Source organism: Solea solea, chromosome 3 (genome assembly GCF_958295425.1).
Source record: "Solea solea chromosome 3, fSolSol10.1, whole genome shotgun sequence".
NCBI lineage: Eukaryota > Metazoa > Chordata > Actinopteri > Pleuronectiformes > Soleidae > Solea > Solea solea.
In genome coordinates this window covers 28697411-28839426 of record NC_081136.1, presented here as the reverse complement: position 1 = coordinate 28839426, position 142016 = coordinate 28697411, and the positions used below count along the sequence as shown (strand labels likewise).

At 41.1% G+C, this 142016-nt stretch overlaps 9 protein-coding genes and 1 long non-coding RNA gene across 15 annotated transcripts; 3 read left to right on the top strand and 7 right to left on the bottom strand.

The window, feature by feature from the left end:
- Positions 1 to 2535: 2535 nt before the first annotated feature.
- Positions 2536 to 4929, bottom strand: cdpf1 (cysteine rich DPF motif domain containing 1). Its single transcript, XM_058625971.1, has 3 exons — positions 4784 to 4929; positions 4449 to 4560; positions 2536 to 3723 (listed from the first exon to the last, which is right to left on the bottom strand). Exons 1-3 carry the CDS (start codon positions 4882 to 4884, stop codon positions 3595 to 3597), a joined length of 342 nt encoding a protein of 113 aa, XP_058481954.1. The 5' UTR covers positions 4885 to 4929; the 3' UTR covers positions 2536 to 3594.
- Positions 4930 to 5830: 901 nt separating this feature from the next.
- On the bottom strand, positions 5831 to 19530 carry LOC131456771 (peroxisome proliferator-activated receptor alpha-like). Its single transcript, XM_058625392.1, has 8 exons — positions 19357 to 19530; positions 14723 to 14932; positions 13313 to 13458; positions 10243 to 10381; positions 9156 to 9355; positions 8787 to 9053; positions 7909 to 8152; positions 5831 to 7258 (listed from the first exon to the last, which is right to left on the bottom strand). Exons 2-8 carry the CDS (start codon positions 14904 to 14906, stop codon positions 7014 to 7016), a joined length of 1425 nt encoding a protein of 474 aa, XP_058481375.1. The 5' UTR covers positions 14907 to 14932; positions 19357 to 19530; the 3' UTR covers positions 5831 to 7013.
- A 4506-nt stretch (positions 19531 to 24036) lies between these two features.
- Positions 24037 to 52729, bottom strand: LOC131456949 (uncharacterized). Its single transcript, XR_009239959.1, has 5 exons — positions 52408 to 52729; positions 46188 to 46243; positions 30157 to 30286; positions 26799 to 26847; positions 24037 to 24508 (listed from the first exon to the last, which is right to left on the bottom strand). It is a non-coding gene; the product is annotated as an uncharacterized LOC131456949 (long non-coding RNA).
- A 14018-nt stretch (positions 52730 to 66747) lies between these two features.
- On the top strand, positions 66748 to 78014 carry wnt7ba (wingless-type MMTV integration site family, member 7Ba). The gene is made up of 4 exons (XM_058625688.1): positions 66748 to 67138; positions 68878 to 69104; positions 74013 to 74284; positions 75725 to 78014. Exons 1-4 carry the CDS (start codon positions 67056 to 67058, stop codon positions 76202 to 76204), a joined length of 1062 nt encoding a protein of 353 aa, XP_058481671.1. The 5' UTR covers positions 66748 to 67055; the 3' UTR covers positions 76205 to 78014.
- A 1485-nt stretch (positions 78015 to 79499) lies between these two features.
- Positions 79500 to 86008, bottom strand: atxn10 (ataxin 10). The gene is made up of 11 exons (XM_058625687.1): positions 85858 to 86008; positions 84841 to 85032; positions 84512 to 84597; positions 84310 to 84406; positions 84027 to 84185; positions 83828 to 83908; positions 83397 to 83553; positions 82835 to 82952; positions 82512 to 82696; positions 80346 to 80409; positions 79500 to 80030 (listed from the first exon to the last, which is right to left on the bottom strand). The coding sequence occupies exons 1-11, from the start codon at positions 85986 to 85988 to the stop codon at positions 79846 to 79848; spliced, it is 1455 nt and encodes a 484-aa protein (XP_058481670.1). The 5' UTR covers positions 85989 to 86008; the 3' UTR covers positions 79500 to 79845.
- A 1603-nt stretch (positions 86009 to 87611) lies between these two features.
- On the bottom strand, positions 87612 to 103987 carry LOC131456433 (fibulin-1-like). 2 transcript variants are annotated; one of them, XM_058624776.1, is made up of 16 exons: positions 103706 to 103986; positions 103277 to 103385; positions 101623 to 101746; positions 100936 to 101089; positions 98676 to 98765; positions 98386 to 98523; positions 97461 to 97598; positions 96747 to 96890; positions 96229 to 96351; positions 95452 to 95580; positions 94947 to 95066; positions 94564 to 94695; positions 93525 to 93648; positions 88916 to 89058; positions 88387 to 88527; positions 87612 to 88247 (listed from the first exon to the last, which is right to left on the bottom strand). In XM_058624776.1, exons 1-16 carry the CDS (start codon positions 103758 to 103760, stop codon positions 88108 to 88110), a joined length of 2004 nt encoding a protein of 667 aa, XP_058480759.1. In that variant the 5' UTR covers positions 103761 to 103986; the 3' UTR covers positions 87612 to 88107. The 2 variants fall into 2 exon arrangements, with proteins under 2 accessions (XP_058480759.1, XP_058480760.1); XM_058624777.1 differs by lacking the exons at positions 87612 to 88247; positions 88387 to 88527; positions 88916 to 89058 and adding an exon at positions 91295 to 93256 and having other exon boundaries at positions 103706 to 103987.
- Positions 103988 to 104468: 481 nt separating this feature from the next.
- LOC131456432 (transcription intermediary factor 1-alpha-like) lies at positions 104469 to 115997 on the bottom strand. Of its 2 annotated transcripts, none has more exons than XM_058624774.1 (19): positions 115292 to 115997; positions 114176 to 114294; positions 113701 to 113848; positions 113464 to 113596; positions 113056 to 113172; positions 112737 to 112851; positions 112500 to 112646; positions 112290 to 112404; positions 111401 to 111540; positions 110941 to 111192; positions 110140 to 110262; positions 109906 to 110053; positions 109723 to 109780; positions 109325 to 109451; positions 108854 to 109155; positions 107941 to 108052; positions 107763 to 107837; positions 107049 to 107210; positions 104469 to 106235 (listed from the first exon to the last, which is right to left on the bottom strand). In XM_058624774.1, exons 1-19 carry the CDS (start codon positions 115563 to 115565, stop codon positions 105528 to 105530), a joined length of 3375 nt encoding a protein of 1124 aa, XP_058480757.1. In that variant the 5' UTR covers positions 115566 to 115997; the 3' UTR covers positions 104469 to 105527. The 2 variants fall into 2 exon arrangements, with proteins under 2 accessions (XP_058480757.1, XP_058480758.1); XM_058624775.1 differs by having other exon boundaries at positions 110941 to 111171.
- A 798-nt stretch (positions 115998 to 116795) lies between these two features.
- Positions 116796 to 119267, bottom strand: LOC131456447 (transcription intermediary factor 1-alpha-like). The gene is made up of 7 exons (XM_058624792.1): positions 119258 to 119267; positions 119023 to 119155; positions 118596 to 118712; positions 118282 to 118396; positions 118045 to 118191; positions 117804 to 117949; positions 116796 to 117398 (listed from the first exon to the last, which is right to left on the bottom strand). Exons 1-7 carry the CDS (start codon positions 119265 to 119267, stop codon positions 117371 to 117373), a joined length of 696 nt encoding a protein of 231 aa, XP_058480775.1. The 3' UTR covers positions 116796 to 117370.
- A 22-nt stretch (positions 119268 to 119289) lies between these two features.
- On the top strand, positions 119290 to 122628 carry LOC131456436 (aldo-keto reductase family 1 member D1-like). The gene is made up of 7 exons (XM_058624779.1): positions 119290 to 119408; positions 119504 to 119671; positions 120280 to 120396; positions 120478 to 120555; positions 120753 to 120875; positions 121003 to 121278; positions 122542 to 122628. Exons 1-7 carry the CDS (start codon positions 119316 to 119318, stop codon positions 122626 to 122628), a joined length of 942 nt encoding a protein of 313 aa, XP_058480762.1. The 5' UTR covers positions 119290 to 119315.
- Positions 122629 to 124427: 1799 nt separating this feature from the next.
- kdm5a (lysine demethylase 5A) lies at positions 124428 to 141488 on the top strand. 4 transcript variants are annotated; one of them, XM_058624772.1, is made up of 28 exons: positions 124428 to 125550; positions 126562 to 126639; positions 126833 to 126955; positions 127204 to 127374; positions 127503 to 127694; positions 127833 to 127911; positions 128018 to 128109; positions 128216 to 128374; positions 129008 to 129127; positions 129253 to 129411; positions 130002 to 130183; positions 130396 to 130558; positions 130644 to 130763; positions 130854 to 131048; positions 131500 to 131681; positions 131768 to 131892; positions 132010 to 132160; positions 132330 to 132450; positions 132570 to 132746; positions 133545 to 133723; positions 133812 to 134130; positions 134554 to 135114; positions 135235 to 135393; positions 135895 to 136023; positions 136116 to 136263; positions 136824 to 137044; positions 137604 to 138077; positions 140653 to 141488. In XM_058624772.1, the coding sequence occupies exons 1-28, from the start codon at positions 125404 to 125406 to the stop codon at positions 140983 to 140985; spliced, it is 5259 nt and encodes a 1752-aa protein (XP_058480755.1). In that variant the 5' UTR covers positions 124428 to 125403; the 3' UTR covers positions 140986 to 141488. The 4 variants fall into 4 exon arrangements, with proteins under 4 accessions (XP_058480755.1, XP_058480754.1, XP_058480756.1 ...); XM_058624771.1 differs by having other exon boundaries at positions 127833 to 127920; positions 132333 to 132450; XM_058624773.1 differs by having other exon boundaries at positions 127833 to 127920; positions 136824 to 137035.
- Positions 141489 to 142016: the final 528 nt, after the last annotated feature.

Sequence of the window (142016 nt, the reverse complement as noted above, 5' to 3'; positions counted from 1 at the left end):
GCATTAAGCGCAGCACAATTTGCTTAATTGAAAGCTAATGTTGTCCAGTTGTCTGTGAATTGTGTGTGAAAAGTACTGCAGTTTATACGTCGTCTCCTACGTCCGGGGCAAAGACCGGGGAGGAAATTTTGGTGCATGCACAGAACACCAAGTCCGACTATGACGTGTTTATATGACACTTAGAAAATCGAATTATTATGTTAGTCGACTAAACTCTGACTTAACATCGCATTATCCAGGTATGTCAGTAAACACATTAGTCTGACTAAAATCAAGCTAGTCTTAGTCAGACTAATGTGTTTATATAACATTTAGAAAACCGAATTATCTTAGTCTGACTAAAGTCTGACTTTTAACATCGCATTCTGTTAGTAAACACGTAAGTCCAACTAAAATCGAGCTAGTCTTAGTCAGAACAACGTGTTTATATGACGTGCAGAAAACCAAATTATTATCTTAGTCAGACTAAAATCTGACATTTAACATGCATGTAAACGCACTGACAGAGAGAGTCATGTGGAACAGCCAAGCTAAATCAACATTGTGTGAACTCAATCGACAATGGTTTGAACGTGACGGACATATGCTTTTATTTATGAGTTACGTATTAAAGTTTTAAAAGTCACTGATTACATTTGATCTCCTCAACGGACATTTGCATCTCTATGTTAATGCTTGTTGAAAACAAAGTCAGCTCATTGTCGCGAGAATAAATCATGATAAGAAAGCAACACTGTTTATCTAGGTTTATAAGGTTTATCTGGCTGTAGGGGAGGTCAGGTCTCACACCAGGCTGGTAATACTATCACATGAATCAATTATCAAATGACCGTGTGAGCGCTGACACATTTCACTACGTCAAGTGATTTGGTGTCACATAAACAGCTTAGGCTCACCACTTGATTCAATCACTGTAAATGTTTTCAGTTACAGCTTTGAGATAATTGGAGGACAATGAACCCCCTGTTGTGGCGTAATAAGCACCCCCGCCATGAGAACCACTCCACTGTACGTTCAACGTTCAGCTTTACCGCTGACCAGTCATCAGTGTTCATGCCTAAACCCAACCTGGGGGAGCGGCTTTTCATGGCATGGGGGGAGCCCTGTGTCTAACATGGAGTAGATTCTGTACGTTGGTTTGAAAAATCTGGAGCATTTCTAACAAAAATAACTGCATAATAGTGAAGAAAACAATAGTAGAGAATCCTGAATTAGCTTTCCCAACAAAGTAGAGGAAGCACTCAAGGCAAACAGTAAACATCAAATATGGTCAAATATGAAGTGGATTTCCAACAGGAGCCAAAAAATATCAGGTTTTCTGAAGTCAGTTGTTATTCAGTGGAGAAGATGGAGAATGCAACACCTTCAACATCCTCTTGTTATTAGTTGGACCATATTGTGACCTTGTGCACTAAGCAATTCCCACTATTGACACTGAGATCCCAAGTATTCTGAACAGCAGAAGTTCAGGAATCAGAATCAGAGTAGATTTAGTGAAAAAGGGAGTAGGAAACAGTACAGTGACGTTTTCTGCAGGACAATTGCCACAAATCTGCCTCATGGCGGCCTCTGACATCAGCTGTTGAGCAGAAAGCCTTTTGAAATCGTTGGCTCAGTGCCTATCACTTTCAGACTTTGCCACTGGTGCCACAGAAGTGGTTTGTGTGCTTCGCTGGTTGTAATTGCTTGTGTGCACTTGAAATAGTAAGGGAACAAAAAGTAGTGCAGCTAAAAAAAAAACAACAAAAAAAACACTTATGGTATTTCCCTGTGAGGGTTTCAAGGTCGCATCTTTTAAAGATGTAATCACAAGAGAATTAAATTTGTGATGAGGTGAATGATGAGAGTTTATCGAAATTATTTTTCCGTGCATCCCAGAGCTACGTAGAATTCCTGCAGTAATTGAGTGAAAACATTCACAGCCGTAAGCACTAAAATTATACAGTGTGTGTCACTCTGCATTCCTCCGTCGCTTATGCCCATAAAACCCACGGAGCCTGCTTTTAAGACCATGCCGTTTCAGTTAACCCTTGAGAAAAAAAGACCCAAACATCTTGTGATAAATACAGTGAGGCCATCTGTTATATTGATGTTATCGGTCGGGATCACTCTTAATCCATAATGTGTTTATGCTGCTACACACTGTGCTGTGTTGCACACAGTAATCCATGAACTGAAAACTAAATGTGGTCAAGCTGATTAGATGGTGGGTGGGTGAAATAAGGCAAGAGAACATTTTGTTATGGTCACACATGCAGAATCAATGCGTAAGGGTAATGCTCATGTTTTTTTTCCTTCCCTGTCACAAATATTAGGGCTCACACTTCGAGTTGCCCAGGGGAAAAGTGTATGATGTAGAAAACGTATCATAGCAATTGTAAAATCTTGATCTTTGTTTAATTACAAGTTCTTGAATATGAAATAGTGTCTAAAACACAGTTATTATATTTTGATGCATGTCAATACAGTGTTATTTTGAGCATGAGGTTGGATGGTGTGAAAGTTTAATATGACTAATTTGAAGGCACTGTTTCATTTTTGCTAAATGTAGCAGAGTGAGTATTGCAACTACAATAAAATGAACATAACACACACTATTTATGGTTCATAATTAAAAAAGTCACAAAACAGAACAGTCGCTTTGTGTGTTGTTGGTTTTTTTTATGGTTTCAAGGGACTCCACGGGAGTCAACAGTTCACTTTGCCCATGAACAAAGAAATCAAAGGGAGAGCAGTAATGCAGCTTTACAAAGGATATGTCGCTGTCAACACGTACATGTGTCTATTGTTAGAGAGGATGTGTCATAAATGTTATTACCACTTCCATATGTTGCTGAAAAGCAATAAAACTGTGTTCTGTCATAAAAAAGGCACATTAAGAATTGTGAAACAGGCATTTTTCATGAAGCACAATAAACAAATTGCGGGAGATTTAATAATTATTTCTTTTCCACTTCAACAACCATGAAAATGGGAATCAGCCTGACAAGCAGCTGAATTTGGGATAATGCTGTCGCTTCCACATTGCTCCTCTGAACCTTATATCCATAATATTTTTCATGGTGTTTACAACATGAACATGTTATTTATTAACTGTAATTTAAATATGTTAAACCTGACCTGATAGGTTGCTTTATATAGAAAATGTGTGCTTGGGTGCTAGGTTGAAATGTCCATCAATCCACTTTCAGCCAATTTTAATGTGGACGGTCTGAATCTGAGCCTGCATGCGCAACACTACACACACCTGCTGTTTTTACCTTCTATGAAACGCTACGATAAACTAATTAAACCTGGTTGGCTAATGCAGCACTTTAACAACCTGGGAACAGGCATGTATTATTATTATTATTATTATTATTATTAATAATATTATTATTAATAATAATAATAATAATAATAATAATGTTGGATGTATGCTACATTTTTACCACAATAAAAAACACAGAGCAATACTGATAAAGAACTGGATGTTGTTTTTAGTATGTGTGGTGTATTTTAAAGGTTTGGCTCGTGTTGGTAAAAAACAAACATATTGACAAAAGCTATTAAGGTCCTAGACACCTGAGTAGGTTGTGGTCATCTTGCCCGATTTCATGAGACGGCAGCCTTGGACCTCTCCTTCTTCTTGGCCAGCTCAGTCTGAATCTGATGAGGGAACTGGTCCAAGTGCTTGTTCACACACTGCATGCAGAACCTCTTTGTGTAGAAAAGACTGCAGTCCTGTCAGAGAAGAGAGAGAGAGAGAGTTCAGAATCAATGCAACCACAAGCAGCAGATGGGACTGCTCACATTTATACCAACATAAAAGACATTTTATTTTCCTACCATCAACCCGGATTAATAGATTTCATGGTCTGTACAGTTTGTCAGCTGAGATGTGCAAGGTCAGTTCAAGTGAAGGGAAAAACTACAGTAGAACCACAGCTTCCATTCAAAGACAGACTTTATGTGCATTTTATACTATACCTGATGTTCATGTTGACGTTTATAAAACATGTTCTATTGTAATTAATTTCCTTAATTAATATCTTGCAACAGCTGAGCTAACATGTACATGTATAACTGATGTAAACGTTTAATCATTTGATACATATAACATCTTAAAGTGTGCATGCACACATACACAGTTGTAACTAGAGAGTTATGTCAGCAAATATCAAATTGAGATAGATAAGTGACAAATACAGTTAAGGACTAGAATATGCAGTAAAAAAAAAACTACAAAAATATAAGAAAAAAATCACAATTGTTAATAGTGATTGCAAGTGATTTCAATTGTCGGTAGCATTATATTATCGTAATAATACTTAACATACAATACATATCTATATTTCTATGGAGAGTGCATTAAACAGCTCTGTATTAAAAATTAAATATGTAATGAAATATAAACTCTTGTGTGGCAGAAAACTAGACCTAAGTCATTGCTTTTTCATTAATCTTACCGATCCTACACAGACACACATGCTGCACAGGCTGCACGTTGATCCCAGGACCAGAAACTTCTCTTTGTCTGGACTGAAGGGATCCTTTGTCACGTAACACTCCTCCAGCAAACTGACGGAGAGAGGGCAGGCACATATAATAAATCAAATAAGATGCATGTGATTCATTAAACTATTAAACAGAAACGATTAAAAAAGAAGAGCGAAATGGCTACAGTGGAGTGTACAAGTCGCTTGGGGGCTAAGGTATCTGACGTTAGCGGTTAGCGACATTGCAAGTAGCATGGCTAACTCCGGAGCCTAAAAAGGAGCAATAATGCTTAATATTCACTTACACAATGGCTCTAGTGTTTGGTGGTTTCTGTCCATAGTGAGAATACGGGCTTGTTAAACCACACAACTGACAAGTGAATGTTTTTTGACGGGTTTGCTCCATCGTTTCGATGAGTGGAGTGGAAAATAGTTATTTCCTGGTTTTCATATCGAGTCTGGCCATATTGATTTCATGAAGCTTTACCGCCACCTACCGGTGTGGCGGCGTAGAGCTGTATGAACTATTTTGCAAAGACATACAGTATATATCAGGAGATTTTATATTATCAGGAGATTATTTCTAAATCATTGACATTTAGTTTATCTCGTTTATTTATTAGTTATGACTCCTGGTTTTATGTTTTTAGAAATTCTGAATATTTTTTATTGAATTCAAATATGACGTTTATCTTAAATATGCGCTTGAGTAAAGACAGTTTGCTAATAAATATACAATAATACGTTTGATTTATATAACACAAGTTTAGCACAAGACAAAGCCACAATATTCAGAGAATCTAATGTCAATATAAATAACAGCAAAAAAGAAGAAATAAACCAAGAAAACAATGGGAGCAAGTAAGAGTGAATAAAGGAATAAAAGTAAATGAATAAAATATATAATAAAGCACAGTTAAGAGGGAGATTTAAGGTATAAAAAGACAACATCACACAGGTTTAAGAAAGTGGTTTAAATGAATTCAGTGACTCAGTTAGTCATCCAAAGTCAAAGGGACTTTGTTTGTTTTTCCTCTGTATGTGGGTAAACATACACCATTATATGAAAGTGATCCATACATTTCCATGGCAAATGAAACTCCAACATAATACATTCAGATGTTTTTTAAGCATCAGGTACTCTAACATGTCACTGAAGAAATATCCCAGGTGTAATTAATAACCTGAACGGTTTACTGGCAACTTAAATTGAAAAATTCTGTCATTAACATCATTAGTTCACAATTCAAAAATGTCTGCTGTGGAAAAGGCCTTTTCATTGGTCAAGTTGTTTTTAAATAATCAGATTAACAGAAGGCATGTTTATCATTAGGCAGGTCAATACATTGCTGTCAAATATCACAGTTTATTCTGCATAATCACATTGTAACACCAAGATACAACAGCATACAACACCTTTTCATCAGGATTAAAAAAACAACAACATAAAAACAGTTTTATTATGACAAGAAAAACAATGTTTTAGTACATTAGAGGTGATGTCAAAATACAGAGAAAAAAAGCCATTCGCCTTTTCTTACTTACTTTTCAAACGTCCCTTTCACCAGATTCTTGTCACGTTTACAAAATAATACATACACCAGCGTAACAGATTATTGCATTTGGCCAACACTTGACTGTGTCTTGATGGCATGATATGTACGTGATGATAATACTAATCAGGAAAAATAGGTTATTATGTTTTACGTCACCACATCGTGCTCGGTTCAGCAGCAGGAGATATTTAAATAAATACATAACCTACAAAATCACAATATTTCCAAATGATGATTGGTTAAATATAATGCAAACAACATTCCCTGGTCAAAAAATTAAATAGTTACAATATACAGCTAAACCATGTTGTTGTTGTTTTTACACTCTATTGTGTATTTGTTGAGTGCTGGATAATTGAGTTGTCGTTAAATTAAAACTCGAGCAAATAACAGATAAACTGGTGAAAACGTGTTCACCAAGGCAAATTTGTCTCACATCATTCAAGGCAACAGATCACATGAAAATAACATTCCAATGACATTAACCAAATTCAAATGCTAAAAAAACCCAGAAACGTTAGGAATATGACTTGTTGTTATTTCAAAAGGCACGGTTAGTATTTAAAATCAGTGCACATATGACTGGCAGTTTATCTTTACCATGTGTACATATTTGCATAGCACACACATTTGTTTAGCTTTTGTTGACTCTTGTGTCTGTAAGGTAAAAGGCATCCAGGATCTAATCCAAATGCAAATGGCTCCCAACTCCGTTCTCCACCATGTCCCTCTTTCATGGCGACACTCAGGTCCAGCACAAGAGCTGCCGCTCCGCCTGAAAGGAACGTCACTTTGACTTTGTTCCAGATGTCGTCACATGGTCACAGCAGTGCATGTTCATAGACTCTGCACAGTAAGTTACTTACAGTACATCCGATATGCACGAGAGCAAACGCTTCACGTTGTGCACTGTGTGTCTCTGTACTGCTATAAAATCAACATTTTGAAACATTTGAATGTTTTTGTTCGCGCTCACTCCTCAGTACATGTCCCTGTATATCTCCTGCAGGAGAGGGTGCAGCGATGTCTCCTCCAATGTTTTGATTTCCTGCACCAACTGAGCGTGCTCGGTTACCAGTGCGCGGAGGTCAGCCAGTTTCTGCAGGAGTCTTGGGAAGAGAAAGGTGTTGTCGGGGTGGTTGGCCAGCAGGTGGAGCTGTAGCGCATGCACAATGCTTTCCTGCAGCTGCTCCACGAGAGGTGCGTCCACCAGGCCTGGACGATCTAAAAGTAACAAAGATGGCGATAAAGAAGGAGCTTTTTGACACAATGCAGTAGATTTCTGGAGCTTCAATCTGCTCCAGGGGGCTCTGTCCACTCTGCTGCCCGTACCAGGGGCTCCCCTGGGTGGACACAAGTCTTCCATGCCCCCCTGTGCCTCCCCAGAGCTCCACACTGCTCCAGGGGGCTCTGTGCACTCTACTGCTCAAAATATAAAGCCCACAAATTTAATAAATACATAACATCATATCATAGCCTCTAGAAGACAGAAAACTAATCTTGTAATTTTTTTTGTATATTTTTACTGTGCTGTGTTAATTATCATTGTCTACACCTATGGTTCTCAAACTGTGGTAAATACTGTTCTGCTGTATATACCAGGGTATGTGATCGGAGACGAGCTGAGGAATTTTGACCACAGTGCGTAGAAAATGAAAAAGATAACAAACACATTACAATAAATTAAATAATAACAATTGGAGCCACTTTATTTCTCGCTCCATCTTAATCAAATTTGGCTACACCAGTGTCTGGAAGAGAAGGACCATGAGAGAGCAAATGATCTTATTGGGAATAAATCTGCCTCCTTTTAAAGTCCACGCTCTTTCACGTAATTGCTGTCGGATGTTTTTCTTCCACTCAGTGTCGGTTACCTCCACAGCAGATGATGGTGGCCACGAAAAGGGCCAGGTCGCTGTCGTCCAGCTCCAGAGAGTTGAACCGCGTGGCAAACTGGAATTTGGGCTCCATCATGTCGCTCAACGGACGGCGGAGGCTTTTGAGGAATTCGCGCGTGATGAATCCTCCGCCTCGGGCCACCAGGAGGCCGTCTTTGTTCATGCAGGAGGCGAGGAGCGTGAAAAGTGCTTCATACACACCGTACTTTAATAGAGTCACCTAAATATGAGGAGGAAATCAAAATAAAGACACATAGCTAGGGCTGGTTGTCAAACAGGCTTCCCCTGTATCACCTTATATGGAAAAGAACCTAAATTGTTCATCTCAGAGACAATAAGCATAACTCGAGATCTAACAGTGCTCTTTAGGGCTGTCACTTTTAGTCTGCAGAGGAGGCAGTGAGCGCAGTTTGGCCCGAGATCTACTTTGAATCCATCACAGAAACAAGCCTGTGATGTGATGTTGTTCTGGAGGACACGTGCAAACCAAAAATGTCCTGTTGAGTGAACAATCACGACACCACAGCACCTCCAAGCTTGGCTCTGAGCACCAACCAGAAAAAGCGATCCCTAAAGAGACGACGGGGCTTAACATGAGCGTCTGTGTTGTGTTTTAAAAAGCCTGTTTAATGTATGAAAGCAGATCCAGAAGATCTACAGTGATAACGTGATATAGTGACACATTTGATTAAACACTTGATTAAATGTACTCCGTGTTTGACGGTGGAAACTAAAGACATTTTGCATGATCCAGACAGATTTCATTAAACCGGACCCAAAAAGAAAAAAGGATAGTTTTGGAATCAGTATCAAAGTTGAGTCTAAAGTCCAATTTGAATCAATACCCAACCCACCTGATCATTCAGATCCAGGCTCTGGAAACCTGGCACCGCTTTAGCGAACTCTGTCAGCTCCGTGACCGTCTCCACTGAGGTGCTCTGGCAGCAGTGGAAGAGCCGTGCTTCAGCCTCCCTCTGCTGGAGCTCTCCACAGCCCACACCTGGAAACACATCTCCGGGCTGAGGGCCGCTCTCGGCATCCGAGAGGTCATCGCTTATCATATGAACCGCTAATGTCCTCTCCGCCACCTGGAATGTCTCCATGTCGTGGATGATGAGGGGCTGTTGGGGAAAGACGAGATGAGAGGATGCTGGTTAGCTCATGACGCAGAGTAAACCCTGTCCTCGGACCTTTGTTCTCGGATTTATTTCTTCCACATTTACCGGTTTGCTGGTCTTTCCGGTGAGTACGAGTCGTGCTTTCGCTTTGTTCATGTTGAAGTTCTTCATATACGCATCGTGGATCTGCCTGACCAGGATCTTGTGGTCGGCCAGCATGGGGCTCTCTTGCCCTTTCTCCACCATCTTGCTTTCTGCCTTGAGCTTCAGCTTCTCTGCCTGCGGCATGCGACCAAACCGAATGGCTGGCGGACGGAGACATTGATCATTAGCAAACGAGCTAGAAGAGATTTCTCGTTGCACGCTACATGAAGAGACATCAGACATTTCCCCCCGCTGCAGAAAACACGCAGACAAACACAGACGTTCACCCACAACAGATGTGCTGAGGACAACATGTCGTCTCCCTCTCAGGTTTCTGACACCGTTCTGTCTGCAGAGGGAGGCCATAGTAACAAACCCGACGACCCCTTGGCTCTCGGCACAGATGACGGCCCAGATGTGGAGCTGTATGGGCCTGTGTTTTCTCAATGTCAAGCTGGGTCCTGCAGGACATCGTTCTATAAAAACCCCAGCCAATTAAAGCACATTGACCTGGAGCCAAATCACAGAAGGACATGTCCTGCTGTTGTTGTAACTAGTAAATGCTGCTTTCTTGAATGAGGACGTTCACATGAGACAAATACTCTCCTAAAAAGGTCCAATTTACAACATTTGGGAGGGTTTACTGACAGGAAATTGAATACAGTAACCGTAAGGTTGTCTGAAATAAAAACATTAAATTTTTTTAGAGTCAAATCTTTATGTGTACTTTAGGCAGGGGCCTTGCTTTAAGGAGGACACCATCTTGCACTCAGTGGACAAACCAGCTAAAATGTGCATTTAACAGTGGGAACTTACTCCACAAATAAGTGGCTCCACCCACATAAACCGACAAAGAAGAGAGTGAAAGAGTTGTGAAAGAGTGTTCCCATTACATCGGGAATATAAAAGTCCTTTGTTGCAATCTCTAGTGTCACCAGATATCAGTCATTCTTAGGCACCAGCCTTTTAAGACAACGCATTTATTTCACGTTCAGTTTAAAAGTTCAGTTCAGCATCAGTTCATATTTTTGGAAGTTTCAGGTCTTACCATTGTGAGACATGCCCACAGCGAGGCACTTGTGGAATCTGCAGTACTGGCACTTGTTGCGGTTCTTCTTCTGGATTTTGCAGTTGCGTTCACACTTGTCGTATTCCAGCTTCAGCCTGATGGTCCTTCTGAAGAAACCCTAGTGAAGAAAGGACATGCACGTTACCCTGTTGACCTGACCGACTATGGTGCATTAAGGCATGGACCATGAGAAAATCAGTTAACCCCCCCATAACGTTTTATTACCCCGCTTACATTCACTGTTTGGCAGTTTGAGGTTTGGCCCGGGAACACATCCTCAGTTCATTTTACAAATCAACATTATATGAAGGGTCACATTGTGGTGCAGTGGCTAGCAAAGTTGCCTTACAGCAAGAAGGTCACCGGGTTCGGATCAGGGCCTGTCTGTGTGGAGTTTGCATGTTCTCCCTGTGCATGTATGGCTTTTCTCCTGGTACGGTGCACGGCTTCCTCCCACAGTCCAAAAACATGCAGATTAGGTTACTTGGACAAACTGACTATGAGTGTGAGAGTGAATGCTTTTGCCCTATGTCCCTTGACTCTCATGTGGAGGATAAAGTGGTAGAAAATGAATGAATTGACATTAAATGAAAACACTCAAATGCGCTTTGAGAGTATTTACCTCAACGAACCCTCTTTTTTTTTACTCAACATCTGCTTTTTTCCAAACACTCCGCCAGCATTCCAACATTTCTCTTTTGGAGTCACTTGTGTCTCTGCTTTTTGAGCCTTTAGAAGGTGAGAGTTCTGCTCCATCAGGTGAACTACTGCGAGACGAGCGTGTAATCGTGATGACACGAAGGCCCACACCTACAGTTCCGTGGCGTACGATAAAACAACACCACTGCACTGGAGAAAACAACAGATGTTGCGTGTTTACAGAATACATGTCCTCACATGTCCGCGTGAAGGTGTGCAGACACATCCAGAGGCCATGTCATGAGCAAGAAGACGTAAGCAGAGAAAAGTGTTGTGCAACATCTCAGGGCAAATGTCTTTTACCGAAACTGGAAGAAAAGTTTTTAAAGTGTCCTTGGATATTCAAACTAACGTCCTCCTAATGCAAATTAAAAGACATTTGACATCTCAAAGTTCTCATTTCTTCAATTTTATTAGAATAAACTGTGGAGTCATTAAAAGGAGCAGTGTGTAGAATTAGGGGACGTACGGAAAAGTATGAACAGACATTGATTGCTAAATTATAATTTTTTCTATCACTTGAAACTAAAAAAATTGTTGTGTTCTTATCTCATTCTCTTCCGTGACATCTGCCATGCTGTTAGAGAGATTCCGTTGTAATAATTAAATTTTCTTTTTTTTTTACCTTTTTTTTAAAATTGAATGCATTGTTTCAGTTTTACCTGCTGTTTTGAATTTATATTTCACACCATCATCAGGACCTGGAACGTAAGCCCTCACACCCCATAATCACATTCCAGCACTTCTGAGCCCCCCCCCTTTAAAGCACGGTGTTGAAAACGATATGCAGAGACTCATCCCAAGTCACACGCAAGATTTTTCCATGATGGCGCAATATCCTCTCTGTCAGACAATTCAGTGCAGTAGCGTCCAACAGTGAGTTGTCGTCATGTTCCTACTTTTAGAATGGCAGCGGTCTGGCACAGTGACAGGTTTTTTGCAAAGTCAGGCAGATCTGAGACTGGAGCCTAAAAGAAGGATACAGTGATTAAGGAGGCTCATGTTTAGATAACTGTGATAAAAGTGGTGAGGGTCGCAAGGGAGTTGGAGCCAATTCCAGCTGACAGAGGTCATACGGTGACAGGTCACATGACACCAGTCACCATGGCAGGGCAGACACACAACCATTCACACCTACGGTCAATTATGAGTGTCCAATTAACTTTATCGCCAGATCTGTTGAGAGTTACGATGTTTCTATCTTTGTTTCTAATACTATTTTTGAATAGATGACACAGACATTTCCAAGAGCTATTGATGATAAATGAACCACAACTCAATTCTACGCCCATAATTTAAAACAGACAAACATGAGTCCTGAGTAAAATACCTCCCTTGACCCATCTGTGGTTCCTGACCCACTCTGTGGGTCTGAACGACCGTACTGGAACATCTGTCTCACTTCAAAGGCAAGACAACAGGATTTCTGTGGCTGATGGGGGTGCAAATCTAAAGCAGGCAAGGTCATGAGGTAGAACGCCCCTCAAATATAACAACAGAGTTAGCAGCAGTGACCTGCAGTCAGCTGCCAGAGGTATGAGACCATGACATGCTCACTTTAACACACAGCATTCTTAGTGAGGACACTCATGGACATAATGCATTTCATAGACCCTGACCTTAACCTTGCCCATCACAACTAAGTACCTAACCATCACCCTTAAATACTTACCTTAAAAAAGATAAACCTAAATATAACCCTTCTCGTAAAACAAAGTCTTAACCCTCAAAAAGACCTTTACTGTTGTGATGACTGGGCAAAATGTCCTCACAAAAACAGGTTTAAATTCAAATGTCTCATCGCAGCCTACTACAGATATTTACACACACACACACACATTCAAAACCGAGACTGTAAAAGGGGGATTTCAGTATAAAAACAGCACTGCTGTGTGAAAGCAGCAGCTCCGCGTGCGTGTGTGTGTGTGTGTGTGAGTGCACGTCCATGTATGTGTGTGTGTAGTGACGTCTTTCTGTTGGGCTCTGTACCAACTATGTGAGAGGTGACGAGTCAACCAAGGCCATCACTCCCCCCTCACATGACCTGTCTTCACGTCTCAGAAACTTTCCACTGGCCGCCTGGTCAGGTGACCCTGCCATCCACCAGCCACCACTCCAAATTTGTGTAAATATGTGTGTGTCAGAGTGTGTTTGTGTGCGTGCACTGGCACAACAACATGTGCGAGCATCAAAACTATCATTAGTCTGTGCAGGCACAAGTTCGGTGGGAGTGAATCTATCAGTGCTAACGTCTATATTTATACCTTCATATGGCTGATATACATTCCTTTCCCTCTCTCTAATTCGGGTAACATGTTACTACATGCATGCACTACCCTGTTTGTCTCACCTTGCAGCCCTCACATGCGTGTACCCCATAGTGGAAGCCCGAAGCCTTGTCTGAACACACTCGACACTCCAGGTTGAGACTTTCCTCGGGCCCTGGGGCGGCTCCACCCCCTCCAGAAGATGGACTGGAGGCTGGAGTCAAGGTGTCTGACAGAGACAGAGCAGAAAAACAAATCATTTTACTACCCTTTCAAAGGTCCGGTATGTAACGTTTAAAGAGGTTTTATTGGCAGAAACTGAGTATAGTACCCATAAGTATGTTTGTACAAGTGAACAATTGCTTTAAAATAAAGATCTTTGTGGCCTCACTCATGAAACTTTCATGTATACTTTGCAACAACATCCTTTTTGTTACGCAATGGTCACTGCTGTTCTCTGACACTCATGGTAAAGGAAGTGGTTTGCAGTCTCACTCTCTCAGTACGTTTACATGCACAGTAAAGGCCATAGTCCGACTAAGACAGGCAATTGGACAACTTGCCGAGTCCGACTATGCATGCAGAGGAGAAAAACGATTTATTGGCCTGACTCCGCCTTCGCAGGTGGCGCTGTATCTCACTACAAGCTAGTGCGTTGTGAATCATTTTCTTGTTGACCTATTTTTGTTGTTTTAGATGCATCTTATCGCCTCTTATGAGCTACCGACCAGGGAGGAAATTTTGGTGCATGCACAGAACATCAAGTCCGATTCCAGTATGACTAAGCCTATACATGCAGGAGTAACCGGACTATAAATTGCATTATCCAGGTATGTCGGACTAACGTGGTTACATGACATTAAGAAAACTGAATTATTGTCGAATAAAATCAGACTTTTAACATGCATGTAAACGCACTGACACTTTTACACACTGGACCCTTAAATGAAGATGGATGTCAATCTTGAGCACATTTACCACCACCAGCTAAAATTCTAACAAACAAATAAACACAACATGAAAAAGAAAAATCTTCTAAATATACTGTTTCTAATTTTTTACCCTTAATGTATTTCAAAACAAACAATGGCAAACAGGCTGCTGCATTGTGTACACACTGTATGTGTCTCCCTTTTCTGCCTTATGCATATCTATTTTGCCTTGTCCAGACTGTTAAAGCACTTTGGATCAACTCCTGTTGTTTTAAATGAATGTATGAACATATTATACTGCAGTTTGATGATAACTACCAGGGCTGAACAATGAATCATTGTAAAAACCTACAACGCAGCATGGAACAACGCCATTAGCAATTTGAATCGATGGTTTCTGAAATGGTAAGCTATTATAATGTGAATAATGAACTGAAGCTTGCCTTTAAATTATTAAGTACCTCAAAATCAAATAACTGTAGTTACTGCATTATGCATTTACATGTTCTGTATGCATAGTGACATTATTTTAACATTTGTGAGGTCACGTGATTTACTCACCCAGGGCGGTGGAGCTCTCCGACCCTGAGCCGGTGCTCTGGTATTCTGGGTAATCAAATCCCAGCGTGTTGTCTCTCATAGTCTGGGAGATGTCCTGAAGGTCCTCCATCAGCTCTCCACACAGAGGACTGCCCAGGAGGGAGTCCCCCAGTGGGGACGGGGGGCTGTAGAGATCTCCTGCCATGATGGAAAAACCTCTCACTCACCTGTCTGGAACAAGAGCAGAGAGTAATGATGAAAATGAGTTTGGCCCGAGTGAGGACTGCACTGAAATATCAAACTCTGTGAGCAACTTTTCTGCTTGAATACAGACTTTTGAAGAAAATTCCTGATTTACAACATTGTGTTTGGCCTCTCTCTAAACCAGCAATCATCCATAAAATTGTTCAGAAGAAATGACCCTTCTGACTACAGAAGAGAAACTCCACAGTTGCCTGAATATAATTGTCCTTTTGTACGTGTTAAACCTATGGTTTTCAAATCTGAACACCATGCTTTTCGAAAATGGTCTCCAGGATAAATACATCTGGAATTCCCAGTTTTACATTTTTGTCTGAATTAGTGTTTAAGGTCCGGTGTCGAAGGTAATCTATGATGGCCTTTGGCACACAAGAGACAATGTTGCTCTTCATTTAAGCTTTTACTATAAAACACAAAACACATGGCCCTGGCTGTTTTGTCCGTCCAGGCTTCCGTTGCCAAGGCCCTTTTCTCAAAGCACAAATAAAAGTCTACAACTATACACACTATAAATGTTAATATGAAGCATTTATTTAAACACTAATCTGTAATAAAGTACCCAGTCTGATCTACATTAAATAACATGTTTCTACATCCACATGAAAGTTGCGATTTGCACGTTGAGCATGAACTCAGCTAACGTTTCAAAGAGACCAGGTTATCAGTTCTCTCTGCAGTGGACACAGGTAAAGCTTGAAGGATGATAAAAAAAAAAATCTTAAGCGAGACTAAGAGACTTTTGGGCTGAACTTGAACGTGGGAGGAGGTTTGAAGCTCCCGGCAGCTTCACTGTGGGAGTGAAAGACATCTGTTTGAGTCATCACACATCATCAGGGCTTATGTCGAGTGCTTAAGTTCCCGCGATGATCTCTTAAACGTCCCGCAGTTCACGCCAAAAGACGTCACTGTTGTCATTCTATACGCACAAAGCATCTACACATACGTGACAGTGTGTTCACGAACAATAAAATTGCCCTTATATTAGATGGGACGGTTTTTTTCGTCCAAAACGAACTTACTTTGGGTGTTATAAAGTATTGATCAACCAAAATATTGCAATATTTCTTACATCTATCAACTTTTAAAAGGAGTGCATCAGTATGGAAATATTCCTGACAGTAGATTTGTGTTGCATTTAGGCCTCCGACCACTAGTTAGCAGCAGACTTTTATCCATTTGATCCACTCCCCCTCCTTTCACTCCTCTTACTGGATGAACAAAACTGTATATTGTTTATACACATAACATTGTCCTGTGTGTTTACTATAAGTAGAGTTTTTCTTAGAGCTATGATATAATATCATGTTCTTATAATATAAACTAAACCTTGTGCATCTGAGCTTGGCTGTGGGGTCGACACAGGGAGTAAAACCTCAGTTTACACAGCTGCACACATCTGTAAAACGAGCATAGAGGAGCAACTGGCTAATCCGAGATTGTGCAACGTTTGCCTTTGCTCTCTGGGAATCCTTCAGACATGAAGAGCACTTCAATTAAATGAAATGTGCCTGGACGTTATAATCAGGTAAAAAGTGGCTTCTTCGTCAGCCTGGAAGGTAAACATGCACTCTGTCACCTCTGGAGTTCCAGACAGCGAGGACGTGATTGATCAGCAGCCTTGTTTATCTAGTCATTGTGTCGCAGCATTTCAGAGGACACGTCCTCAAAGTAGTGTAAAGGGGAAACATGTATGCACCGCTCGGTATCACACTGTTTACAAAATGGGCTCAGAGCGTGCTATGTCTCTGTCCTCTTGTTTACTGAAGTTTTTTCTCAACAGAGATTATGTAACCAAACACACATCGGCTAAAACAGCTGCTATTAACTGCTATTATGCTATTATTAACTGCTATTAACCCGACATCAGAGTAAATTTGTCAGAGATTGACAAATTTCAACATTTTACAGTAAAACAACATTTTGTCATATTTTGCATTTACATGTATGATCTAGAATAAGTTTGCCCCTAATCTTATAGCATAGATCTGGAATTAAAATTGGTTCTTCACTGTACACAGTCACATATACTGCTCAGAACAATTAAGGGATTAAATAACATGCAATTTACATATCAAAAATCTTTACTGATATAAATGAATGTAAAAACAATGCAAAATCTCCATACAAGTTACACAGAAAAATCATATACTGTGATCATTAAGTATACCCTGATCACTTTTCATTGTCTATTTCCAGTTTAGGAAGTGAAAAACTGGTACTGTCAATATTGTATGGAATAAAAGGTAAAATCAGGCAAGACATTGTGATAAAAAAAAATGTCACCTCTCGCTCATCTGATCTGCAGCATGAACCCGTTATTCTGGTCTCTTTGCTTAAAGATTAAAAATGCTCCTTTCTTGTTTATAGATGACAGTGGCCCGGCCCATATTTCCACCTCAAAGGACATTGTGTTTCAAGTCCCAGAGGATCTATAATCCCAGACAGAGCCATCTATCTTTAGGTCAAAGGAGAAGAGGAAACACTCAGCAACGTCAGCTGCCCTCAAAGTATGTTCACAGATGTCAGCGAGGACACAGCAGACTCAAAACCAAACCACGTCACATGTGATCCTCTTTTTGTTTTGTTTTATATACATATAGACATATATATATATATATATATATATATATATATATATATAGGTTTGTGTACACCTTGCATTTAAGATCCAAGGCTTGTCAGGAGTGAGGAATCAATTCTATGTTCTCTGCTGAATCAGGAAGAGCTGTTTTTCGACTTTTTCGAGACCTTTCATCTGTCTGCAGCAAGATCATCGATGAGCCGCACTGACCAAAAAACATCTATGTCTACTTCTTCTAATTATTCTACAGACATGGAAACAGACTGAAGACAAACAGGGAGAGAAAAAACTCCCTTTAATCACAATGACGTGTTTCTTGACACCATGTGGGTGTGTGTGGTTTATGAAAAAAACCCTAGTCAGGAAGCAGAACAGGGGCTCCCTCACGCACAACATACACTGTTGTGTGACATACTGTCGGGTTTTAACTTCTGTTCAATTCACATAGAAAGCACTTCTTGACAAAATACCTTCAGGACAGATCAATTTCTCACTGCAGATGATCTCATTCAACACATCAAAACATGCTTCTAAATTTAAAAATAAAAAAAAGCACCAATATAATGGTGTAACTGGTGGGACTACAGTGGGTCTTCTACCACTTTACCCTGTCAGCTGTGCCAATCTCAGCTGACATAGGGCAACAATCCACTCTCACACTCACTCACAGTTCATTTAGAGCGTCCAATTGACCTAATCCCCAAATCTGCACGTCTTTGGACTGTGGGAGGAACCCGGAGAACCCGGAGAAAACCCACGCACGCACATACACACGGGGAAAACATGCAAACTCTGTAAGGTCTGTATTTATATAAAGCTTTTATAGACACTATAGTTTTGACATTCATCCAGTCACACACTGCAACATGAGGTTAAATAGCCTGCTCAAGGACACATGTAGACGAGCAGAGCCAGGAATTGAACCCCCAACCTTCCAGTTGAAAGACAACTCGCCCTACCACTCAGAAAATGACACGATACTTCAGTATAGAGCTGAAACGATTAATCGATGAATCGATTATTAATCGATTGCTAAATTAATCGACAACTATTTTGATAATCGATTAATCGGTTTGAAGCTTTTTTCATGATTAAAAAAAGATTTCTGATTGTTTAAGCTTCTTAAATATGAATATTTTCTTCATTTCTTTGCTCTGGATAACAAATTAATCATTAAAAGTCATTGGTTTGTGGACAAAACAAGACATTTGAGAACATCATCACTTCCAGGTTTGACGAAACACCATCAACATTTTTTATGGTTTTCTGATATTTTATGGACCAAACGATTCATCGAGAAAACAATCGACAGATTCATCGATTATGAAAATAATCGTTAGTTGCAGCTCTACTTCAGTACAGTAAATGTCATATACTTTAAGACATAAAAAGGTGACTTCAACATCTACAAAAGTCATTTTCTTGTAAGTTACCTGCACGTTTACTCAAGTATCTCTTTTAAATGTATATCTTTAAACACTCATTTGTTTCTTTTGAAATAATATTGTTAATCGCAATTATGTTCGCCACCACAATCGTGACGTATACTTTTAAAATCGACCCACGCCCACACAGTTTTAAAGTTTATTTGACTGTGTTTTTATGTGTAATATTAGAGCAGTTTCTCTGTTTTACAGTAAAACATTCAATGTGTTTAAGAAAGTCCAGCTCACTCGTGCTCGTGCTGGCGAACACAACAAAAGTTGATTTAATTCATCGTAAATGCGTGAAACCCCCGTGTGCAAAGCTACTTAAATTCCTAATCACATTTACATAACGACACAGACTTAAAGTAGTTAAGTTATAAACTTACATAAGAAGAAGCGAGTGTCCGGACCATTTCCAGAAGCGTAGCGACGTGTGTGTGTCTGTGTGTGTCTCTGTGTGTGTCTGTGTGTGTTTGTAAAATCACAGCACGGACCGGCTCCGACCTGACACTCTCGGTTTTAGTCGTCGTCTCCTTCCGCGGTGTCAAACTCGACGTTCTCTGTCTGCAGGAAGTAACGTAGCGACAGACGGCGGCATGACGCACACGTACACGCGCACACGTACTTGCGCGCGCGCTCACACACACACACACACACCTCCTGACACACCTATGCTCTCAACCAATCAGCGTGCGAGGCTCTGAACGCACAACGGCTCCGCGTTTAAGTCATATTAATTGTAATATTAGAAAGTGATCGATTTCACTCTTCAAAAATGAATCAAACAAGAATGAGATATTGGAATATATCAGGGGTGTCAAACATATGGCCCGGGGACCAGAACTGGAGGAATTTGTTCACATTATGATTAGAATCCAATCACACGAAAATAATATAGATACCTGTGATCTGTAAGATGTAATGCACATGTGTAAATAGTTATTTATATTAGGCATTCTATTGTTATTTTAGCAATAACATTTAGGTAAAAGATGCTTCATTAAATGTAAATCAATTGGAGTTCTTGTTTATGGGTTATTATGCTATTATTCTATTGGTCCGGTCCACTTCAAATTGCACTGTATGTGAACTTAAATGAATATTAATATTAAAATACAGGACAAGTCTGTGAATTAGATCCATAAGACAATTGCTCCACACTTACTACACTATACACTATACTGTACTATATATGAAATATAATTCTAAAAATTGTCTCTACCTCCTCCAGAAATGCATTCCAATGGCTACATAATTCATTTTACCCGCAATATTTTTATTCCTTTATGTAGTGACATGACTTTTAAACTTAAGCTTTTCATAAAAACTTGCATTTGAATTCAAAAGTACTCTAAGTATTTTTAAATGGCAAAAGGATAGAGGTGTTTTTAAGATTAGGTTCAGGAAAGCGGATGCTGACCCCACCTGCATTATGTCAGGGGTTTCCTGAGCCCCCAGGCTGTTGTTTCAAAAACCAAGAATCTGGATCAGAGAGACGACCTGAAGACTTCAGAGTGGCAAAAGGGCGATAAATATGTTAGATATACTTCAGAGTCGGGACTGAACGTCCTAGAAGTAATTAAATCGACCTTAAAACTATTTCTAAAATGAACTGGAACCCAGTCTAAAGAGGCTTAAACCAGCACAATAAGGCAGTTTGCTTTGTACCTGTACCCTCTACAAGTGACAGCTTGTCAGATTAACAAAACATCCATCTCTACACTTTTCACTGTACTCAAAACTTGAGATACAGTCCAAGGTTTCTTGAAATATTCTTTATGTATTTATACAGGTACCCAGCAGGTGGCACTGTGTGTTGTTATTGACATTAATATGAATTTTTGTTTTGGTGAATCCAAAGGACATTTAAATAAGAGAATAATATCAGTTCGGTCCCAGGTGTGATCCTTGAGGAACACCATAACAGACACACGGAACTTTCTCGCAGAATGACAGTATTCGATAGTGAATGATGGTGTAAACATGTGTGATCGTGTACATTCTCTACTATGGTCTGCCGTAGAACCACCTCAAAGGTGTCTGGTTTACACTTTCCATTCATGTATTCATCTATTTACAGCTAACAAACAGAGGACTCATGGGCTCACCCCTATACTCTTTACCAAGTGGGTCAGGGTACTATGGTGGCTTTCACCTACCAGAAAGTGGATCATTCTTCTTCATCGACTTCAAACTTCAGCCTCTCGCTGATTTGTCCATTCCAGTAGCTGAATAATCGTGGTGGCCTACATAATAATCATACAGTCACAATAAGCTTATTCATACACCAACGTTCAAGAACAGATCACCTACAGTGCATACAAAAGGCTTATTCTAAGGCAAAAAATCACTTTATATTTTAAATTCTCTTTAATCATACTACTTATGGGAAGTATGTTCATGAACACAAATCATAAGCCTTGTGCAGAGTATTAAAAAAACAACTTAGACCATACATCAAGATTACATTCTTTTGTTTGTGAAAAATGTACTAGATTGTAGAATGTGCTATGACAATGGAGACTGTACCCTTTACTTCATCACCTGCCAAATCTAAATTATCTGGCGCCATCTGCTGTGCATGGATGCATAACAACCTGCACCGAGGTGACTTGAGTTCCTGGGATATTTCAGTCTTGAACTTTCCGTGCCAAATTCCACAGCAGAGCAAAGTAAATGTGCAGGTTACCTTTCGTGTTTTTGCACAGAAGCAGGTGGGATGACATTATTGAGGATTTCTGTGCTAATACCTCAGCATCTGGTCTCCTGTTGCATCTGCGGGAGAAAAACCCCTCGCTCATGTTTTCTCAATTAGAGACAGCTTTGTGCACTCAGACGCTCAATTAAGCAGCAGCTACCAGCTTTGGTGAAGTTTGGCATCGAACTTAAAAGAACTTGAAACCCACGACACTGTAGTGTGGTTTTGCCAAAATAAAACAGCACAGCTTATTTTTTATGTTGTTTACTTAGAAAGGCCCCATCTTTAAACCACTTATTGTTTTCTAAATCATTTTTAGAGCTGATCCAGAGCATATTAAACATCTTAAATGGGGCGGGGGAAAAAATAACAGTCATTGTCTCGGTTTAAAAGTACAAATCATGTACATGTTCTACAGGACTACAGCCAACGCAGCTTTTTTGAAAGGATTACTGAATAAAGAAGCTGTTCTAACTTCAACATCTCAATGTTGCAAGTAGGTACTTCTGAAAAGATCATACTCCACTCATTGGCAATTCGTTTTTATTCAGTCTTTATTTGTGGAAAAAAAACAAAACAAGTAAAAATATGCAAAAATAAAACGAGTGGAATGATTGCTGAAGTTGGTCGGCGCCAACTCACCGATCCAGACCGATGAAACCTTGCTTCCTTGGTCAACGAGAGTCTCGAGGAAAGGTAACAATTGTGCTTGAGATGTATTGCTGCCCTCCAGGGAAGGCAGTAGGTTGTATAGTTAGCTCCTGATGGGGTAAAATCACAACCCTGAAACCACACAACCTACTACCTCACCCTGTACGAACACCATAAGTCACCCAGGTGGCTCGGAGGAAGACTGCGACGTGTGGGTTTGGGAACAAGTCACGTGGCGTGGTCAAACGAAGACGGTTTGTAATGATTGCATCAAGAGTTACAGGGTTACATTTCTATACATGAGTCCAAACAATTGTTAGTTCATGAAGACATAGTGTATCATCATAATATGCACACATTCTGTATATATTCTGCTTTAAAAAAGGACATAAGACACTCTATATTGCACATTCTTATAGCCTCTGTATATAAACATTGTGCTAGTAAAGTGAGACGCTGCCAAGGTTGTAGTATGACTGAAAACACAAAGCCTGATCATTTCGCAGTTTGACAGGATAAGAATCCTTATCCCTGCACGGCAGCTTTATACACACCAACACTCACTTAATCTATTTTTAATCGATTACTAAATGAATCGTCAACAATTTTGACAACCGGCTCATCGTTTTTCAAAGAACTAGAACAGGTTTTTAGATTTTTCAGCTCCCAAAATGTGAATATTTTCTGGTATCTTCGCTCCGTATGACAAAGAAATCATTAAAACTGAATAATTTTTGGTTTGCGGACAAAACAAGACATTTGAGATCATAATTTCCTGGTTTCCGAGAAACACTGATGGACATTTTTCAACATTTTCTGACGTTTTATGGACCAAATTCAGATGAATCAACTGAGAATATAATCATTAGTTGCGGCCCTATGTTACATCATTTCTGTTGACGAAGGCTTTGAGTAAATAGTCATATCAATGTCAATATGGGGGAATTCCCAAATTTTTCTGGAAAATAAAAAAATATTAATAAAAACTCTTGTATATACAGTATAAATAAATAATTTCTAAATTTACTTAAATTACCTCCTCCTGATTGATTGTTTAATTCATGCACTACAGGAAAGACCAACTAAAAGTAACAATGTCCCCATTATCCAAGTGAAATAGGAAAAAACAAGCATTTGCAGCAGAGGTGTTGTTTTTCTTTTTGGTGTTTTTTCCCCCCTCCTCCTTCTTCTTCTTCTTCTTCTTCCATGATGCCAGTACAGTCGCTCCAGGAAAGACAGTAAGTTGTATAGTCATCTGACAGCTTGGGAATGACCCTAAAACTATACAACCTACTACCTCACCCCAAAGGACAGTTCATCTCCTGCAGGAGGCTTTGTGTGTCACACAGTCGATGGTCGACCTGCAGGGAACGGAAACTCAGGAAAAGACACCGGAAACAAACACGCCACATCAGCCATTAAGTGTCCATTTCCATAGCGATTACCATATATATATATATATATATATATATATATATATATATATATATATATATATGTATGTGTGCGAAATTCTTATACAATTTCATATAATAAAATTAGACTGACCACCACTGTTTGTGAAATCCGTCAAAACAAACACAGATTTTTTGTGAGAGCACCTTTCATTCATATTATAGCTGTATTATGATTATTATTATTATTAGAATAGAATAGAATAGAATAGAATAGAATATACTTTATTAATCCCTTGCGGGAAATTCTTTTGTCACAGCGCTCCAGTGTACAAAGGTAACGAATATTATAGCATTATTACTCCATCACTGTGTTAGTCTATATATTTACATTATGTCGACATTCTTACTTATAAAGTAACTAAAATGCTTCAAAACAATTGGACGATACTGCCGCACACACACACACAGCTGCACGGTCATAATGGCAGCTAGGGCTAAACAATTTGGGGGAACAATGTACAGCAATTGCGATTTTTTTTCGGACAGATCCGCAACTGTGATGTGATTTGTGATATCAAGGTTTAGTTGTGAGGGCGCGTTACCGCACATTGAGTTACATCTTTTAATTCACCCCTAGTTACCTATAGCATTTTTGCTAATAATGTTTCCTTTTTTTGGGGGGGTGGGGGGTGGGGGTGAATGAACTCAAAAATACTCCCTCTCTCACATGTGCTTCACCTGATCACCTCCTCTGGAGCTCTGTCAGGTCACCTCCTCTCAGATTTCCTCCTCCTGATGGAGACAAATGAGAGGAGAGAGTGAGCTACGGTTGGGTGTCAAAAGGTTACACTTTCACCTCTTGTTTTACACCAGAGCATCACGTGACAGCTGTGAAACATGCACTCTCACACACACACGCACACCACTGCAGACGCATGTGAACACAGAGACGGTCAAAGAGTCGTCGCCTGTCTGTTTTATTGATGAAGATCCTGTTGGCTATCAGTGTTGTTACTCGACAGCTTGGGTCACGCCCATCAGGTAAACAATCACAGTTGAAGGAAAAAAGGTTAATTAAAAAAAAAAAGAAAGAAAGAAAGAAAGAAGCTAATATCGTCTATCGGGCTTTATCTGTGGCCCGGCTGTCGCTGTGTTTACCAGTACAATTTTAGCACAAATGAGCACACAGTCATACGTGTCTTTGCGTCTTTGTCGTCTGAAAGGGTCAAGACACATAGGCTGTGCCTGTGTGAGGGAGTTTCCTGAGTGAAAGAGCAGAGGCTGCGGCTCTGCTGCGGTTTCCCCTCAAGCCGGGGAACAACGGGGTAGACGTGAGGGAGCGAGGTGGGGTCAAACTTTTAAAAGTGAGTCACTGCCTTAACTCCTCACACACACACACACACACACACACACACACACGAGCGCGCGCACGCACCAGTTTGTGGCTGTTTTATTGCAGGTCGGTTATCCCATAAATGCCACACAAATCTCTACATGAGCTACTTAATGTCCGAGCCTGTGAGGGTACACAGCAGACCTGACTGCACCTCGCTGCTTCTCTTACACTGCTAATGTGTGTACCGCCCGTATCACGTTTACACATGGGAAGGCTTTTCCCTAAAAGGTTCACATAAGGCAAAGTGAAAAGAGAAAAAAAACAATATATATATATATATATATATCTTATGACTCACCTCAACCTGTGCCCAGGCTCTGAAATATAAACCTCTGACTTTTCTAACCCATCTGCAACTCTGCGGAGGTGACTGGATAGTTCTGATTTATTATCATTATTATTATTATTATTATTATTGTTATTATTATTATTATTATTATTATTATTAAAAAAGCAACTGAACCTTTATGAATTTATACGCCAAGATGCACCTATTTGAAGTGTTAAATTCTTATTTTTGTTACAGAATTACATCTAATGTATCTGCTGCAGCCACATTTCAAACTTGAAAAAAAGGAAAAGCAATTTCATGTTCATACCACGCAAATCTTCACAGCTGTATCCAGTTTTTAGAAGCACACTAAAGAAACATGTAACTGACGCGGGACGCACTTTCGTTCTTTTCCAAGCGAACATCCACAGCGTTTTAGACATATGGCGCCGTAAAGCATAAATCTGTGTAAAACTGTCACGAATGATCCTCACTGTTATTTGAGATTAACCACAGCCCTCTTTGAAGTGAGGGGACCTAGAGTGTCTGAAGAAGTGGAATAAAACTGGTAAATCGGTAAATATAAATCAAAAACACTTCATTTTTTCTCCACCGTTTGATGTTTTTATCTTCATCGTGTTAACATTGATGTCACGTCAAACTTGCTCACGTCACTGGAAGAGAACGGTGAAAGGGGATAAAAGGGAATCAAACTCGTGGCACTAAAATCAAACATGTGACCGCGTTTGTGAACGCATCAGCTGACGCAAGCTGAATCGGTGACTATTCTAGGTGTTTGTGTGTTTTATTTAAGGCCTTTTTTCAAAGGAAACAACCAAGTAATTTAGGATCAATCTCAGTGAAGTGAAGGCGTCCTGTCACAGCCTGCAGTTGACCAAAACCACCAACAGGTGTCATATCTCCCCAAGTACACATGGGGAGTGTGTGCAGAGTGAAGGGCTACCATACAATGAGGCCTTTGTGTGGTTCCGGGTGCCAGCCGGTGTGTCCTCGTGTCCTGTTTCCCTCTAATCTTCCTTTGACCTTTCAGGTGACGGCTTTTCTTTCACCTTTTCCCCAAACCAGTCTTCTTTGAGGAGATTATCTTTGAGCTGCATCAGAACCTTGCTGATTTTGATGACACGACACACACACACACACACACGCGACGCCATGATGGGAAGTGTCGCTCGCGGCTAGGTCAGTGCTGTGTGCTCGCCGTTAAACCGGATTGTGTAAACTAAAAAAACTAAAAAAAAGAAAAAAACAAACGGTCAGTGAATGAGTCAGAAAGTGAGTCAAATTCCAGGATAGAGCCACCAGCCAGCAGTGTGGTGGCTTTCACACACACACACACACACACCAACACACACAGAAAATACAAATACATATCAAAAATAATCAAATGATCTCACCTGAATGTTGGGTCCAATTCGGAAATTCGGTTTCCAATGGCGGGCGAGCCTGTGAACGAAAGACAAAAAGAGAGACATGAACACACTTTGGTATCCACACACACACACACACACACACGCACACACACACGCCAAGGTGTCCATGTAGAGCTCAGGTCATGAAGCTGCCAAGCAACTCCTTGAGTGTGTCATTAAGGCTGATGTTAACATATGTTAAAGTGATCAAGGCTGAGAATACTGCGGCCGAATTTAGACAGAATAACTATATTACCATACACTGGTGAGCCTGTGCTTCAGCAGAGAATTACCAATGCTGTGTCTTTTATTACAACTTTACTTTTTAACTTCCTTTAAAAAAAAAAAAAAAAAATTACCCCCCAATTTGAATTTCTGCAATTAGTGATATATTTTTTTTTAAATGATGGTCTAGTTTAAATGTTGAAATTGAAAAGTGCTAGCTATTTAAGGAAGTACTTTAACACGTAGACCTGGACACATTCAATTCCGCTGCAGATAAAATAAAATAAAAATTTTAATCTGACTTTTTTGTTCTTGGTAATTTTTATTTAAAATGTTTAATTGTAATGTTATATATTAAACAAAGTAAATATATATTGAAGGTCTCTTTCTCTCTCTCTCTCTCTCTCTCTCTCTCACACACACACACACACACCAAAGCAAAAAGTAATAAATATAGTATAAATTCAATACAAAAAATACGGGGTATATTGTAAATATTTTTTGCTGTGTAAACACTTTGCTGACAAAAATAAAATAATAATAATAATGATAAAAAAAATCTGTGTGTACTGATACAAAACTATAATAAATAACACACACACACACACTGAACACACACTAAATGACACGTGTTTCGCAACCTGCACATTTTTCACACAAGTTTTTTCCTGATTTCTATTTAAATCCTGCAAAAAACAAAAACAAACATGCACAAACACACACACATAAAGTGAAAAAAACCATAATATGTCGGTATCTCATTACTCAACTGGTTTGCTGTTGAAGAAATTAAAATTCGTTCTTTACACCACCACTGAAATAAAGAGAAATGTGTCTTTGGATAATGATCAGCACTTTAACTACGTCTGTGTGAGCTTTCAAAAAATGCGTTTTCACTGCAAGTGTGTGCCTCAAATGCACCTGTGTGTACGTCTGTGTGGCTGTTTGTAGTACAAGCATTGTGTGTGTCTGTGTGTGTGTGTGTGTGTGTGTGTGTGTGTGTCTGTGTGTCTGAATGCTCAAAGGAGGAGGCTGTGCCCTGCACTCGTCGGGAGAGGCGTGGGAACCCCATTCATCTTAGGGAGCCAGGGTTCATTGTGGGGTACATAACATCAAATGTGTCTGGCTGTTTGGCTGAGGCTCAGAGTGTGTGTGTGTGTGTGTGTGTGTGTGTGTGTGTGTGCGTGCGTGTACGCACACTGCATATCTGGTAAACTATGTGGTGTGATTGTCTTTATGCTCAATTTTACAAATGTCCTTCAGTCGTTCAGTCGGTTGTGTGATGTTCCGCAAACACATTGAAAGTATTTGTTTGGAAACCAGACACACAGAAGATTTTAGGGTCTAAAACTGCAGTTGTTTATTTATTTTCTTCTCTTCTACATGAATCAGTGCACGACTCCACTGTGATCGACTGTACCTTTTGGCCCGTTTTGTGTGAAAATGTGTCTCTGTGTGGGATCGTCTAGATAAAATATTTATTTTTTCAAGGATTTGAAGCAAATATAGGCGTCTTTCGTATTTATTCGTCGCCCAATTCGAGTCAGGATAGACATCACATGTGAAATTTTTTTTTTGTGTTACGAAAATCTTTTATCCTCATTCTAAAGGCGGGTTGATTGTGACGGGGAGCAAAGTACCATAGAAAATAAAACCACTTGAAGTCACATCCGTGTGACTATACTGCAGTTTTTAATGCTGCACCTCGTGAACAGGCTGCCGTCCAGCATTATTATATAATTTCACCTGGCGGCGCGTCGCAGAACAGGTTTTTGAACACAACAAACACGTGACGCGATGTCACGGGTTTCCTGCCTGGGTGACAATGATGGTGGAGCTCGCGCCAGTCCCTGAGGTGTGAGCGTGGCGGATGAATAGGCCTGTCAAAAGCAGGATGTAGGTGGGAAGACTCGAGCTATCTGCGATGACTCACACTGCCTCCACTCCTACCTAACGGTCATGGTTAGCTCTGATGTGCTGGGAAGTTCTACACGAAGCCACATCAAGAGGCAATGTGAGAAGAAAGGTAAGATTTTCAATTGGCGCTGGTTCGGAAAAAAAATGATCGATGGACGTCACGTGTGCGGATACGTGACTGGGTGGCACTGACGAGGGGTGTGGCACGTTGAGTTCTTGAATTATGAAGAATGTATGATACAATACAGTACAGCTCGATGACTTACTAATGGTCGAAGCTGATTTGGCCGACACTTTCAAAGTGTAAAATAAGGGGAAAAATATATATTTATGTTAAAACATTTTACACCACTTTGAATTTACCTGTCCTCAAACCTTACGAACGAATGAGAGAAAACACGTAAACGACCGGAAGCGCTTTGTCTCATTTAATCGTGACGTGATGGAAATAAAAACAAATCCTTGAGTCCTTGAGTATTATTTAAGAATGACAAATAATATGTCTACAAGCGCCGTTTAAGCTATTTTAAAAGTGATGTGTGGCCACGTGTCAATGATGACCCATTTTTTCAACATTGCATTTCCGAAGCACATTTTCACCGAAATTTTCCCGACAACAATCGCTGTTAGTAGTTTTCTGATAGTTCACCTAGAAAGAAAAGAGAGGAGGGAGGGACAGAGAGAGAGAGAGAGAGAGAGAGAGAGACAGAGAGACACACACAGAGATAGAAAGAGAGAGAGCGTTGCGGTGGGGCTCGGCCTTGTGTAGCAGGCCTTGTCTGGCCCTCAGCCCAACATTACAGCTCGGGTCCCTCTCTGCTCCCTCCAAAACCATCTCTCTTTCACACGCACAAAAGCCAACCTGGAGTGCAAAACTGCAGGTAAGAATGCAAGGGAGGACGGATTAGTTTGGTTTTGTCCCGAAATTCAAAGCCAAGCCACATTTCACCCCCCCTGGTTTGCCGATATTTAGTGGAACCACCTCTCCCTGAATAGTCCCGTAGCCCTGAAGGTAACGACACGCAGACACAATGTACAACACACACAAGTTCGTGGAGATCGGATCAAAGTAAGGCGCTTACACGGCTGTTTGTTTCGTATTTAAGTTGAATCGTTCTGTCGCGAGCACACATCTGCACGTGGGAAGTAATAAATGCCCACATATAAACACACATTTACCTCCACACCCACACAGACTTACCCACTGAGTCTTTGAGGGAGCAGGCACACACACCACAGCCATCAGCTATCTGGAGTGAAGTGCTGAAATCTCCGCCGCTCATTGTGCCAGATCTCTCGGAAGCTGCACACAGTATGTCCACATATCCTCTCTGTAGAGAAGGGCAGAGAAGAGACTTGGATTCAGTCACACAGCTCTGCACTCCCTGCAAGGAGTAGGCGGGCACGCCAACGAGAGACCCATTCAGAGTCCCAGCAAGTGCCAGCCTCCCTCTGAGCCTCAACGCCTTGTCTATTTGTCTGTCTGCCCATCTGTCTGCCCCTCTGTCTGGGTTTTTACCCTGTCGATGTGGCCACCTCACCCCAAACCCGTTTCTAAGCTGCCGGTCATCTGCCTATCCTCAGCTAACTGATTTGTAATATTTACAAACTGGCTGCCCTCTCTCTCTCTCTCTCTCTCTCTCTCTCCCTCTCCTGTCTGCCACCTCCTCGTCCTAGACTGTCAAGGCCCGCCACAATGAGGGGGCCATGTGGGTTTCCCATGGAGTCGCGTGTTCCTCCCGTCTGGCAGTTAACAAGGCTTTGAATGAGGAATGTTAGCAAACAGAGCTGCTGAATGTGGGGTGAATGCTATGCCAGGCAGCCAGTCAGATCGCAGCACTGGCCCAGGCATATGAATAATGCAGAGGACTTGACAGGGAGGAGAGGAGGGAAGGCTCCGCCTCCCACCGCCCCTTCCCAGCTCCACCCACCCCTCCTTCTTTTCCCCGCTCGAAACTCAAATGCCTTCACGGGAGCAAGACAGCAGAGAGGGGGTGGCGGGGTGGGAAAAGATTCAAGATCTCTGCTGCTACTCAGTCATGCAATAAAAAAAAAAGAAAAAAAAAAAACTCCTGCAAGAGGAGAAGAGTTACACATGCACACATGTAATTACTACAAATCAGACTACAAATCACTTCTTGAAACATGCCACTTTTTCCCCTGTCATTGGGAGCTATCTCACTCTTTTTTGGCTTTTTGTGTCTTTTGTTTGAAATTGGCACCTGTCCCAGAAAAAGCCCCGTTACTGCTCCGCCCTCCTGCTCCCCTTTCACTGAAGACTGCCCACGATAGAGAGAGGGAGAGAGAGAGAGAGGGCGCGCGTGAGGAAGAGAGGGTGGGGCAGAAAACCCAAAAGAGGGAGAGATTTGGAGATGGAAAGGGTGGAAAGGGAAGGTGGAGGGCATAAGAGAATAGGAAAATACACGAGAAATAATCTGTTGAAATCAAGACACAAGCAAAGGCGACGTGAATTCAAACAGCTGCTCGAACGACACGCTCAACACAAACTGCCGCCTTCGTCCTCGGCTTCGGGGAGGATTCGAGAGAAGAGGGAAGCATGGCGAGCAATCAAGAAACACGTGTTCAAAAAAAAAAAATCCTTTGCATCACAGCAGGGTAGACACCAAAGACACCGATTCTGCTCAGTCCAGTTAACTCTATGTCACAAGAGACCAGAAGAAGCAAAAAAAAAACTGACCAAATTCAAGTGATCAATGCCCTCGGAGTGAAGCAGACGCGGGTCCCCAAAGACATATCTGAAAATGGCGCAGCGTTGTCGAAGGAGAAGTGAAGCAAAGCCACTTGTTGCATGATATTGAGGAGCAGATCTTGCAGACAGAAGTTAGAGCAGACAGAGGGTTAAAATTCTGGGACTGGGAGTAGTAAAAAGAAAAAAAAAAAAAAAAATCCCTCCCTCTTTTGGCACAGACTAGCTAAAGGGGAGGGCCCGCCTGTAGAAATAGCAGCAGAGCGTTTTTCCCCTCTTTTTTTCCAGAGCAGCAGCGTCCTAGTCTACCCTCTCGCATGTGGCCGGGACCCAGGGAGAGAGGAGGAGGAGGAGAGCGATGGATAGAAAAAGAAGCTAGAGCAGAGAGGGGAGGGGGCGAGAGAGGGAGGGAAGAAGATCTGTGAGTGGAGGAGAAGGGACTCAGCTGATGATGAAACACGGACGTGTGGGTGTGCGTGCACGCTACACGGTTTTATCACTGGCCCAGCACGACGTGCGTGTGCACGAGGCGGACGGGGGCGGGTGGGTTTGGCGGAGGTGCTTCTCCTGAGGAGGAGAGTCTCAGCAAGCGTACACTCTCCAATGGTCAACGGATTCTGAGACAGCTTGTGACACCTAACTTTAAGATTCACGTCAAACATTAACAATGTGTTTTTATCTCAGAGCTGCTGCTGCTGCTGCTGCTGCTGAGTTTGATACCAGACATTCGTATTTGACCTCCAAGTCCTTTATTAGAACATTTTCGAGGGGGCAAATTAAAGCTGTCGCAGGCACCTTTTAAATGTCCAAAGAGGGAAGTCTGGCACGATCGCAGACAAACATTGTCTTGATTACGGCTTCTTTCTCTTGACCACAGACATGTTAATGGGTTAAAAAGCTACAGTGACTGTTCTGGCAGCCAGTCAAAGCCAGATAAGCACCTGGGTGCGACTGCCCTACCATGATTGCAACAGTGAACTGTGCTGTGAAATCCTGTTATATTTACCGCAGTGTGCCCGCCATGTGCTGTTACTAGGCCACCCTTGCCTCGTTGCGAACTGCAGTTGTCCTCCTGTACGCTGCTGATGACTCTGCTCGTGTCCTGCACCCTCCTCCTTCCCCCTTTCGCTTCTCAGCCTATTCTATCTCCCACCCTTTCTTGTCCTTTCAGTAGCACTGTTACAGGCAACAGTAATAAACAGCCCTTCTCTGAACAGCTAGTGTTAATTTCAGGCTGCATGAGGAGGACCTTTTTTATGTTTCTGTGCCAGATACCACCCCTGCTGTCTCTCTTTCGTTCCCTCTCTGTCTCGCTCTCTCTCTCTCTCTCTCTCTCTCTGCCGGTCTCATGCACACCTACCAACCACTGCATCAGAGAGCTGAAGGTTATTCTCACCCGTTTGGTTTCCCCCCCAACTTCTGTCCTCCCAAAAATCTCCAAATGCCTGCAATGCCCCCTAGTTGTTTGCAACAGATTCCCTCATGGCAAAAAAACAACAACAAAAAAAAAACAAAAAACCAACATCCTCTCATTTGGACGCCATTCCCCACCCCTCTTGTCTTCTCTTTCCCAAAAGAAACCCAGAACTCCGCACAGGCAAATTTTTTCCCCTCCTCTCTCCCCCAAAGTAGCAGCCGCACAAAAGAGAGGAAAAAGGGAAAACCATCCAAAAATCGACGGATCTCGCATCACCGAGCACGACTAACCGGTCTTGATTTCAATCTTTAATGCTCACACAAACCTACAGAGAAAATCCATGCATTGAGGTTAAAGAAAAGGTGGGAACATCTCTTCATGTGCACTTTTACACTTGTACACTTTTCCCCACATGTGTTTTTAAACGTAAACAAGACGACAAAGAGCAAAGCAAATATTAACGATTCAGTGGCAAACTAACATGGCTGCTTGGTTCAGTGCAGCCTCTCCTACTTCCTCACTCTAAGGCTTGGATGTTGAAAAAAAAAAAAAAGAAAAACGGCGTTATGGCGCTGTGTGTGTTTCTAACTTAGAGGACAGACCCAGAGAGAGAGCGAGAGAGAGAGAGAGAGACACAAAGAGAGAATGCACTTGTCTTGCCTAGCTCTCCCCAGCTTTCCATGGTCTCAAACAAAACTGTGTACTGCTGCACTATCCGCACATCAAAAACACAACACATAAACACGGACACTTACACACACGAAGTGAGACAGAAAATCTGGTGACTCCAGGTGTTTTAACGAGAGGATTTTGGTGCATACAACCAAGACACAAATTCACCCGTGTGCCTTGAAAAGACAAACAGATTGCGCACCGAACAGTGATCCGGCCGATTCCTGTGACGTCACATCTCGCCACGTCCCTGAGCCAATTGCAATCTGCCGCACAAACACAACCAAGTGTTGTGCCGCATATAAATTAAACAATAATGCAAACAAATGCATGTTTCATTTGCAATTTGAAGACTCCCTTAACCTCCCATGTCTATCTAAGCCACTGTTACTGCTAGTCAGTTGTTTACCATCTAACATGTGGCAGGAATTCAAAAAACTTGGCAGGGCCTGTTGCACCGTACGTCGTGGAGAGTTCATTTGAGGATACAGCTCTGGTTTTGGCTCAGCTGCCAACTTCTGACACTGTAGCCCTCTGCACACGGCCTCACCCCAGCAGGAGCGGCCTGTGTAATGCTGCCATTGATGAAACACCAATATTAACCTCTTTTATGACACCTCCAAGAGTCCACAACTACAATTCTTTTAATCCACCTCCTTTACCTTCCGATTCAAACCAACCTGTGACCTCATTACTGTTGATATTTGACTTGCATGCAGATCATATGTTAAGGCTTTGCATAGTTCAGCTGAAGACAACCATTCAGTTTCTGTAGCACAATTGTTCACATTTCAAAAATAAAAAAAACACAACAGGTTTGAAAGAGGGTTTATAAATACTGTATGTAAATAACCTTATCCCAGTTAATGCGTCTATGATACACGGCCCAGGCTGCACAGTGATACCATGGACATGAATGTCATATTGAGTTATGGTTCACTAACAAGCTAAAACAATAGAGTCGTTGACTCACTGCCCTTATCAGGCCACTGGCACCTTCACCTCCTTATGAATCATCCCTTGAATCCATTGCTACAAATATAAGCAACCAACATTCTCAGTTTATCTCTCACACACACACACACACACACACACCACATGATGCACATTTGAGAATCACCCACAAAATATTTGATATTGAGAGGCAAAAATATATCCAGCACAAACAACTACATTTATTCTAAGTAGACAAAACAAATGTATAGATTTGGCTAGAAATCAGATTATTTTTGGAAAAAAATACGAAACACTAGCCATTCCTGTAAAACACAAAAAAATAAAACATATATAACACCAAACATGCAATCTTTTAATTTTAGCTGTGATCATTATGCAGCTAAATAAGTAGAAATGTCTGGGAATTCCAGTCGAGGGAGATATGCTCCCTCTGTTGAGTACTTATGTGAATATATGGCATTTTAAATGTCAAAGTTCAAGTCTTCCTCGAAAGCTAATCACATTGTCCTGAAGGATAATAACTCACACATATAATCCCTATTGTGCTAAACCCCTATAAATTACAGACATCTATACATTCCCACTCGCGTGCGCTTCCTCCTCTCTGCCGTGACCAGAGCGGCGGGCCCGCTCTTTCTCTTTCGAGGTGGTCTGTGGAGGGGCCCCACTGCAGCACGCGCCACGACAACTTCTCTATTACAGCCGTGACCCCTAAGGTCAGACCCTGAAGGGTTCCGAACAAAGGCCACGACCCCAGGGTCAGAAGTGTAATGCCAGGGGCAGGCTGGGGAGCGACGGCAAAGGGAGCGTGCTGTTTGCTTTGAAAGGTAAGGATCACTAACACAGAGGCCTAATAAGGATTAAGGGGCCGTACCCTTACGGATGTTACTCTGGGGCCTCATCCATCAGTCTCTATTAACCTCTGTGACCCCCGGCGGCCATTATGGGGCCACAGGTCAAAGTCGCACACACTGTGGAGCCGTAAAAACTAACATTGCATGCAGTTTCTGACACGGGTGCCGCTGATTACATGGACAAATTGTTTCAAGAGTTTAACGCCTTGTCAAATAAGACAGAGTCCCCCGCTTGAGGAGTTTTGTTCAGGAAGTTTTCCTTGGCGCAGTAGTTAAGGAGTTAAGGAAGGTACTAGAAAGTAGAATGCAGTGATCACCTATCAGGTTATCTGTGGCAGTGAAAAAATAAAAGACTGGCAAGTGTCATTATAAAAAAACCAAAAACAAGATAAATAAATTAATTATAAATAACACGTTGGAAAATGTCAAAAGTACAGAATATTTATTTCTAATTTGATTAAAAAATAAAATAAAAAAAGCAGCAGGGAGTTTGGTAAAACTTTGTTAAAGGCAGGTGAGCAAGAAACAAGAGCTCCACAAAATGGAGGACAGGAGGAGACAACATGGCGGTCGAAAAAGTGCAGTCACCTCACACACTTTGGCAATAATTTGAAGAGTCACGATAAAAAACTTTGCACATTTCATAACATTAATATTTGTAAAGAAACATTTTTTCTTTACAAGACAAATTCCAAAAATGTAATTGTGCAACAACTTAACTGCATGAGAAACTTAATAAATTGTTACACAGAGTCTAACCATCTGCAGTGTGTCAGGGACGAGGAACGAAGTGTCCACATACACGCAACTCTTTTTATCCTCTTTGACTTCTTTATATTATATTTAATAATTCCTTCTTTTTTTCCTCAAAAACATGTTTTGGACCCAAAGTGTTTCCGAGTTGTTTTAGAGTTTAGAAGAAAATGCCTATTTTCTACCAGAATGAGGGGGGAAAAAGGAAACTCAGTCTAATTTAATAAAGAATTTATTTTACTATAATGTCACTGAATATGCTAAATATTAAAAACACTTATTGGAAAAACAAGACCCGTAAGAATGTGTGTGTGTGTGTGTGTGTGTAAATCTTCACATTTAGTTTAAGTAACAAAAAGTATAAATCAAGCCACATTGTGGATAGTTAATAATTCCATGTAAACCATTAAACAATGCATTTAGTAAATATTAAGGAAAATTCAGGGGATATTATTATTTTTCTCTCTTGATTTATTTTTTCCCCCAAAAAAAACTCTGAATGCATTTATGAATCCATTAAAAAAACTTTCTGGACAGGATAGATTCGGAATTATATCCAATAATCCAATCTAATAAGAATAAGCATTTAAAGTCGTTAAATGTTTCCCCTTTTTTCCAAAAAGAGGAGAAACTTTGATTGTTAAAATGTTCTGTGCACTTCAAAAGAAAGTGATGATAACCTTGTTTTTCCTGTTCTGCTACACAGGATTTATTTATTAATACATTTAATTGTGACCTCTTTTAATTAAAAGTGTGTGTGTGTTTAAAAAACACTTCCTTTTATTTAAAATGTAATCAACAATAACTGATATTAAAAATCTATTTTATTATTACTATCAAAAAATAGAATATGGAAATTCTATCAGCTACGATAGCCTCAGTTTCAGATTAACAAAGGGAATTTCTTCTTCTTTTTTTTTTTACTTATGCCGGAAAAGAAATATAGAGAAGGCTGCTATCCAGGCTGTCACTTCATGCTCTTGTAAAATGAATTTAAAGCCTTTTAAAAAATGGTAATTACTAAAAATCTGTTGCCACATGCCAAGAAAATAAGTGACTACATGTTTCAGACTTTTTGGTCAGAGTGTGTGTGTGTGTGTGTGTGTGTGTGTAAAACTATTAAAACTATAATATAAAATCCTCCTTTTCAAATCCGACTGTCATTACTGCATATTGCTTGAAGCCGACAACAAGAAATGCTTTTCATTAATTCATATTCAAAATAGAAAGGCGTAAATATAAACGAGTGCATATATAGAATTCCTCTGCTCTTCAAAAAACGATTTAGTAAATATGCACAAGCATGAATAGCAGCAGAGGGGGAAAATCTAAATACATTTATTCGATCTCGAAGGTCTGCGAGATCAAAATAACTTTCGCAGGTGTTTTCTGAATACAAGCCCCTCATTTATCAAGGACACTGAGTAAGCATGCTGCTTCTGATGCATTTCTTTGGTAATTATTAAGCCACTCACCTCTCAAAACCGAATGTCTCTGTGAGGAGGAAGCCCATTCGGCAGCAGAGCAAAGGTTAGAGGCAGAGGAGAAATGACATGGACCAGAACTCGCGACATATGTGTCCTAACCTGCTTTTAAAGCACCCAAACAGACAATAAATCCCACACTCACAGTGCTATGATAGCCTTGCAATTTGTCCCCTTTTTTTTTTCTTCTTTTTTTACTTTGCAAACTGTTTCTCGTTCCCGTACAGACAGAGCTTTGGGAGAATCCTTGTCATAATTTCAGTTAACCATGAAACTCCCCGACAAGGTCACTTTTGTCACATTTATTGGAAAATGTGGATTCTCATTTAGCTCAGAGTTCCCATCTTGGGGATATTAAAGTCACAGAAATGACAGAAATGTTTATCAGGCGGGGGGGGGGGGGGACAAGGACAAAATCACCAAAACACCCATTGCTCACTAATTTGTTAGAACACATGTAAAGAAAACCTCAATTGATAACACAAATATGTCTGCAATCTGTGCTGCCTTGGTGTTCTTTGAGCGTGCATTTAATAGATTTTAAATATAAGGCATCAATATCTTCTATAGTGCAAGAGGACACAAAGGAGGAAGAAAATGCCCTGAATGTGAAGTCAAGTGCTCTAAATGCAGAAAAAAAGTAAATTACAAACTGCAGACATGCATAAAATAAATTAAACATATATTTTTAGAAGCTTTTTTTTTTTTTTTTTTTAAACTTACCCTCCTGCTTCCCCCTCCCATTTCAAACACACACACACACACATACAGCTACCCAGGTTCCCATCTACTTACTGCTCATATTTCGGTCCATCTCTCATTAATAAATGATTACTTTTAGGCTCTTATCAAACAGCCAGCAAACACACAGGTCTCTGGCTCTCTCAGGGAGTGGAACCACCTCTTAAAGGGTTTCGGACCTGCTGTTGGTTCTATTTAACGCCACGTCACAGCAGCACTGCAGGCTGGATGGTCCAGTCTTACCTAGCTCAGCCCAGTTAGGAGCCATTCCTGTAGTGGTGGTGCAGAGAGAGGGTGCGGGGGGGCGGGATAAGACATGTATTTTTTATTTTCTTTTGTTTTTTTTAAATATATATTTTCTTTTAAATAATTTTAACTGCAACATCTCTGTCCTTCCTCCTGTGCCTGTGATTTCCCCCTCGTTTCTCTTCTCATTTCCCATAAATCAGCCACTCCTCTGACTGAGTGACGGCATGTTTGTTTCAGTCACACGTGTCCAGTTTAGATGACTGAGGGAACGCAGGACGGCTCAGAACAAAACAGTGTTTGTCTTATTTTCATATCTAGCACAAGTATGCACACACACAAGCTTCCAGCTACACACACACACACACACACACACGTCTGTAGTTGTTCTGGTTAACGTGCTACTTTATAAAAGCAATATTAACTATTTTTCTGACATTTGCCTGTAAGGTTTATTTATATAGGAGTCCATTTCAATATATGTATATATATATATTTATTTTTAATTGCTGCATCACTGTGGTTTAATGGGAAAAACATGTCCCAGACTGAGTGGGGGCTTGATGTGTGACTTAATGATCTACTCAAGGACACCTATGTAGCACACTAAAATTAAAAACTGAGGAGTGATAATGGGTCGGAGCATCTCCTAACTGCTGCAGCCATCAAGGCCTGATGCTCGTGATTTATCTTTAATTGGATTTTATAGAGAGGTCTCCCAGAGGGAGGCGGCAGTCTCATTTCTGAACTGACCCTATAAACTTCACGCTAAATGTACAGACATATAAGCAAATTTGACGAAGAACACAAAGCCGAAATGTGACCTGCGTGATTATTGTTTTGTAAATATGGCCATAGAGAAAATATTTGCCTGCATATTTATTAAATATATTCTACATGAATACACCGAGTACTTTTCCTAATAAAGGCTGACCTCAATATGAACACCACATCATTTTAAGAACTAAAACAGGCATTCATTTTCCTTAACAACGGACAACAAATCATTTCTTTGGAGAAATTAAACATAATACAAACATTTAACTGTCATATTTATATTATACTGTGTTTCTTTTCTAAATATATTTTCTCGGGGAGTTTTTTTTTGTTCACACAAACATCAAACACATAAATTACTTTGAACAACTGGCCCTCCTCCTACAAGTATTAACGCTCTGTGGTGTCTGATGCAGCATGCAGTGCAGCGAGAGGGGAGAGGAGACGCTGGCTCTCAGGGGTTAAGATGCTAGCAGTCATGTGCCTGTCGGCTGCAACAAAAGCCTGCCTATGTTGGGTGCATACAGATGGAGCGAGCTCCTTTGTGTGCAGTGTTTCACATGTCGCAGCCTCGGAGCTGCCAGGTCTGCCTCTCTGGGCCTGGCTGCAGGCCTAACTAGCAGCTTGTAGCACCTGATGCTGAGCTCACATTTTGCCTTTCTTTGGGCCTGCTAAGTTTTTAAAAGATAAATGGGACAGAGGTCCAGACAGTGGGGTCACACAGCCCAGTGCAAAACAATTGCAACAAACTGCAGAACAGCAGAGTGTGGCGCTGTGGCCCCGGCTGGCTCACATCAGCACGAGCGGAGCGACTGAAAACATGGCTCCCACACAGGTCGGCCAGAAAATTTTGATTTGTCCCTCCACTGCTGTCTGTCAAATATGTCTGGAGACATTTTTTTTTTAATGTGCCAATATAAATACAAACTGTGTATGTTTTAATCATGTGAATAGCTGTGCATACATACACTGTGTCTGTGTGTCTCTGTATTTTCTGTCACTACGTTAGTATACGCGGTGCTTAAACTCGCCAACGCCTGGAACGAGCTTTAAAAATCTCCTGATCTTTTAAAATGTTATCTCTTGATATACAGTTGATGTTGTCTCCTTTCTTTGTATACATTTAGTGTTTGAACTTCTGCACATGGGGATACAGCTTGTATATCCAGACTTTTTGGTGCCGTTTATTAGCATGTTAATATTTTACAAAATCTCTATCAACTCGAAGTGAGCTTTCACATCAGTGACAGAATAGACTTGAGGTTTCGAGAACCAGTGGATACACATCTAAAGAATATCAAACAATAGCATGCTGTCGACAGTGAGACATAAACAATATTTATAAAGCTCATGTCTTTCTCAGACTTTACATGATCAATCGCACATTTCAAAAACATTTCAAGCTGTGGTTACTATATAACAAAGATTTGAATGGAGCATTAAACTTCATATTATTATACATATGATACACGTGACGTCTCGAAGAGAATGTTACTGTGGTCATGGTGTTTTTTGAAGGTTATTACTTTTCCATAGAACTACATTGTAAATGAGCTTCACAGCATACTCACTCAGGTGGATCCACTTACGCAGAGTGAGAGAGCAGGTGGGAGTTTCACTATCCAACCTGAGGACCCTTCAGCAGCACACCTGCCCGTTAGGAGGAGGTAGCCTTTGACATTTTAAAAGCAGGGCGAGCACTGTGGGCATGACGATACATGGCAGTGGAGCAACAGTTTAAAAATATCACTGTGTTCAATTTCTTTCATCGATGCAAAAGTACTTTTAGCTATTGAAAGTCACAAGTGAGCTTTCTGAGTGACAGAGGCGGCACTCAGAAGTTAGGAGCACGAAAAGTTAATACCACTGTCCTTCGAAAAATGATCATAAATCTTTCATTCTCTATTCTACTCAAATGGCCTTACAAGGATAGACTAAACTTGTGTAAGGATCGACAGTGGGCATAATGGTTTCACAATTTACCAAGATAATTTACTTGAATGTATGAAAATAATTCATATTCACCATTTGAAAGACGTTATTTCGAATAATATCATTGAAATAAAATCAAAGCAGTGTCTGCTTTATCGAAGAAATTTCTATTGTTTGTAGTCACTGTTTTGAAACACTCCTTGTTGGCTAGTTTAGGGCTGCTAGCCCTAAACTAGTTTGAACTACTTCAGTCAAGAGCCTCCGCTAGTTTCCATTGATATGCTACCAAAGCTGCAGAGACATTTGTTTGTTGACGACAATGTGTCAAGTTCCCAGGGACGAAAAGTACCTAACTAAAAAGGCCTTCAAACTAAGTGTGACTTTCATGTGATTATCATTGGCACAATTGTGAGGTTTCCGCACTTGTTGTCAAAGCTGCGATGAGCTGCCACATATCCTCTCATGTGGTTCTACAAACTTTATTTAAGATTGTTTCACTTAAAATAACTTAACAGGATCAGGAAATGAAACTGCAAACCTACAGACTCAAATGTTTCGTCTGTGTTATCTGTTTCGATAACACGCACACAAAAATCCCTCTCTTTTACTTAAACACGCTCCTGCAATAAGTTGCACATTAAGGAGACATTTGTCAGAACAGAATAGAGAATATTAGCCCCCATTTTCTGACCCTGACTCCCTGCTGTCGCCGCTCACGTCCTACAACGCACACGCATGTGTACACACGAATACTGTAAACACCACATGCTTGAGTTATATACTACCAGGACAAGCCAGCTGGGAGCCTGACAACCACAGCGATGGAGGAGACATGAGAGAGGGAGGGGGGGGGAGGAAGGTACCCTAGTGTGTTAGTTTTCTGCCAGGGAGTCCCTATTGACCTGTTAAACCTTTGTGACTGGAACAAATGCAAATGGCGCTGACTTGTTCACACAAAATACTAAAGGCCCATTCAAATGAGGCCCCGGGCCACAATGCAGCAGTGGCCGAGTGCTCTGTGTGGAGGCAGCGCAGCCCCCAGTCTGAGAGAGCCAAAGACAGATTCTTCTCTTAGCCATTACACAGTTCATTTTAGTTGTTGTTACTACTTCTCTACTGCATGAGCACAGACACTAGCACACAAGGAAGTTACCTCACACCTTTTGCTGTAATTCTGCTCGGGCTAAATGACTTTAACTTTTACACTGCACTGAACTTAACCCGTTAATTGTCTTGAATGTAATAATGTGTGAGTGGATGCACAAACTGTTCCAGTCATGCTTGATAATTTGACTCTGCTTAACCCACCTAGGCTTGTGCAAGGACACTTCTGGCCCGGAGTATAGAATAAAAATGATAGAGGGTGCGAAAAGAGACGGAGAAATACATTATTAAAAAAGGGCTGAATGCCTTGGGGAAAATATCTGATAGCAATTATACTTACGGTACATACATTGTGTTTCCAATTTGATTTGTGATACATGGGTTTAACTATTATTAATATAACAGTGAATTAGCACGAGATACCATCACAATGTTAAACGCTGTATGTTCAAAAGCAAGGATGAGAACTTAATAATTATCCATTACTGAAATAATTACCTGTTAAATATAATCCCTGTGTCAGATGTGCTGCATATCCCCAATTAAAGGCTTTGCGTTTAATAAATTCCTGTGTTAGATGTGAAAACGATTAATTGTTCAGCCCTATAATATATAAAATGATATTTTATGAAAGGCTACCCTTCCTTTTGATTCATCCTAATACAATAATGGTGAATTTATTGGTGAGGTATTTAACCATACTGCAGGAGCATGTTTGAGTAAGGTTGATTAAATGTGGCTAAGGTGTTTATATGCCACAGAAATTGGAGACAGCCAGACAGCCGAGTTGAGGTTTCCCCATAGTCAGAGAATGAACAATTCAAACGGAGATAGGAGAAACAAATGAGTTAGCCCACAATTTGGTGAACTGGGTTACAAAAACAAAATTCTTCTGCATGTAAACACAGACATAGATGGTACAAATGAAAGCAGTAGCCTCTAGTTTAGCTGGTTTGGTCGGAGTGGTGCGGCAGTAGACTAAAAATAAGTAGAAAGAACAGTAGGTTGTTGGATGTCATGGAGTGCCGTCTTGTTTCATCCTGTCTCTCCAATCAGAGATGATCAGATGCCTGAGGAGCAGCACATCTGGATAACACCTTCACTCAACTGGTTTTTGCCAAATCAAGGGCTGTTCCCAATAGTAGTGCACTGTGAATCTATAGGCTAAAGTAAATACAATGAATATGAAGAAAATGTGATTTATTATTGCAGATTTGTAAATATCTGTATGATTTATTTGACTCATTCCAATAATAGCTTCATAATAGCTGCGGTCTAAAGTGACAAAGTCCCTGCTTGATATTTAAGAAACTGAAGTCGGGAGGACAAACTCGCAGTGTAGGTCGTTCAATATTTATATAAAACAGAACATTAATCTATTGGGCTAGAGAACATGTCAGGCTACTCTTTCACTGACTGCCGAGTGTGACTCGACACCTGCAGAGGTCACACATGAGCTAAGTCTCGGCAGAGAGAAGGGCAGAGGAAGTGAAAGGGGGAAAGAAACACCGAGAGAGACACAGAGGTGACAACCAGGCTGCGGTCAAATAGCCAACGAAATGACATCCCATTTCCTTTCCTAACCACCTTTCCTCAAACTCTATGGAAAACATGATGTAAAGGAGAATGAAAAAGACAATCGGGAGAATTCAACACTTACTTAATTATGCCTCTGTGTACATCTCTAAAACATTCAATGAAGGACTTTTCTGCGACGGCATTTCATCAAAGATTGTTCAGAACCATCTATTCCATCTCTTTATAAAACTTCTGGCTCACTCTACTTTCTCACTCTTTCTTCTTTAGATAAACAGCATCTACAGCTACAGCTTGTTTTGTGAGCAGACGCAGCGTCTTAAGCCGAACCACACAGACACTGCAACTGTCTTAGACAATGATTAGAAGATGGTTTAATGTCTAATTCATGTTTCCCTCCCACAAATTATACTCCGTTTACTTACTTTGACAAGTTTCTTTGAATATTAAATACAAAGTGTGTGTAATGCAAAAGAATAAAACAGCTACAGATAACTTCATCTACTATATATGTTTTAATCCATACTTTAACTGAAGCAAAGCTGGTTAAAGTGTTTAAACTTAATCTGATGAAGAGACAGAAGAGCACTGGGGGGGTCAACAACTATTAACAACAAGGTAAAAACGACATACTGTAAATATAACACACAGAACTTTAGTTCATTATTTTCAAGTGAAGCTCCTAATGTTTCCAAACCTACTTCGTTGAAAAGCAATATGCCACTAACATACAAGAGTTAAACGCTGTGGTTTCAGCGAGGATCGAAATACAAACAACTGTTTTGTGAGCGAGTGTCACATGTGAGGAGGAGAGGGAGGGGCGTTTTCTTTCTTATGATCACGTAAGAGGAACATCAGGTTTTGAGCTGCCTGTGTGAACTCAGTGAACTTTTTTGAGCCTAATATTGATCTTACACGACTGCACCAGTGAAACTCCACCCATCTGGTAGTCTGTGCAAGTAAAAACAAACATGATAAAATACCTGCAACTAGGTTACAGATGGATACTGTATCCAAGTTAGTGTTTCATTTTGTCATCTGGAAAGCCTATAAAGATAAACATCACACTGTCCTCCGCAAACATGTGTCATGAATCCCTCTTGTGACTATTGTGTAGCATTGTTAAGCCTATAGAATAAACTAAGCTGCCCTTTATGAGTAAAAAGTTCTGTCTTACTTATAAGAAGCCTCAGGCTGTTGAGATAATCATCACACAAAAGAAAAGCCCAGTAATTATCATGCCACAAGTTACTTTTTCCCAAACTCTTATTCCTTTACATACAGTTTTGACAAGAGATCAGATTTTCAGCTTTTCATGTCCAGGTATTTACATCGAGATATGTAAAACAACTTCGAAGATCTCACTTTCAGAGAGACCAGAGGTGAGCTGTCTGAAACTGAGAGCAGCCATCCAAGAACGGGTGGGTTCAAACAAAAGGCGACTTGCTTAATTATGTAAATAACTTGAAACAATCTCTTATTTTACATTTATATCTTTACCTCAAACTTATAATGCTCCAAAAAGGGAGCCAGGAATTTTCTTTCCTGCATAAGGACAGTCAAAGTGCTGATGGTGTTGTTGGACAAACTGTGTTCATCACTCAAGTCTAATTCTGCTAATTACTGTCTATTAAAAACACTCTGGACATGAAACATTAGCCAGAGACAGTGAATTTGCGCATTAATTGTCTTCTGTCGTGCGTGCACTTACATTTTCACAAGAGATGGGGAACGATACCCAGATTGGACATTAGGTTTTCTTCTAATTTTTTATAACCCGGTTAGTCGCTTTTTGATCATTTTTTTAATTGTTTTTGTAAGAAATGTCTTGCAGAAAAAAAACGCAAAAGCAAAAGGGTTTAAATAAATGCGTTTTCGGTCACAAATCAGCATTTTGCAACATTTTAGAGGCACAGGAAACCTGACAGCCATAACTTTTATATCCTTTAAGCTATTCTGAAATGTCTTTGTAAGTAACAGTAGTGACCAAACGAAACATATTCTTTTTGTTTTAGCCGACATTTGTTTGCATTGGAGCTCCCATATACTCACCTGGTTTGCAGCATGTTGGCGTCACAGCTCCGCGTCGTCTTTCGTCCTCTGCAGACCTGCACCAAAACACGAGACACAGAAAAAAAAAATAATAATTAAAATCACAAATCAAAAAGTGAGAGAGTCGCAGTTCCACTGGGGGGAAAAATGATCGAGAGCTGTGATTGATGAGGACGTGTGGTGCACGTTTCTGGTGCAGGTTGTCCTAATACACTGTTCCAGTACAGACCGAGCACAAGACATTCTTAGTAGAACATTTGTGCCGTTACATGTCAGTGGTACTGGGCAGTGGACCAACTTCAGTTTATTAGATCTTCTTTAAAAACCAAACCAACCCTGTGCCTGAATTATAATCCTATATTAAATGCAGTGGCACGCGGTGCACTCCGTAATCACATCTATAAAAGCATCTTAAACCATTTGTCTTTGACATCAATAAAATGCAGATCATGCTGATCATTGATAGTGGCTCACATGCCTGGTTTGGGTATTAGTGTCTATCTTTAAGGTTGATCTATGCTGTAAATCATTTTAGGTGCATTTGACCTGTATGTTTTAGAAAAAGACAAAGTTCCAGTAATAGTTTATATTCCGAATTTAAAACACATTTAGTATCACAGACAACGTTGTGAGCCACTGTTTAAACTGTTGTTATGATAAGCCGACAAATACAAGTTATGTAAAGGCTGACATATGATCTTTGAGCAGAAAAAGCTAACATGGAATTATGCGCTACATGTATAAAAAAATATATTCTGGTTACTTTTTACTTTCTAGTTTCCTCTACTTATGTGACCTGTGATTTAACAATTAGAAACTATTTTGTGACTTAACTGTAAGTACAGCTGCAACTAACGATTATTTTCATAATCGATGAATCTGTTTATTATCTTCTTTATTAATTGAGTAATCGTTTGGTCCATAAAATGTCAGAAAATGTTCATCAGTGTTTGTCAAAGCTGGATATGATCAATCTGGAATGTCTTGTTTTGTCCACAAACCAAAATGATTCACTTTTAATGATTTCTTTGTTATATGGACCAAAGACATGAAGAAAATATTCACATTTAATAAGCTGAAACAATCAGAAATCTTGTTTTAATCATGAAAAGAGCTTCAAACGGAATAATCGATTATCAAAATTGTAAGTTTGCACTTTTTGTTGCTGAAATAAAGTTAAATTTCATTGAATTGTATACAGTGTGTATTTATTTGTTACATTTAACATAGTAAGAACATCATTTTAACATCAAGTTAAGCTTGACAGTAACACTTTATATTAGGGAACACATATTCACCATCAACTAGGTGCTTACTAACATGCATATAAGTAGCATACTCGCCCTTTATTAGTAAATATTAAGCACATATTAACACCTTATTTAGGGAAAATTTTAATTCATGTCATAATAGAGGTAGAATAAGGTGTTAATACATGCTTAATAATTACTAATAAAGGCCTAGTATGCTACTTATATATGTTAGTAAGCACGTAGTTAATGGTGAATATGTGTTCCCTAATAAAGTGTTACCAGCTTTACATATAAAAGGATGAGCCCAGTCTTCCACATAGCGAGGCATTCAGCCTATTAACCAAACATTGATACTCAAGCACAGGTATCAGTGTCAATGAAAATGTCAGATTGGAACACCCGTAAAAGAAAGGCAAATAATAAAACCCTTTATTGATTCACTTGCTGCCCTTTATGAAGGTCAAAGCACAAAATCAGCCACAGCTTTGTGCGAGGAAACGCGGGTACGGCCGATGCTTGAACGGATGTGTTCTGAGAGCAAATCGCCTCCTCTCCTGAACTGATACAAAGCTCTGTGCGTGCACAACAAACGAAGGAAATGAAAAGGCCACACTGCATTACTCCATGGACAGCTCAGCACTGCATCTCCACAGTTCGATGCTAAGTGTGTATTCATAAATATTTCTGTCATACTGCGGCAACAGCATTATGTCCTACTATGTTCCAGCTCAGTCTCGCAGACACATAGTCCTGTGCAAAATCTTAGGCCATTGAATTTGTCGTTTTATCAATGCTATAATGACCGTACGGTTTAATTATTTCTCAATCACTTTATTGGAACACATCCAGAAAATACGGGAAAGTTGTGCAGTTTAAAATAACAACATTTTCAAAAGAAATAAGAATATTAACAGCTTTTACTATCAAGTATTCAGTGTGACCTATACCCTTACACTTACACCCTAAAACTGGAGTGGAACCCTAATTAATATTGTGGGTAAAACCTGTGTTAGTCCTACTTTTTCATGCAGATAAATATCTGCTTGGAAAAAGGAAGACATGTTTGAGAATTACACACACACACATGTTTGGTATGAGTTAAACTTATTGACAGTTTGCTAATATATAAGACCAACTTTCAGTCACATCATTCCAATCCAGACAGACATAAAGACAAGAGAGCTGCTGGCGCCCTGAGACTTTTGCACTGCACTGTACAACTCAAACTGTAAAAAGGTTTTGCAAGCACATGAAAGAGGGTGAGTAGGTGGTTTCACTTAGAATATCTGGTCTTTTTTAATTCCAAAAAAAAATCCCCTTTTACTGCAATATGCTCACCAAACCTTAAAGACAAGATTATCGACAATAAGGGTTTGGGTCATGCAGTTTCATCATTTCTAACATTTGCTTTGGCCTATGTTTGAGTCTTGGAACAAATATCATCTGATATTAAATGTTGCTAAGAGCATATTTGTCATCCGTGACCTAAAACTGAAGTTCCAGTCTCCTTGAAAGATCATGTGTACAAGCTGCTTTCGATATGGTAGCCACTTTTAGCTTTTCTTCTTTTCATATTATGACAGCTACGACGGTGGCTCAGAGCTTCATCAGTGGCTTTAATAAAGCCAGTTGTTTGTGTAGGTGTTTTAGAACGTAGGCAGCTTCATTTTGCGGTAGGTACAAAAAAAACTTAACCGGAAGAACCTGCACTGCTCCCCACAGAGCCCTGCTTCATTTGCTTTTCGTCTCTCCTTTCCTCTCCCCCACCTCCCCACATTCTCACAGGACTCGTGAACTCTCTGTAAACTCGCCGATTCCCTCCAGAACACTGCCGTCTATCCGACATCTGACGAACTAAAAAATAAAACAAAAAAAGTGTGATAAAAGCTGAGACAGGCAATAACGTATAGTGAACAAAGAGAAGAGGGAGGGAAAAACAGAAAGAGAGAAAAGCAGACCAGATTGCAGAGGGCTGAATCAATGCAGAGGCCTGGTCTCTTTTTTTCCCTCCCTTCTCTTTTTTTTTTTTTCATTTTTTTTCTTTCGCTCTCAAATGATTCACAGTGGAAAGAAAAGGCCTTTTCCCTGTCCTCAGTTGAACTCCACATCAGCTTCCTGTTAGAAAGGCAAGGAGGAAACACCCAGAGCAACGTGCACACACACACACACACACATACGCACTCAAATACACACAGAGGAAGGCCTTGACTAGTGGATTCTTCATTGCCAGAGAAATTAGGTCAAGCACTTAAATGCCCTGCACTGAGATGCACATAGATTTAAAACATGAGGTGTTTGGTGTGAACAGCACAGATGAACCAGAGCAACAAACATGGACACACACAACAGCCTTGATTCACTTCAAAATACACACACACACACGCTACACTCTGTACTATCAACTCGCGGCTTGTCACATTATTAATATTAAAAAAGTGAAATGTTATGCTCCTACTCTTAACACACCATCCACCTGGCTCAGGCACACGCAGTGTAATAAACGGCGTGTACCTGAGAACACCATTGAAAAGTCATCACAATGAGAAAGCAAAGCAGACCGTGCACATACTCAAAAACGCCAGATGACTGGCGAAACGAGACGACACAACACACCACACTGCAGTATCAGCCATGTGCTCCGGCTGAAACACCGCCCCCCCACCAACACTCCCACCCCACCGCCTCCCATCCTCTGACCTGAAATGCCCTTAAAGAAACAACACACCACATCGCCATCACATCCAATCAACTATTCATAGAAAGGCTGGATTGCTCCTGGCCTGATCTTGCCGTTTAGGGTTTCAATCAATTGCGTGAGATATGAGAGAGTGGGAGAGGGAGTGGGTGGGAGGACGACACTGTTCGGAAAGCAAATAAGAGAAATTTTTGGTAAATCCAAAAGGCACATGTCTCCTCTATATTGGCCACTGCTGATACGGCCCACAACCAGGGCTCTGAGCTACAGGGTGGCAGGATGAATATGACTCTAATCTCCAAGTTTCACTCTGCAGCCTTGTGCTTTTCTCCTGTGCCACTGACTGAGTGGAGAAACGATCCCCGACTCCATTGTCCGAGGGCCACCTGTGTTTCTAGAAAGCACAATGGCATTTTCCTGTTTATAACAGCAACTGTGCTTCATAAACATCAAATATCAGGGTCATAATACATCACATAAAAGAGCTTGTTTTGCAACCAACGCCTGCAGCCACAAGGTCACTGTGACCCTCGGCATACTCGAGCATTTGAGAGTTGCGCTTCTACTTCGAACCACGCGGCAGGAGAGACAATGTGGTGATCGCACAACACCATGTTTCTGTCAGCCAACACAGATCTTGTCTCACTAAACACTGCTGCGTTGCAATTTCCACTGACAGTCTGATATGAACAGTCTGACTTAGCCAGTCAACCTGCAGATGCAGCACACACACACACACACAGAGCAAAATACATGCAGGATACCAGAGAGGATTTGAAAGGACTGACGACCTTATAGACAAACTGATAAAAGTGTGTGATGTGTGCCTTGTGACGAGCATATGCTGTCGATGTCCTGTTGTTGGTAAAAGGCATCTGAAGCATCAGTGATATCTGTGGAATGATCTCGGACAAGTAGACAAAAGAGAGACGGCGTCCAAATCTCACACAAAACACCCCGACGAAGGCTGAGAGACGAAACGTGTTTGTCTGTATGTCGGCGTACATGCTCAAGAAATAAATTCATTCTGTAACTTCACCTAAGACCGAGTGAGTTCATTTTTCCTCCACTGTTGTATCGACATTTAGCAGGACATGGGATTTTGTTTTTGTATAAAAAAAGGAGACGAGTGTCTGAATGTCTCACAGAACCAGGCGTCACAATAAAATGTGCATATCTTGACACGCACAATTTAAACCCCGCATTTTCACAGATTTCTTTTTTTCTTTCAGTGCAATTCAGTTATATAACGTTTCTATCATTTTCAACGCACGGCTGCATCTTCATTTATTTGCATATAGCACACTGGTGAGCCAAGCTGATTATTTACAGGAAATAATTGCAATTTTATCAATTATCAATAACCTATAGCCACAGGAAGAAAATATTCAGGCTACATAATGAGACGTGTATGAACCTACAAAATAAGTATAAAAAAAAAACCTGTCCCACCTGAAGAAACTGACTGTCTGTCCACACACACACACACACAATGTCAAATAAATGCAGGCACATTCTTGCCATTGATTTAAATGTATTTTCCTCTTTTTGTGTAATATTTAGGAGATTCACAGCAACTCACTGCACACCTGAACAGCAGCCAGGGCACATACAGGCCTTTTATCCATTAAAAATACATTCAGCTACTGCTGCTGACTTAGCTCCTCTCGGGTTTCAATGAATTAATTTCATCAAAAAACTTCTCTGAGGGAAACCACAGTGACACATGAGGGGAAACCGCACAGCTCTGCCATATGTTCGCATACACTGGTGATCTCAGGGTGAACACGGTGAAAGCAGCGCCTCTAATTAAACGCACGTTTTTAAGTGAAATTGTACAAATTACTCACTTGAAGAGTGCTGCTGTTTGCATTTATGCCGGATTGAAGCGATCAGCATCGGCTGCCTATATCTCTGCTGGCAGCGGGGACAAAGAGAAAGATTATTGCCTCAGTGAGAGGGGAAAGCGAGAGGGCGATCGCGTCTCTTGTATTTGACCACTTCATTTCACACACACAAAAGGACTGGAGGGTGTTTGTGGACTTTGTTGTCAAATATGTGGATAAACATGTTATAAAACTATTGTTATCAGCAGCCTGGAAACTTCCCCCCCCCCAGGACAATAATAACGATGTGACTACCCAATGACTCAGACTGGAGGAAAAACACAGCGCGGCAGGCACACGGTTAAATATGCTCCCGTTGTCATTTCCCTCACACTTAACCAAGGTGGAAAACCTTTAAAAAAACAAATAAATTGAAGACTACGCACCGGTATATGTCAAGTTCAAGTTCCTCCGAGGCTCGTCCAACTTCAGCTCCTTTGTATTTCCTGCACGGTGTCTCGTCTGGACTCGGGTGTACAGGGAAAATAAATAATTAAAAAAAATAAACAAAGCGAAAGGCGACAATAGTTATAGACTGAGAGGCAGAAACACGTCGTCATGTTGAATGTGTGTCGCGGGATAATTTACTGAGAGCAGCTGCCGGGACAAATGAGGTAGTTGTCGTTGTTGTTGTCGTCGTCCTTCCTCCGCCCCCCCGCCCCTCGCTGCCTCTCTCATGCCGGCCATCCAGCTCGGTTCAACGGGGACACAGGCAGCAGACTGAGCCGCCGCTGCGAGTCCTGCGCCGCCGATGAACCAGATGCGTCGGGTTCAGCTGAGGTGAAGCCCCGTTATACAACCAGCAGCAGCAGTCTGTGTTGTCGTCCCGCTTACTTAATGTCGACCTAAATACGACAAAAAGGGAAAAACAAAAACACAACACACGTTAAAATATCACCAGAAACCAGGCTGGGCTGTTGAGACGATTATTAAAAAGCCCCCTCACCGCCCTCCTTTCCTATTGCCCCCTCCGCGGGTTTTAAAGAACTATTTGCTTTTGGGTACTTACCTGAACTGTAAAAAAAAAGACCAACTTGTTTACTCCAGTTTAACATAATAGTCTCAACATTTATAGACTAAAAGTACTTTTATTAGAGCTGTATTTAGTCAGGCAGCCCCTCTGAGATCAATGTCTCTCTCTGTTCGAAGATATTTGTGAACAAGGAGCAATTATAAAAAACAAATGAACAAAACAAAGACAAATAATATCATGACACAACAGCTGAGACAAATATTAATGAATAAGAATTGTAAAACATAGCAGAAAACAACACTTTAAAATCTCCAATGGAGATGTAACACCACAACAGTTTGAGATTCCATTTAAAAGTTTGAGGATAGTTTAGAGCTCATTCCCTTTAAAATACTGCATTATGCTGCATCCAAAGTTAAGTACTTATTAGATTTATTCAAGTGAGAGTAGAGAGAAATTAACACAATTTAAGGAACTTTGAATGGATAAAATGCTCATGTTTTAAGATATTAAAATGCAGTTAAGGGTGGTTTGACACCCTTGTTGATGTCAAAACAAAGACCAAGGCTCAGTCTATTTTAGAAATAATGTCACCAGCACAACTAGTGTGTTTAACACCAAGACTACTGAACGTTTTACACAGATATTAAGTTTTATTTGAGCTGCAATGTGTGCATGTGTGTGGCAAACTAGACCACAAGGTTGGATTAAAGACAGGAAAAACATGCATATAACTCAGCTAACAAAGGTCACTTCTCAAGCTGGCTACAGGTTTAATAAATAACAGTAGCTGTTGTTCTTTGAGTCATAGGATAACTTTTTATTTTTATTTTTTTTACAGTGAATAAAAAAAACATTTGAAGTCTGACAAACCGAGCAAACACAAATGTTATCAGCTGAACAGGTAATCCTTTAATGCTAAGCTAACAGCAGCATGCAGTCACGCGCCTCTTCCCCTCACCTGTTCACCTGCCGTTAATTAATGAGCTTGATTGAGTTCCGTCCGCGTGACAAAAATAACAGAGGAGGTCTACTTGTCCTCCGCTCAGAGACTCAGGTGACTGCGAGGACAAGCCTGGACCTGTTGAGCTGCCCCGCTTCGCCTCACACACACTTTATTGATTAATCAGCTATGGAGATGAGGCGAGGCATTTAAAAGAAGCTGTTAAAAGGAACAATTCGACATTTTTTATATTTTTTGTTAGAAATATTCTCTGCATCCGACATTCAAACTGCTTTTCTTCTCCTACTATTCTCCCGTTATGCTTAAACTAAATAAGTCTTAATTCAAGTAGATGTAAATAATACACAAATGTATATATATTTGTTTAACTTCAGGTTTTTACTGGACAATGTTTTTTATTGCTAAACAGCAAAGGGGAAAAAGCAGGCTACACCAACTGTAAAAGAGAGAGATGTATTAATAAAGTTGTGAATACATTTTAATGGGTGTTTCACATTCTGCCTGAAGTAAAAAATAATATTATTTAGTTAGATAGATATATAGATATATAGATAGAAAGAAAGATAGATAGATAGATAGATAGATAGATAGATAGATAGTGTTTAAATGGCAAGAATACATTTCACCATACACTTATTGGAATTATTCAATAATAGCTATTATTATAATAGTCATTGAATAAATGAACTATTTGAAAATGACTTGTGAGAATTTGTTCATTTACTAATTTTTGTTTGTAGGGATGTAAAAAGAAAAAAACAATTTACTTAATTTCTTGGCTATATTCTACAACAGAAACACCAATATTATATTATATATTTAAAGTATATAGTAAAGTATAGTATAATATAGTATAGTATATGTTCCAGTGATTCGAGCACCTAAAATAAAGTAAATGCTCTGTTGTTCAGCTAAACACAGGCTTGTTTTTGCAGCTGAATTGAGGCAACATCCCTCTGTGACCCCGCACAACAGAAGCCAGTGTATAATGAGGTGGGACATTTAGGTTCACTGGTTATATCACTTTATCACTCAGTGACCATGGCTATATAGTACAAGATAGTGTGTGTGTGTGTGTGTGTGTGTGTGAGAGAGACAGAGAGACAGAGAGAACTTGGGTCACCCTGTAATCCCTACATGCTCAGCCAATAACCAGTGGAGCTATAGGAGTGTACCACACACACACACACACACACACACACACACACACACACACACTGTCTAGTGTTTAACATTAAGGTGTAAAGAATAATAACACGTTTTAAAAGCTGATTGGTCAACATTTTTATGATAATTTCACATTATACTACAAATTCATATGAACTAGATCTAAATAAGTTCTTTAAATTTAGAGTAACATTAGCCATCAGACAATTATAGTCACACAATTAAAAATAGGTTTGATACTGGAAAAACAAATGTAAAAAAGAAGAAGAGTGATTTAATATCTTCTAATAATAATCTCTACTCAAGAAGTGTTTTACTCAACATGTGATTTTAAGCCTCGGTCTAAGATTACAGTGTACATATTTATTTAAAACAAAAACAGTGTCTGTTTTCTAAACACACACACTACATTTTTTTCCAAACATTACACATTTACTTACATTATCTTGATTTGTTTTAGTAAAAATCTAAAAACAAAAGAATGTGTACTTCAGGTTCCTCTGACTAATATATTTGAATTAATTTGAATTGAAATGCATACACTCTTAAAGAATTAAAGGAAACATGTGTAACACATTAACTTTTTCCCTGTTGTGTGTTACTTTTTCCCCTGTTACTGAGGTGAATATTCCAAAACTCCAAAGACTTTCAACGAGAGGGGATTAGAAAATGTAAATGTCACAGTAAATGTGATATGAAGGGATGTCGGCCATGCTGATGGATACTGTGGATATTAAGCTTTTATCATTCAAAACCTTACACCTAAATGGACCTCAGCACTCCGTACTCATCAATCTTTCATTTTATATCATTTCTACTGAATCTCTCACTCACATCAATTATCAAAGAGTTATTGACAAGTGAAAACTACCAACTTCACTATTAGACTCCTCTAGTGAGTTTTTATTTCCACAATTTAAAAATATACACAATCAAGAGGAGGTGAGGTAAGATAAGGGAAGGAAAGGAGAGGAAATGAAAGGAGAGGAGGGTAGAGGTGGCCAGGCCGTTCCATTTGGCACTACTAATTTGCAATCAGACACTCTCTGAGCTCTCTCCCTGCCATGTCTCCAGACAGTGTGAATGGCAGCTAAGACAAAGCTAGCATTCTCCGCCGCCTAAGACCCCTCATCGTTTCATTTCAGGCCACTGCTCTCAGACACAGACCACTCTGCATCGAGCACCCTAACACACCACCTGGAGAGAGGAGCAGAGGAAGAGGAGGAAGAGGAGGAAAGACAAGGCGAGGGAAAAAGGTGGGAGGAGGCTTTGTTGAAGGCCAAACTGCTGTCTCTCTCTCCCTCTCCCTCTCCCTCTCCCTCTCTGTGCCACCGCCCTCACCACCTACTCTCCTCTGCTTTCTCTCTTTGGGTGGCACCCGGGCACCGATCCCCCCTCAGACATGCTGCAGTGCAGCGCCACACCCTGCACCTCACGCCATGAGGAGGCACGAGATGTGATCAATCAGCTCAGACCATGAGAGCTGATCAACCAAATGAAATTAAACATACTGTATGTATAAGTTGTATCATCTGGAAATGCACCAATGTGAGCGGAAACTTTTAAGGTTCTAAGTCGACTGTGCAACACTCAATACAATTAGTATTAATATGACATACTACTTTTAAAAAAAAGTAGAACAAATATAACAAAAAATCAATAATGATAGTGACTGGTTCACGCCCCCTTAACTCACACATTCACATCTATACATCCCAGTCACACACTGCTGGCACATCATATAGGAAAATAGTGGCACAAGATTGGCGGCTTCCGTACTAGAGTACTAGAGCAATGAGTAATTTCTAAATTTAAATTGTTTTTGTCTGTTTTAAAAAAAAAAAATGTATAACGTATGATGCAAAGCATACATTTTAGAAACGACTCATAGCTTTAAGTTCTCATCCTTGAAATTGAGCGTATTGTTGACGGTATCTCATGAGGTGATGATGAGCCACCTTTTTAAGTAAATAAATGATAAAGTAAATATTGTTCTGAAGAAGCTGCCCTTGAAAAATACACGTCAGAAAACATAAAGAAGGCTATTCAAAGGTTAAACAAAATTATTCAGTGATTATACACTTAGTAATCATACATATGGGTCGTATATTCAATTTCAGCCAGTAAACCCTCCTGCATGTCCGCACCAGGAGATAAAAACCTGCCTCCCTAATATCACTGGAAGCTGCCTCAAAATCCTTCTCCATCTTTGTGCTCGGTATGCTCTCTATATTTGTCATTTAGGTTTTCTAGATTGAGCGTGCACGTATTTACAGTCACACCCTGGTATAGAAATAATTAAAACGAGTGAAAGATAAAAAGGCTTTCATGGGGCTTCATGAGATGAGCGCAGAAGAGTCCCATGTGTAACTGCTATCTGATTTTATCTCTGAGAAATCAGTGTAAACGCTACTGTCTGAGTGCGTCCCTCCCTGTGCGATCACTTCATTTGCAGCAATCCAATGGACGTACAGTGTGCTGTGGATCACACGTCAATGATTACCCACAGGGCCGAGGGTGTCCTCGGACTCAGGTCAGGACAGGAACAACAGCACAGTCAGCGGCAGGTGTCGCATGTAACTCTCAGGCCTGTGCAGTTATCAGTCGTGTCTTGAGCCAAAACCTACACTGTGTGTATGTGAGCTGCGTCAGGGCATCGCTTCACGAGTGTATACTGTATTGCATGCAACGTGGAGATGTTTGTTTTTCTAAGTGGTCAATTTAAAAAAAAAAAAAAAAAAAAAAAAGGGAGGGTGCTGCATCTTCCACACCATTATCTCATCTCGAGGCGACTGCCACGTGTTCAGCCATGACTCCATCAATGAATCAATGACTGGACTGTATTCCTTCATTACACATCAATACCATTCGAGAGCAGATCCAAATAAGTAAGGCTAACAAAAACACAGAGGTGGGGAAAAAACTGCCTCAGTCCTCTTTTGGGTTTTGGGCTGATTCCCACAGGTTGTCTCACTTATTAGCTGCTTTCCTGCACTGGACCGAGGAGCACAATCCCTCTCAGTCTCACTCAAACACATAACAATGCCAGGAATGGCTGCATTTGTGTGGTACGGCCATTAGGCAACATCCGACTGCCTAATTCATTCAATTTCTCCCTCTGCCATGCCAGATGAATTGGCCTGAGTGGGTGCAGGTGGGGGGGGGGGCGAGACTGGGAATCTTGTTGCTTCAAACGCAAGACGGTTGAAGTCGGACACGTACTTTTCTGACTCTTTCAGGTGTGGACGGGTTAAAGTGCGAGACACGGGCCCCGACTGTTGGGAAAATCCATGTCCTCGAGTCGATCCCAGCCGGGCTCAGTGGTCACTCTGACCCCCCACACTGAGGTGAAACCGTGACTATATCTTTAGCAGTGAACGGTACAAATTAGTGGATCACATTGCTGTACTTTCACCCCTCTTCAATCCCTTTCTCGTTTCTCACTTTCTTTTTCTCCAGACGATCACAAACAGCCATTGTCACTGCAGACCACGAGAACAATTGGGTTCTTATGCTGTGGCTGGTCAGGGGATGGGAGGGTAAACTTCAGCAGTGACTGCACTAAGTAAATTATAGCTCCAATGGCCTGTGCGGTTTGGAAAGGCTGCGCTTTGTGAGAGGTCCTGCAACTAAAAACACCACTTCAGCACATCTGCTGCCTCTGCAGAGCAAAGCAATGGTGGCACGGGGGGGGGGGGGGGACACACACGCCGAAGTCTCCCTCTCTCGTACATCTGACTCGGTTGATTCAACATTAAGTGCTCAAAAAGCACGAGTGGCATTCAAACTTCACTGAGTCACGTCTTATGAAAACGGAATAATTGTGTGACTGCAGGGCAGTGAAGGACGGCCACAGTCCTGCTCCCTCACCCCCACCCTCCTCTGTCCTGTTCCCTCTCTCTGATCGAAGCTCCGCCCGTCGACTGTCCTCCCGCGCTCCAATCAGCGCACCCTCCCACCCTATTCCCTTTCTACATGACATCATCTTCACATCTGTCGTCCCAACAGGGTGCTGGTGACACAGACAGGCCACAAAATTAGTAGAGCTTTCTCCCTCTGCCTTTGTCACCGTCTCTTTCTTCCTCTCTGGTCTCTCCGTGTCTTGCTGTACGCCTCCTGTCCCCATCTCTGTCTCCCAATAGGTGCTTTTCTTTCTTTCTTTCTTTCTTTCTTTCTTCCCCTGCACACCTTCTTCTCCTCCTCCTCCTCCTCCTCCTCCTCCTCCTCTCTGCATCATGTCCTGTACATAAAATGGCTGCACACAACCAACATGAACTCTCTCCCGTTTCCTCCAATGTGGCACATACATTTGAAGAGGCAGGAAACGGCCATTAAACTAAATGATCCGTGGGCCTCACCCCGGCCTTGACCCGTGTGATTGTGCGCAAACTCAATCAGCGAGGTCAGCACTGACACGGTGCGACTCGCTGAAAAGTTTTCATTCTGATTTGAGCAATTAGATCCTGCTAAAACCGGTTAAGATGTCATGGTTGTATCAGTGTGTGTGTGTGTGTGTGTGTGTGTGTGTGAGAGAGAGAGGAAGAGAAACAGATTGGGAGCACTTTTTAGTGTGTTTTTCAGCGATGCCCAACCCATTAAGGGCCGAGTATTACCAAGGGAATAGAAACTTTCAGAAGTGTAACACATGTTTGATTCCCGAAGCCCCAGTGCAATAATTCTTCACATCCAAATTACTAACAGATCAAATCAAGTTGAACTGCATCACACCAGCTGCAGTGTGCAACTGCAGCGTTCGGTGAGGTGAATGGCAAAATAAGTGCGAGGAGCTGTAATTAACCGAGACTTTTCCGGCGACACTTGAAAATGCGCGTGTTTGCAAAGTATTGTCGAAGTAAAAGAAAAACAATTAATTTGGTGTTTTTTTTAAAAAAAGGAAAAGAAATATGAATAAAAATTGTGGGGAAAAAAGGATACATTCAAAACTAGGGATTTGAAAGTAGGATTACAGTGAGGTCAGGGGCCAAATGACCCCTACACACACACACACACACACACACAGAAATAACCTACCACCGTTTGTATGTATGTGTTTTTATTTTAAATTTTATGCTGCAGCATTTAACTGCATTTTGCATTCACAGATTGACTGATTTATGTACTGTGACTGTGGATATTACAGCTGATCCAACAGGGTTTGAATACCATATCAATAATAACTGTATTATTATGATTATTTAAAGGTTGTAAGTTGTCTTTTGTCCAGAGTTGAGTTGTCTTTATCGCCTGCTTCAACTTTAAACACACCATGAATCAAGTCATGCCGGTGGATGAATATATAAAAAAAACAATCTTCACATTTCTGTTCTTAAAAAAAAACCTAAAGCTGCCTGTGAAGCAATAATAACCACAGAAAACATTCACAGAAAGAAAAAAACACAACACGTCATGTGTGCCGTGTTTACACGGGCAAACGCGACGGTTGAATTTTGAAAATTTCGATGGTAGGAACCAAGATGGTGGAACTACCGAGGAGTGCTGCTGCTGGGAGTGATGGGACGGTCGTGCAGCGTCGCCTCCTCTGCTTTGAAACGCAGGAGTAAAGAGCCCCCTTGAGGATCTGAGAATTACTTACTCGGTAATGTGCACTCTGCAACTTTGCAGGGACTCTAAACCCCTGACACGCGGTATTGTCGGACTCATCTTTGGAGTCGCCGGTGAATGTTTGAAAACTAAATCAGAACGAGGGAAATTTCCTCAGTGAAGTGTCCCAAAGATATTTAAAAATGGACCTGTTGATAATGAAAAATCCTCCATTTGCTGTTCGAATTGTGGCGTATGTGTGCGTTTGAAACACTTTCCTCTGCCGTGAGCGGCAGAATGGGCGTTAAGCGGCTTGGTTTTAGGGTTAATGTTAGAACTGGGTGTAGGTTAAGGTTGACGTTGTGATGGCGTAGTGTTAGGGTTAAGGATAAGGGTTAAGGGTAAGGGTTTGGGGCAGTCCAGATGAATGGAAATCAATGAAGTAGTCCTTAAACATATAGCTGCATGAACTTCACATGTGTGTGTGTGTATAGAGAACATGCTTGACCCACAGCAGAGGTCTGACCTGCAGATGAGATCTTCTCTTGTACTTTGTCTCCCTCTGCAGTTGCAACTGCACAAAGACAGACAGGAGGCGTGCAGTGCTGTCAGTGTTGCATTAACAGGTATTGTGACTACAGCTTTCATGCAGTTGAAAGTCAAGTTTCTGTGTGAAGTTGTCGTTTACTAAATCATCCGCAAATTTATGCAGATGGCAGGTCTAATTTCCCCCTTTCGGGCTTTGAAGTATAAAACCCCTCTGGTGACACTGCACGTCCATTCTCTCGACATCTGCGACATGTTTACGGCCCAAAAATCCGAATTGCTGCACCGAAAACATCAATCACGTTTACATAAAAGGGATCTTTTCCGCAAGACATTTATGTACCTCGTGGCTCCGTTAAAAAATATGGCCCTGCCTTCATCTGCTCTCAAAAAGGTTCAAGATGCTTCGGCGACAACGATTCGGCTTGAAAGTGGAACTGCTCTTACGCAAGATGGGAACAATTTCCCCTCTGTCATCTTTTCATGTTTCGTGGACGCTGTGAGCGGTGTAAATTAGATTTGATTACAAAGTAGTTTCTTTAAGTCGTGTCGTTAAAATACCCTCCTCCTGCCTGGTTTTCGTTTTCATCTGGGTGTTCCGCTCCCAACGCAGGGGGCAATATTCATCTCGCCGACCACACTCGCATTTCTTGTGCGTTCCAGCTTGACATTTACCCCCATTACACATACAAGCACCATGTGTTTGTCTTGCCATAATAAAGTCGAAACAATGCCTCTGACATTGTGGTGAGGCCACTTGAGTTGCATGTAGCTATGTGCCACAGTCACCCCCATAGGCACTCGTCTGACCGACACAAATTAAACCCATCGGGGTGTCTCAGAGAGATGAGAGACGCACATGTTACATGCGACCAATGTCTAATTAGAGCTCAAATGTCACAGTTAAAGACGAGGGCTGGTGTTAAACTGCGTGTTACTGGCTAGCATAGCCATAAAGTGACAATGTAATTGTCGATCATACAGCGTACAGTGAGTGACAGTGGGGGGGGGGGGGGGGGGGGGAGGCCTCGGGGTGTCCTCGCTTCTTTTCCTTGTCTATTATTCACTGTTGCAGTCGGTCTCTAGTCCACATTATACTATTTCAAGTTTTACGAGCTTCTTTTCGAGTTTATTTTGTTGTACTATGAATAAATAAAGGGGCCACATGGCGGCGGCGTGGCACTGTTGTCTCGCAGCAGGAAGGTTGCCGGTGTGTGAAGTAATGTTTTATTTTTGTATACTCCCCTGCGATGGACTGGCAACCTGTTCAGGGTGAACCCCACCTTCAGCCCTCAGTCGGCTAGGATCGGCTGCAGCCCCTCCCCCCGCGACCCTGATGAAAGACAGAGCGATAGAAATAGAAAATTAATTATTAATTAATGTTAGTTTAATGTTACAGAAAGGTGCTATATGAATAGAATTTAAAAAATAATGCATTCACCCTTTAACACCGAGCATATCGCAGACAATACGTTTGCATTATTGTAATTACGCAAACAAATGTTACTTGAAATCTGTTTTATACTGTTCAAATTTCAAATTTAACACGCAACATCTGGTGTTCATGTACAACTACAGTGTTTTGTTAATAAAACTTTTTACTTCATTTTAAATTGTTCATACACTATGTTAACATGCAGTAAATTGTAAATAACTGCCAAATATTGAAGGAAATATGGGCCCTTTTATGGTTATTTTATTTATATTTATATTATTTATTATTATTATTTTATTTTGAGGCTTAGGTGAGCTAATGTAATTTGTTTCATTTGTTTTTGGGTTTTTTTAGGTTTCAATGTCACATCTTGCCTACATTTTAATGTATTATGTAAGGTACAATATCCATCTTTCTTCTTCTGTTATTTATATCCTGTGATTCATATGTCCTTTATTAGATGTTTGCTGTCTCAGTCGTACATGAAAACTGTGCCTGCAGGAATACATGATTTAATCTGACTTGAAAATGTGGGTAAAAAAAGTGTGATATCATGTGTTATTAGATAAAGCAAAGAATTGATTTGCTAAATGGAAACCTTTTTTTTTTATATTTCTGGGTGAGGCCAATCTACAACACACTCAAGGTCTACCAGTGGGCTGTGACCCACAATTTGGAAAGCACTTTACAGGAGCAACAGACTTCATGAACACAGCCGACACTATTGTCATACAAAGGCTAAACACACATGGAGTGACGAGCATGAGAGCATGAGACAGATTTCTGTCCTTTAATAAAAGCAGTGTGATACTAGATCAGGTGAAAACTGTGTATATGGGTATCCAGTAAGATATTTCAAGGCGCACATCTTCACAGTTAAAGTCTTGAAATTATACATGCGGTTAAAAATCGGCACACTGACTCCCTCTACGGTCAGACACCAGCTACTGCATGGCTTTCCTAGTCCACACTTTCTTTACTGGTGGACACTTTCGTCTTCCTCTCGTCCAACCAGCACGAGGCTCGTTATCCAAGACTCCTCCCCCCTTTTAATCTGCTTGAAGTGCGATTGAGCACCTCGTTAAGGCCCTGGTATACTTCCACGCACATGCCGTGTGCGCCAAAGTCAGTCAGTCATCATCTACCGCTTTATCCTCCACCAGAGAGTCGCGGGGGGTGCTGTGCCAATCTCAGCTACATCGGGCGACAGGACAGTTCGCCAGTCCATCGCAGGGCCACACACAGATAGAGACAAACAACCATTCACTCTCACACTCACTCCTATGGTCAATTTAGAGTGTCCAATTTACCTAACCCCCACATTGCATGTTTTTGGACTGTGGGAGGAAGCCGGAGAACCCGGAGAGAACCCACGCACACACGGGGAGAACATGCAAACTCCATGCAGAAAGGCCCTTGCTCCAACCGGGGCTCGAACCCGGGTCTTCTCGCTGCAAGGCGAGAGTGCTAACCACTACACGACCGTGTGGCCCTGTGCGCCGAAGTGCGCGTCGCAAATCGCTGACCCCGGTATACTCACGCGCCAGGGTCCTGTAGTATCCCACTTCACCATCGGGTGGCGGTACAAGTCTGGATGCAGGGAATAGGACCAAAGAAGAAGAGAACGAGGCTGCAGCTCCCTCGGACACGTCTGGTTCAAACGGCTCACACCTGAAAGCTCAGCTCACAGCCCACTTCTTGGCATTTTTCATTCAAAATCTTTTATTTGTACTTTGACTTGAGTAAAATGTTTGAATACTGCCAGTACTTTGACCTATGACCCCAGCTACTGTAATGAATACCATACCATTTGATGATCAACAATACAAATCTACTACTAAGCTACTACAGTGCTGAGGATCCTTGGTTTTTAGCATTCCATTCAGGTTTTTTTTAGGACTTTTTAGGTTTCCGTTCAGCTTGAGGCCTCACTGCATCACCGCTGCAGTTTCTCCCTGCCTCTTTCAAGCCATGACACTTATCTTTGTAATGTGAATAGCTTCAAAACCATTTCTGTCAAGACTCGTCCAGTTGTTCCATCAGATGGAAAAAAAAAACAAAACAGTCCTGTTAGGATCGCGGCCACTGCCATCACTGATCTGCTGTCGTGTTCAGCAGTAAATACCAATTCCTGTGCAGCTCCCCACTTCCCGTGTCTCCCTGTTCACCTCGTCCTCTGCCCGAAAATATGAAAAGAAACAGATATCGCAGCGTGAATGCCAGGACAGTGAGTGCACACTGCTTAAGTGCTATCTTGGCTTTGGAAATTGTGGTTTAGGAGGATTATTTGGACAGAGAGAGGGATCGAAAAAGAGACAGAGAAACCAAGTGAAAGGCACAGAGAACACACATACACAAAGGGTTCTTCCTCTGCTGCCCTCCAGCCACAGACATTATCTGGGAATTGTCCACTGGAATGACTGCATGTTGAGGTTTGCAACAGCCAAGACGGGCCAAATTAGCGGCAAAGCCGCTTTTCATTCCTAACATCAGACTGCAGCTACAGTTACACAAGGTCTGAGTGGGCACAAGGATCAGGACAATCTTATGACAGCCAAAGAATGAAAGTTATTCTATTATTTTATATTCCAAATCACTGCTATCTCTCAATTGCTCCATTGGCAGCTGCTAAGAATTTAAATTGAAAGGTTCATGTTCACAATACTACCCTCAATAATTTTCTCGGGGAAGGTCTCACTTTTGTTCGTATGATTGATATCTCATATTGGAAGAAATGGTATTAATATTATCTCCTTGCGGTTATTTGTTACGGCTCAAGTGCAGCTCAGAATGTCTCGTTTTTCAGCCTCCAAAATGTCAACAACAAGCGGAGAAAATATGTACTTTGTCCTTGGTCCACTCTATGAAGTAGACCAATAAAACGCCCCATCCTTTGAAGGTCCCTTGAAACTGAAGAGGACTGTCTCCTCCCATTGTACTCATTTCTTTTTTCCCCCCTCTGCACAGCAAACAGTGGCGTGTTTGCTGTGGAACATGTTTAAGAGGAAGAAACTGCAAAAATTCCTCTTGTGTTGTCCTTGTTGGCCTTTCCATCTTTTTTTCAATTACACTCAGGGTTTACAAGAGATGTTTACAACAGAGGGGGAAAAACTCAGACAGCTTTTTAAAACAGAGCGAAACTCTTTGTCTTTTCCAAACCTCATAAATATTCAGTCATGTTCAACAAAATCCACAAAGTGGTGATGATGATTGTTATCCTTCATGTCACCACATGAGGGCGCATTGTCGATGATGACACCAGCAGAGCATACAGTGTAAGCTGATGGACCTGGAGTCTGATTACAGTCAGTCTGAAGTATGAACACAAGCGATCAAACTTGTTTAGTGACTGCTCGGTGAACAGTGAAGACAGATAGATAGATAGATAGATAGGTAGACAGACAGATATATATAGTATCAGATAGATAGATAGATAGATAGGTGATAGACAGACAGACAGATAGATAGTATCAGACAGACAGACAGACAGATAGATAGGTAGACAGACAGATATATATAGTATCAGATAGATAGATAGATAGATAGATGATAGACAGACAGACAGATAGATAGTATCAGACAGACAGACAGATAGATAGGTAGACAGACAGACAGACAGATATATATAGTATCAGATAGATAGACAGATAGATAGATACACAGATAGACAGATAGATAGTATCAGACAGACAGACAGACAGATAGGTAGACAGACAGACAGATAGACAGATATATAGTATCAGACAGACAGATATATCGATAGATAGATCGATCAATCGATAGATAGACTCAGACAGACAGATAGAATCAGACAGACAATCAGACAGATAGATAGATAGAATCAGACAGATAGATAGATAGATAGGTAGGTAGACTCAGACAGACAGGCAGACAGATAGATAGATAGAATCAGACAGACACCCTTCAAATAAGACAGCACTATCAATTTTTGGAGACGTGAGCGTCACGTTGTGGAATCGGACATCCGGAAGCCCTGGACTGCTGCACCCCCCTGCCCTCCACTGCCCTCCTCCTCCTCCCCTCGCTCCTCTCTTTCTTTCCCACCCAGTCCGTCACTGTCACACAGTCCAGGTGGCAGATCGCACTGCGGCCGTAGGATGGAGCATCTCATCTCCAGCAGCAACACATGGCCAGCGGAGCTTGGAGCTGCTGCTGCTGCTGCTGTTGTTGCGCGCCACGGCTGCACTAGCCGCTGCTGAAGACACCACCCACCCTCTACAGCGGAGAGAGAGAGAGAGAGGAGACGACACCCTGCCATCCACTCTCCTGGACCTCACATAAACGGATTTATCTGTTCAAACTTCATCCTCTTTTTTTTACACGTTATCTACAGTTTTTTTTTTCTAAACCGCAAGAGTGCAGCACAAGTGGTGTTCAATGCGCAACCATGCTCATCATCTCCTCTCGCAGTGCGCTGCTGTCCGTCTACTACCCGCAGATTTTCCTCATCCTCACCAGCGGAAGCTACCTGTAGGTTTTTTGTTTGTTTGTTTATAATGCACTTCATCGATTTAATCACAAGTCCGGTTGACTTTCAGCTCACCTGACACGTGCACTTTGATTGTTCCTTGTGCGCAAAATGAAATGGTCAATTACGCACCGGTGAAATTGGACAGTCGAGTCAGAACGAGTTAGAAAGTATTAAAAACGGTCGCTGCTGGGTTTATTTTCAAGTCGTGAGAGTTTGACGTGTTTATAATATTACTAATTAACAGCTGTATTATGATTTTTTTTTTCTATTCGTCGTGGTTGCACTTGGGGCAGAGATTATGTTTGGAAAGGGGAAATATGGAATAATGGATTATCCAGTCAGTCAAAACTTTGCTTGGACGTGCGTCAATGTATGTCGCTCAATCATTTACATTTTTATTCCATGACGGAATCTCAGTCTATACGGGAAGGAGAGCTGCAGACTGTTCCCATTATTAGAGCAGTTTTATGTCACCATCGTGCCATAAATCGACATTTGGGGGGGAATGAAGCCAAAAATGTAATCTCTATGATTTTTATATCTTCTCGATGATGAGGTAACCTGCTCTGATGGATTTACACATTAAAGCAGAGCCACTGGAAGCACCTGGTCGGACAAGTTTCAAGCAGCACATGGGATTGGGGGGGGGGGGGGGGTTGATATTGGACAGCCTCGTGGTTTGTCTATAGGAGCGGGAGCAATGTAATGAGCTTTACTATGACATTAAAAGAGAGCCAGGCCTTCACAAAGGGGAATGATTGCTGCACCATACATGCCTCTCATTCATAACAAGGGCAGGTCCTGGAAACTAAAATAGCTGCGGTGGTTCATGTTTTCTGTAACAGGGGAGGGGAGGGGGGCAGAAATGACAGAAATGAACTGGGTTTAGTCCCATTTCTATAATTAACTATTGTTGTCTTTCATGTGTTGCGAAGGTCTGTTCAATTACACATGATGTGATCTGGGAAGAGGGTGAAGGATGCCGAGAATGTGCCTCTACTGCAATGTGTTCTTGTTTATACCTACTGTATATATATATATATATATATATCCATATTGTGTAGATATATATTTATATATATAATTCTAGACTGGCTGCACCAGTGAAATGGAGCAAAGAAGATCGATAAACTGAAAAACGATATATATATAATCAACGTCTTGGCATAAATAAGCGTATTTGTCCAGTCCCATGCAGATAATTAGTGTATTTAAATGTCTGTGGTTGGCAAAATGAGTTAACTATGGACAATAATTACCTCTATGCCATGTTTACAGCCCCTTTGTCATTTTAATTTATTCATAATTTGTCTATATATACAGTATATATTATATTTGCTTGACCTTGAAGTTTGCCACCAGTTCTCTATGTTAAGAGAATTCTTTTTTTTATTCTGTCTGTAGTGTATTGTTTTTATAGCATCAGTTATTGATGTCCTTTGTTGTTTTTCTTGTTAACTTGTTTGTGCAGTGCAGGGTTGTTCTGCGGGAGCACCCTCACTTTCATTGTACCTACACAGTACAACGACAATAAAGGCTTTTCTATTCTAATACTAATAAAATCTTTTTAATCAACTGACAGACATCTAAAATGTCTAGAAGTTGCAAATTTGAGTTGAATAACAGCCGAAAAAAAGCTCAACTAAATCAAACTACTGAAGGAGGCAGGTGCATTTTTTGTCTCCATCTCTCCTCCCCAGACAGGATTGTTATCTCTTTCCTTGTGTGTTCCTCGCAGGGCACTGTCCTCTGTGGTGGCCCTGGGTGCAAACATTATCTGCAACAAGATACCGGGATTGGCCCCCCGTCAGCGGGCCCTCTGTCAGACTCGGCCCGACGCCATCATCGTCATCGGTGAGGGCGCCCAGCTGGGAATCAACGAGTGTCAGTACCAGTTTCGCTACGGCCGATGGAACTGCTCGGCTCTGGGCGAGAGGACGGTCTTTGGACAAGAGCTGAGAGTAGGTCAGTCTGTGTGATACTCAGATTCTTCACATTTCTTTATGTGTGATGGTAAAAAAAAAAACAACAAAAAAACATTGCATACTGCAGTACAGTATAAATATTGGACTAATATGTTTAGCTTTGATTAAATCAGTGGCTACGATTTGCAAATTGAGAGATTGAAGTGCTTGGTCACGCATGGTCCGGCACACTGGCTGTGAGAATAACATGTTTGTGTCATCAGATTTGCCCATCCCTGCTTTCAATGTAAGTATTGTGGGGTAATCTGTCATTTTGAACTGTAAAGAATTGACTAGAATTGAAAAAAACAAACAAAAAAATTCAACTTCATGGCCAGAGTCTTAAATGCCAAAGTTTTGCCGCCTTTACCGGCTGCATATGGACGCCAGTAGATGTCAAAATGTGTCGCTGCATTGGGGCGACGAAGCCTTTCTTTACTCACGGGCTCCTCCAAATGCAGCCTACTTCTGACTACTTGCCCCTAAGGCTCCAGCAGAAGGAACCCTCGCACCGACAATTTTATTGTGCGCTGAAAACAATCACTTTGTTTACAGTTATATTTAATTTAAAGCTCCAGTGTGTAACGTCTGACGCTGCTAGCCTCTTTGCTCCGGAACAAGCGGAGCAAGACTCTGAAGGTATTTTTTATGATAGTTCCTCAGTGGTTACGATCAAAGCTGAAAGACGAGCAGCGATGAGGATTGGGAGGAAAACATTTAGTGGGTGTTTTTAAGTCAAGGGTGCCTTCCCAGTTCCCGCTACTTTCAGAATGATAGCCGCTCCGCTACGTTCGCCGCAGAAATATCGCCGGGGGGGCAACACGGCGCGTGGAGTCGGCAGGCTGAATCGGCAGCGTGTGAACTCAGCGGACAAATGTTTAAAAGTGTTCCAGTAAAGTAGAACGTTGTAGTTCTCTCAGTGGCACGGACGCAAAGCTAGAAGTCACATGCACGCGACGCAGACCTGAGGTGACATTCGAAATAATCTTGGACGGTCAAAGTCCGTTGCCAGTAGCCAGTTTCAATCTAATGTGGTCACTGCAGACCCTGAATTTAGACACAACTGAGTTATAAACCCAACTATTGTGTGGCCTCGTTTTGAAATCACAGCAGTCATCAGAGATGTGCTGTCGAGCTGCACAGCGTGGTGGAAATTTCATCACAATGCTTTGAATGTCCACCGATTTGGATATGGCACTCGGCCGCGTTGCCATTTCGATTCATCACACTTTTTGCGACGACTGGCCTCTGTCATCCTGGACACGAGCCTGTCTCCTCATCTGTCTTGCGTTGTCTTCAGACCTCCTCCGAATCTCTGCCCCGACCCAAGTGGCACGAAACAGGCTTCGAGATGGGTGGCAAGAGACTTTAAGTGAAGGCATTTTGTGTTGAAAAGCCCACATGCAACAACCACAAAGAACTCTCTGATTTGTTTGAGACACTAAAACGGAAAAAAAAAAAAAGAAGTCCAACACAAAAGGATTTGTTAGTGTCCCCCAAAGGAGGTTTAGCCTGTAATTGACGAGTGGAACATCACATGTGCTTGCAACACACTGTCACAGGCAAAGCAGTCCTAAATGGAGTGTGAAGACCTTCTTGTGAAGAAAGGTCTACGGCTTATCTGGGCGTGCCATCCATCGACTGAGAGGATTTATAACCGCAATCTGTAAATGCAGACACGAACACATCTCCCTGGTTTGAGGCCACTTTGTTGACCACTTTATTTCTCACAGAAGCCTGTTTGCTCCGACGTGAACCTCTCATTTAAATTGCATCTCAGTCCGAAATGTTTTGTTGCGGTCTTGCTGTGGGTTTGGATCCATGTTTAATCTAGCAGCTCTGGGAGCAATCACTTTCTACACAGGAGAGGGGCAGGCAGATGTCTGGATCCCTTTATTTCTTTTGTCAGAGGAAATGTGTCTTTTCTCTTGTGGTGTGCAAATGAGCACAAAGAGACACTTTGGTCTCGGCTTTCTACGCCGCGTCCTCTCCGTGAGCAGGGTTTTGGGCAAGATTAAAAAGAAAGATTAGACCTCATTAGATCTGTGTAAAAACCAATTTGAGGGCTGTAAATCAATAGTGTCAGATTCACTGGCATCGTCGCGGGGCTCCTCGAAAAGCGGCTGCCGCGCGGCTCTCGTGCCGCTCGTGTACCGTCCGCCACTCGGGTTTGATTGACCTGCCAGGCTTGTGAACTCATTAAGGACTGAGGGAGAACAGAGAGATTCATTCTAACCACTAATTGAAGTCAGCTCCAGCAGCTGGATGGCAACAATGGAACCCTGCATGCACGGCCGTACAATCAAAACAAATCACGGCACGAGGAGATGGCTGTTTGGCTATTGCATGCGCCCCGATGCCTTGAGAAACACTCCCCATACAATACATGTGAATGGGTCGCGGATTTCGGCTGATGAGAGACGACTTCAGAGTTTGTTATGAGTTATGGACTCGGGGAACCGCAGGCCCGACGGTTTCAGCGGGTGAGTTTGTCAGGGTTGGAAGGGAGCCATTAGAATCGCCTCTACCAGAGACGCCATGCATTAATATTCTGGGCTATTGAGAAGAACAAAGGCCCAGCATTATCCTGATTGGAGAGGGGGATATCCCGTTACCAATTGTTGTGCCAATAAATTCATTTCCCCCACCATAAATATAAATGTGTTTACTCTGAAGTTCAAATGGTGACGGACAAAAGCACAATCTCGGCGAGGACTGGCCACAGATTATTTCAACATTCGCCGTAATAGCGGCTAAGACGCACACGGAGTGACACTCAAGCCGTGTGAGAAATTCCATTGATGAAAAACAAGAAGACACTGCGAGACGGGCACAAGTGCTGATGCAGAGAGAGCTGCTGCTGCAGTCCGCCAGCAGATGTCACTTGTGTTTTCTTTACCGCTCTCGCTATAGTTTTCACTGTGACAAGTCCACTGATGCAGACCAGAGATATGGAACAAGACGGGGGAAGAAAAACATCTGAGATATTATGAGATTAGAAACATGTGCAAAGGAGAAGTACAATCTGTTACTACGCTGGGATATGTATTTAAATAAAGGGAAAGTGAGATTAATGTTGCTGAGGCTTCCTCAAGTGGCGATGAAGCGGAGATAATTGAGTGGCAGATATTTATTTATATATACTGTGCATCATAAAACAAAGGGGTTCACTGAGTATATTAGTAGGGCTGCAATGATTATTCGATTAGTGTGTTATTATAGTATATATTTTAGACGGATTCATTGGTTTAACAATTAAAACAATTTGGTTAAATTGTGGAAACATCTTTTAATGATGCCATACTCTTTACCCATTGTGGGTATAATACTCAGTACTACTCGTTAGCCAGTGTGTCTTTTGTTTTTCCATGTGTCACTTATGGATCATGACTGCTGCGCATTCTGTCCGTGAAACTCTTCCCCATAAAGTGCAAACACGCAGGACAAGACCAAACACCTTCCCATGATCCCACGCTGTCTTCTGACATCATCAATCTCACTCTTTTGCCGCTAAAAGAAAAGACACACCGCGTGTTCAAGCACTGCCTTGATGTGACGGAACAACACGAGCGGTCGCCCCCCGTAAAAAGAAGTCCCGCCTGAAAATAATCAACCACTGTTTAACAGCACGCTACATTTTGAATATTTTTCAAAATATGTTTATCAACTGTGTAGAACGGGGTGTCAAACATACGGCCCGCGGCACAGAACCGGCCCACCAGAGGGTCCTATCCGGCCCGCAGGATGGATTCGTCAAAATTGGATGTCAAATATTATACTTTATTTTTTAGTTCCAGATACATGTAACTAAATGTTTGTGCCTTTATAGGATCCACTGTGCTCGGTAGGTTGTAATGCACATAATATTTCCGAAATTGCACTTGTTTTTCTCAAGAAATGTCATGTTTTGTGCAAGATACTTCATTGAATGTAAAACAAAGGGAAAACATTCAGAGTTCTTGTTATTCATTGGTTATTATGCTATTTTTTTACTGGTCCGGCCCCACTTACTAACCCCGCCGGATGTGGCCCCCTGAACTATAATGAGTTTGTCTCCCTTGGTGTAGAAGTTGTGGCAGATGAAATTTGTGCTTTCATCCATCCGTCTTTTACCCTTTTATCCTCCACATGAGGATCGCGGGGGGGCTGACATAGGGAGAAAGGCGGGGTACACCCTGGACAGATCGCCAGTCCATTGCAGGGCCACATAGAGACTGCAACAACCATTCACCCTCACGGTCAATTTGGAGCGTCTCATTTAACGAATGGGAGGAAACCGGAAAACCCGGATTAAACCCACACATACAGGGGAGAACAGGCAAACTCCATGCAGAAAGGCCCTCGTTCTGACCGGGTCTCGAACCCCGGTCTTCTTGCTGCAAAGGCAAGCGTGCTAACCACTATACCGATTTTAAAAAACATTTAAAATATAGCACGATATCACATACAGATTCAGAGTCAGAATAAGAACTCTCTCCCTTTTAAATTGAAGTCAACGCAGCAGACGTTGTGATGTTCGGGTCTCTTGTGTGAGTCAAACTCCAGAAATGTTGGATCCTAACTTTCCCATTGTGCAACCGAGTGGCATCTTTCATTTGATGACCACTGCCTCAATAACCATGTCCACTTATTTCAAACCCGACATCCACAGTTTATACAACACTGTTAAGTTTCCAGCCAAGAAAACATTGTACAACTGTTTTCACAGGCTGGGAATCCTGCTCGTGCCATAACTGCAAAACTGAGAGACAAGTATGCAGTTCTTGTTCCTCTTATGATGGGACGACCGCGATGACTGAACTTTTTTTAGAAACGATTGCAGTGATTTTTATGACGCGACATATTAGCCGGGAATGCTATCGTTGCCCTGTTGTCTCTATTTATTCAGATTCCTCTCTATTCTCTTTAGGCAGCAGGGAGGCAGCATTCACATACGCCATCACTGCAGCCGGTGTGGCGCACGCAGTGACCGCAGCCTGCAGTCAAGGCAACCTGAGCTACTGCGGCTGTGACCGCGAAAAGCAGGGCTACCACGACCAAGAGGAGGGCTGGAAGTGGGGAGGCTGCTCCGCCGACGTCAAGTACGGCGTGGAGTTCTCGCGGCGCTTCGTGGACGCCCGAGAGATCAAGAAAAACGCCCGGCGGCTGATGAACCTGCATAACAATGAGGCAGGACGAAAGGTAACACAGTCGGCCGACTGTGAAACACTGACGTTTCACTGTTTTCACATCAACGTCAAGCTCGGCCCCAATGGAAAACACCTGTCAATTTTGTCATCTGAAAATGTTTGCGTGGCATTATAACACAAATCTGGTTCCCAGTCAAACCACAATGTAACTCCATACGCACATGGTTGCACAAAAGCTCTGGTCAGTTTTCTCGGCCTGTCACGCTATTTTGTGGTCTGAGGAAAGGTAAAGTTAATTAGAGACTCCAGTTATGGGGTATAAGTTATTTTCTCCAGGTTTCTGACATTAAGTTGGCTTACTGGTTAGTGTGCTGAAAAGTTGACGTGCCTGCAGAAAACCCAGCTTATGAGCAGGGGGCTGTATTTTAAAGCTGCAGTGTGAAACTTTTGTTGTTGTTATTCTGGCTCGGTGACATCTTCATAAACAGAAACCATGCAATGTTACGCGTATGTCGCGCCCTTCGTCTGTAAAGGCACATTTATACGGGTCCGGTAAAGGCACATTATACCTAGCCTGAATGTGCCTTTACGCAAAAGACGGAGACGGATGGCAACTTTGTCCGTACTTTGCGTTTATTTGAACGAAACGGAGCAATATCACCGGAAATCGCGGGGGCAGTATAGAGTCCACACTATACTGTATAGAAAATAGAATAGAAAAATGAAAAGAAGCAACCTCCAGTTACAGCGAAAGAACTGGAAAACTGGTTCATCCCTGCAGCCAGAAAACAGAGAGTAACTGCCAGGCACCCGGCTTCACTCAGTGGCACGCTGTGGTTTTAAATCGAGGGGCTATCCGGTGAAGCAAGCTGTCAAAAGTCATCATCATCGATCTCTCGCATCGACAACACCAACAAGTAATTTCCTTATTTGCGGGACGTCTTACATTCAGACGTCTAACATTCCACCGCCGCGAAATCCACACACTTTTCAGTCTATTTCATATCAAGCACAATAAAAAAATGCAACTTATGTACTCAGCACTGCCCTCTAGAGGAAGTACTGTGTAAACGAACGTCCATACCAACACAAAAGAGGCATGTAGAGTAGTGACAGAGGGGACGTTTGGGACGTAAAACGGACCAAAAAAGGAGTATAAGTGGGCCTTAAAGTGATACTATGGGACCTGACTGAGGGAGTGTTTGTGTGTATACAGCTGCAGTGCAGGGGCGGGTGGGGTCAAGAAGCATCAAATCGCTGAACAACCTGCTCCAATCTGTTTGCGGCAGTCTCCCCTTTACTAGCGCAACATTGGCTATGAGACTGCATTTGAACATAAGTGTGTTTGTATAGGGGTAAAATTGCTTTAAAGTTTTAAAAATAAAAGGTCCTTTATATAATTTAGGTACAAGCAGACATGTGGAAGAGAATAACACGAGAGTCTCGTCTACTCAACACTGAGCTAACCTGTACTGTCCGTCTCTGTGTCTAGATCCTCGAGGAGAGGATGAAGCTCGAGTGCAAGTGTCACGGTGTCTCCGGCTCATGCACCACTAAGACCTGCTGGATCACTCTGCCCAAGTTCAGAGAGATCGGCTACCTGCTGAAGGAGCGCTACAGTGAAGCGGTTCAAGTAGAGCCCGTCCGGGCGTCTCGGCTCCGCCAGCCTTCCTTCCTGCGTCTCAAAGAGGCCCGGGGCTACCAGAAGCCCACGGACACAGACCTGGTCTACCTGGAGCGCTCGCCCAACTACTGTGAGGAGGACACGGCTACAGGAAGCACAGGGACACGAGGCAGGCTGTGCAACGGCACCTCCACCCACACGGACAGCTGTAACGTGATGTGCTGCGGCCGGGGTTACAACACGCACCATTACACGCGCGTCTGGCAGTGCAACTGCAAGTTCCACTGGTGCTGTTTTGTGAAGTGCAACACATGCAGTGAGAAGTCCGAGGTTTTCACCTGCAAGTAGGGAACAAGCAAGTTGGACGGTATGGACAGGAGGAGAGGGGGGGGGGGAACTGGCAGAACTGGATTAGAAGGTACGAGGATATGATAAAAGTGGACTTTTGAAGTATTTATTCAACATTTTGCACATTGTGACAGCCTATTTGGAAATCTTTAAAGAACAGAAAGTTGGCCGTGGGATGGAACAAAAGAGTCTGGAGAGTTATGAGGAAAAACAGTCACTCGGCATCTCGGAAAAGCACGCTTGACGGCGCGAAGCTGTGACGTGACACGAAACAAGTTGCGGGTCGAAGGGACTCGGAGCTCACACGTGACAGAGATTCCGCACAAGAGGGCAAAAAAGCTGCAGAATACGGTTGGCTCACGAGAGGACTGGATACATGCTAAGTGGAGACAAAGTGCATTGGACTGCCATGAAAGACGAGAGGCTCCCGTTGAACGTTTTTCACTGTACACTCACACTGTATTCTGTTTGAACACTGAAAATAAAAAAAAACAAAAACAAAAACAAAATTATTTATGTAAAAGTATCAAAACTTTCAGTCTTAAAAGGACGGAGAGCAAATTCAATTCAAGGTCTAGGTGACATTTTTTTTTTACTCACTTCACAGCTTTTTTCTCTCATCCACATTATCAGTGGTCCGTGAGGTACTTTCGCTACGTATTATTTTTCTTTTGCACTCACATAGTCTTCCTGTTTCTTCATTGGATATTACTAATTGGGGGGGGTGGGGCTGGTGCTATCGGGTGCTGTTGCTGAAACTCTCTCTCATGGACATATTCCCACCAGGGGCCAGACCCTTTGTTACACCAAGAGCCAAAGAGGCAGAAACCACTGACATACTATTTAAAGTATCCAACTTGTCAGTTTCAGCAGCACTTAAACTCCTGACTGTGTTCATTGTTTTGTTTTTGGAGGGCTCTTAACTTCTGAGAAAAGCATGTAAGCCTCAGTGGAACTCCATAGAGGTGCAATCAGGTTCAGATGCATCCAACATTCCCATGAACGGCGGAGACGTGGAATTCCACAGCGTGGCCTCTGCTTACACAAGGCCTTCCAGCGCGGTTTAGGCCTGCCTGGGTGGATGGCATGTGCCATAACCACACTGAAAGGGGTACGGGAGCATCAAAGGCCTTTAAAGTTATTTTTGGAAAGCACCCTTAATGTATTCAGAAATGTTTATTTAGGCTTTATATAACTTACAAAACAATTTGAAGAGTATATTTTTATATGAGGAACGTGGCACTTTATGTCATTTATCGGTGGAAAACAAAGTCGCAATTATTTACCAGTGTTTTCTTATGTCATTGTATGCAGATTTGAGAGCTATAACTTATTTGGAATGTATGTCTTTGATCAAAAGTTCAAAAAAAAGTGTAAATACTCGTTGTGTTCTATCCAAGTAGCCCAGATTGTCCATTTCGGTTCTTTCTGATCTTTCATAAATCAATGTCACTCTTCAGTGGGAACCAGGTAACCTGGTGGACGCTGTTGAATGACACAATAGTACATTGGAATTTAGAGAATTGACATTTCTGTGTTTCCATTTGTTTAAATTGTTCTTTCAGTAACAAGGAGCGACTCGATGCTTCCAAAAAGTGTAGTTATGACATGAAATACAGCTAATTATCAAAGTGAATTGTTCACTCACAAACATGGACAGTTTTTTTTTCCTTTTTTATCAATAAAACCTGAGTATCCTTTTCATGCCTCTTGAATTTTATGTCAAATCTGGCCTTTATTGGCTTCATTAAAATCATTACAAAAAAACCTGTTTGTCACACACAATTCTTTATTAGGCATTAAATAAACATATCATTTGACTGAAACTTGAAAATGACTTCTTTTTTTCTTTTTTTTACCCTGAAGAAGTATTTTTGCTTTAAAGGTAATTTATCAAACCAGAAGGCACAAAGACAACAACTAAAAGAAGCCTACAGAATAAAACGCTGATGTGGGAAACAAGAATTTATAATCTCCACTGCTGTGGTGCTAATGTGTTAGGGAGGTGAACAGACGACCGTGGTCATGCCACCTCATTCAGCACGACTGACTCACACAGCCTCTTTCCTGTGGGGCTGAAAAGCATTGCAGCCAGCCAGTCGAGCGCGAGTAACAGCTGTTTTGTTAGCCGCCTGAAATCCTAGGGACCGGAACCACATAAGCTCCCTCCACTATGCCGGCGGATTGAGGGGAGAGTCGAGTCGATTGTTTCAATACATTTTGTCATTAAAAATCAGAGGCAGAGCAAACAGGGTGGAGCAGGGTGTGGACAGGACTGAAAAGCACGGCATTGTTGAGGTGTCAGGATTATTCAGCTTATCCAGCGATAGCAGGAGCAGAGAGGGATGTCATTCTGCAAACTAATGCTTCTGCTCTGGTTCACTACTCACTCACTCACTCATTAATTCATGCACTCACTCTTCGGACGCAGACTTTTAGTATACTCTCATCTATCGATTAATGACCCGCAGTCACTTAAGCAGCACACACACGCACACACACACAAAGCTACAGCTTAAGAGGAAGTATGGTAAACACTATATAGTAGAAAAGTCTTTGCACTCTAGAAAATATAAATAAAGCATGCTCAAAAGAGAAGAGAGGCAGTCAAAGAGGTAAATCATAAACTCAGTGAACCGAGTTTAAAGACGGTTAGTGATTGATGATGCATGCCATCAGCGCTCACACCTTATTTACCTACAGGATCAAAGCAGGATAGAGATAGAGGATTAAAAGTGATGAAGATGAAGGATAAGATTCAATAAGTTGAGTATAAAACTCATTATTGGAATAACCGCAACATTACACCTCTCAGTGTACAGCCTGCCAGAGATTATCATTAGTAGAAGACCTTAATACTAACGGCGTTGCAAAAGCAAGCAGAGACACAGTGATTACCTCACACTTTTACTGAGCGTTGTTTAAATGACTGTGCATTACATGCATAGTTTGTTAGTTACTGCATTCTGCACTTTGGCCCTTAGACTATAATACGACTAATGACTATTACTATGTTACTTAAGATCGGAGGATATTTTAAGCATTTTGGAAGAGGAAAATAAGCCTTTGTTCCTCTGGCAAAGGCAGCACAGTTTAATAAGGTAAGGTGGTAAGGAGGTTTGATTACGTCATGTTTTTTTTTTTGGTCATTCTGTTTCACGGCTGCTGCAGAAGTCACTACAAGGCTGGAATTAAACAAAGGGAAAAGCCAAGATACTGTGGTGCTCTTTGTTTTTGGGATTAAACCACAAAGCACTACACTTGCCAAATGTTACCAGCATGAGTTTGCCTGTACTTTTTGGGCTTTTGTGAGTCAAGTATTCCGATAGGTCTATCTGAGCAGCATAGGTTACATTGCAATAGTTGAAAAGTATTAACTCTTCTACGGATACATCTTATTTAAAAAGTGTTACTTAGTTTACTATATCTGTGATGTACGGCCATTTTGTTTCCTGTTTGATAGAGGAAGAGACATTTACCTGCAGAGGAAGCTTAATACTGTATGCACTTGTTAACATTAGAGTACATGTTCACACAAGAAGGCGCACATGTACTTTATTCCCTTCTCAACAATAACTTCACTTGAAAACCTGCTAGTGGGTTGAGGATCTCACTTTCTCCTGGCTGCATCTCCGAGGCATCTATGAGTCTTTCCTCACAGTTTTGAGCAGCAAGCTTCCGTCTCGTTCCTCCACCAGGAAACCCAGTTCTCTGAGAGCAGAGTAGTCAGCGGGGCCACGGCGTTCCATCTCAGCCACCAGCTGCTGGTTCTGCCGGTTGTTTTCCAGGAGGTTCCTGATGGCAAAGATGGACCACTGGCTGATGACTAGAGGCATCCAGTTAAGGACAGCAACATCAGAAATTCACAGAAATATGTATGTGGTGATTCAAATGCACTGACTAATTCCATTGCAGTTGCTTTCCTTTACCTAAGATTGCAGAGTGTGCATAAAAAAAACAAAACATAAAAGAGGTAATTCAGAATGGAAGGTGATCCAGGCACTTAAAAGGCCTTCATTCTAATGGCTACGTCAACTTAAGAAGAGCTAACATGTGTCAACCAGTGGCCTTTGTCAGGGCTACATTCCAAGTGTCACAATGAAATCTGAACAACAATGACACGTGATCAAACAAAGGATACATGGGTTGTTGCTGTCTATGTTGCAGTTGTCCAAGATGAGAGGAATGCCTTCCACTTCTCTCACCTGAAAAAAAACAAATTCATTGAGATGTCAGAGAAATTAATGACATTGATGGATCAGTTTGAATAACATCTGGAAGTGCTGACATTTTCTCAAACAGTCATGAAACATTGGCCCAGTTCTATCTATCTATCTATCTATCTATCTTGGCTTAATAAAGTCTAATTTCCACAAAGTCATTATTGTATTTGTATACAATGACCCAAAGTAAGTATCCTACATAAACTTGGGACACAAATTATAAAATTCTAAATAGAAAATGTTTCTAATTTTGTGAGTCTTCTTTCAAAGCAACTGTCAAAAGAAGTAACAATAGCAGCAATAGGTTTTTCTTTCTGTCTGATGTCCATGCTTCCTGTGGTCTGACAAAGCAAACATGCCACAAGCACAGACTGACTTCCCATTCTCAGAGAAATAAGAGTATAGGTCTCATCAGTACCATTTAAATCTTCCATAACATTTCAGTAAATGGAGCATTTGGTCGAGCGACAGACTCGCCAGCTATTGTTGTTTGAAGAAAAAAACAAAGGGCAAGCTCAATATGGAAGGAAATGCATTCAACCCAAGTATCGTGTCCACACTAAAGCAACAGTGTGGTTGTGGGTTCGAGTCTGGGATTGTCACAACACGGTGATCTGCTCTGTGTCATTGCTTACTGTTGCTTTTCTCTCACCATTGTGGCACCTGTAGGAGCTCCAGAGCGCCACCAAGCAGCAGAGCTTTGGAAAATGGAGATGCCATTTCAGTTGTCAAAGAAACAAAGTTGCTATCACAAGCACCCAGGTCTGCATTTTCCATTTTTTTATGTCCAAACTCATGAAGAGTTGAATGACAAGTGACTGGGCCTTGACTTCGACTCAGTACATGCAGTTCAGTGCTTTGCATGCACATCTTAAATTTCTCCCAAAGGTGAAGAGAATGACATTTGGTTTACTGGAAGAGATCTTAGTGAAAACAGATATGGGGCGATTTCTGACCACTGACAGACCACAGATCAGCATCCATAAATATTATAGAGAGGCCAACTGAGGGTGGCCATCCCACAAGCATTCCACAAATCTGTTTCTATTAAGTAGGACTGAGTCTATAATGGGCCATAGATAGAGGCCAACTCCTCCCCATCCACATCATTATTTATCTCTTTTTTTATGTTAATAGTGGGATGCTGACAGACGGAGACAAAGTGATAAAATCATGACGGAGGGAATGTTTCATATTTCAGCACAAAACCAAGCTGTTGTGTTGAAAGAACTCGTAAGCTTGCAGTCGCGAGAACACTCGGCCTCATGCACCATTAGATATTACACTTTGTGCACTCCTCACTTATTCCCAGCCCTAGGGAAATAATGTGGTTTGATACAACAGTACATTACTAGAACCTGCACTCTGAAAAAGATTATTATTACCTCCACCAAGGACATTATGTTTTCATTGCAGTCCGTCTGTCTGTCTGTCTGAAGGATTTGTCAAAAACTAAATGGTTTTCTATGAAATGTAGTTGGATGATGGGTGGAGCGTGACCATTGAATTCTGGAGTGGATCTGGATAAACGGGCGGATCCAAGAATTTTTTCCTCTTTATTTAAAATGGTGAGTCAGGGTGTTGGCCTTGTCAGACGTTTGTGCTCATCGAGTGTTCTTCTGGTTTAGTGCGGAGGTACTTCCGTCAAAGCGAAACCAGGAGGGCCTCCCTGACCTCTCATTGTGCTCTTGATATTGGACCCAATTGTGCTTTAATGAAGAAATTACTCTTAAGGACCTATATATATTTCAGTTCTGTCAAATAAATGTTTTCCTTCCTGCCAGAGTTATAATACATCTTAAATTGACAACAGCCTCAGTATTAAGTTACTGACTATAATCTAGACTATAAAGTGTCAGAAAACCCTAGAAAATGTCCAAAGCCCAAATACGCTTCTTCTTCTTCTTCCCATTGTCTTGGCCTTGTTCACTAAATTAGCTTATACCTAATAACAAGAAACTGTGTCTCCCAAGTGCAGTATGGATTTGGGATATATGCGTATGTTCAACTTTAAGCATATTCATTTGCGACTACTCATGTAACCCTATCATCTGCATTTTTGTCAATCAGTCAATTCAACATACCTTGTTCTGGTTGTTAGTGTTACTGTGACAGAGGTTTCCTATCAGCCGGACGAGGTGGGCCTTGAAGCTGATAACAGGGGAATGTGAGGAAGAGTCTCCATCGCCACTTAAGGAGGAGAAGTTCTGAGCAGGGCTGAAAATATTCTTACTGGCCTTCCCTACGGCGTGCACCTGCTGAAGGAGCTCTGTGGGGGAAAGCAAGGGTTGAGGAAATGGTGGAAAAGACATTTAAATGACCAAAGCTAAAATTTGAGCGAATGCATGTTGGTTCACTATATGATTTAATGAGAATCTGGAGAGTAGGTGAGTGCGTTTTCATTTACCAACGGTGGATACTAGAAGGTCGGGGTGGTCCTGTAGGAACATGAACTGCCTGTGGTCTGAGGTCATCTCACACAAAACATCCAGCAGACTGATCACTGTCAGTGCCTCCTGCAGGACCTACAGGGGATTACAACCAGCAGGTGTCGTTCAAAAAATGCTCTTTGGCAGTGCATGTTTGTCTATGACCTATGAAAAAAGCAAGAACATTACCAATAAGAAAAAACGATAATGCTTCACATACAGTAAAGGTCCAGTGTGTAATAATTAGAAGAGTTCAAGCCTTTTACATGCACTTTAGAACTCCACCATCATGTTTTAGAGCAGAAGCTCTTCAAAAGAAGAATGGCTTCATCCACTTAAACCCAAAAACCAACAACAAAGAAAGAGTAAATGGGTTGCCATAGTCTGCCACAGTTCCCTGATGAGCATGGCAGAGGGAGGTGTGAGTGGAGGAGTTCACCATTTGTTGCACTATGCAGTCTCACATTCAGATTTCATAAATTCGTTCACACTGGACCTTTAAATCAGACTCAGTAGACCTGTTTTTATGACTTTCTGTACCTCCTCACTGGACGTAGAACCAGTGGCAAGTGTAAGCACAGCTCCACAACCGTTTTTGAAGCAATTTGCCAGAAAACGAGCCACACTGGGTGGAATGCCACACTCCTCTGGGTCTTCCTCTCTTAGCTGAGCAAAGAGCAGCTCTAGCAATGTAACCCTGTAATGTAATCACAATGTAATCATAAATACATAAGACACATTTGAGCTTCTGATCGTGATCTGTGACAAGTCGCACTAACATTTTTTGCCTTTTTCACTGTTTTGCAGAATCAGAAACCACTAACATCACAGATCTGGATTGAGAAAGGTTCTCTAATAGAGAAATGACAAGACTGTCTCTTAGCATGTCAGTTTCAGTGATAAATATCAGTTCATTATGAAATATCTTCATCTTCCTGCAGCTGTATGGAACTGTAGTAAAAGTAAAGTACCTTTCATGGTGAGACATCATTGAGTACATGTTCTCCACCAGAGCTGAAGATTTGAGGAAATGTTGAGTTGCAATGAGAACCCTGTAAATTCATACAAATACCACGTTAAAAGCTTAACTAGTAACAGAACATTGATAGAAGTCAGTTGATGACAACTTATAACTCTTTAAATAAACTAATAATTGCTTTACACACTTACGTCCAATCCAGGTCAGGCTGAGTTCTGCAGAGCTCCATCACTCTGAGAGCCAGCTGAATGTTCTCTGAAAGCTCTTCCACCTTGGCTTCATCCAGACATGTGTGGAAAACCATAGAGGTGTAGTTCACTGTCTTCTCATCATCCACACTGAGCAGGTGCCTGCTCACACATGTTTGACTTCACTTATTACAAAAGTAAAAATTATCAATCAAGAATTAAATTACAATGGTTTTACAATCATAATTTCTGACATTGCTGTTATAAAATAGTGTTACAAACTTACAGGAGAAGATCTGGAAAGCTCAGCTGCCAAATGTCATCTTTACACATTTGGTTTCCCACAGCTAAATTACCAAGGAACTGGACCCCACAACGCAGAGCTGGACAACATGGGAAAATTCAAATAAACAGGTTAATAATCATATTGTTTATCCAAGATTATGACATTTTTTCTTAGGATAAATAACTTCCAACTTATGACTTACTTTCAAATATGCTATCTCTGCTTTCCAAACTTGTGGTGTGAAGGAAATTCAGAAGTTTAACTGACACATCAAGGAAACCAAGATTCCTGAATGAGAGAATTTGATCATTTTGAGTTAAGTGTATATTTATTTGCGTCTTTGCTTATTTCTTTGGTCGGATAAGTGATCGGCAGGTTGGCATAAAAAGGCAGATACATATAATGCAATTTTTGCAATGTTTATCTTGCTGAGACTGTGTCAAAGAAATTTTAAAATTTCTATGGTGATTCTTGGAAAGACTGTACAGCTGAAAGACCACCCTGTAGCTGAAGACCAGTATCTGTAGTCACCTGAGCAGGCTCTGATTGCGTGTGCTCTGAACGCAGGAGTTCCTCTGTGCTCTGAAGCATTCAGCAGCCAGCTGCAGTTGCAGGTTCACAGAATGCAGGTCCTCATCGGGTCCTCTGGCAGCCTGCAGCTCATCACTGAGCCTGGTCAGGACCTGCAGCAGCTGAGAGAACACCTGCTCCTCCACAGCCTCCCTGACAACACACAAGATGACCAACAAAAAGGAGAAAGATAACAATTAGCATTCTGTGCAATAGTTTCTTAAGATTATTTTCACAGTTAATCAATCAGATGAGACCACACAACATCAGTAACAGTACAACAATAAGGAAATAATGTTAATACAAAAATAAAACAAACCACAACAACAAGAACACATAGTCGGACTGCAATCTGTCACAGACACTTTTTGGAATACATGGCAAATACATCGGTATATCAAGAAATTGACATATACCCAATGCACTTATACCAGAATTTAATAACAATGAGAAATTTGTGAGGATGAATTTCAACTTAATGATGTGTAAATACGAGCATTTTCATCACACTGATGGCAGCCAATCAGCCAATAGTAAATTTCACTACCAAACGATTACCTAGATATTATAACTTTGGAAACAACATGTTATATGATTATTTATAAGAAGGCGAGTTATCATACAAAAGATAGATTTAAATAGTGCTGCATTATGCTTCAGTAATTGCAGTGACAGGAGCATCATTAATTGAAGTAGGTTCCACCTTTGCTTATTTATGATATGACTTGGCAAAAAGTCCCCTGTTAATGTAAATATCAACAGCAGCAATACAGTCACGTCGCTGAATAACAAAACTGCATTTGTTGATATAAAATAATTCAGATAAAGAACTATATACAGGAATAACTGAATAACAGTAAACCATGACTGCGGAGTGACAGTGCGTAGTTAACGGCGTTTGCACTTCATGCTAGTTTAGCCAACAAGCTAACAACCTCAGCTTCCGTGAAAAGCTGCGGTAAATGACGCTGTCCGCACCTGAAGTCCTTGTCCCGTAAGGCAGCCGTAAATGTTTTCAGAGCCTGCAGGTGCTCGGGACGGGGGTTTTCATTCAAAATGCCAGCGATAGACGCCGACATGTCCAGGTTGCTATTCATAAGAGCTTCCATGTTTAGCTGTCTTCATGAGTGTGGGTGGAACATCCGGCGTAATCTGCGCCGTGTTATTGGTTCAATCCGGGACGAGGGTGGAGTCAGAGCATGTGCTGCTGTTTTCACAGAGATAAAAAGCCTCGGATGGAGAATCACCGCAGCTACCACTTAAAGTAGGAAGGACTGGGATGAAGTTACTCATTTTGGGAATAAGTGAGTCAAGAAATGTATTTCAGTACAAAATTATTTCGATTGCCTTCACTTATCCTCTCTTCACGCTTCGTCATCAGCTCTATAATAAATGTCCATAATTTTTAGGAATGGCTCTTTGGCGTCTGATATGCGTTACCGATATCAAAAGCCCATCAACCAATACCGATACCAGTCCGATATAATCTCTTTCAGGGGTTGGAATCACAGGGTACGATAAAATATGTGATACATGGTCCACAATACCAATAATATCACAAAAAGAATGATTCTCTCATAGTCAGTGTATTTAAAGACAATCATAGAGTGATACATCACGATATCTGTCCAGATAAAGATAATAAGAGCTGAAACCTGAATTGCATAAACTAGGTTAAAAATGACTATATCAACACTCGAGAGAGAAAAAAACAAACAAAAAAAAAACACATCCAGCCTTTTATCATCCAACATTATCATCACTGGTTAAAACATCATCATCATTACTATATTTATATGCTCTACAGTTTTACACCCACTCATTTCTGAGATGGAAGATTTGTATGAGCTGCAGCTGCTTCTTCAATCAACTCGCCTTAAAACGATGTTTCACAAGGTTGGAATTGTCGAGCCATGCAAGGCAAGTTGTGGTACAATTGTTGCAGCTGCATCAAAGAAAGCCACAGGACAAATCCGCTCCGATTTCCATGTAGAGTGGTGAATTTTAGATTTCAATATTTTCCCCTGTAAACTTGTCCCTTGTGTTTTCACTGGCCAGGCACGGCACAGCAGCGGTGAAAGGCAGATCAACATGGAAGAGGGTAGATTATAAATGTAAGAGGTATCCATCTCAAGCAATTTGTCTGCTGTAAGGCGGGTATTCCAAAAACCAAACATTCCCATTATAGGATTCCCATTATTCATTCTTTTGAGCAGAATAACTGGAAATCTCCTCACAAACTGGAAGTGGTGTGCTCTGACGAGGAATCTGAAGAGTTGAGTTACAGGAAAGAACTGGACATCCCATTAGATTTTAGTTATTCTGTAAACCTCAGAATAACTAAACTGGTTTTGAGCTGCAGCGTTGGCACTTTCTGCAGCACAAAACACAACTGCAGTCTTTATTGTTCACAGATGGTGGTGGTGGCACAGCCTCGTGGTACAAAACACAGTCAATGTTGGGAGCAAGTCTGTAGGTGAATCCTTTTATTATCATGTGATGCGCATTCAACATTTTGGTCAGTCAACACAAATAACACGGGGTAAACATCAAACGGTAACAGTCCACGCACGACAACAATGTCTGAATTCATATTAAAGTTCCAGTGTGCAACGTTTAAAATTGTTTTTGAGCAGAAACTTATTTATACTGCCCATAAATGTGTTTTTTAGTGTATATTCACGTAGCCATAGAATAAGCCTTTTACATACATTTTAAGGGCCTTGTTTATGGAGGCCGCTATCTTGCTTTGTAAAAAAAGTGGAAAAAGTGGGCTTGTTTTTGGACATTGAGACAAAAACTCTTTTAATTTTAAATACGTTTTATACTGTTAAACTCAAATTTAACTAGAGTGGGGTCTTTTTAAATTCTTAATACAGTCAGTTGTAAATAACTGCCAGATATTGAAAGTTATTCTGGAAAAATGGGCAAAAGCACTTACTCACAGGACATTTTCTGGCCCTTTTATGGTTAAACTAAGCAAAGAGACAGCATTATTATTATTACCATGTAAATCTGTGGTTATATTTAATTTCTCTCTTGTTAAGGCACGCAAGGTATCGTATTGCTGTGGATTATTTTGATGGGTTGCAAACTGCAACTGTAATTAGATTCAGCACAATAAACGTGGCATTTGTAAACAATCAAACATTATATTTAAATCGTATAATGGCAGAGTTGCATGTTGTATTACTCATGTCGCGTTTCCCCTTTCCGTTTTAGCTCAGCTCAGAACCAGTACTCGGAAATGAAAATGTGCATGACAATAAGATTTTGATGGGAAAAGACTCCTGACTTGAAGTAATCCATGGTCACCCTCAACACAAGGTCTTTTGGGCCAATGATGCGTTTCACCTGCTGAACCACACCTGGAAGAGGACACAGATTAGGATTAGTGACTCAAATCCGGTCAAAAATATACATCAGGTAAATAAAATATGAGCATATCCTTTAAAATATGTTTTTTTTTGTAAAGGAGTAACAGTCTGGTTCTGAGTTTCCCCTTACCCATGATCATGCCCTGGTGGTCGCGCCTCTCCACCTCAAAGGAGAGATGTTCATCTCCAGCCATGATCTCAAAGAAAACATCACTTGCACCAGTGGTAGGAGCAGGATAAGCTGCCACAGATGTCCGCAGGAAAATTATTTCTGTTGAACAAATTGGTTTAAAGCTTTTATTAGTCTGATAGAGGCAAACCACAGAATGAATTCAGTTCTTCAAATCAAATATGGATATTTATGCTACAATTAAACAATTGTTCTGTGGGTTTGAACTATGTAATTGAATCTGATGAGCTATGGCAGGTTGGTGGGTGGAAAGTTTTGCTTCCATAAGGCTGCAAATAATGTCAGAATTTGCTTTTGCAAGCTACTGAATGGAGTAACATGATACATGAACACTTGAACCCAATCATGCTGGCAGGTCAGACTCAAAAGGCATATGCATATAATCATATGCTACTTGAAATGTCAGAGAGTCATCGCACAGAGCCACCAGGAGGCTGATGAATTTTATTTCATGCCACTCTTGTTGTACCCTCCGGTCCAGTGAAGTCTCTGAAGTAAGGCAGAGTGAGCGCGCTGTAGGTGATGAGATGGGCAGGATCCCGGGCACAGTCGCTGCTCCCAGGTTGGCAGGTGTTGATACAACGCAGACTGACTGAAGCGTCCTGTCTGGATCTACAGGGGACAGATGGTCGTAAAAAAAAGAAAAGAGAGAGAGAGAGAGGAAGAATTTGTGAATCAAAAAACAGAATTTCCAAAGGTAGTAGCATACAGGCATTAAAGGCGTAGGAAAATTGATTATATTAAGACCTAAAATGACCAGCATGTGTCACCACAGATGTTAAATTGAAATAAAACAATGGGGCAGCCAGTATATTGATTTTTGGCCTGCGAACCCCACAGCCCTGAGCACTGCAACACCCGGAACTGAACTGGACCTAAAAAGCCTCACTAGGTTCTTCAGTGGCGATAAAATATAAAGGTGGGGAGGAAATTGACAACAGATAATGACAGACAAGTTTAGCTAAAACTCTCTCTCTCTATACATATATACATACTTTTATGGTCTGTTATTGTGTCCTTGTTATGTCTTTTTCTGTTGCCTATATAAGGCACACACACTTTTACTTTCAATGTCCGTCTGTTGCTGACACGTAAACAAATGATGGGACAGTTTATTTGTAACACAGAGTGTAAGTACAGCTTCCTTTTTGCATTTTTCATTAAGGGTCCAACATTTAGGAGGATTTATTGGTTGAAATTGAATACGCTACCCATAAGCATGTTTGTATAAGTATATAATCGTTTTCATAGCTTCAGAATAGTCAGGGAAAGAGCCTTGCTTTACAGAGGACCCCGTGTTTCCCTCATACAGCAGTTCGGTTTAGTACAGTATGGTAGGGTTTGGAATGGTAAAACCAAGTCCCTTGACTTAGAGAATAAAGAGTCATCTTTGTTTCTCACAGATTTGCACAAATATCACACGGTTATCATTTTAAATATGTTTTTCGAAAGGGAAAATCAGAATAATGAGCATTCCCTCTGACATTGCGAATCATATTGTAATTCCTTCCAAGTTGATATTTATTCAAAATCGCAAAAAAATACGCACTGTACCAAACCGGACCATTCCACTTGGTGGAAACACGCCATAAGTTTATAACTTTTTTGACATACAAAGGACACCGTAGTTCCCAGATACACATGGGAAAGGAAGGGGAAAGCAGTCTGTAGTCTTGCCATTAGATGTCACTATTTCTTACACAGTGGACCTTTAAATCTGGCAACAACACTCATGCAACAATTAAATTGGGATTGTTGTAACCACTGTAAATGCTAACGGTCGCGATTGTACGTATTTTACATCCACAATATCATTTCTAAACACAGTGTGAGAAAAGCTTGTTGAGTTGAGCATGAAAAAAAAAAAAAAAAACTGGCAACACCTGAATAGCCCCATAGACCTCTATGGTTAACCAAGTGACGAATGCCTGAGAAACAGGCCAAACCCTGGAATCAGAATTGTGAGGGTTCCCCAATGTGAAGACAGTAAAGCTTTCAAACATAACCTCAGAAAGTGCAGCGAGAGCGCAACCATGTCATTAACAGCAAGCAGGTGAGTCCAAGTAGTTTGCTGTGAGCCAGAGGCCAAAGCCACAGAGATGATTGTGTGGTATTCCAGTCCAGTGAAATGTCATCAAGAAGAAACTTGCTGGTAGAGAACCAGCAGAGGATAAGTAAGAATGAGAGTCACATGATTTGGCCATAAATGACATCATATTAAAATGGCACGAAGGAGGAAACGTCAAGATCTTTGACGAAATCAGCAACCGGCAAATGGGAAAATAGAGATGTTATTATAATAATGACACCCCATTTCACTAGTTTTACATGAGTGTCATTATTTACTAAGTATTTCAGGAAATTATGTGGTTATATAATCTAACTATCCTGGAGAATTATACTTCTTTGCATTTTTAATCCGCTCCACTGTAGATCCACTCAACCCTTGGAGTGGAACAAAAAAATGTGTCTGGTTGCATTTATCCAGCTGACCAGCAGAGCTAGTGGCCCTTTGGTATCATTTACAGAAGATTTACTGATAACCACCCAATACCAACACTAAAAGCATCATCCATCATGTGAATTGTAATGTCGCTCCACCACTAATTGAGAGCCCATGCTGCACGGCTGGGCCCCCTGTGCCCATAAATAAGTGCCACGCTTATTTTTCTTGCTGTTCGCTGAAGCGAGGCCTGTTTGATCGTATGGCGAGGCCGCTTGGAGCAGATCATAGGAAAAATTGGTTTTTACATTAAAAAATGACCACAGCGGAGGAAGCACAAGAAGTTGTGGCGGAAACCACTGCCAATGTGTGTGTGTGTGCTTAGACAGTCAAGAGTGAAATACATTTTCTCTTTAAATCTGTCACTTTTTTATTCTCAAACACACAGAAAGTACAAATAAATGGAAGCTGCAACAGAGACATGAGGTAGACTGAGCTGCCTGCCATCAGCAGTTAATGCATATGAGGGCATTAGTGTCAGAACATTGTAGAGATCTATGACAGCCAATGAGCCCCATCTAGTGGTGAGAGGAATGTCCTGATATACCTGCAGCTATACCATATCCTGGAATAAATAACATAAAGGCATCAAGAGCAGTCATAACAACTGAATTTAATGAACTTATTACCTTGTTGCTGTCATACAGGCATGACAGTGGTATTTGTCTTCTCGTGTAAGTGTATTTCTACGCAGCCCCAGACATGAAATGGGATTTTTTTTTATTATAATATTAATTTAGGCGCACAAAATATTAATTTGTGGCCACAAAATACTAATTTGTTCCAACAAAATAGGTAAAACGTGGCCACAAAATACTAATTTGTGGCCACAAAGTACTAATTCCTTCCCACGAAATACCAATTTTTTCCCACAAAATAGGTCAAATCTGCGCATGAAATACTAATTTGTGGCCATGAAATACTAATTCCTTCCCAAGAAATAGGTAAATTGTGCGCATTAAATACTAATTCCTTCCCACAAAATACTAACTCCTTCCCACAAATAGGTAAAAATGTGCACATGAAATACTAATTTGTGGCTACGGAATACTAATTTGTGGCCATGAAATACTAATTCCTTCCCACGAAAAAGGTCAAATGTGCGCATGAAATACTAATTTGTGGCCACGAAATACTAATTCCTTCCCACGAAATAGGTCAAATGTGCGCATGAAATACTAACTCCTTCCCACGAAATAGGCCAAATGTGCACATGAAAAATTTATTTCTGGCCACGAGATACTAATTTCTTCCCACGAAATGGGTAAAACATGCCCATGAATATTAATTTGTGTCCACAAAATATGTAAAAGAGGGCTGAAAGCAAAGAGGGCAGAATATTAAGAGCCAGGTTACTTTACAGGTAGCAACTTAACCCCGCCTCCGCCTAGCTGAATTCATCCCGCAGCAAGGGATACAAATAAAAGATAACGACCTTGGCACAACACTTGCAGTACCAGGCTTTTGAGAATATCTTTGTAACTCATTCCTAACCTAAAACAAATCACACTATCTCTGTCCATCCCAAAGCTTCAGCCCTCTTTGGTCGCTTTAATTCATGAGAATGTTATTAATACTATGCGTGCACACATTTTATCTATTTCGTGGGAACAAATTAGTAATTTGCGGCCACAAATCAATTATTTTCTTTCCCATGTCATGTGAGGGGCTCCATATATTTCTAATATCTTAAAGGGAAAATCTGGGTTTTGTTCAGCACAAAAGCTTTTCCCGCTCTTAATAATCCACATATTATTCTAATGAAATGTCTTTTCATCTGGATCAAAACAGCGGTCAATGGGCAACAAGGTAACAACATCAAACAGGAAACTACGCTGACTCATTTGTGAAATACATGACTCAAATTCACTCTACTTTCAGTGTACATTTACGTTTACATCTTAAAGACTAGACTTCAAATGTGGCGGTTTCCTGGAGGTTCGCATGGGTTGCTCATGTGTGACAAAAACAGCAATCTTGGCCATGTATAGATGTGCGGTTCCATAACGAATCAGCCTCATCTCCACGGTCAGAAGGAAATCCCGAGGCTCAGACAAGACACGGCGAAGGGTGATCACGCCTCCATGGATCTGCTGCTGCACGATAAAGAAACCCTCTTCATCTCCTGACGTGACGTTGAACAGCATCTCATCTCCCTGGATTGAATTGGCGGGGCCCATTCGGAAAATATCAGCAGGGACGGGAGTGTCGGTGGGGAAGCTGATGTTATAGAAGGAGATTCTCAGTGGAAGTGAGCGGCACGACGCAGGATCCCGCGCGAACTCACAAGTCACGCGCTCGCAACGGCTGAAAGGGAAAAATAAAATGAGGGGCTCACTGGACGGAGGGCAGAGTAAACTGAACGTGTGGCTTGAAAGAGATGTGGAAAAGAGGAAATGTAATAGAAGAAATCGGGAGAATGAATGTCAAAAGCGGGCCAAAACAAAAAAAAATTGATAAATGAATGAATTGGAAAATGAGACTTTAAAAGATGAACCAAAGATGAGTGGGATGCATCATGCACAGCTCAGGGGACAGTGAACCCTCTCATAACCCAGCAGTCTTCAGCGCTTACCCCTGCGATACTTGTCGAAAGTTTTGAGGACACTGGAAGGACAGACAGCGAAATCCCCCCTGGACGTTGAAGCAGCTCTCAGATACAGAGCAGGTGTGGCTCGCGCTTGCACATTCGTCGATGTCTGTAAACACGGGAGGGAATACAAAGTGATACAGTTAATCACAACAAAACAAAAACTTCCTTGCATTTTCTTTGGTGGGGAGGGATGGACAACCACACTGGAGAAATACTAGAAATTTGCCTCTTCACTTCACAACTTCTATACACCATACTACAGTCTGCCTTTTATAAAAAACATACCAAAATATTCACTGTCTACTGCTTCATCCTCGACAACATATACTGACAGAGAACCATTCATACAATTGTATTCGGCCCACGAGACAATAGGCAAATTAGGGCATGTCCTCCTCCAATTTTGTTGTTTACATGACGCATAATCTTGTGCAAGGTGTGGCACAAGGCCAAAAGGGGTTGTATTTAATGTCTGAATTATTCATAGGTGTGTTTTGGGTGTAACATCAAATAAAGGTATTAAAGGTTCAGTGTAGAAGCCAATAACACCTTCACTTGTCATTCCCTTTAATAGCCAGGTGGGCCTATTTAAATGGTCTGTATTTATAGAGCGCTTTTCTAGTCTTGATCACTCAAAGCTGCTTTACAGTTTTGCAATTCACCCATTCACTCACACTTTCATACAGCGCATTTTCTATCACTCATCTTTCATACTCATTCACAGGAAACATCGTCATTTAGACGAGTAGAGCCGGGAATCAAATCCCCAAGCTTTAAGTTGAAAGACGACTCGCTCTACCACTGAGCTACCGTTGCAATGGCACATGCAGGAAATTGTAAACGATTCACTGAGATGATGGACCTGCTCTTGTGCGAAAGATTAAATGACAAATAAAAAAGTTGATGGTGATGAGACGGGAGCGCACCGTCTCACATGACGTGCCCAAATAAATTGTACAAATAACTACTGTTTGTATTTATGAAAGCTGTAAAAGTGAGTGAAGTCTGTGTGGCAGCTGACCTTGACACATGCGTCCACTGGGGCCAAGTATGTATCCAGTGGGAGGGCAAGTACAGGAGAAGCTTCCTGGGGAGTTCTTGCAGCTGTAGGAACACACGTGACCTCCAGCGAGCAGAGCACACTCATCAATATCTGAAAGAAACAAATAGTTAGAGAAAGAAAAAATAGAGAAATTCACTACAGTAAGATTGTATCAATGTGTAGTTGTTTTAAAATTAAAATAGTTTGGTTTTGTAGCCTTTATATATACTTAAAATAAAGCTTATGACACAAACGAGGTAGAACAACATCTTTTCTGGTACGCAAAGGCCACCGTAGCTCCCGAGTGCACTTGAAAAAGGGGGTGAATGAGTGGAGGAGTCCTCCATGAACACAAACTGTACCGTCACATGTTATCCCATCGATGTCGCTCAGCTGGTAACCACGGCGACAGTAGCACTGGTAGGAGCCGTAGACGTTGGCACATTCCTGGTTACAAGGGTTCTGCTCACACTCATTTATATCTGTCAGCACAAAGGGACAGCGACGTTTGTTCACAGCTTGCTCTCATGGCATAATTTAAGTCTTCATTTTCATGAATTATTCAACCTTTACCAGGAAGTCCTTTAACACTGTAACACCAAACCCTCAAAATGTCAGGTTTCTTTGCTCATTTAACCATAAAAGGACCAGACCATGTCCTGTGAGTAAGTAACAATTTACTGCATGTTAAAACACTGTTTTAACAATTTGAAATATAATAATATAATAAAAAACATATTTACAACCAAATGTTGTGTACTTCCCACTCTTTCCTCTCTGGCAACAAAGACCCGGAACAAAATGCCAAACATTTTCCCCACTTCAGAGTAAAAAACCTTTATGAATGAAAATAAATTGCGGGCTTACCCTCACAGCTCTTGCCGTCTTGGGACAGTTTGAAGCCAATGGTGCAGCTGCACTGGTAGGAGCCCTCTGTGTTCTCACACTTGTGGGCACACAGTCGCTCTACATAATGCTCCCTGCATTCATTAATGTCTACAGAGCACAGAGGACGGAAGTGATGAAACATTGAAATTAAATGAATATATACAAGAAACAACGTTATCGCTTCAAGGTACATTATGTAAGAAGATTATTGTCACACCCTGGGCAGGTTAACAGAGGATCCAACCAGGGTCTTTTTGCTATAGGGCAACAATGCTAGCCACTACGCCACCATGTAGCCACACCTCATCCAATAATGGAGCTCATAGCACCTCAACACCCAGGTATAAAGATAGATAGATAGATAGATAGATAGATAGATAGATAGATAGATAGATAGACAGATAGACAGATAGATAGATAGATAGATAGATAGACAGCTAGCTAGTTAGCGAGATAGATAGCCAGCTAACCAGCTAGCCAGATAGATAGATAGATAGATAGATAGATAGATAGATAGACAGCTAGCTAGTTAGCTAGATATTTAGCCAGCTAGATAGATAGATAGATAGATAGACAGACAGCTAGCTAGTTAGCTAAATAGATAGCCAGCTATTCGGCTAGTCAGCTCGATAGATAGATAGATAGATAGATAGATAGATAGATAGATAGATAGATATGTGTATAAGTATATAACTACTTTAAGATATTTTAGACATGGGCCCCTTTAAAACAATAAGATAGCTGTAAATACTTTACCTTCACACAGTCTGCTGATGGTGTTGAAGGTGTAGCCATGTCTGCACTCACAGCGGTACGTTCCCACAAGGTTCGTGCAGCCGTGGCCGACACAAGCGTTGCCAGTGCGACACTCATCGGTGTCTGAGGCGGGAAGATTGAAGTGATTAGATTAGATTCAACTCCACTGTCACTGCACGTGTCACAGGAGGAACGAGGCAACGGAAATGCAGATTGCATGAAAGCAGAAGTGCAATAAATACAATATACTATTAAATATGTCTATTGCTGCAGGTATATACAATGGGCTGTGACTATATGGTATAAAGTACAGTGTGCAGACGGTAAATATTACTGGGGAAATGTACACAATGGGAATGATTTACAATATATATATATATATATATATATATATATATATATATATACTGTACAGAAACTCAGATATGCATCATGTATAGCAGTGCAAGTAGTATAGTACAATAATAAAAATATCTAAAAGCCCAAAGAGCAAATATTTTTGTTGTATCAGTACTTACCTTCACAGCGTGTGCCCTCCTCAGTTAGATGATAGCCTCTTCCACAGGTGACGATGTTCCGGCGACAGACATAGGAGCCCACCATGTTGACACACGTGTGGCCAGACGGGCATGGACTGTCATTGGCCACACACTCATTTATATCTAATACGACAGGCACACAAAAAAACACACTATTCATCAAGCATTTTCACTTATTTTTAAATGTCTCTTTATTTTGGTAATCGATTAATGTTTTTAAAAAGGTTTAAACAAGTTTTTAGCTTCTTAAATGTGAATATTTATATTTATAATATTTAGTTTGAGAAACACTGATCTACAATTCTTTAACATTTTCCAACATGTTATGGACTCAACAATTACTCGATTAATAGACGATGAAAATAATTGTTAGTTGCAGCCATTTTTAATGGTATGAATTGGTTCAAGAAAGAAGGAAAGGAAGAAAAAACTAACCAGCAGCAAAATAGAGCACCTAGAGTTCTCAACAAAGGAATGGATGTCGTATAAATAAAAAAAAAACCTCTGTGTTTCCAATTATTGTTAAATGGTTTATCTCATTGAAAGAGGCTTTTAAAGGATTCTGTATTAAATAAAACATGTTAGTCTCAGTGCCTCATCACATCTTTTAGGAAGAACCAGTCTTCGTATTGGTTGTTTGTCAACTCAAATGTGACTGGTGTATTTTTTTCTTATTTTAAGAGTTGGACTCACCGATGCATGTGCCGGCAGCGTCCTGAATTAAACCTACAGAGCACTTCTCTTTCGGGCGGCAGCGGAACGAGCCGGCTGTGTTGGTGCACGTAAACTGTGGACCACAGTTGTGGGTCCCCAAAGCACACTCGTCCAGGTCTGCGACATCCAAGGAGAATGCAGAGTAAACACACTGTGCGTACATCTTAGAACAAAATCTGCTACACAACATTCAGTATTGTGAACGCTAGAGCTGCCTCTTCTAAACTTAAAGGCTCAGTGAATAAGAATGAATGGCATCTGCTGGTAAAATTGCAGACTGTAATAAAAGGAGGGCTCAGGCGTTCACTCCTCCCTGTGAAGAAATATTTTTTACTCTGGCTAGTTTGTCCTTAATTACATACATTATCATGCTAATAAAACCAAATTATTTTTATTTTAAAGTACTTATGGCTACTATATTCGATTCGAAATTTATGTAATATCTAAAATCGTTATGAACGGGTAAAAAAAGCCACTTAAAAGAAATTACATTGGATAGATAGTAAATCTTTTACGCATGTTATTTAGTAGGGCTGGAAAAAAATTGCAAACTCATTTGGAGACACAAAACTAATCCCAGTCTGGGGGAAGCTGCTCTAGAGGATATTTTACGACTTAACCCTTAACCCTTTTTCCATTACTATGTTAAAACATACAGTATATACAGAGGCTATAATAATGTGCAATACAGAGTGTGCCTGGCTATTTTGTGACTTCTGCACAATTCTTGCTACTTTATGTCACTACTAAAAATGCGATATAAAATGAATCCTAACTTTGACTCAACAACACATAAGAAGACGGAAAAAAAGGCTTTTTTTTTTAGCCTGAATATGTGAACTATAAACACCCCCCCCCCCCAGGACAACCATATAAGGAGTCCACAGTGCAACTGTCTTGTTACCTTCACAGCTGTTGTTGTCCTTGAGTTCATACCCTGTGCCACAGCCAGTTTGCCTCTGACAGCGAAAGGAGCCTTCTGTGTTGATGCACGTTTGACCGGACATGCAGTTGGGGCTGCCCGTCAGACACTCGTTTATATCTGAAAGAGAGAGACATGCACTCACAAATAGGACGATTCTACAAGTAAATTGACACATCATGTCGATTCTTTTTTAACTAACACCATGTTGCGTGAATTGCTTTACGAGTTAGGTTGAATTACCGTGCGTGTAAATTGTCGATATGACTTACCTTCACATGTCACTCCATCACTCTGCAGTTGAAAACCATCTCGGCAGCCACATGAGCCGTCGTCGGTGTGCAGCTGGGAGCAGGAGGAGTCTGAAAACAGCGCGGGGAAGAAAATGAGTGACTTTACAAAATCATATGGGAATTAGACAAAAGCCACCTTGAGGTCACATCAGTGTAAAACCCCTTTTGTTCCATGTGCTGTTGTTACATTTGTTGAGCCCTGAATCCACACATTCTAATAGCAGATGATATTAGACGCCTTGTTGAGTGAACTCTACTGTATTTTTTCTGTTTTTTATTTGACGACTGCCAGTGAACCTAATTGCCCCTTGGGGATATTAGTTGGTATATTTCACTCAAAGGTATAGTACACAAATATATGCAGATACATTTGTGTTGACACACGTCCAACACACAAAGTACGACTCTGTCTTCATATGCGTATTAATAGTAAAAGGTTTTCAATGTTTTTTTAAGTTTGAAAAGTAAAGTACTTCATTTGAATTCCTCCATGCAGCTGCTCCACAGATACACACCCTTAACTTATATCCAGTTTTTCTTTATCGTTTGTTCTAAATGCTGTGTTTTTGTTTTTTTAAAAACATTTCATTTCCTCTGAGTTGATATTGACTCTCTATGGTTGTTGGCAGAGGTAATCTTTTGATTTAAACATACATTTCAAAGTGCTCAGGTCCACATTTTAATATCCATAGGTTCAGAAAGTTTCTACATAATCTATAGGCTATAAACTATAAATTAAAGTTTCTACTTAACTACATAACTCTTATGTATGCTCTCTTGTTGCTATAGCTATAGGACCCAGAATTACTCCGGTCCTGGTGCCACAACCCGGAATTTCTGTCCTGTGACTGTTGGTAATAATAATAATAATAATAATAACAAAAATAATCATAATCATAATAGTAAAGTAATATTAAAAATAAAGAAATGGGGTTGTAATTATCACACTCTGAAATGTATTGCATATATAAGCTTGTTTGGTATTGTAATTACAGTTGTCCACACTAAATTATTTAGATTATATTGTGAAGTAAACATCATTCCATATCCAGTTATATATATATAACCTATAGTACAATATTCAATCTTAACATCACAATAAAGACATTCATCATGCTATTTCACTAGTAAAATTGCTTACACACACACATAGTATACTGTACATATATATATGTATATGTATATATACTGTTTTCTCTAGAAAGTATAACTGGGTGTCTTTTTTTGGTGAAAAGAAATGTACCATTGTCCCTGAATTTGAGATTCAATAATGGTCAGAAAAGTATTTGTCAGGTCACATTGAACGGTCACATTGAATGACCTATGACCCGGTGTCACAGATAGAGGACTGTATACCCCCTTATGGTATTACGCAGTTTCCAGTTTAGTTTTTGGTCAGTCTTTCACATGTCAAGCTCCATTTTGAGTCTTTCTACATCCACAAAGTTTAAAATATTCAATTCCGGACAGAGAATAAAATAGGTCTTTTTGTCACGTTTTTGTTACTGTTGTCTTATATTTTTGTGTGCCAGAATCTTTCATTATTTCAGGGTTTAAGCCAGGGGTAGGATGTTTTCAGCTTCAGTCCAGCTCTTGTCCAATTGAACACGTACATGTCATAGTGATTCAACTCCAAATCCTATTTATCAAGGCGACTTAGTTCACTTTCACTCACACTTACTTGTTTACATGCAAACTGACTGATAGTGACCGCAGAGGAGGAGTGAGGAGGACGCAGGTCAAACACTTTGCCTCTGTTTGCTCTTATCACTCTGGCCTTTGCTCTACACGAGCACCACAATGGTTTGCTTTTCTTCGCAAACAGATCTTTGCCTCCCACATGTTTGTGCTTTTCACTTGGAGCCAGTTGGGCAACAAAAGCTGTGAGCCACAACAACTCACCATTTGGCATCATTTCTGCAGTTTAGCCCACCAGACCTCCTGTGTGTCTGGCCTGTGGGAAACAATCTGCTCCACAGATACAATCCACTCCTTTATGGAAAACAGTGCTGCTCTCTGATTCTTATAATGCAGCTTGTTCAGACTTGATCGTGCACCTACTTTAGTTAAAATACATCATATCCCTGAGAGTCTAAAGCCTAACAAAGTCACACTGTGCTGAAAGTCGTTTGTGTTTAAATGGCCACGTTTAATGATTGTTTTGCTCTGATTGACTCGAGCGTCACAAAGATGATAACAGAGAAGAGCTAATCACGAGAAAGAGAAGGGGTTTTTTTACCTTTAGAATTCTGTGTTGGCACCTCTGCTTTTGTGTTTTGGCTGCAGCAGGCTGCAGCTGTTTGTGCGCACTGTGTCCCCACCAACAGACCCTGAAGGTTACACTTCAAAGCCGGGCCTGATGACAGGCCGAGCAAACAGCAGTCACAACACATCTACACGGGGACAAACAGAAGAAAGCATGCGATGTACAGAGGTGAAAAAGGACAAATACTTGTGTTCCTATAATTGAGTATACATATATACTACTTAAATTTGTTTTGTTTTCACTTATATTTAAATGTGCTTTGTCAGTTATATGTTGGCACCACACATTTAAATGAGCCACTTTTCAGTAAAGTAAAGACTGGAGCTCAATGAATCAAAGCACTACCTGATTGGATTTTAAAGCTGCAGTGTGCAACTATTGACGATGTTGACGATGTTACTGTTACTGTCACTGTCACTGTCTGTCTCTATGTAAAACACATCACTTCCTGTGTGGTGAGGGAATGCCACTGGGCGACACGAGATCTTGTGTTAGTATTCAAAAGTAATGTTGTTTTTTTGACATATTGTACTTTATGTATATATATATATATATATATATATATATATATATAATATAATAATACTTTGTATATGTAATATACATTTATATAATGCTCTTCCTTCCTTCCCCTGGTTGTGACTAAGGAGAGAGAACCACCTTTGAGATGTGAGATTCCGAGGACGCAGACACGTCACAGGCTCCTTGCCTGCGAGCCAACTCGACGCCGCTGCTACAGAGCTTCTCCGCGAGTGCTGCCGTACAACACTGCTCTTGGACAATCCTGTGAACGAGCAGAAAACGTAAGCATGAGCAGGAACAGCACTATCTGCTCTACGATAAAGAGCACTGTTCACTTAAAGGAATACGTCCCTGATTTGCATTAATGATGATTGTTTTTTGGTTACTTTTTGGTTATTTTGTGGTTGTATCTTCACAAAGAGACCTGGGACTTTGCAACATTTCTATTGGCAACCTTTCATATTTACATCCATTTTACCATGGGCTATTCTCCTCACCGAGTGTCTCTATTTTACTGTTCGTCCGCGGCAAATGTTGCCTCATCTGACCTCCATGTGTGGACCAGGTGTTCCCCCATCAATCACCACCTCCATGTTTCTTTAAGTCAAACAGGGCCCCTCGGTGCTACAAAGAACGCTCCGGGCACTTAACGCCTGCACTAACAGTGTCGTAGTTAAATGTGGCAGGCCTGCCCTGTAATAGGAAGGACAGTTGATGGGCTGTAGAGACGATTTACAGTTTGTTTCCTGCTTTTTAAGACGCCATCACAAACCCCACAGCCTTAGAGGTCGGATACGTTTCCCACTGGAAAACTTTCACGTCAGGCTTTTTACACCTATAAACCCGCAGCTAAAAAGTCTACGTGGCCAAGAAAAACATTTATCAGACCCACCTCCTTTAATCCCACTGCCATAAGCATCTTAAACCAACATCCACATGTACAAATGAATGTTATTAATTAGTGTTACAAGTGCATTAATATTCTTAACTATGCCTTTTTTTAGTCTATATATGAAACAAGTGCCAACTTGACCTTGTATTGACTTAAGTAACATTCTTAAATGTGTCAACCATTTGTTTTAAACAATGGATGCTGTGTATTTTACTTTACTTTACGCGGGATACACAACCACTTCCATGAAATATCATTTTACAATGATCCCCTGTTTTGTTTTGGCCTCTCCTTGTGCCCAGCAAGGGAAATTGATTATCTATTGAATGATGAGGACAGGTGAATGAGGAGGATAGGTGAATAAGGAGGACAGGTGAATTATGAGGACAGGCGAATGAGGAGGACAGGTGAATGAATGATGAGGACAGGTGAATGAAGGATGAGGACAGGCGAATGAGGAGGACAGGTAAATGAGGAGGACAGGTGAATGAATGATGAGGACAGGTGAATTGGCGTTAATTAAGTGAGTGAGAAAGCTGAAGCATTTGTGACCTTTGACCCATTTTGACTTTAATTTGTAAAGGTTTGCCTTCAATTAAAAACAACGAATGTGAGATTTGTGTCCCCTCCTTTTTGCATGACACAATAAAGAACCCCAACCTTGTTAAAAAAAGTAACTAAGGAACTTTTAAACAAGCTACTTTTTTATTTTAACTTGAGTAGATTTTTAGACAGGTACTTTTACTTGTACTTAAGTATAATGTTATCAAAATAGTGGTAGAATATTTCAGTACACTTTCCACCTCTGCTCATGAGCCCATCCATTTTGAGACCCCCACCCCAGTTTTTACCCCCATGCAGAAAGACCACTGTTGTAAGGAGAAACCAGGTGTTTCTTACCTGCAGGTGTGGGCGTGTGAGAGTGGTGTGAGGACGGAACAGTCTTGTCCTCTGTGGGCTGCATCCCTCCCGTCCTGACAGCATTCTTGCACAGTGGGAGACTGAGTCTCTGCAGGGTTGGGATGATGGGATTAGTCATAAAGTGGATGCAGCGCAGTGGGTGGAAAACAACAGCATGATGAACTTGACTGGACCAGCAGTGAGTGATTTAGTGACTGACTCAGATTTAATTCAAATGGGCTCACACTCTCGTGATAGGCAGTGAATGGACGACAAAACAGGCTCCAGTTGAAGTTGTGGAAGTTTCCTAAATAATCATGCGCATTTTTTTCTAGTTTTTTTTTTTTTTTTTTTTTTTTTAAACACCAACAGATTTAAAATTCGTCCAAATTCTGTTGCACGTAAATTCGCACGTATCTCGGTTCTCACCTTGTCCCTGGAGAAGTCCACATAAAGAAAACACAAGTATTATCCACGGCGCCATCGGACCCAGCGTCGCTGCGTAAAATGTCCCCAAGTCTTGATTTGATGATTTTTAAATGTACCAAGTTTTGGATCAGTGGGTCACACAGCGGAAGGGAGGACGATGAGCGGCTCCTGCAGGACTTTGCTCCGCCGGGGAGGAGAACATCTCACAGGAACAGCAGCAGGAGACGCGGACGTGATTTCTTAGGTTTGTGTGGAGGTGGTGACTCGGTGGGTGGAGGTTTAACTTTGTCACCGGGTGACTATACCGCCGACAACAGGTCAGGATGTGGACTGAGCATGACGTCAGTGAGAGTCCAGAGGAGACGCTGCTATTGATAATGAAAAAGTGCCAATGTGGGACTTTTAATTTGAAATTTCTCAAAAATTCTACAGCAAAAATGGCTTTTCTTTCTTTTTTTTTTTTTTTTTTACAGTATAATAGTAGTCATAGGTGTCCTGAACACAAACTAGTCAGTCTTGTCCAGAACCTATGACAATTTATTACATTTCGAATTTGACAATTTTTTGATTAAAAAGAGCAAATATGGGACTTTTAATTTGAAATTCTTCAAGAAATTGACAGTAAGAATGTCTGATTTACAGTATGCTTGTAGTCATAGATGTCCTGCACATAACCTATTGCTCATCAGAACTTATGGGAAATGAAGTTTGTATTACATCTCAAAAACAACTGTGTACGTGCATGTGCAAAACACAAGTCTGATCAACATGAAACACAGTTTATTATAAATATTGTAAATGCAGGTATTTTTAAATGTTCCACAAAGTTGGTCGAGTTCATCTACAAGTTCTGTGTGGATTCAGATTGTAATAAAGTGAAGACACTGGACAGAAAACATTCTATTTTCAAGTTTATGTGTGATGACGCTTGTTGTGCATTTTCCCATTATTTCAGTGACTAAAACATTCATTTTCTAGCCTAACGTTACATCCCAGTCATCGCGATGCAGAAGGGCAGGGACACAACACTCTTGTGTCAGACGCTGATAATGATAAAGTGATTACTGTGTCTCTGAGTTATCTATGACCAGTAACATTTTAATAAATAAAGTTAGTAAAGAAACATTTTCTTGATAAAAAAAAAACCAATGCAGCTGTATGATGATATATCTTTGGGATTTGGGACATGAAAGACCTTGAACTGCGATATGACAATTTTGTTTTTCCTTTCTTAAACGCCATGTTGTGGCAGTCAGTCGTCATTGCACAAATGTGTCACTCCTTCCTGTTCAGGAAATAAAAGTAAATACAGCAGCCATATTTGTTAAATACACAGCATTATTACAATACTACTAAAATAAAAATGAATACTAATGCAATGAAACATTTGTTTTTACGAGCCGTGTGGCTCCAGTACAAGTGAAGGTACTGGAGCCATTACTATTCATATTAAGACATCGTGCATGCATTGTTAACCCAACGTCTTGTGTTCTGATTTCCATTGCAGCAGGTGTGTCCTCAGTACGTGGGATTATTATGTACAAGTAAAAAGCAAAGCAACTGATGAGAATTTACCCATGATCCTATCTTTCACGTTCTTCAAAGATAATTATATCACATTAAAATTGTACACCTCTGTACAGCTTGTTTACTCCATTCCATGTGCACTTACAGCATCCCTGCCACTGTACTCTGTTCCTATTGCAAATATAACGCGGTACAAAAGCTTCCTGCTTGCAGCGGCAACATACAGGTCCCCACTGGGGCCAATTCTGCGGAAGACTGAAATCATATATCCTCTCTCTACAGCTGGAATATCCGACTAGCCCTCCTCTTGTTTGTCTGTGTCTGCGGGATCCGCCTCCTCCTTCTGGGTTTCATGTGGATCGACAGGCTCTGATGGCAGTTCGGGATTCTCCCGTTTAGGGGAACCGAGGGCTGCACTGTCCTCTGATTCACCATCGGCAGCGAGGGAGTCTTTCACGTCCTCCACAGAAGATTTCTCATCCTGCTTCACCTCCACCTCAGAGCTGGTTCCAACTATAGAGGAGGCCTCTATAGTTGGAACGCCTTCATCAGCAGCTGCAACCTTTTCTTCCGTCTCCATTACACTTGTGTCAGTCGCCTTCTCCTCCGTGTCGGTCCCCTTCTCCTCCGTGTCAGTCACCTTCTCCTCCGTGTCAGTCACCTTCTCCTCCGTGTCAGTCACCTTCTCCTCCATGTCAGTCGCCTTCTCCTCGGTTTCAGTCTTTTCTTCCTCTGCTGGGACCAACGTTTCTGTCTCGGGGGCTAAATCTTCTTCCACGGGTGGGATTCCATTTTCCACAGGACTTTGTGGCGTATCGTCTTTGACGGGTGCCACACTTTCCTCCATCGTCTCTTCCTCTTCGTCGTCTATCTCGTCCTCTAGTGGAGGAATCATCTGTTCTTCCCTCCCACCTGGGAACACCTTGTCTGGGTAGATGAGCTTCAGCTGCTCCTCAAAGTAATCCTCCAAGTACAAGCCTGCACTCCCCACTTCTGAGGATGCCTGCACAGTCGGTCAAAGACAAAGTAAGTGCTTGGGTAAAATAACAAGTTAAGGTTCAAGAAATTGTCTGCAAGTCACTCTAAAAAGGGTCCAGTGCGTAACAATCTAGGATTTATTAGCAGAAATTGAATATACAGCTCTGTCCAAAACTGCTGTAAAGTAAGAATGCTTACATTTCTCTGGATTTCAAACCTGCCTAAAACTTTTACTTTGATCACATGTACACAGGAGAGCTAATGAAAATATACAAAACAGCACATAAGTTTGGGAAAGTGTTGATGTCATAGCTCTAACCCCACTAGCTTTATGCAAAAACAGCACAAAGGACTGTTTTGGGGGGCTTGAAACAATTAAAAGATTTACAGGTAAAGTTCTGTTCTTATGTGAATAAGGCCTAACAGAGTATCTACTGTGGGCACGGACCTTGCTTTACAAAGGCCGCCATCTTGTGGTGGCATATTGCTACGGCAGCATAAACTGATGTGCAGTTTTTGCCTTGATAAACCAACAACGAAGAAGGAGGAAATGGCAGAGTGAGTGGAAGAGTAGAGATTTGTGAAATGAAGTGTTTTATGTCCTTTGTAGTATGTAAAGGCCACCGTAGATCCTTGCAGTTTGGGAAAAGGACCATTCTTACACAATGGAGCTTTAAAAACTAAGCAGAATGTGCGTCATCTCTAATTATCCCTCAATCAAGGGCAATCCCCCCCCCCGGAGAGTACAGAGAAGGGGCGAAACATCTTTAATTCCAGCATGCCTACTACATTTCTCAAAAGTTCAAATAATTGTATTATTTAAATAACTGACTTTTACCTTGTAGTATTTTGCACAGTTGAAAAAGATGAGCCTGACGTCCGTGACGAACCCCTCCGGAGAACTATAACTTTCTCCATCCTTTGACTTCAACTGCAGCCTCCTCTTCACTATTGACAAGTCCATCGGAGTCTTGATCAGCTCTTTGTACCTTTTTGTCTCCTACATTAGAAAATGATTAAAACATTACAATACACACACACACACACACACACACACACACGTGTAAGGACGGCGTGTAAAAAAAAAAAATAAAAATATATATATATATATATATATATATATATATATATATAATATGTAAATATATATACATATATACACACGCCGTCCTTACACGTGGGTGTGTGTGTGTGGGTCTCTTTCTCGAAAAATACCCAACAGATTTAATGGTGTCATGGTTTATCATCTATTTTTCACTAAATGGGAACATAATTGAATATTAAAAAGACCTGACAATAGCTATTGAGACCATTAACTCCCCAGGAAATGGTTTACTGATGTGAGAAGTAGGCTAATTTTTCAATAGACGTCCATTCAAATTTAGTCGCCCCCTGGTGGCTATCACTGTCCGTGCTTTTAGGAGTGACACCAAATAAGAATGAACAGAATAACAGCATCTTAATTTCACTGACTTGCAGACAAGTGTCCAGCTGACATGTTAAGTCTCCTTTTAAACTGTTAAAAATATATATCATTGAAAACAGGGTTTACCGATGGAGAAGCAGGCAGTTGGAAGTCAGCGCTGAAGTCATTGCAGAACAGACGCAGTAGCAACCTCTCACACTTCTGTTTTAAGAAAAAAAATAAATAAAAGTTTTAAAATAAGATTATCTCATTTTGTTCTCCACCATTAGTCGTGTCATAGCAGGGCAACAGAGAGGAGGCGTACCCTTTTATCAAAAGGCGTGATTCCGTCAGAGACGGCGCCGTCCTTACTGTCACAGTCGTACACCATCTCAGGCGAGACGATGTCTCGGCAGAATGAGCAGAACCACTCACCACTGACGAGAGAAGAGAAACGGCACAGAAAGCGGTTAGGATACATGCAAATAGTGAGCAGTTACTGCTGCAATGAGATTAAAGTTCTGTCTCTAGCTACACCTGGAAGAGTTCATTGTCATCTTTGTCATCAGTATTAATATATAATCTTATATTATGAGATGCTTTGAAAAGGGAAATGCAAGAACAAGACAGAGACATTTCTGACACAAGATCAAAATGCCTTAAATTTTCACCTTAATTTGTTTAAAATTCTTTCGCTTCCGTTTCTCAATAGCTACAGAAAATTAGAAACTTTTTAAAAGTGGAACTGCAAAGCATACACAGCAATCTTAACAACGAAGCAAAGAACACAAAAAATGGAAAATATATGGACAATTGGATTACTACAATATAATTATATAATGTTTATATTTATAATATTTTTTTTCTTAGACAAAATGTGGACATGCAGCTTTAACGTTCACAAAAAACAGGTTGCAAATATGACTGACACAACCTTAATTGTTTAATTATTTATTAAATCTCTACTGTCGATTCATGGGGTGGTACCAAAACAAACTCTCATTTTATATTCGTACAAACTATGCTTGAAGCAATTAAGATTTCCTGTGTCACTGATTACCCATTCAGCACTGGTATTAACATCCATCCCAAATCATCCAAACAGGCGGACAGCGATAAGTACGACTGTTCACACCTGACAATACCATGCACCCTGGATGTGGGATCATAGCCCACATCAGAAACTAGCTTTTTTTTACCAGATCTGGAAAGGGTCTGTGAGACTGTGTGTCTGTCACCTGGGGGACTCATTCAGCGTGGGGATGTGGCAGGACAAATGGAAAACTTTGGGACACTTGTCGCAACACAGCAGCTCTCCTCCGTTCTGACACACAGCGCACCAGTCCTCATTGGGATCGTCCTCAGGCTCCGCTCGCTTATCCAGCACAGGTTGCGCTGTGGGCTGAGGACACTGCCCATTCCCAGGGTTGGACTCTGATCTAGGCACCGGGTCTGGGACAGACACCTTCTGCTGCTGCCGGGGCTTTGACTGAACCCCAGTGCTGCTGTCAGGTAAGCTGGACCCCACACTGGACTGCACCTGCAAGATATATGCGGAGAGACACACAATAACTAATAAGAGACAAAGAGACATTTGGAAATGGCACATTTAAAGTTGTAATCTTTTAACATTGTAACCACCAAAAACAAAAACTAAATACATTTAAGACTACATATTGAGGTTTTTTTCCCCCTCCAAATTTTCTTACAAAACGGACTTCATCCTCATCCTCCGGTTCGTCCTTGATGACGATTATGGGACCCGGAGATGACCTCCTCCGTCTTTTGGAGGAGGGAGCAGACGGCGGCTCAGAAGTTCTCTTCCAGGAGGAAGTCCTTCAGCACACACATGACCCAAAACAGAAGAGAAAAGACTGAGTGAATTACACTATAGGCTGCGAGTTGAATGCTAGACTGACACAAATTAAAATAAACGTAGTCATTTCACATCAAAAGAGACAGATAGCATTTTCTGTGTCTATATAAGTAAAAATGCACAGATTCAAGATGATATCTGAGGGTGAAATTGTGCTGTAAAATGAAGAAGTGCTCAAAGTAACTTAATATCCTTAATGATTTTACAGCCAAGTTCAGGTGAATCTCTTACCCCGTGCTTCTGTCTGTAGAAGACGGCTTGGACATCGGGGAGTTCTGCCTATTTTGAACTTGGGAAAGATGACATGAAAAAAAATTACTCAAATTTTGAAGGTAATGACAAAAGGTTTAACCTAAGTTGTATTTTCGTGTGAGAGCTTCAGGGTTGCGGCTCGACTGCAGCAAGGATACTGACCTGTTATGTGGTTAAATGTGCTAGTTTTGTCTGTGGTTGCCGAGGTTAGACTTGAAGAATAGTTGGGTTTGGGAACAGAGATGGTGATGGAGGGGACAGACGCACTTGGTTCGCTCCTCTTTAGGAAGGAGGACTCTGACACACCCCTCTGAGGAAAACCCATCATAAATATATTAAAGTGAATGCCTCATCACAGTTACCCAAAACATGCTCTTTAGTCGGTCTCCTGCCAACCTGGTGTAGTGACGACTGTGTGGCTGCTCCAGCAGACAGAGGTGGTGGGAAGCGAGAAGTGCCCTGCGACACATCCATTGGTTTCGGAGCAAAGCTGGAGCTATTGATGAGATCTCTCAGAGACTAGATGTAGGAAAACATGAAGTTAAAAAAAACTAATTTGGTCTGTTTCACATCAACTTTATATCAGTTGGTCCAAATGAAAACTTTTTGGTTCTTGTCTGTCTAGTCTTACAGATATGTGGACGGCGCCTCACTTACTCTTTGATCATCAGCCCTCCAGCACCACATTAATTCTTTAGTTAGCTCTGGCCTTTTTGTTAGTTATGTTCAGTACTCATTTTGTGACCGTGTGACTCCCGTTTTTTTGTCATGACTCATGAGCCGGGTCACGACAGAACATTTTACCAATGAGCATGTTTGCATAAGTGTATGACTGCTCCAAAATGAAATACATTTGTTTTTTGTAGCCTTCAAATTAGATTTTATATGCATCCTAGACAAGGGCCCGGCATCAAGGCCATCATCTTGCCCTGTCCAGAGTAGCCTGGATGGACAAGCCAACCGATTGCGATTCACATTTTGAAACTGAAGCTGGCTACCCACATGAAAAGGAACATCTATTCTGGTATGTGGGGGTCACTGGAGTTCCCTGCAGCTTGGGAAGTCTCACAATAGAGGTCACTAAATCTTGCACACTGGACCTTTATGTGAAATCACATTTCTGGTAATCGAATCTATGTTCAGTATAACCTAATATAAACTTCCAACGGGCTCATGGGATTACTTTTTTGGTCTTACCTGAGCAGGGGGGAACCCTGTGTTGTGAAGCATGGAGGATGTGGGACTTCTGGGGTTGGAGCTCCCATATCTGCGTCCCGTGTGCGCCAAGTTGGGGGGTCCCTGAGATGGTGAGGACCCTCCATGGACGGGCCTGGTCAGTGGTGGGGGGCCAGGAGGTCCAGGAGGTCCAGGGGGCCTGATGTTCTGGTACCAGGACCAGTAGTTGGTAGGAGCAGGCTGTCTGTGGGACTGTTGGGAAAGCTTGTCAACCTTGGACAGAGGGGTATTTGGACAAACAATTTTCATCAGCGCTGGAAGAGGTTGTAGATTACTTTGTCATTTTTACACAGTGAACTCCATAACATAGCAGAAAGCTCAATGGGGAACAGGGAGAAATGGTCAAACACTATGCAAAGAGTACATTGGATATTTTAACAACACAAGATTAATTCGGTGGTCGGAGAATGAAAACCACTACCTGCATCTGGAGCTGAGCTAGTGTGCTCTGTCGCTGCTGAGCTGAGACTGGCAGTCCTCCAGCAGGGGCCTCTGCTCTGGGAGCTGCTTGGTGGTTGAGGACGGCCGGCCGTCCTGGGCCTCTCTCTACTACCAAAGAACCTGTGCAAAACAAACAAAAAAAACAGTTACTAAATAACTGTAAATTCTACCTGCTGATCTCCTGGTTAGTTAAACTGACGCGCACATTTCTGTCGACGATGATGGAGGCCTGATGATCTCATATCTTTCCTACTTAACTATGGCTTTAAAAAAAAAAACTAAGATGTAAAATGATGATATGTAAAATTAGCCAAGTCTTCCAAAATAACTTTTACAACCAATTAATTTTATATCTCAATTCAGTTGTATGATGTATGGGTTCATATTACTCACAATATTGAGTAAAACACGTATGTGTTGAACATTTCTTGCTCTATTATAGTAGAGTATTAATTTAAAAAAAAAAGAAGAAATGTCTCCACACACAGGGCAAAGGCATGGAGGGGAAAAATTCAGGTTAAATTAAGTTGAAGTCAAGACGGCTGAAATGTTGGCAGGTCATGTTGTGACAGTTAATCCAATAGCAGAAATAATACATAAAGATGACTAAATCTTCTTATAAACTGAAGTAGTTTGGTTTAACTCCACACAATATCCATCGAAATATGTATGTGTAATATAAGTATGTAAATGTACAAAAATCTAAAAGATTACACAGAATATAATATCGTGCAAAGATAAGAGTGAGAAAAATGGTACAAAGGATGCACAATCCATTCGGTGGAAATACCAGTCATTTTACAGTCAAAAGTCAGTATTCATAGCTAATTGCAACTGCACTGCACATTTTAGATTAAAGCAACTCTTACCAAGGTCGACATTAGTGGCCCAGAAACCAGAGCGACACTGGAAGCGAACAGTACTCTGGGGAATGATGGAGGGATTACAGCTTGCCCTCATCAGGTAATGGATCTGGTAGAGGATCTATGAGACAAAAAAGGGGTTCAATTTCAAAAAGGTGTCACAACATTTCTAAAATAATTGTAAGAGTTTGTCAAATAATTGTTGCAAAAATTCACCAGTCTCTTGCAGTACAGAAGGGCGGTTCCACTATGGCTGGCTGTAGCCCACTTCGTGAAGCTAATTACGTGGTCGAGGTGCCTACTCAGAGAGTTGACATCATCTTGCTGTTTCTTCAGACCCACCTCATGTTCCTTTGTGAGACCCTGAGAGTGAACGTGTCCGTGAAATGTCAGAAAACAACTCACACTTAGATTTGAGAAATTCATCGTGAATATACACAATGCAGACCATACCTCGAGCTGATTAACCAGAATTTTGCCCTTCCTGTTGATCTCCATTATCAAATTACAGATGGACTTCTTTATTTCATTTGTAACTGCCTTACGATTTTCTTCAACTTGTTGAAGTCTGGGGGAAAAATGGAGGGCAAAGCATGAATATCAGTTGCAGTGCCATGTTAAAATTTTATTTCAACATTTTGCTTTTCAAAAATACATACAATACAGTATTTCTGTGTTGTTGTTGTAGGGGAAGCAATTAGCTAGAACACATAATACTACACCTGAAATGGGATAAAAAAAACAACAACAGTGGAGTAGAGAATAACTTTACCCAGAGCTGATACAGCTGGAAACATCCTCAATGGCTTGTCTTTTCTCTTGCAACTGCTGTGTCATGTTCTCTAGATACTGTCTATGGTTTCTGTATGCATCCTCCAAAAACTGGTAGCTGAAAAGAACAAATATCAAAGCACGCCATAGGTAAATTATGTCATTTTTGGGACCTAAATCAATCACTGCATATTCTTGGTATTACAAAAAGTATATATATTATATTTAAAAGAAAGAAAAGTTCTACAACAGTAAATAGATTGACATTAATATATAATTTTAAATCATTTTATATAAATCAGTATCTTTAATTCTCTAAATAACTGTAATGATCTGACACCAATGTGTGCTGTATAGTTACAAATAAAGATTCAAAATGTTATGGTGGTGGATAAAAATCTGCACATACTTGTGATCCTTGTGCTTAAGCAGCTGACAGTCTCGACAGGTGAGTCTGTCACACGTTTCACAAAACAGCTTCAGTGGCTCCTGCTTGTGGATGTCACAAAACACGGGCCTCTGTGTCGACAGACCTACGGCCTCTGGGATAAATAAAACAGAACAATTTGCTTAGTTACCACTTCACTATATTTCAATATTTAATATTGACAAATATGCAAATATCACAAACACACACACAAACTACCTGGAGACATCTCCTCTTTCTGCCGTATCGTGTGATCCCTGGTAAACTTAACCCTTTGGTGTGCCTCAATGCACGTCAAGCACAGGAACTCCACACACTCCACACAGTAACCTGTTGCTTCCGTGTTGTCTTCGCAGCTCATACACAGCTAATGATAAAAGGAGAAAAAAACTATTGTATGGAGAAAATTCGACACTGTAGTCTCAAGGGCAAAATTCCTTTGGCATTTTTCATTATGTACAGAACTTCCTTAGATTTACAATCTGAAATTAATACATTTAGACAGCAAATCAAAATTACCCGCCATAGCATTCTTATTTTAAATAAATCGTTCATGTCCATAAAATTCGAGCGCCTATCTGTAAAGTGCATCCAAATGTGCACTGTTGAGAGGATGTGAAGTCTGAATCCAAGCTGAAATCAAGCTGTTGAAAACCGAGAGGAAAAACTACAGAACACCCAGGTGACGGCTCACCTGGCTGGTTTTTTCAACTGTGCTGCTCGGCACTTCAGCAGAGTCCTTGACAAAGAAATTATCCAGCACGTCCATCTCCCAGCATTCCTGTCTGCATACTGGACAGCGAATGGCACCCACTAATAGAGCAAGAAACAGATATTCTGTGTCATGTACAAATAGAATCAAACTCTCAGTTTATAAATACCAAAAAAGTACAATTGCAGAAGTTCATTCTATGTGTTGTTACATATTTTACTGATTATTTCAGAACATGGTTTGGGACTAAATATTCTACCTTCTCTCTCAGGCCAGGTAAATAAAGTCTTCCCTTCCTGAGCACAAGCTTTAAATAACCATCCTACCAAAAAGAAATTATCACACACAAAGCCCATTTACTAAAAAGTATATCCTTTACCACATAATATGTGGTAACAATGCAATTGCAAACAATGCAAAATGAATCTCATTCTCACACATCTAACACAGTCTGTGTTCCCTTGGAGTGATACTGAACTTGTCTTTTTACAGGGCAAATGGTTACGTTCCTAAACATTACTGTGTGAACATCAGAATACTTTTCTTTTAATTATGTCACTTAAAATGTTCTACTTCATTTTGTGCTTTACAATCAATTACAGTGGGTATTTACTGTATGGTATTGACTTATTGTTTAATATGTATACATATATATCTTACGTGCTAGTCTGTCAGTTTGGGCTGCTGTAGAAATGTGGCAACGCAGGATGGAAGCCTCCATAAAGCAACGCCTTTGCCCCTTCTTATGTTCATATTTTTTATTCTTACAAAAAAATAGCCATCTTCTTTGTTTGAGTCTGTCTCATGTAAATGTGGACAGCTGCTCTAAGTAAGTTATTCTAGTCATTATAAAGCCATGAAAAACAAATAATTGGTGATTTAAAGCAAATTCACGTAAGTTTATTAGGGGCAGTATATTACATTTCTGCAACCAAACTCAATGTTGCACACTGGATGTTACATTACTTTTACCACAGTCACGAATGATGAACGATTGTCTTATTGTGACTCTTCCTGATGTGTCCCAGCTTCACTAAAGCCATACATCATAACCGCAATTGAGAGTCTGACATCACTTCATAAGAACTCTTTACTCACGTGGTTTGCTGTTGTCTACGTGAGCTTGCATGTCACGCCTCGGGTCAGCGCTTCTGAAGGGGGCAGGTAGACATCGCCTGCAGAAGGAGTGGAGACATGGCAGTAGTTTGGGTTCCCTGTTGTGGAAGCTCAGCTTGCAGACGGGACAAGTGTCCATGAGTCCGATTGTGCCTGGCTGTTTCTGCCTCTCCTCCTCGGCCGGCAAACTTTCAGCTTCATTTTCCACGATGATGACAATGTCGTCGTTTTCCAAATGTTCGGCTTTTTCGTCCATTTTTACCTCGAGACAGCTACTTCCCGATATCTGGAGCCAACCAATCAATCAAGCGATGCGACTGGAAACAAAGAGCAGCCTATAGTTTTAACTTAACAAGGCACATAGCGAATATAAACAAATGGTTTAAGATATAGCCAGTTAATTCTATCAAGTAAGGTTAAACCGTACGCCAGATGCGTAGGTTAAAGACAAACTCTTTCCGTTGTGGAAGCTAAATTAGCAACGTAGCTTGTTTTAATTGTACGCATGCTATGGTCCGTAATTAATGAATGTCCGTTTTCTTTGAGGCCCTTATCAACACGGTCAAAAAACAACATTACACGGTCGCGTATGAGTTGAAATTGTGTTACATATAAAGTGTTTTGAAGCTGATATGTCCATAAAAAAGGCGACCATCTGTGCCTCGGATGCCCAAAACACAGACCACATATTACCAACAATGCATTGCGGTATTTTAAAGCGACAGCGCTGCTTGGTGTTGCATCGATATGTTTCCCCGTTATTTTGCCCTGATTATTGCTTATTTACTTCAGAATGAAAAGAAAAGAAAAGACAAATGAGTTCAAATGAGATAAAAAAAAGAGAGCTAATACTGACACATTAACACATTAACACTTTATTTTTTGTATGAATTGTCAGAAATAATAATAATTATTATAATTAGGGCCTGAGCACAGATGCCAGGGGCCAAAAAACAAATTTGTGCGAGGAACCTTTTGTTTTCCTTCAGATAATAATAATAATAATTATTATTGTTGTTCTTCTTATTATTATTATTGTTATTATTTCATAATTTTTGAGGGGGTTTAACATGCATTAAAAAGTCATGAAACTTTGCACAGAGGTCAGGTCTGGCGAAAATGTGATATTTTATATTGAATTTTTTATATAGTGCCCAAACAGGAGCTTTCCCCTGTTTCGCAACATTTTATAATGATCACTTGCACAAAGCAATGTGTTCTTGCCAGAGTGTGTAATCTGTTTAAAACCTCTGCAAACACATTATCCTTTTGTCTTACTATTTCTGTTAATTCAGTTGTGCAGAAAACCATTGTATGTTTTCGACACACAATGGTTTTCCTCTAACTGGACTCAGTTGGAAAAAAGACAGACATTCCCAAAGGGAGAATGGTCACCACTCTGTTCGATCTGCCTAAGCCTTCCATGTACATAAGCTAACAGATTATGATCAACCATGGATATCTCATTAATGATTAATATCTGCAGATCACTAAAGGTTGCGTGCAATGTATTTACCTGTTCTTCCCCCAATGGTGTGTATGGCAGTTGCACATCTATTCCTAAGGACAAACTACTATGGAAGGTGCCAGGTTTTAAATTGAAAGTAGCTTTACCAGTAGGAGCTACTAACAACACTGTGATCTTCTCTGATGCACTTGCAACTTGTGACAACAAACTACTTGCTTCATAATGGATGGCCTTGATTGAATGTGGCTTACCTGTCACAGCACCACCTGTAATTAATAAATGAAATGGTTTTGGCCTCTGACCTTATCTATGCACTACTGTCTAACAGTATAAAACACATCTTTCTGTTTATGATTAAGTGATTTGAGTACATTAAGTGCATCAATATTCACATTAAGCTGGGAAACAGAGTCACAAGGGTGGACATGGGAAATTAAAACAACACAGTGTTTTTCTTTTTACATGGTTTGTAGTGCCTCTTACTATGCATTTGAACAGCTGACACAACAGCTGACACAATCTGTCTGTAAGTTCATTACAGACAGACAGACAGACGACTTTATTAATCCCTTTGGGAGGTTCCCTCGGGGAAATTAACAGCTCCAGCATCCACACACAGCACTGTTAAAAATAGAGAATAGAATAAAATAAGATAAGAATAAAAATATAAAAATAAAAATTAAAGTGACCCATGCTATATATATGTATGTATACGTACATACACACAACACATGTATATATATATATATACACATACATACATACATACATGCATACATACGCACACATACATACACATATACATATATATGCATACATACATATACACATATATATACATATATACACACACACATACATACATATACACATGCACACATATATACATATATATATATATATATATATATATATACATACATATACACACATAGGTACACACACACCTACAGTTACCCCGTAATGCCCAGGGTTTTATTGCACATGTTATTATGTTATTGTTGTGGTTGTTTGTTTAGTTCGTACTGTTTGTTTTGTTTGCCCTCCTCCCTGGGTGCATCAGTCCCAATGTTCAGGGAACCCTGTTGATTTGTTTGGAAGCGAACAGAACTCTGGGGAATGATGGAGGGATTACAGCTTGCCCTCATCAGGTAATGGATCTGGTAGAGGATCTATGAGACAAAAAAGGGGTTCAATTTCAAAAAGGTGTCACAACATTTCTAAAATAATTATAAGAGTTTGTCAAATAATTGTTGCAAAAATTCACCAGTCTCTTGCAGTACAGGAGGGCGGTTCCACTATGGCTGGCTGTAGCCCACTTTGTGAAGCTAATTACGTGGTCGAGGTGCCTACTCAGAGAGTTGACATCATCTTGCTGTTTCTTCAGACCCACCTCATGTTCCTTTGTGAGACCCTGAGAGTGAACGTGTCCGTGAAATGTCAGAAAACAACTCACACTTAGATTTGAGAAATTCATCGTGAATATACACAACGCAGACTATACCTCGAGCTGATTAACCAGAATCTTGCCCTTCCTGTTGATCTCCATTATCAAATTACAGATGGACTTCTTTATTTCATTTGTAACTGCCTTACGATTTTCTTCAACTTGTTGAAGTCTGGGGGAAAAATGGAGGGCAAAGCATGAATATCAGTTGCAGTGCCATGTTAAAAGTTTATTTCAACATTTTGCTTTTCAAAAATACATGCAATACAGTATTTCTGTGTTGTTGTAGGGGAAGCAATTAGCTAGTACACATAATACTACACCTGAAATGGGATAAAAAGAAACAACAGTGGAGTAGAGAATAACTTTACCCAGAGCTGATACAGCTGGAAACATCCTCAATGGCTTGTCTTTTCTCTTGCAACTGCTGTGTCATGTTCTCTAGATACTGTCTGTGGTTTCTGTATGCATCCTCCAAAAACTGGTAGCTGAAAAGAACGAATATCAAAGCACGTCATGGGTAAATTATGTCATTTTTGGGACCTAAATCAATCACTGCATATTCTTGGTATTACAAAAAGTATATGTATTATATTTAAAAGAAAGAAAAGTTTTACAACTGTAAATAGATTGACATTAATATATAATTTACCCTCACGTGACAGAAAAAAAACCATTTTATATAAATCAGTATCTTTAATTCTCTAAATAACTGTAATGATCTGAAACCAATGTGTGCTGTATAGTTACAAATAAAGATTCAAAATGTTATGGCGGTGGGTAAAAATCTGCACATACTTGTGATCCTTGTGCTTAAGCAGCTGACAGTCGTGACAGGTGAGTCTGTCACACGTTTCACAAAACAGCTTCAGTGGCTCCTGCTTGTGGATGTCACAAAACACGGGCCTCTGAGTCAACAGACCTACGGCCTCTGGGATAAATAAAACAGAACAATTTGCTTAGTTACCACTTCACTATATTTGAATAGTTAATATTGAAAAATATGCAAATATCACAAACACACATAAACTACCAGGAGACATCTCCTCTTTGGGTTTGTTTCAGTTCTATCCATTTGTTGTAGAACAAGAATGGAGCTAACGGCTGAGAAGCATTCTATTCCTCTGAGTGATGGCAACAGCATTCCTCTGATGGGACTCGGCACTTACGGAGATCCCCGCGCGGTAAGACTTCTTCGTGCTCAGAAGAAATAATAGGTTTATTCTATGACTCTTCAGAGCGGTCATTTTCTTGTGTGTGTGTTGTCTTCTTTTGATAGACCCATAAAGGAAGTGGATATGAAGCCGTCAAAGTGGCCATCGAAGTAGGATACAGACACTTTGATGGGGCTTTGGTCTATTTTAATGAACATGAGGTGGGGCAAGCAATACGGGAAAAAATTGCTGATGGAACTGTGAAGAGGGAGGACATCTTCTATTGTGGAAAGGTACTGTACTCTGTTTGCTTATTAGTGTCTCAAAGGCTCACGTTTATGTAGTCACCCAACTAAATGGCAGAGGTGGAAAGAGTACTGAAATATTCTATTCAAGTAAAAGTACCACTATGGTCTAAAAATGTACTCAAGTTCAAGTAAAAAAGTAGCTTGTTGTACTCAGAGTAAAAGTGATTGGGTTACTCTTTCTTGTGTTGTGCAAAAGCAAAAGAGGGGACACAAATGTCACAAGACAAACCTTTACAAATTGAAGACAAAATTACAAAATAAAAAAATGTAAACACATAATGGATCAGTCCAAATGGCTCAATGCCACAAATTAGTGCCGATTCACCTGTCCTCATCATTCACTGCCAAAGTTTCCAGTGCATGCCAACTTTTCTTTTCTCAGTAACAGATGTGATTTAAAATGTAGTGAAGTACAGTACTCCCATAAAAACATACTTAAGTAAAAGATTTTAAAATGACTCACAAGCACACAAAAGACCTACTCGAGTAAATATATTTCATAACTTCCCACCTCTGCTAAATTGCTACATGGTGAATGCTAGTGCTACACCTAATCATTTAGTAATAATGTTTCATCTGCACCCATCATGCAGTTGTGGAACACTTTCCATCCCCCGGCACTGGTACGGCCTGCTTTGGAGAAAACTTTGAAGACATTGCAGCTGGATTATGTTGACCTCTACATAGTAGAACTGCCTTTAGCCTTTAAGGTATACATGTATTTAATATCACAATATGCCAAAGTTATTTCATTATCACTTAATATTGCTAACATACTATTATTTCTGAAGCCAGGGGATGATTTCTACCCTAGAGATGCAAATGGAAAGTGGCTTTATCATGAGACGGACCTCTGTGCTACATGGGAGGTGAGAATAATTGATCTACACCATATTCCACCATAAATACCTTGACCTTTTGTTGTTCTCACTGGCTTATTTTAGTACACAACCATGTTACTCCTACTTTACGAGGAGCGTTACACACAGGAACAAATCTCTTTGTAGTGTACCAGCAAAACATTAATAATCTGTTCAAAGTTGCATTTTGGCTGTGCTCTTTTCAGGCGTTGGAGGCTTGCAAAGATGCCGGGCTTGTGAAATCTCTTGGAGTGTCCAACTTCAACAAGAGGCAACTGGAGATGATTCTTAATAAACCTGGGCTGAAACACAGGCCTGTCTCAAACCAGGTGAAGACACAATAACGATGCACATATATTCAGAAAATGAATGAAGGAAAAGGCATAAGGGCTGACAACCCACGTGAATTATCTGCAGGTACTAACTAATAAAATGTGTGCTTATTTTTATACTTAGGTTGAATGCCATCCCTATTTCACTCAGCCAAAACTGATGGAATATTGCCAGCAAAATGACATTGTGATTGTAGGATACAGCCCACTGGGGACAAGTAGAGACGAATCTTGGGTAAATCTAAAATGCCCACCGCTGTTGGAGGATGAGCTGCTTGTATCAGTAGCTAAAAGGTACAACAAGACGACAGCCCAGGTGGCGCTGAGGTTCAATTTGCAGCGAGGAGTGGTGGTCATCCCAAAGAGCTTCAACCCTGATCGAATCAGGCAGAACTTTGAGGTTTGTTTTCTCCACATTAAAATGTACAGTACTGTATAAAGGTCTCGACCAACATTATATATATATATATATTTTTTTAGCAGTACTATAATGATCATGCACACACACACGCTGTGACAGTTTGCTAATATCTAAGACCGACTTTCAGTCACATCATTCCAATCCAAATGCCAATGATCACAGAATTTGACAGACATATTTTTTTGACAAGGGTTTTGTCTTTCATGGGGCGACGGTAGCTCAGTGATAAAGCGATTCAATAAAGCGATTCAATTCCCGGACTACATGCCAATTGTGTCCTTGGGCAAGACACTTAACCCCACGTTGCTCCTGATGGCTTTGCTGGCAGCATGTGAATGGGTATGAAATGGAGCTGCAACTGACGATTATTTTCATAATCGACTAATCTGTCGATTATTTTCTCGAATAATCGCGTAATCGTTTGGTCCATATAATGTCAGAAAAACGTTAAATGTTGATAAGTGTTTGTCAAACCTGGAAATGATGATGTTCTCGAATGTCTTGTTAATGAAAAAAAGCTTCAAACCGATGAATCGATTTTCAAAATAGTTGCCGATTAATCAAGTAATTGTTTCAGCTCTAGTATGAAAGACGAGTGCTATATAAATACAGATTTATAATATCTAAATACCATTTACCTTCTACTAGACTGGATTACTGTAATGCCCGCTCTCACTTGCAGTTGGTCCAGAACGCTGCTGCACGTCTGCTGACTGGAACTCACTATATCACTCCTGTGTTAGCATCTGTGCACTGGCTCCCAATCTATTTTAGAATACTGTTTTTTACTTGTAAAGCCTTGAATGGTCTTGTCCCATCCTGCCCTCACTGAGGTCTGCAAAAAGGTCTCTTCTTGTGGTGCCTAGGTCGAGTTTAAAAGACCTTTGCTTTGATGGCTCCTAAATTGTGGAACAAATTGCCTTCCAACATTAAACTTGCTCCATTTTTTAAATATCAACCAAAACCCACTTCTCCTTGGCGTTCCCTGACCATGTATAGGGAGCTGGCCGTTGTAGTGCTTTATATTTATATTACTTATTGACCTTGTTTCTGTGTTTTATTGGTTTTACATTCCGTTTTATTGTTTGTTTGTTTTTATTACTGCTTTTAGTTTACATTGTTTCATACCCTGTCTGATGTATTTATGCGATGTACAGCACATTGGATACTGTACATCTTAAAAAAAACAGGAAGTGAAATAAAAAATCCTTTGTGATTGATGTTGTGTTTTGAACACTGCAGATATTTGACTTCTCCCTTTCTGAGGATGAAATGAAGGCAATTGAAAGACTGAACAAGAATATTCGTTTTGTGGAGCTCCGTATGTGAGTTGAATGCATGCTGTGTGAGTGAAGCCCTACTTTTTGAAAGAGCAAAAAATGATTTTTTTCTCTCTCTCTGTTCACTCAACAGGTGGGCTGATCATCCAGAGTATCCATTCCATGATGAATACTAGACATAGCAGATGTCAAGAATATTCCCAAATGGGTTTCCTCAATTTTTTTATTTTAAATGTTTTAAAATAAAAAATAAAAAATTCTTCTGTTCACTCTTGTGTTACTCACTATTTGTATTCGATTGTACCTTATAATGATTATAAAGATTGATCCTGTCACTAACCTGAAATAGTCCATGAAACCATGTTTGAAATTGAAATTCATTCTAAATCCATCACTGTTCTACATTTCCATTAAATTAATACACTTGTGATATAGTGATATGATACAGAAGGGGGTGGAGTTGGACTCTTGCCCCTTCTCATAGTCCAAAAATGGCATTTATACTGTACATAAGCTATTTTGTCTGTCTAGAATGCTCTTACATTTTTACAATTTACTGTAATTTTAATTTATTCTATTTTAGAAACCCCATTTGTGTGTATGGGGTATCAGATTACAGATATCTTCGATTTACCTAAACCTAAATGGGGACAATCCACAATTCCAGTTTAAAACACTTAGGTTTGAGAAGTTAAGATAAGACTTCTTTAATCCCACTCTGGGTAAATTACCTTGTTACAGCAGAAAAATGGGCCAGAGGTAAGCAAGTGACAAGTACAAAAAAATCACAGCTAACTAAGTTTTTACTACAGGTCATTGTTTACACTATAATTATGTACATTGGCATCTACAATGCACTTCTGGTATGTCATACATGAAATATTTCCGAATACAAATAAAGTTGTGCATATTTGTAGTGACCATTGTGGAAAGGAAGCACCACCACTGGAGCTTTTCTGTAAATAATACAAATTTATTTTAATAAATATGCACAGCAAAAACTGAATTGCAGATATCTGAAACGATAGTTTTGACTAGTAAGAGTGGCATCACATATATCTACAACTACAACTCATAGTACTCACAACAAAGTATAATTATGAAATTAAAATTATTCTAGATAGTCTAACGAAAACACAGGAGCTGTCACCAGCAAATGTAAATCCGGAAATAACAAACCAGATTAACACTGCGCATGTGTAGGATTTACTTGAGCCGGAAATGGAGGACGGGTACCTATTTCATGGTTATAAAGTTGCCTTTTAAAATACATTGTATAATTGTCATTTGTACATAAATATATTTTCTATCATATCATCTTAAACTGTAAAACTTATTCATTAAATAATTATCACCGACCTTGTCGTTGCATGATGCATTACGGTGCTGTTGGAAATTACAGAGCTACCGAGGTAGATAGACGTAATATCGAATGTTTTAGAAAGGTAAACCAGTTTATTATGTCCAACAAAGTGGACATAATAGTTGCTAAAAGATATCGTCTGAAGACATAGTAAAACTAGTAAATGGAATGCTGCAAGTCACCTCACATCAGTTTTTGACTTCAGTATTATATCTTCTTCAGACTGTTATTGCTATGTTAAAAGCATACATGACAAATCTATGCCACAATACAAGTTTCGAAATTCAAAAACAGGTCACATTTATGAAGTCTGGGAACCCTGTTGTACATACATATAACCTGGCATTACAGCCGTATATTATAGCTTAGCGGTTCGCAACATTTAGTTGATTTTTTTTTATGAAAAAAAGGCAACAAAAAAGATAAGAAAATATTTTCCGAGTTGTCGTGAAAGCACCACAGCAGCTCCTCCAACCTTGCTAGTTGTTGGTAGCACATAGGCTAATACGGCTACTGTACCTCGGGACGACGTTACATTTAATGGTTGCTGACATTCGGCAAAACAAAGCACATTAATTCATATTCATCTTCTATGTGATTTCAGTGAGTCAACGCAAACCATTGCGGACTATATTGCTCAGTCGACTGTCTTCGCTGACGTTAGCTGCGCCACGGATATCGATCGCTGTGTTGATTTTAGCCAGTGGAATTAGCCGTGTGCTAGTTTTCCATCGCCTCCAAAGCTTCAATGAATGGGGGTGGATGCAGGGAGTGGAGGTATCCGTCAACAATGAACGATTTCCCCTGCTAGCTTCCAACGTGTTATTGTCCGACTTGGCTGGAATATTTAACTATCAGGTGCTCGAAGACGCGGCCACAAAGACTGGAGTTTGTCGGGGTGAAACCTGACAATCGAGCGTGATTACGTGAACCGTAGTAGTTAGCTACACGTAGCCGTGGATAAGTTTGTAGGAAATGCATCACAGACTTAGCAATGTTAGCTTGCGTAACATAGTATCGCAGCTAAATTTCAAATCAGTGTGTTTGTAGCCTTAGGTTTTACATTTAAGTGATCGTTGCTGACACAAGTCTTCACAGCAGACACAATTTGTGTGAAGCTGTCACCTCGGAGAAGAAATGACTGACCCTGCCCTCCGTCCCAGGTAGGCGAGTGGTGGTGGTCGAGACTCCCCGGCCTGGTTTGACCTGGCCTGTTCCGCTGTTTACGGACGATGGGACAAGTTTAAAACCAGTAGTTGTTGAATTTACGCATTCACTTTCAACGGGGATGTCCTGTCACTAAGGTGATTTGCTGATACGGAGGTTTGGAGGATCATGATGGACCCGGAGGAAGTACCCCAAGAAGAAAATCACTGGGAATAACCATGGGCTGTTGAGCTCAACATTTTGCATTCAGTCGTTTACTCTTCTTTAAGACAGTGTCATTGGAAACACACCAACATGTCTGCATTTGCTGAGTTCGTCCCTCCTCCTGAATGCCCAGTTTTTGAACCGAGTTGGGAGGATTTCTCAGATCCATTAGGGTTTATCAACAAGATCCGACCCATTGCAGAGAAAACGGGCATCTGCAAGATCCGACCACCCGAGGTAAACTCACATAATTTCTAATAGTGTTAAAATAAGCATGTGATAAAATCTGTACTAATACAACACAAGCCACGACCATTTACTTATACATTTTAAGATAGGCAAAGCCATTACTGTAATTAGAGGTCAAATAAGGCTCAATTTCTCTGCGTTCAAGTTTATAGATTTGTGATTTTGAGTGACACTGGCTTTCCCGGTGTTGTTATGAAAAGTTTTTTTTAAATGCAAAATAAAGTAAACAGTAGAAATATGTATATATTTTTTGTTTACTTGGTGCCTATAGCCAAGTGGTAGCGCGACGTTTGCGCCATGTTAGCTGCCCAGATGAGCAACATGCAGGCCTGTAGCTACTGTCAAACCATAATCCATATTAATGGGATTTTTAGATCCATACGAAAATAGTGCCCTGCAAATATAAGATCGAACAAGTTATACAATATTGCAAAGTTATACATAATTTAAAAAAAAACCTGTCTTATTTTCAAAAGACTAACAAGAAAGTTCCACTGACAAAAAATAATCTGCATTTGTTAACACTAAACGTTGTTTATTAATGGTTTAAACTGTTCTGCAGATTGAAAGGTGTCTAACTTGAGTTACTCCTGCAACAACAGGTTTTTTGGAAAATGTTTTCTGAGAGCGAGTTAGAAACTCAAATAGTCCTAACATTTATGAGTTGATGTCAAGCAAAACTACCGGTGTTGTACAGGTATACAAAATGAAGACAATTGCATTTGAATCTTTTAGAACCTTAAAGTGGTGGAATGTGTCTGTGTGGCCAGCAAAGCATAATATTACAGTTCATAAAAATACCCACAAGCTGTTCTGTACAAAAATAGGTTGAAATGCACTTGAGCATAAATTATGTAATTGTGTTATGAATACAGTAGTTATAACCCCTAACCTCACTGAATGAGTTCAGCATGGGTTCTTTCTTTGCAACTTTGATTTCTTCCATGTAGAAATTGTTTCTGTCATTTCCTCATTTTTGATGTTTCTGTTTCCTGTTAGGACTGGCAGCCTCCTTTTGCCTGCGATGTAAGAAACTTTCGCTTCACTCCACGAGTACAAAGGCTGAACGAACTTGAGGTAATTCCAAAGAAATTTCATCCTGTCATAATAATAATAATAAGACTAATAATATTAATAGAAGGTATAGCTCAAGTGATGCTATTTGAAGAATATGCATAATGGTGTATTTTTATTTTAACTGCAAGGCAGCAGTGCAGATTTAAGATCAGAGTTAATGCTTTCTGTTCTCTCCACGCCATTGCATTTTTAGGCTCTTACTCGAGTGAAGCTCAATTTCCTGGATCAAATAGCAAAGTTTTGGGAGCTGCAGGGATCCAAGATTCGATTCCCTCACGTAGAAAGAAAGATTTTGGATCTATATCAGCTTAGTAAGGTATGGACCGATAACTTGAAATCTTGTTTTTGTGTGTTCTTTGTTTTGTGAATAAGTCTGCATGTGATCTCAGTTTATAAATTAGGAGAAATATTTGTTGTTACTTGGGTTTCCAATTTGATTCTCATTGTGGACAATCACTATCAAAACCCAAGGTATATATTTGACTTCTGTCCCATATTGCATGTATTTGTTGATCCACAGTTACCTTTTTGTTGTGTGTATAAATGTGTGTGTGTGTGTTTTAGATTGTGTCATCCGAGGGTGGCTTTGAGACAGTGTGTAAAGAGAAGAGGTGGTCCAAGGTGGCCAGCCGATTGGGCTTCCCATCTGGGAAAGGCACTGGCACTTTGCTGCGCTCCCACTATGAGAGGATTCTTTACCCCTATGAGCTCTTTCAGTCTGGAGCCACACTAACTGTGAGTGGTGCTTTTCTGCAAATTGTGTAACATGTTTCATTTTTTTCAGGAAAATTATATTGAATAATATTTAAACTAGTAAATACTAACCCCCTTTTTTCTTACACCTTAATGTTTTCTCCAATTAGGGCACCCAGAGGCTGTACGATGAGGGCGATGATGTGGAGGAGGTAGATGAGGGAGTTGGTGAGGAGGCAGTAGAAGAAGAAGAGGAGGAGGAGGAGGAGGAGGAGGATGAAAGGGAGAAAGATGAGGGTGATAAAACACAAACCAAAGAGCAGCTTCTGCCTGAGAGGCGTTCCAGGCGTCTTAAGTCTGAGGTAAAAAAAAACAAACCTAAAAAGACAGGATATATTTGAATCTGTCTGATAGGTTTTGATACTGGGTCACATGACGGAAAGATTTTCTCCCTTTGCAAATTGGTCACAAATTCATGCAAATTTTGTTGCTTCCTTTAGAGAGAAAACAAGGAGCCAAAAGGCCTTAAAATCTTTAGTACAAGTCCCAAGATGGTTGACTTGGAGATCGTTTCAGCTGGTAAGCAAGGTGTCCCGTTTTTTTATTTTTTTTACAGATGTGGTGGCACTGAACCATGAGAAGGTACTGTGAATATTTGTTTCTGACATCTGCAACTTTCACTTAGATGACGGATTCAAAAAGAAGCAGCGCCACCTCAAAGCCCAGGCTTTTGCCATCAAAATGAGACCTCGGCAGGAGACGCTGGAGGTCAACTTTGTGAGTCCAGCATGTTTTTACATTTGGTTGTTTTCTGACGATCGTTGTATCCTGGGTGACACAGGATATGACTGTTCTTGTATGTTTTGTGTCACGTGCACCACAGATTGACCTCTACCTTTGCCTCGTGTGCGGCCGTGGTGATGAGGAGGACCGGCTCCTGCTGTGCGATGGCTGCGATGACAGCTATCACACCTTTTGTCTGATTCCACCTCTGCAGGATGTACCCAAGGGTGACTGGCGCTGCCCAAAGTGTGTTGCTGAGGTAATGCTTGAAAACTGTCTATGAATGTTTGGAATTTTTAATGCAATTTCACATCGTGGTTATTTTTCATTTTTCAAGAATTTCAATTGTAAAAACTGAAAATGAGTGACTTTAGCAACAAATTGCTCTTAAATTCCAACCATGGTCAAATTAGTTCACACAACACTAATTAATTAATTAATCACTGTAGCAGTGTTTAGATTTGCGGGCCACACACAGGAAGTGATTCACGCTATGTCAAGACTGACAGGGATAACAGCAACATTGTGCTAGTAAAGCTAAGGGGAGCAAACAGGTTGGCGCTTGATTGAAATTGTACTGTTGAAAAAACCTTGTAATTTCACAGTTTGACTGCCCCGTGCTCCTGCTGTATACACACAAACGTTCCCTCAGTCAGGTCTGATATTATTGCTTGTCGGAGCCCACTTTCAGATAGATACAATAGACAAATAACACTACATTGTTTCTGTTTCTGAAAACTAAACAGAGGCACAATGATAACATCACCAACACCAAAAACAAAACTAAAGTCACACACTGCAGCTTTAAAGAAATGATTTTCTTCTTGTGCTTAATATACTTGATAAATAGTTGTTATAATGTTCTGTATATGTTGTCCATGTTCCCTCACAGGAGTGCAGTAAGCCGAGAGAAGCATTTGGCTTTGAGCAGGCTGTGAGAGAGTACTCTCTCCAGAGCTTTGGGGAGATGGCTGACCACTTCAAGTCTGACTATTTCAACATGCCCGTGCATGTATGTGAAACCCAATTTTTTAAAACTTCCTCTGACCTCCACCTATATTTGGCTGTACTACATTCTGAAGTTTAATGTGTTGCTCACATGCATGGATTTTCAATAGTTTTACTTTGTTTCCCCAGATGGTCCCCACAGAGTTGGTGGAGAAGGAATTCTGGCGCCTGGTCAGCAGCATCGAGGAGGACGTGATCGTAGAGTACGGGGCTGACATCAGCTCTAAAGACGTGGGCAGCGCTTTTCCTGTCAGAGATGGCAAGAGGAGGCTGCTGGGAGATGAAGAGGTGAGAGCATAGCCGTGTCTCAATTCAGGGTTTAGATCCTGTGAAATGTGGATTTGTCGTCCGACTGTTGTCAAAATGCGTCACAGCGTTGTGCCATGGGCTGTCCCAATTGCCACACGAATCGTGTATTGTAATTGTGTATCCTTCACAGCAGAGGCTACCCCAGAAGTCTTTGTGCACCAACAGCAGAGGTTTTTTTTTGTAAAACTTTATTTAAACAACACGAGAACGGGTTTGTTGTAGCCTGGATAATTGTAAACCAAACACAAATGCAAAAAAAAAGAATAAATAAATAAAACTCCAAAATAATACACAAATGAGATAACATCATGATTTAATTAGATATAATTTTGAAGCCTTTTATCCAAGTTATTTCAACTGATTCTTCATAATGAATTTTTCAACTTTGTTTAAACATAAAATATATTTTGAAAATGTTTATTTTACATCAGATATGTTTAAATATTCCAGCTTTTTTCTGTATGCCTGGTTAAATGTTTTTGCTTAAACTTTCATCTAATAGATCCCAATTAAACCATGGCCTTTCCCTTAAGTGAAATGAAGCACTGTATTCCTCCCTCTCCTGTCAGGAATACGCCAACTCAGGCTGGAATCTGAACAATATGCCGGTACTGGAGCAGTCGGTACTTGCACACATCAATGTAGACATCTCGGGCATGAAGGTACCCTGGCTCTATGTGGGCATGTGTTTCTCCTCTTTCTGTTGGCACATTGAAGACCACTGGAGCTACTCCATCAACTTCTTGCACTGGTAAGACAAAATATTCCTTCATAGCTCTCACAATTGAATCGGGGCAAACACAAGATCGCCTGTTATATGCAAGAAATACGACTGTGACAACTGAAAAAGTATAATTACGCGGCAGAATTATAAATGTTAGTGTAGTCATTCCTACTTCTGTTCTACTCGAGCATGAGGGTTTATGTGTGTAATGCTGTTTTATTCATCTCTCTCTTCTTCAGGGGTGAGCCCAAGACATGGTACGGGGTGCCGGCCTCTGCAGCAGAGCAGCTAGAGGCGGTCATGAAAAAGTTGGCTCCAGAGCTTTTTGACTCGCAGCCTGACCTGCTCCACCAATTGGTCACCATTATGAATCCCAATGTTCTCATGGAGCATGGCGTTCCTGTATGTGTCCTGGGCATGGCATTGATATTTAACTTAATTTAAAATGGCTGTGTGCTCCATATTGATCAAAATCCCCCCTCCTCAGGTGTACAGGACCAATCAGTGTGCTGGGGAGTTTGTAGTGACCTTCCCCCGAGCCTACCACAGTGGTTTCAACCAGGGCTACAACTTTGCAGAGGCTGTTAACTTCTGCACCGCTGACTGGGTGAGGGGAAAGTTTTACAATTCTTAGTAAAAGTAAAAGTTCTCTCTGCGTGAACACAGTTTTTCATCTTTCGTTTCTACTCTTCTTCAGTTACCTATGGGTCGTCAGTGTGTGGCCCACTACAGGCGGCTCCACCGCTACTGTGTCTTCTCACACGAGGAGCTGCTGTGTAAGATGGCTGCTGACCCGGAGAGCCTTGATGTGGAGCTGGCTGCTGCTGTATTCAAAGAAATGGGAGATATGATGGAAGAGGAGACAAAACTCAGACAGGCTGTCCAAGAAATGGTGAGTAGACTGTCGGCATCGGCCAATTTGTGTGCTTTATAACTTGATAAATGCTGCTGAGTGCATTAAAACCTTTTTTTTTTTTTTCATTTGACAACGTTTTGTTTTTTGATGTTTGATTTACATGTATTATGTATCATTATATGTACTCTGTATATATTATATATACTGTAATGCCCCACTGCAGGGGCCAAATGCAGATTAGAGCGATAGGTTAGTGTTGCTTATTTATATAAATAATTTTGTATGTCATTTGATATTATTACACTGTCGTATTTTGAATGGAGGAAAAAGAAAAATGCCCATTTCAGCACGAAAATGAATAATAGTCAACGCCCTCCTTCACGTTGACTGTCGGCTGCCCTCCTTTTTAAAGATGAGCATCAGCTTACTGTAAATCTAAATTGGCCTTTCATATTTTAATTTGTTCTTTTTTTCTCCTTACCTACAGGGGGTGCTCTCCTCGGAACAGGAGGTCTTTGAATTGCTTCCAGACGACGAACGCCAGTGCCACAAGTGTAAGACAACCTGCTTCCTGTCCGCACTGACCTGCTCCTGCAGCCCCGATCGTCTGGTTTGTCTTCACCATGCAGCCGATCTGTGCGACTGTCCACTCGGCAACAAGTGTCTCCGGTGAGAGCTCTTGTTTTTGGACACAGTAGCTGTTCACTTAGACTGGCTGAAATATCTGTTAATGAAGTCATTTATTTGTATTTCAGGTATCGCTATGATCTGGAGGAGTTTCCCTCCATGCTTTATGGTGTCAAGATGAGAGCACAATCATATGACACGTGGGCAAAGAGAGTCACCGAGGCCTTGGCTGCAGACCAGAAGAACAAAAAAGGTTTTATGTCCGTTATTACCACAAAAACGAACCCCCAAAAATAGTGTTTTGATGGGGCTGGTGCAAAGTTTTTGAGGAGGTGATGAGTCACTGTGCCCTTTCATATTTGTGTCCCAGAACTTATAGAGCTAAAGGTTTTACTGGAGGACGCAGAAGACAGGAAGTATCCAGAGAACGCGCTGTTCCGACGCCTTAAGGAGATGGTCAAAGAGGCAGAGACGTGCTCCTCTGTAGCCCAACTGCTGCTCAGCCGAAAGCAGAGGCACAGGTCAGTGTACATTGGTACACTTTACCTTTTATTGTTGTTCAACAGCAACAAATCTACTCACTAAACCTGCATGCACCCACATGTTTTTGTCCGTTTGGAAATCAAAAGGCTTTCTGATTCAGTTTAAAGATGAACAAACTCATAGATGTTTGTCCATTTGTGTGTGCAGCAGCCGCCTACGTTCTGAGAGCAGTCGTAACCGCACCAAACTGTCGGTGGACGAGCTCAAGGCCTTCGTGGATCAACTCTACAGGCTGCCCTGCATCATCAGCCAGGCGCGACAAGTCAAAGTCAGTCCCTTGTATATGTGTGCTTATCCAGGCACACAATTATAGACTTTCCCCATCTTTTTTTTTATTGTAAAATTTGTTTTCCTCTAATCTCCATCCTTTACCCCCCATGTTTATAGGAGTTACTGGAAAATGTAGAGGACTTTCATGAGCGAGCCCAGGCAGCACTGTCGGATGAGATGCCCGATTCGTCCAAGCTACAGGCTTTGTTGGACCTCGGTAGTGGCTTGGACGTTGAGTTGCCTGAGCTTCCAAGACTCAAACAGGAACTCCAGCAGGCCCGCTGGCTTGACGAGGTATGAACTTATAAGAGCTTCAGCCTGTTAGGGGAATCTTTATGTGCCTCACGATTCGATTGCGATTACGATTCAGGGGCCACGGTTAGATCATGAAACAATCAAATTCAGTCAGTCTTTTGAAAGTCTTTGTCTCACTGTGATCACTCACCACATACCCACCTCTGTTTTTAACAGTGTATTTGTAATGAGAGTGTTTTAATTAATTTCCATTATCATTTATTAAACTAAATGAAATGTGTAAACTGTAAAGTTACAACTGCATTGTAAAGAAGTCACAGCTTGAATCACAATTCACATATTTAAGACAAAAATGTAAACTGAATCGTGTTATTACGTACAAAATGTTTAACAGCTGTCATTAGCGACCGTGTGGCTTTCATTCACTGCTCCTGTTTGGAGCACATGTGACATTAGCCTCCGGTCGTCGTGATAAAGTCCGCAGTTATAGTGATGTACGATCCGGTGGCGACAGACTTCGAAGCGTCACAGGTTATTTTCTATCCTACCCTCTTTCACCTGTGAGGCCATGACTTCTGTTTTGCTTTCGTTGTTGAGTGTCGCAAGCGGCGTGTCAGTGGAATAGCACTGCTCTATCTCAGCTCCACGCTCCTTTGTTATGTGCTCCCCATAAAGTTTTTCGTACCGTCTGTTTTACATTATTTGACATTTATATAATCGGAATTTGGACATTTGTGAATCGATTCAGCATCGCCCACGTCTGAGTCGCGATGCATCTAAGAATCGATGTTTTTCCCCGACCCCTACTGTACGTAACACATGCTTCTTGCATATCAGGTGCGCGTCACCTTGGCTGAGCCGAACCGAGTCACCCTGGAGCTGATGAAGAGACTAATCGACTCTGGCGTAGGTCTGGCTCCCCATCACGCTGTGGAGAAGGCCATGGCTGAACTTCAAGAAATCCTCACCGTCTCTGAGAGATGGGAGGATAAGGCTCGTGCCTGCCTACAGGCCAGGTTAGTACAAACATTCAACTATGTCACAAGAATGTTTGCAGTTGGTTATATTAAAAGATGACTCGCACATCGTCCTCCTCCTACACAGGCCTCGACACAGCATGGTGACCTTGGAGAGCATTGTGCTGGAAGCGAGGAACATCCCAGCATATCTGCCAAATATTTTAGCTCTTCGAGAGGCCCTGCAGAAGGCCAAGGAGTGGACTTCAAAGGTGGAGGCCATCCAGAGTGGCAGCAGCTATGCTTATCTGGAGCACCTGGAGAGTCTGCTGGCCAGGGGGCGCTCCATTCCTGTCCGGCTTGACCGGCTCACCCAGGTTGAGTCTCAGGTGGCCTCAGCTCGAGCCTGGAGGGAGAGGACTGCTCGCACCTTCCTCAAGAAGAACTCCACATACACACTGCTCCAGGTGCGTCATGATGAGGTGCAGCACCAAAATAACAGATGTTTGCTTTTGGTACACACAAAGTGGAATAAAACATTCTTTAAAGGCTCAGTCCTCCGCTTACCCTGCCCCTCCCTTTCTGTACTGCATCAGGGATCTACAGCAGCATTCACAAAGGATGTTGATGATCTTTGTTTACATAGTAAGCTTCACTTTCAAAAAGTGAAATGCATTCGCTGGTTGGTTTGTCCATTTGGACTGCTGAAGAAACATGGTGGCACCTTGTGGCTTATTCCACGGCTATCAAAACCTTACACGGTTCTTTTAAAGCAATTTTACTAACATATCCTTGGTCGTATATACAGCTTCTGCCAATAAACCCTAAATATTACACACTGTACCTTCAGTCAGAATGAAAAGTGCTCTCCTTTGTGTCTCTTCTGATAGGTGCTCAGTCCTCGTGTGGACATCGGTGTCTATGCCAACAGCAAAAGTAAACGGAAGCGAGTCAAGGAACTAATGGAGAAGGAGAGGGGAGGCTTCGACCCCAACACCCTCAGTGACCTGGAGGAGAGCCTCGAGGAGGTGCGAGAGCCCTCCACCGTTGTTGCAGCCTTCAAATCCAAAGAGCACAAAGAAGTAGAGGCCATCCACTCACTCCGTGCTGCCAACTTGGCCAAGATGGCCATGGCCGATCGCATCGAGGAGGTCAAGTTCTGCTTGTGTCGAAAGACGGCCAGCGGCTTCATGCTGCAGTGCGAGCTCTGTAAGGACTGGTTTCATGGAGCATGTGTGCCTCTGCCTAAGACGGGATCTCAGAAGAAAGTCGGCGTGGGATGGCAGAGTAACAGCAAAGACTCTAAATTCTTGTGTCCGCTGTGTCAGCGGTCGCGACGGCCAAGACTAGAGACCATTCTGTCGCTGCTGGTGTCGCTGCAGAAGCTGCCGGTGCGTCTGCCAGAGGGAGAGGCTCTCCAGTGTTTGACGGAGAGAGCCATGAGCTGGCAGGTGTGCACAGAAACTAAAGGACTGTTTATAACATCTCACATTCCTCCTGTCACCTACTCCATTTGAACACTTAATTATTAATTATTATCCCTCATAACACTGGCTTCCTTGTCCTTCCAGGACCGAGCACGTCAGGCTCTGGCCACTGACGAGTTGTCGTCAGCGCTGGCAAAGCTGTCTGTGCTGAGTCAGCGCATGGTAGAGCAAGCTGCAAGGGAGAAAACTGAGAAAATCATCAACGCTGAGCTTCAGAAAGCTGCTGCCAATCCTGACTTGCAGGTACTCAGCTCTTTTTACATTACAGGGCAACATCTGGTCTATAGGTAGAGTAAGGTAATTGTTGTGGCCTCTACTGGGTTCTTAGGTGTAAATATAGAATGCACCAGAAGAGGGCAATAGATCACCAGATATGGATGTGTTCCAAATCATAAGAAGGAATGTAATAGTTTTCGTGTTTTAAGCTTTTACAACTTTTTATATACAGAAATGGTTCTCAAATCAGAGGGAACACATTTACAGTGGTTGTGTGTTGTGTCTTAAAATGGGTTTGCACTATGCATAATGTTGAACCTTTGTTCTGTTGATTTTGAGGAAATGTCCATTCGTTGCTCAGATGCCACTTCTTATACAGTTAACTACTTAAGCACTCTTATTTTATTTTAAAGAAGCAAAGTAGTAGTTTTAAAGAACTCAAAAATGTGCGGTAAAATGTCAAATTAAGTCAAGTCAATAATACAACACCCAAGAGACAATCAGTGTTTTGTTTTTCCGTCTCACCAGGGCCACATCCAAACATTTCAGCAGTCGGGTTTCAGCAGAGCAGCATCCCCTCGTCAATCCGTGGACTACGATGATGAGGAGACGGACTCAGATGAGGATATCAGGGAGACTTATGGTTATGATATGAAGGCATGTCCGGCCAAATTCAATTATATAGTTTTAAAATTTGAATTTTCTGTTGTTTTTTTTTTTTTATCTAATTTTTTGCCATTATGTTGTAGGACCCAGGTGAGGTGAAGCCCTACCTGTTCTGTGATGAGGAGATCCCTGTCAAGTCCGAGGAGGTGGTCAGTCACATGTGGCCGACTGTCACGCCGTCTTTTTGCGCCGAGCACGCTTACTCCTCAGCCTCCAAGTCCTGTGTGCAAAGTAAGTTTCGCCACCCCCTTTTGGCTTGATTTGATTTGTTACCTCTGGAATCCACAGACTCTTTGTAAAAGTGGATTTGGTCTTCCTGTTACTCCCGTAATTAACTCTTGTCTTGAAGCCTCAACGTTAATTCCTCAGGATAATGTTTACTGATGTTATACATCTTTTTCTTCTCATAATTTCTGTAGGCCGTACACTAAACCTGCCCGCCACTTTATTTTCTTACCTATAGATCGGTTGCCCTTCTCTTTTGAATTGACGACATGAAACTAAAGCGTGTTTAATGGATCAAGTGTGAAATACGCTCTTTTTCTGAGTTCTTTTAGACAACAAGTCAGCCCTTGGTGGGTAACTGCTGCTTCCTCCTATATCCTGGCTTCACTTTTCAAACTGGAAGGCTACATCCATTTGTATCCAGTCTGTGCTGTGAACCTATCACCTTTGAGCTCAGCTGATTCAAAGCTATACTTTATTGGACCACTTCTGTTTTTAAATGAGAGTCACATTTTATTGTAATGTTATTTTATTTCTTAATGTCCTGTTCCAAATGTACATTTCAGACATCGTCACGCCCAGAAAGCAGCCCAGGAAAACCCCACTTGTCCCGCGCAGCCTGGAGCCTCCGGTGCTTGAGCTGTCCCAGCAGGCTAAAGCCCAGCTGGAGGAGCTGATGATGCTGGGAGACCTGCTGGAGGTGTCGCTGGATGAGACCCAGCACATCTGGAGAATCCTGCAGGCCACGCATCCCCCCTCTGAGGAGAGATTCCTACAGGTCATGGAGGTGGGGAGGGAGATTATTTATATCACACACATTTCCACACGTTTCTTGTGGTTTGTTCTGGTGAAGAGATTTGCAAATACAAGTTGTTTGAATTAAGGAAAAAGGAAAAGATGTTCTGATTCACCTTGATATTCACTTGAAAGATTCGATGTAGATTCATAAAAACTGTGGAACAATATATGCCATGGTTGCAGGCCAAGCTGCGCTCGCAGCACCCTCTGCTGGACAACTTACTAATTAAGTTGTACTCGGTAATAGTAATTAGGTAATTACTAATTCTGATGCACTTTTAGGTTGTATATTTTGAACTCGGTATTTAAGATTTCAGGTTTGAATTAGTGAACTACTAGGGGGTACATTTTTATGTAAACTAATGGACCAGATTATTAGCAACAATAATTCTGTGAAAATCTGTTTCATAACATGCAAAAATGAATTGGGGCCTTCTGAATAGGAATCAAATGTAATCAATCTGGAAATCAGTCACAGCACCAGCCCGATTTCAGAAGTATATATAGCTAAAATTGTCTTCCTGTCATTCCCCCTTGGTTTCCTACAGCCTGATGATTCTCTGATGGAAAAGCCACTGAAGATCAAGCTTAAAGATTCAGAGAAGAAGAGAAAACGGAAGCTGGAAAGAGCCGAGCACCACCACATGCTGATGGCGGCAGCGGCAGCCGGCGTGGGTTCAGCAATGGGAGAAATGCGACCGGCCAAGTCCAAGGAACTGAAAAGGGTCAGCCTCGAGCTGGGTTTGAGTGGAAAACCCAAGAAAAAGAAACTCAAACTCAACCTAGACAAGAACCGGGAGATGAAGCAGCTTGCCAAACGGTTAGCCAAGGAGGAGAAGGAGAGGAAGAGGAAGGAGAAGGCAGCTGCTAAGGCAGAGGCCATCAGAGAGGGACTGGAGAAGAGGAAGGAGAAGAAGATTCTCGATATTCCCTCCAAGTACGACTGGTCTGGAGCGGAGGACTCCAATGACGAGAACGCTGTGTGTGCAGCCAAAAACTGCCAGAGACCCTGCAAAGATAAGGTGAGAACTCAGCCCTCAGCCGTCACAGGTTTAATGGTAAATACAGTAGGTGTTTGTCGCCCCTCGTCGCCGATTCGTGATTTTCAGCCTTTCAGGTTGTTAGGAGGCTGTTGCAACAAAAGAGGCACAAGGAGACAATTATAGATGATTGATAGACACAGCGTTGGTTTAGCAATTAACAGTCAAAGGGGGCCTGTGTGACTGTGCACCTTTTTTTTTGTGTGCTTAATATATAATAATTCCAATATTCCTTCAAAGCCATGCATCAAATGGGAAGCGGGATAATAAATGCATGTGATAATTATCCCAGCACAATAAAAATGTCACATTTTGACATTTTTTACTAATTAAAAATATATTATAATTATAATTTTATATTTATAAAAATACAGTTAAATAGCATTCAGGAAATACATTTTCCTGAATGTAAAGCTGAAACCAGATAATTTGTCATTTTTTGTATCCACAATTAATTGTTGTGTATTATCTTTGATATTCAAATATTTTGGTAATAAAATTAGATGTTGTTTCATCCACACATGTCCCACACATGCCATTAGGACACACATTCGGTTGTGAGCACTGCTCACACCTACAGTCCCAGTGTCTGTTGTGCTGGTGAGGGATCAAAATACTCAGCCAGTTGGAAAACTGTTGCCCTTGTTGAATAACTGAGGTGGTGAACACCGGTTGATTCCTTGATCTCAACAAGTTTACAGCCCCTTGAATCTGTAAACATGCAGTGAACGACAGTTTATTCATGTTTGCTGACTAGAGAGTTAATAACAAACGCTTTTTAAAAATGAACATTCGAGAGCTGTATTGAATATCAACAGCTGATAACAGCACTGGAACACCTTAAAGAGAGTTACACATAACGTATTAACAGGACACTGTGATGTGGCTCCTTTGTGAGATGGCACTCGAGACTCTCCAGTGAGTTAACCAGTGGCCAGTCCACCAGCCAATCAGAGCCGAGGAAGTGGTGGGCCTGTACCTCTGTGGGAGGGGCAAACATGAAATGATGTCTGAGTAAAGCCGAACAACACACAAAGATGTTTTTGTTTTTCAAGATTTGAAAACATGTGACCAAAAGTACAACTGTGAAATAAAGATTGAATTAAGTTCTTTTAAGGTGCTTTATCGGTTGTTTACTCGTGAGTAACTGCACCTCCTACTTAATGAATGCTAGTTGAGATGTCTTTGTCCCAAAATGTCACAAAACACACCGACGTCTCTGCCACTTTATTTAAAATGCCCAGAGAAGAGGAAATGAAGTAGAAAAGAACTGAAAGAAGACTCCTGCTGTGAGGCTGTAGGAGGAAGAAAGAAAGAGAGCAGGACTGCAGCTGAGCCATCTTTTGTGTTTTGATAAACTGTGAAAATGTGGTTAAACAAATGGTTTTGATACCTTAGCCTTTACATTCTTATTCTGTACAAACCTTGGTGGCAAACAGTGACGTGGTAGTGCATTAGGAGGAGAGGACAGAACTCCAGTGGACACTGACTCACACGTGTGCTTTAGGCAGGACCAAAGCAGGTGAAACGTGGCTTTTCTAAATGTTTGGTAAACAGGAAGGAATTCATACTAACACTGACAAACGGGGACGTTTGCAGATTTTGGTCCCCACTCCCCGAGTTGGCCAGTATGTGTGTGTAACTGTGTGTTTAGCTTCTTCAGCGGAAAACGCTGAATTTTACACGGTTACACATTTTTCTGTGGGAAGAAGATATGGGTTTTTTTTAATGACTTTACAGGGACTTTGAAGAAATGAGCTCTGCTGCTTTCTCCAGGATGCAAGTTCAGGCTGAGGCTGTCGGAGTCACGGGCTTGTCAGTAGTTTTGGATTGTACATTTCTGACCCTATCAGAAAATTATTTCACAATAGATATCTTTGCCATCTTTTGGGACCCACGATGAAAGAAATTGCCTAGATGCATTGATCTACTGCAGTGTTTCTCATCCCTGGTCCTGGGGACCCACTGCTCTGCATGTTTTAGATAGGTTCCCCTGCTCCTACACACCTGATTCAAACAGTCAGCTCATCAGCCAGCACTGCAGAAGCCTGATAACGAGCCTTTAATTTGAATCAGGTGTGTTGTAGCGAGGAAACTTCTAAAACATGCAGGGCAGTGGTTCCCCACGCCCGGGATTGAGAAACCCCGAACTAGTGGACAGACGGGAGGCCTGGATGGTGTGTGCAACAGTGTTCAGTCACTCTAGCTTGGTTATATGTATTCCAGTAAGTCACAAGCAACAATGACTGACAGCTTTTGACACTTGCTGTTAAAAATTATACCTTAATGATGGTTCACATGTCCACACTGGTGACAGCAGTGGCTGTTGCATCGTGTTTTCAAGTTGTGTGTCTCTCCCATTGGAATGATGAGAATTTGTGGGTCAAATTTAAAAAGGCTATTTTTTTTTTTATGTATCTGGGGGTATGGAACCATGAGGCAGTAATTGCAGATGTTATTTAACCCACATACTAAAGAGGACATTGAAAAGTGCTTAATTTTTTTATTTTTTTCCCTTGTGCTTCTCATTTCTCACACTGTCTGCATACATTTACAGGTGGACTGGGTGCAGTGCGACGGTGGCTGCGACGAGTGGTTCCACCAGGTTTGCGTGGGCGTGTCGTGCGAAATGGCCGAGAACGAGGACTATATCTGCGTGGACTGCTCCGGCAAGGCCACGGGGGCAGAAGGGGGAGGCGGCGTGATGACTGTTGAGGACGTGATAGAGGAGGAAACCGAGGTGGTGCTGTCGACTTCGCTGTCCAGCAGCAATGTGCAGTGTCTGCCCTCGTCCGTCGCGGTGTCGTGGACTCACACGCCTGCCGCCTCTCACCTGAACCCGACAACCTCACACCAGCAGCAACAGCCGGACTCGCAGCAGGGCAGTTAGCGGGAAATTTGAAATGTCTATACGTCACACTAAAACCTGTCAGCCTGATCAGACTCTGACAAGAGAGGAAAAACTCCTGTTTGAATAGTGTGGTACAATAGGAACAGACATTTCTGACTGCCTCCATTACAGCGCACAAGAAAAACGGATGCATCTGGAAGACTGAGAAGAATATCTCTATAATAATGCGGCAAAGGGTGTGAAACGTTGTTCTCCTGTGACTGTTTTAGGTGTAGAATCGTCCACCACCTCCTCAAGAATAACAAGTCACACAAAACACCCCAGTTGTTGTATTCAGTGCAAACAGGCACTGGACGTCCTGAACCACTCTTCCCTGTCCTCTTTCTCAGTTTGTAGGACTTCAGACTAGGAAAAACAAGTGGTTGTAATAATGTAGTGGACTTATTTATAATGTACATAGCTTGCAAGCAATTAAGCAAATGGATTGTGGCTTTTTTTTTGTTTTCTCACCTTTAATAAACTATTCCTAGTCAAATTATTGATATATTTGATGGTGTTTTTTTCTTTTTATATGTATGTTAATGCTCATGTTTGAGTGAGTTTTAAAGCCTCCCCAATGTGGACTGGGTCATTATGGCACAGCTGCACAAAGCAGTTCTTTTTAGTGCACTGAATCAGTTAATTAAAAAAAACATTTGTACTTCCTGTATAAGTGGAGCGGAGCAGACTCCATCTGACCTTCACCGAACTGAAATACGACAGACTAGGTTGTGATTCGGCTCACAAATTTCGGCTTTCGGTAGTTACACCAGACCCTTTTTGTTGAATTTGTGAAATTTCCTTGCTCAATGTTGGAGATTAACGCTTGTTTTCAGGAGTTTAAAAATTATTTTCAACTGAACTGCACTTCGTTTGATTCCTGTGTCAGACGTCGCGCTCACGACTCTTCCAGTGACAACACTCACTGAACAATCAGTGGCCGGCAGTCTGTCGACATCCCATTTTAATAAAGGCTCAGCTCGCTTGGATGATTGGTCTTAGTACTGCTTGACGGAGCCTGTTTTCCTCAT

Excerpts from the sequence above, each read along its gene's own strand:
- cdpf1 (XM_058625971.1), bottom strand. The coding sequence starts at position 4,884 with ATGGAGCAAACCCGTCAAAAAACATTCACTTGTCAGTTGTGTGGTTTA. Across the intron at positions 4,561-4,783 it reads CCAAACACTAGAGCCATTGT|TTTGCTGGAGGAGTGTTACG; the intron begins GTAAGTGAATAT and ends TCTCTCCGTCAG. Across the intron at positions 3,724-4,448 it reads TGTGTGTCTGTGTAGGATCG|GACTGCAGTCTTTTCTACAC; the intron begins GTAAGATTAATG and ends CTTCTCTGACAG.
- LOC131456432 (XM_058624774.1), bottom strand. The coding sequence starts at position 115,565 with ATGGACGAAAAAGCCGAACATTTGGAAAACGACGACATTGTCATCATC. Across the intron at positions 111,541-112,289 it reads GGCCACTAATGTCGACCTTG|GTTCTTTGGTAGTAGAGAGA; the intron begins GTAAGAGTTGCT and ends TGTTTTGCACAG. Across the intron at positions 111,193-111,400 it reads TAGCTCAGCTCCAGATGCAG|GTTGACAAGCTTTCCCAACA; the intron begins GTAGTGGTTTTC and ends CCTCTGTCCAAG.
- LOC131456433 (XM_058624776.1), bottom strand. The coding sequence starts at position 103,760 with ATGGCGCCGTGGATAATACTTGTGTTTTCTTTATGTGGACTTCTCCAG. Across the intron at positions 96,891-97,460 it reads CGCTGCCGGCACATGCATCG|ATATAAATGAGTGTGTGGCC; the intron begins GTGAGTCCAACT and ends CTGTCGTATTAG. Across the intron at positions 89,059-93,524 it reads TTTCGACAAGTATCGCAGGG|ATCCAGACAGGACGCTTCAG; the intron begins GTAAGCGCTGAA and ends TGTCCCCTGTAG.
- atxn10 (XM_058625687.1), bottom strand. The coding sequence starts at position 85,988 with ATGGAAGCTCTTATGAATAGCAACCTGGACATGTCGGCGTCTATCGCT. Across the intron at positions 85,033-85,857 it reads TTACGGGACAAGGACTTCAG|GGAGGCTGTGGAGGAGCAGG; the intron begins GTGCGGACAGCG and ends GTGTGTTGTCAG. Across the intron at positions 82,697-82,834 it reads CCTTCTAGTATCCACCGTTG|AGCTCCTTCAGCAGGTGCAC; the intron begins GTAAATGAAAAC and ends TTTCCCCCACAG.
- LOC131456771 (XM_058625392.1), bottom strand. The coding sequence starts at position 14,906 with ATGGCAGGAGATCTCTACAGCCCCCCGTCCCCACTGGGGGACTCCCTC. Across the intron at positions 13,459-14,722 it reads GGAGAGCTCCACCGCCCTGG|ACACCTTGACTCCAGCCTCC; the intron begins GTGAGTAAATCA and ends TGTCTCTGTCAG. Across the intron at positions 9,054-9,155 it reads CCGGAAAGACCAGCAAACCG|CCCCTCATCATCCACGACAT; the intron begins GTAAATGTGGAA and ends TTTCCCCAACAG.
- wnt7ba (XM_058625688.1), top strand. The coding sequence starts at position 67,056 with ATGCTCATCATCTCCTCTCGCAGTGCGCTGCTGTCCGTCTACTACCCG. Across the intron at positions 67,139-68,877 it reads CTCACCAGCGGAAGCTACCT|GGCACTGTCCTCTGTGGTGG; the intron begins GTAGGTTTTTTG and ends TGTTCCTCGCAG. Across the intron at positions 74,285-75,724 it reads ACAATGAGGCAGGACGAAAG|ATCCTCGAGGAGAGGATGAA; the intron begins GTAACACAGTCG and ends CTCTGTGTCTAG.
- kdm5a (XM_058624770.1), top strand. The coding sequence starts at position 125,404 with ATGTCTGCATTTGCTGAGTTCGTCCCTCCTCCTGAATGCCCAGTTTTT. Across the intron at positions 127,375-127,502 it reads AGTCTGGAGCCACACTAACT|GGCACCCAGAGGCTGTACGA; the intron begins GTGAGTGGTGCT and ends TTCTCCAATTAG. Across the intron at positions 130,764-130,853 it reads ACTTCTGCACCGCTGACTGG|TTACCTATGGGTCGTCAGTG; the intron begins GTGAGGGGAAAG and ends ACTCTTCTTCAG.
- LOC131456447 (XM_058624792.1), bottom strand. Across the intron at positions 118,192-118,281 it reads TTCTGGTTAATCAGCTCGAG|GGTCTCACAAAGGAACATGA; the intron begins GTATAGTCTGCG and ends GTTCACTCTCAG. Across the intron at positions 117,399-117,803 it reads GAGGGCAAACAAAACAAACA|TGCTGTGTGTGGATGCTGGA; the intron begins GTACGAACTAAA and ends TATTTTTAACAG.
- LOC131456436 (XM_058624779.1), top strand. The coding sequence starts at position 119,316 with ATGGAGCTAACGGCTGAGAAGCATTCTATTCCTCTGAGTGATGGCAAC. Across the intron at positions 119,409-119,503 it reads CTTACGGAGATCCCCGCGCG|ACCCATAAAGGAAGTGGATA; the intron begins GTAAGACTTCTT and ends TTCTTTTGATAG. Across the intron at positions 120,876-121,002 it reads ACAGGCCTGTCTCAAACCAG|GTTGAATGCCATCCCTATTT; the intron begins GTGAAGACACAA and ends TTTTATACTTAG.